Here is a 144,179-nt window from a genome sequence, read left to right on the forward strand (position 1 = left end):
TGACATACTCAGAGAAGCAGCCAGTTCCGATGCCCTTTCCAGATGTAAAATCTGTGATTCTAAATTTGAATCAGTATTTGAGGGGCACTTCTCTGCACATTTTACTTTGCAAGGCAATGAAGGTAGAGATGCCATCGAGAGTTACAGAAAGTCCAAGACAGCTTGTGCACTTGACAGTCGACGTGTGGAAAGAAGAGGGGAGGGAGACACCGCAGGTTTCACTGGGCTTTAAAATCAAGCAGGCCAATAATGTACCAGTTCAAATGGGGATGGGGCTCTCCTGCCAGTTACTCTGTAGACAAACGTGATCATGTCCTTCTGAATCTACTAATGAGAAATTCCTAATCACACGTCTATGTTGGTCGATAATTTATATATTTGAGTCAGATTTTTGAAGAAGACAGAAGTATGTACTCAGTTGTGCTTATATAATTTACCGCTGCTGCTAAAGTGTAAGTCTAAACAAAATATTTATAGAACCATTTACTGATACATTGTTGTTTGTACAAAAAAGGTTTAACTCTTCTCTTTTATTCTCATTCTCCCTGCCCATGCAGCCCTGGGTCTGCATAGATGGGCGCTACAATTTCACAATCTGTGGTTATCCCTTTATTTTATTATTATTATTTTTGTAAACCAACTGTGTAATTAGCCAGCACTTTGGGCAATCTGACTGTTTGGTTTTTAAACAAAATGACAATTTCTTACATATTTTTGTTTTGAATAGTAAAAGATAGCGCTCATAGTTAATGGAGTAGAACAGAGAATTTTCACAATGTCATTATTTCACTTGTGTGTACAAAATGATCATTTCATTTTCGTACTGCTTAGGCATATTTCCTTCCTGAAAGGAGAAATGATAATAACATGTCGCTTTCCCTGATTGGACTGACTCTGAAGTATTATTTGATTCTGTCCTCATACAAACCCTATGATGAATAGAATAATGCTGTCGTTCCCCCATTTAACATAAGAGAGAATAGAATAAGAATTTTATATGGAAGTTGGGGTGCCTGGGTGGCTTCGTGGGTTAAGCGTCCGACTTCAGCTCAGGTCATGATCTCATTGTTCGTGAGTTCCAGCCCCGCGTCGGGCTCTGTGCTGACAGCTCAGAGCCTGAAACCTGCTTCATATTCTGTGTCTCCCTCTCTCTCTGCCTTCCTCTGCTCATGCTCTGTCTCTCTTTCTCTCTCTTAAAAATATATAATAAACATTTAAAAAATTAAGAAAAACAGAATTTTATATAGAAGTGATTGGCAAAAAGTTGGAATCAACGTAAATATTTTTTGTTTTCTTTTTTAATAATCTTTTAAAAAATTTAAGTATAGTTGATACACGATATTACATTAGTTTCAGATGTACAACACAGTGATTCAACTTCTCCATACAGTATGCTATGCTCACCACAAGTACAGTTATATCTGTCATGATACAACGCTATTACAACATCTTTGACTATATTCCCTATGCTGTACATTTTCTTCCTGTGGCTTATTGATTCCATAACTGGATGTCTGTATCTCCAACTCCCCTTCACCCACTTTTCCCATCTCCCCATCCTCCCTTCACTCTGGCAACCAGCAGTTTTCCGTCTTTACAGATGTGATTCTGCTTTTTGTTTGTTTGTTTATTTGTTTTGTATTTTAGATTCCACATATGAGTGAAATCATACAGTGTTTGTCTTTCTCAGTCTGACTTATTTCACTAAGCATAATATCCTCTAGGTCTGTAGGTCCATCCATGTTCTTCCAAATGGCAAGATCTCATCCTTTTTTTATGGCTAATATATGTGTGTGTGTGTGTGTGTGTGTGTGTGTGTGTACCACAACTTCCTTATCTGTCTATTGATAGACACTTAGGTTGTTTCCATATCTTGGCTGTTATAAATGATGCTGCGATAAACATAAGGGCGCATACATCTTTTACAATTAGTGTTTTTGTTTTGGGGGATAGATACCTAGTGTTAGAATTATTGAATCATAGGGTATTTCTATTTTTAATTTTTTGATGAAATGCCATACTGTTTTCCACAGTGGCTGCACCAATTTACATTCAGTGTAAAGGGTTCCCTTTTTTCCGCATCCTTGTCCACATTTGTTATTTCTTGCCTTTTTTATTTTAGCCATTCTAATAGGGTGTGAGGTGATAATCTCATTGTGGTTTTGATTTGTATTTCTTTGACAATTAATGATACTGAGCATATTTTTATGTGTTCATTGGCTATCTGTATATCTTCTTTGGAAAAATGCTTATTCAGGTCCTCCGTCCATTTTTTAATCAGATTGTTTGGTTTATTTATTTATTTATTTTTTGGTTCAACATGAATATTTAAACTTAAGGTAGTTCACAAATCATGATAATCCATTTATTGGAATACTATATAGCCATTAAAAATGATTCATAGAAAAAATATTTGTGACTAATGCATGTACATTGACATGGGAAGTTTCAATATATTCTTATAAAATTACGTGCCCCGTATTCTGTTTTTAAAATGTGCATATATTTATTCCTAGAGATATATATTTGAAAAGATATATTGGGAAGTAAGTCAATACAGCAAATTGATTACAAGTATGAGTTTGCAGTGAAATAGATCAAATTATTATTTCTGGATTTAACCACATAATCATTGACTATATAGTTTTAAATCTATTATTCGTTCACCCTAAGTCTATGTCCTACTTTGTATAAAGTAGGGATAAAAGTAATGCCCTCAAAGGTTAATACTGTGAGGATCCAATGAAATGATTCATGTAAAACCCCAAGTCTAGTTTTCCACACACAGCAGTCATTCAATAAACTTTGCAATGTTTCTTTTTTTAAGTTTTTTCATTGATTTTGAAAGAGAGAGAAAACAAGGAGAGGGCTAGAGACAGAGGGAGAGAGAGAATCCCAAGCAGGCCCCACATTGTCAGCCTGGAGGCAAACATGGGGCTTGATCTCATGAATTGTGGGATCATGACCTGAGCTGATATCAAGAGTCGGGCGCCCAACCTGCTGAGCCACCCACAAGCCCCTAAATTTTGCAATGTTAACAAACATCCCTAGGTCACTGGTTATGAATGGTTTTAATGTTGTTTTTCTTTTATGCATTTTCTGATCCTTAAAATGATTTAAAACTTACATTTTATCTTGTTTTGACTTTTAATGGTAACAAATTTTGCAGTCTTTCTAAAGCACTATTATTGCATTATTGATGCATGACTTGCAAGAAACTGTACAAGATAGTTGAAAATGTCAAATAGCCATTTCCAAGCCGAGGCTTTCACGGAACCTAGCACTGCCTTTGTTACTGAGGAGACATGTTCTTCACTGAGACTTTTACACAGGTGTCTTTTGAGGATATCAGTGGGGTCTAGAAGTGTACTCCTTTATTAGATATTTAAAAATGAAAGGCTTACAGGGTGCCTGGGTGGCTACTGTTCTGTTGGATTTCAGGCCACCAGCATTTGCGTCCTCAGTTTCTTGGCTATCTGCTTCCCTTGACTCTGACCACACTAGATATTTCCCTTTGTCCCTTCTGTGCTTGTGTTTCTGTTCCTATCTCATGGCCTTAATCAAACACCTGGACTTTACACCTCAACCCTGGAGTCACGTCTTGACTATCAGTGTCTGAGATTTGCATTGAGCTGGACAACTTCCATTTCTATCCTATATTCCCTATTACTGGACTTATTAGTATTGATTCTCTTCCCTGTAATCCACACAGTTCACATCAGGTCAGCTAAATCAATGACCTGATTTTTCTAATACTTTCATGTGATCATGCATCAGTGCTAACCTCCTAAGTAATATCATGCATCTTTCCAGGAAATCAATGATGTTGTGCCATAAAGAAGTGATGGATGTGAAAAACTTTTCAAAATCTGTTTCTACTCTGCTTAAGCCATTGATAGAAAGACAGTGGTTTACAGTGGAGAAAAATGTGGCTCAGAAACAGGCCAAAGACCTGATCCCTAGTGCCTCTGCTGCAGAGAAAGACATCAACTTAGAAAAATGTGAGTGACACTTCCATATTTCCCACATCCCAGCAAGAGCATTCAAGTGACAATTTTACTCTATTTGTGATGGTTAGAGTTGGAACGCTTTTGCTCTCATCTGTAGCTTATTTTGTTTTATGTCTATAAATATTTACAAATTGAATGTTAGCAAGTGGAAATACTTCTGTATTGAAACCCTATTTCTAGTAGCCAAGCAACTATTCTGTTAGACATCATCCTAAGATGTTTGGCTCTACGAATGCTCTGCACACAATAGCTGAGAAGGAAAAAAAAAGAAGAAGAAGAAAAGTAGAAATAGTATAACAGGGGTGCCTGCGTGACTCAGTCGGTTGAGCATCTGACTCTTAATTTGGGCTCCGGTCATGATCCCATGGTTGTAGGGTTGAGCCCTGCACAGGGCTCCACAATGAGCATGGATCCTCCTTAAGTTTCTGTTTCTCTCTTTCTCTCTCTGCCCCTCTCCCCAACTTGCAGTCTCTCTCTCTGAAGAAAATAATAAAATTTTTAAAAGCCACAGATAACATAACAAATAAGCATGTTGAAATAGGGCACCAGACAGCAAAACACCCTGCCTTGGGGGAAGGGATGAAGACAAAAAATGAAGAGAATTTTGGGGTCATTTTATATAAAGACAAAAAAAATCTATTATGTCTCTCAAAGGATGATGAAGGCATTAAAGCATTGTAGGACAATTCAATAACTGAGATTAAATTCAACCATACCCCTGCTTAGAACTTTTTAGTAGTTACCTCCCCTTTGCCTACAGGGTAAGAATCTAAACTTTTGAACCTGATGTACAAAACTTTTCACAGTCAGGCTCTGGACTTCTACCACTTCTCCACAGGCTATAGCCTAAGTATCAGAGTTAAGACCTAGAGAAGGCCCTGGAAATAATAATCGTAATACTCGCATTATTTGACTGTTTGCTATATTCCATGTATGAGGCTAAGAGCCTTTTGAACACTATGCCACTTATATAATATAAAAAAAATATGGATATTGACCATTTTATAGATGAGGAAACTAAAGCTCAAGTTAAGGCTAACTAACACTATCCCAGAGTTTCTTGCTAGTAAGTAGACAAGTCAATGTTAAGTCCAGGCTGTCTGATTCTTAGTAGGTAGTGGTCTCAGTCCTTTCCCCTAAACCCCACAGGCATCTGTGGTCATTCTCCCACAAGAGAATGGCTCCCACCTTGCTATCAATCATGTAAATCAGGATTTCAAAAAAAAATCCCCAAAATATATATCAATAGGAGAGATTAAGATGATTCCTGCTCGGTGCTCAGCAAATGTAAAATTCAAAGGGGCATCAGGTAAATGTGTAACAAAATGTGTTGTCTTTTTGATGGGATAGACAGAAAACAGAGGTCCTGATCCACTTCAGGTAATTAAAGGGTCTGTGACACATCTTGAAAGTGAAGAGGTATGAATTCCAGGGCCCTGGCGGAATTCCAAACCACATAATTATACCTTACACTTTCTACCTAAAAATTTTCCTCAGAGTTTCAGCTGAAAAATAAATTCTTCACTTCCCCTACTAAATATTGCCACTGTGGCTTGTGAGGCATCATTATGCTTCTTTAAGCAGACCCTTCCTCTATTTCATTGAAGAATCAAGTTTCCCCTGAAAAGTGGACCAGAATAAGATCTTCCCATACCTTGTTGGATAAATACAGTAAGTATGGCCAACTCAGTCCTAGGAAGAAGGTAGATAGGCGATAGATAAATAGATAGATAGATACACAGACATTAAAAACATACAGAAGTCAGGGTAATAGAAAATTACAAATACTGGATTTCTTTGACTTATCGTATGAATACTTCATTTAAGCTACCACATACCTCTTGCACATCCCGAAACAGAAGAATCATTTTAACTGTAACTGACTGAAATAAAGATCAAGGGTCATTTGCAAGTGTCTTTCTGAACTGGATTATGTTTGGCTTTCAAGTGTAATTGAAATTTGTCTCAAATAATTATACCAGAAGTGTTGTAACAAATGGTAGCTAATGTAGATGTCTCTTTATTAAAACTGATTGCATCTTTTTTACACTCTGTAAATGTAAGTAGAATCTTTGCTAAATATTCATAGAGATGAAGCAGAGAAACAGAAAAAAAGAAATTTGAAATGAACCGCTAATCCAATTTATTAATTACATACTTTATTACATTAGTGAATTGCTAGCATTTATTGAATAATGTCTTCAACCCTATGCTAAGTGCTTTTCAAGCATCATTCTGAGAAGACGACTCTGGGCTTTCCTGAACTGCCAAAGGGGGGAAATGGGTTGAGAGCATCCACTCATGTTACCGTTAAGGAAGAGGAATCAAGTAATTCCAACATTACTTATTAATTCCCAAATAAGCACATTGTATAATGGCATAGCTTCCAATTTTAAATTAGTTTTTCGATAAAACAACATTTCAAAGGAATATTGCACTTGAAATTGCTTAGATGAAGAAGCAAAACAGATGATCAGAGTAATCACAAGTTGAATGAATGGTCTGTGAATAATAATTGCTTTGATACTATAAAGCTGTACCTTATCCCAAGTCAAGAAATCTCTAGCTGTTCAATCTTTTTTTTTTTTTTATAAAATCTGAAATTTTAAAGTGTTCTAATCCACATTTAGCAGTTTATTCTCTCAGCCATAGCAAGACTCCTTATTGGTACTAATAGCTTAGTCTGTAAAAAGCACAGTAAAGGGCTATGCCAGGAAATAAACTAATCTAACCATCATTATGCAAAACCATGCAAAACTATCCATACGAGGTTTTGTTGCAGAATGTAGGTTGTTCCTACCTGATTTGCTATGTGTACATGTGTCCATATACTCAAACTCTACCCTTTGTTCCAAAGGGGAAAAAACAAACAAACAAACAAACAAACAGTATCAAGCACTTCCCACTTGCAAATTGAAATTTCGATTTTAAAATATCAGTCTTTTAGGATTTCATTGTTTCATTTCATTTAAGTTCACCATTATCTTTATGCGATGCACCTTGTTAACTGTTGTCTTCTTCTTAAAGTAAGTTACAGCTTTGTGAAATGGTCAGTGCTACTCACAAAATGCTGTCAGACTGTGAATTACAGGAGCCTTTGATGGAGATAATAAATATCAAATAACATTGCCTTTCCTTTTCCAGACTGCATTTCTGTCCAAGCTTTGGTTTCAATCAATACCATTATTGCTACCCATACATTTTTGTCATTCCAACAAAAAATAAAATTCTTCGGGGCGCCTGGGTGGCACAGTCGGTTAAGCGTCCGACTTCAGCCAGGTCACGATCTCGCGGTCTGTGAGTTCGAGCCCCGCGTCGGGCTCTGGGCTGATGGCTCAGAGCCTGGAGCCTGTTTCCGATTCTGTGTCTCCCTCTCTCTCTGCCCCTCCCCCGTTCATGCTCTGTCTCTCTCTGTCCCAAAAATAAATAAACGTTGGGAAAAAAAAATAATCTTAAAAAAAAAAATAAAATAAAATTCTTCGTCTTTCCAACTTGTCAGATAACTGTGTTAGCCATTGGAATCTTTTTTTTTTTTTTTTTGCTTGTTTATAGTTTCTAATGGAAAGACATTAACTTTATAACCAGCATTCTTTGTGCAACAGAGCCATTGTCCTTAGGTGTAAAGATGGTGGGTTGTTTGCAGCATTACTGAAATAGGACCAAAACACCAAAACTTTGAAAGATAATTGCTCTACGTCTTCACATTTTTCTTTGTATACAGCACCTCAGTATCATTGACCAGTTTAGAAATAATCTGTGATTAACTGTAAGCCCTAAGTCATGTCCCAGAGACTCAGCTTACATTTAGTCAGAATGATACCCCCATGAGATTGGAGCAGCAGATTCAGACTCCCAAACACTCAGCATTTCTCCAGTATACTACTGGCCACACTGATCATTATTTACATAATATCTGTCTTTCCTTTTAGATTGTAAGCCTCATGAGAGCAATGACTGCAACTTATTCAAGTCCATCTCTGCAGGACTTAGCTAAATAGCTGGCTTATACTAGTTGTTTAATTAATATTTGTTGACTGGATCTGTGAACAGAAGCAGAATATGTCTTCTCAGTTTAGGTGACTATTTTTATTCTTCTCATTGTAGTCTAGAACAAGCCTACTTGGTTACAAACAGCTGTCAAAGTAGGGAGGGCATGGAACAAACAGAAGTTTCTTTGGGGGCCAGTCAGGGCTGGACATAGAGAGCCGTGGTTAGTCCTGACAAAAGAGTTCTACTCAGTCCAGACTATCGTAGTCATGTGGCAATACCAGAACTAATTTTTTTAAGAGAAGCCAGATCTTGTATTTTTACATGAAAAAATAGTTTCTGAGTTTTTAAAATACACTTTAGGCCATCAGAATGTGTCAGTTCCCCATCTTCAGCATACACATAGCAAATTTACAATCTCTGATCTATGCCTTCTGTTTTTCCTTAGTGTATAAATTCGTAAAGAAATATTTCTTGGTAGTTTGCTGCTTCCATTTGCTAAGATATCTAGTATTCATATTAAAATCAAGATTATTATCAAATTTTGCTCTGTCCCTCTCCATGTTGTCTAGTTCTTTAGTTCAATTTTAACTTCTGTCTCTCCTCCGCCAGTGGGGTTGTTCTGATGATAAATGTTGCTACCGTTCAGCCACAGTGGAGTCATAGTTTGAATGTCTTTACCTGTCTTGAGATAAGCCTGAAGTAGCTACTTTCTGTCACCGTGGCCCATACTGAAGGTGGCCAAAGACAGGCACGAAACTGATTCAACCATGGGGTCTTCCTCTCCAAGGTTAGTACATTCCCTGTCATCCTACAAGTCATATCATAAGATTATGGTTAATTTTAATCAAGTCTGCATCAGACTTCCATTTCTGCCTCCATTACTCAATTTCATGTGGACTTTACATGAGCTCTAGTCTGCTTTTTGAACCCTATTCTTTTCCTATGGGAGAAAAAGTCTTCAGTTACCCCTAATCAATTTTGTTCTAACTCTGACATTAGTATTCAGAAACAAGATCTTCCCCCCCTTTCATAGATCCTTCATACAGTTAATGAACCCAAGACCCCAGGTCAATGGAACACTTTCTATTGGGCCTCACTGTAGAATCACAGCTGCATCTCTGCCTGAGTTACACCTGCTAATCCCATAAAGGGTGGTGTCTTTGTTCTTCAGTCCTGGCACTGAAGAGAAAAATGGCGTCTTGTGGTGAATCACGTGCTCCTGTCGACCACAGTAAAATAGTTACTGTCTGCTTTATTCAGTCACCAGTCCCTTCAAACTTCGACTGACTTTCTATCCTTTCTCCAACCCCTTGAAATATTTTTTCACCTCTCTTCTGAAACAAGTTATGTGCTACTTTTTTTGACACTCATATCCCAGCCTCTTTCATTACACTGTAAATTAGTTACCTTTGCTTTTGATTCCCTGAGAATTATTTTGTTTGGATTCTTTATTCTCTAATACCCAAAGATATTCTAAACCACTTGTTTCCCCCTTATATATACTTTGTTTTTTCCTTATCATCTATTCTAATGTCCAAATGCTTTAGCTATAAACTAGGGTGGGCTGCCTGACCCACCTATGGATTTAGACACCAGAACTTCTATACAAAGAAATCTGAAACTGAATAAAATATTTTACATTTTAGCAAATTAAAAGGAGCAATGACCTGAAGTCAAAGACTCCAGTGCATCAGCTTAGAAGCAACTTGGTCTTTGGCAAATTAATTAACCTTGGTTAAGCTTTCTATTTCTAACCTATGATTCAGTCATGACTTGGGCATGCCAGCCATACACTTTTTGTGATGTTGCTGTGAGGGTTAAGTGAGATAATATTTGTGGAAGTACTTGAAAACCTAAAAAGTACTAAACAAATAGATAATATTATTAAATAATGCAGCTTTATGTTGTATCATTTCTTACTGCCTTGAAGGATAAGGTCATGTACAACTGTGAGTGTCTTAATACACAGATAGTACATATTTAATGCCATATCTTCCCAGTTATACACCATCTCCTCAAGTAAACCAAGATAATATGTTGCTTTTGGCTATAATCTGGAAAGTGGGTTGTGGTCTGGAGGGTAGGTTGTGAGAGAAATAAAGGGACAAGGAGATTTGCTTTTCTTAGCTGTTTGCTTTAGGTCTGTTCTTTTCTAATATTAGCTGCTCTTCCGAATTTAACAGTTTCTCTCACTGTATGTCAACCATTCTTGGTTTTTGGTCAGTGCATGGTGCCTGGCTTCTGCCCATCAAGCACACTGATTTGCCTAGACTTGGAGTCCAGCCCAGCCCTTACTCTGATTGTATCTCTGCCCTAATCAAGGACCCCTGGCCTAATAAGATATTGTCTCACTGCCCATGGCATAAAATTCCCATACATTACATGGAATTCCTTGCATATCAAGTCTCACTTTCACATCCTGGGTGCATGAATACTCTGTGCCTACATCTTAGTGCTTATACTCCTGTCCCCCAGGGGACTCTGATTCAGCCTGCCTACTTGGACCTCAACCCAATCAGGTATTAACTGCCTGAATTGATGACCCTTTATAATTTTTCTTTCTTCACAGGGGTGTTAGTCACCTGCTTCTCAAACCTACCCCTCTAGATTGTGAGTTCCTTGAGGACCAAACCAATTCCATTACTCACTCATCATCTCATCCCCAAAGCCTTGCCTCAGGTTGCTAGTTGATGAAAACCTTGTGCAGCCAGCACCCTGCTGGTAACTGCCTTGCTGCCAAGATATGCTCCACATATCTGGATATCTAGACTTCAGAGTGTCCTAGACCCAGGGGGTCCTGGAACCTTTGGTTTATATGTGACTGTTGTGCAACTGGACCACTGACTAGCTTGCTTGGTCTGTTTCCTGTTGATTTGCTCCATATCCCAACCCAATTTGGCTGTCCCTATTTCTCTACTCTTCCAACCTGCGAGAAGCTCTTGTTGCAGATGAAAATAATTGAGATAGCTGGGCACGACTTCACATAAAGCCTCCCAGCACTGGTATCCCCTGGGAAAGGGTTGGATATGCAGAATCTTAGGCCTCCAGACCTACTGAATCAGCACGTATATCTTATTAAGACCCCAGGTAGAACAATTCATATGCAAATTAAAGTGTAAGAGGCACTGACTTAAAGCACGCACACACACACACACACACACACACACACACAGAGTGTATAACACAATAATGTATAATAAAGCACATCTAATATACTTTAAGATTTATATGCTATATAAATAACATATTTCATAAAATGTAACTAGAGTGTAAAAATAATAGAATACCAATTGACTTATTTAATTTTCTTTGTGAAGCTTATACATTATACAAAATTTTTAAAAATATCTGAAAATAGCAACAATAAACATCAAAGGCAGCATGAAGCAGTAAAATATCAGAGAATTCATTTTTGTAAGACCTGGTTTCTAGTATACCTTTGCTTCAGGTTAAGCAGTCAACTCTTCTGGGCCTCTTTTCTATATTAGAAAAGATATAATGTAAAACTAGGTGAACTCAAAATCTTGTCTAACATTTACGGTTTTTATAAATAATTCTCCCTGATTCCTTCAACCCACAATGTTGTAGTTATGTGATTACTGAAGCTCATCTTATCAGTTTAAACTTTTATCAACCTCTCTATTTATTGGCTCTTACCTTTCTTCTAGAAGTGGGATTTACTCTAGTCAGGGTTCTTTTGGATGCAAGAAATAGAGACTCTGACAGTGACCAACTGTCCCAGTTTGCCGGGGATGGAGAGGTTTCCCAATAAAACGAGGATGGTTACATGCAAATTGGGATGGTTGGTCACCCTACTCTGTCCAGATTATGCCAGAGAAAGGAGCTTATTGAGAGAATGTACTGGCATATAATGCAAGAAAGCTCAATAAAACTTCAGAGAAACCATCATCACTCAGTTTTTTGGTCCAGCCACCCAATCCTCTTTTTGTCTATCATGGCGTGTTTCCTTGTTTCATTATATCAACCCCATTCCTCTCTGTTCACTGACAGGTTTCCTTTGCTTAATATTTGTTTCTGTTCCTACACAACTTCAATCATGATGAAAATGTAGACTTTGTGATGACATCCTATCTCTAGAGCAGGACACAGATTTTAATTCCAAGTGAGCTATAAACAGGCTGTTCTTAGCGTCAAATGGGCCATGGCTCGAAGTAGACAAAGAAGTGAGGTCATGTGTGATTGAACACTGCGATTTTGGAGAGCAGACCTTGTGCATTTGGGCTATCCCTTAGATGGAAACATGAGTCGGGAAGGCTTTCCAATTGGTATCTAGTATACCATTTTCATTACTAAGTATTCTTGCCTCTATTCAAACTTATTCTTAGATTCAAGTTCATGTACAAATGTGAAATACAAGCATAGCAGTTCTCACTCTGTAGCCAAATGCCCTTAAATGATCTCAACTTTTCATAGCACAGCTTATTCTTCTAGTAGTTCATTTTGAAGCCTTCCTTGAGTATCCAGCCACCTGGTTCCAAACTTCATGATCTGTTCTTAGAGGTTTCCCAATTGCCATTTTCAAGGAGAAGCATATCACAATCTGTCCCAGATTTTCATATTTCATTCACAAGACTTATTCCTTCATTAATAAGGTGACTTGTTGTGTATTTTAACATCATGATTTTATAAAGCACAAGTCCTTTTACTCAAATACTTTGAGAAAGAAAGTACAATATGGCTTTCAACACTTAAGCTTAAAATCTTACATTCTTCAAATTAATCCATAATTACTTAGAAAGAGTATGTGATTCATAACATAAATTTCTATGGGTAAGTGCAAAAAATCATCATATTTTAAACTTCTGATATGATAGCTTTCTCTGTATTTGAACTCTACAATGAAACCAAACAACAATTTCTCTTCCTGCTGGAGAACTCTGCCTTTTGCTATTTCTTTATGTAATGTGATTACGGATCCATTTCTGCCTCTCATTTCAGGGCTTTAATTTGCTTTGACTATTATTTAGATTAATATAGTACAATCAAATTTTAGGAAGTACTATTTCAAGAGAGATTTATTTCTATTACATATAGGAAGATATCCAGAAAAAAGACAGCTGTAATTATAACTGATATGTTTTATCCTTTATAATTAACAAAACCAGTAACATCTATCTTCCCAAGAAATGTTTCAGATACATTTTCAATTTCCATTCGTCAAGAAATCTCCTTTAAAGAATAAGGCATACATTAGGCATAAGTGATAATTTACTGAATTTCTACTGCTATTCTAAAATAGCCATCAATAATAGCCTTAATAAAATGTATGACTTATAATCAGGCAACCAGTTAGAATTTATTAAACTAAAAGAGGTGAGGTGACTCATTGATTCACAGAAAATGCTCTCTGAAATACTTATTTTATAATCAGCCAGGTACATTCAACCTTCAGATGTACACATCATCAATCACTTAAAAGATATAAATAAATAAGAACTATTCATTTATTGGGTGAATATAGACATTCATCTATAAGCTTGTGATGCAGTTTTGGTAGCTCAAGACCACAACTCATGGACAATTAAGAAATTTTCCTGAGCTAGTAAATGAAAATCTCCTACTGGTTACATTGACTTTACCATATATCTATTTTATTCAGGTAAACATTGGCTTGCTTTGTAATCAGTATATGTTTCTCATTTGTCTTTTACACAACCACCCTAGTTTGGCCTCCATCACTTTAAACTAGATCATTTCTCTCCTACTTAATAAAATTCTCTACAGTTTCTTCCCCCCATAATCCACATAGTATATTCTGCCATAATGCTCTTCTTAAAACACTGATCTTAAAATGGAACTCCTTTACCAATGGCCTCTAATTTTATATCAAAAAAATCATCTTGAAGTACTAAAATTATGGAATCATGAATACCTCAGTTGGAAGGAATCTCAGAGATATCCAGTCCCTTCTCCCAAAGCATATATGCTTTATTTATCCTAGTATATACTTTATTTATCCATTCCACAGATATTTGTTGTATATCTACTATGTTTTAGATATGAGTATAGGCCTAAAGATATGGTGATGAACAGAACAGACTATAGTTGCTTTTTTGGAATTGACATTTGTGTGAGAGAGAAAAACAATAAGGAAACAGGAAAAACAATCAAGTAGTGGTAAGTGCGTTGAAGAAAATTAAACAGTGATGGTGACTGCTTGGCCTCTTTAGATTATATGCTCAAGTGAAGATGCATGAGTTTTCTAGGGCTGCCATAACTAATTAGCATATAAAGGGTGGCTTAAAACAATATGAATTTATTCTCTTATGGCTCTGGAGGCGAGAAACCCAAAATCAAGATGTTGTCAGGCTTGTGCTCTCTCTCGGGGTTCCGGGACGGGTGGGGGAGGGGGTGGGAATTCTTCCTTGCCTCTTCTAGCTTCTGAAGATAAGACATTGCTTGACATGTGCTTGCATAACTCCAGTCACCACCTCAGTCTTCACAAAGCCTTCTCAGCTCTCCATGTCTCTTCTTTGCATGTCTCTCTGAAGACCCTTGTCATTGGTTTTAGGTCCATCTGGATAATATAGTTCATCTCATCTCAAAATCCTTATATATATCTGCCAAGACCCTTTTTCAAAAGAAGTTCAAATTCACAGTTTCCAAGATTAGGATATGGACCACCATTCAATCCACTACAGAAAATTTCTCTAAAGAAGTAATAGTTAAGTTGAAGCCTAAATCACAAAAAAAGAAACCAACTATGTGAAAATCAGGGAAAGAGATCCCAGGAAGAGAGACAAGCCAATAAAGGAACTCAAAGCAGAACCAAGCTTGACATATTTGAGGAAGCAAAAGGAAATCAGCATGGCTAAAGCTTCATAGTGGAGAGAAAGAGTCATACAAAATGAGTTCAGAGTGCTATGCTGATCATGGATATCATGTAGATATTTAAACAGTTCCCCTAACTTACTGCCAACATTGGGAGTACAAATTTTATGTTTAGTGAAAAGGAAAGCTTGCAGAATTGTATGTAGGACAGTGGTACAATGGAATTTAAGTTTCAAGAATTACACCGGTTCCTTTCTTGAGAACAGATTCTAAGGAACCAACATGGCCTGTAGTTTTTTGGTAGAAAATGTTATTATTTCCTGAAATGAGAAAAACCGTGAGAGGAACATGTTTGCGGTAGTGAAATTAAGGGTTTGATTTTGGCCGTTATTCATATGGAAATGTCACATAGTTGGATATAGGAATCCAGCAATTAGGATAAAATGTCAGAGCTGAATATATAACTTTGGTAGTTACTCTACCTCTGCTTGGCCAATATTGCTGATCACTTAATTTTTAGGAAGTCAACTGTATTGTTGCATTAGTAATTAGATTACAGTAATTAGATTACTAGTAACTAGTAATTAGAGCTAGTTTATAAGCCATACAAGCTCACTGCTCTCTTTAAAGACTGCATGCCCTCTCTGCTATGTTGCTCCCTGACCAACAAGCACAACAAAAAGAGACTTACCTAACTTATTCACTTTGTCCCCAACACTCAAGTTTTCAGTGAAATCACAGATGTTCTGAAAGAGACTCCAAAAAAGGAATTGAAAAAGTTGAAATTCAGGCAACATAGTCCTCGTGATTCGTATGGCTTCCCATGGTATCAAACTATCTGGAGCTATACTCATTTGGATATGTAAGTTGTGGAGTATTTTTTAAAAGATTCTTTATGTTCAAATCTTACATAGATTTATATCTGTGCATATGTGTGTATATTTATGCAAACATATACATATGTAAAACATGGTCTAAATGTGTGTGTATGTGAGAGAGGGAGAGAGAGAGAGAGAGAGAGACAGATAACAGATATGGTTGGGAAGAAAAGAAGAAACACATCACTGCTTTAACCAAGAATGCTGTAGTAATTGTGTGAAGAGCTTATACCCATTGACTTCAAGTTAAATAAGTTTAGTAATTAAATAGTCTAAGTTATCAGATTTGGTCTGACCCCTCCGTTTTACTTTTATCTCAGCAACCATGAAGCAAAGTTTTTTCCAGGATAGGCAAGCTGACAACATAAAACTGCACAAAAAGCTATGAAGTGCCAGCTCGGAGAATACTTTGATACAGAAACAAATAAACCTGTGTAAGTTAGCTGTCCCCAGGGTCAGCACTGGAGAGTGGCAATTGCAGTCTCCAAGATCCGCTTTATCTGTCTGGGAGGCAGTGTGATATTTGGGCTTTGAACCAAAACACCTGGGTTTGAGTCTGGATTGAATTTCTATCACTTAGGAATGTGACTTTATGAAATTCGTATAATTTCTCTGAATCTTAATTTTCTTTTTGTCTGTAAAATTTTCACATCAGTTACCTCATAGGGAAATGGCAAAGTGATTTGAAGTAGGTCTCTATTGATTTTTTTTAGTGTTCATTTATTTTTGAGAGTGAGAAAGAGAAAGAGAGAGAGCCAGGGAGGGGCAGAGAGAGAGGGGGAGACACCATCTGAAGCAGCTGTCAACACAGAGCCCGATGCAGGGCTTGAACCCACAAACTGTGAGATCATGACCTGAGCTGAAGTTGGACACTTAACAGACTGAGCCACCCAGGCACCCCAGATCTCTATTGATTTTTATCAGTTATCAACATAAAACCCACTTTTGTAAGTTCTCAGGAAACTTGAGTCCACTGACACCAGTTATGGGAACATTGATTAAAATAAAAACTGTGGGGAATGACCCAGGAAAGGTGGTGGATTACAAAAGAAGATTAAAAGACTCCCCACCTCCCACAGGGAAGAAGAAATGGGAATAAATGTATGAACTTTCAGAAGAGGGAAAGTACAGACCTTGAAAAGAGGGAGAAAAACTTTAAAATTCCTTACAGCTGGTGGCTGTTCCAGTGTGAACTGGACCACAGAAGATGTAGTACGTTGTGAAATAATGAATATAATCACAGAAGACTGGAGGAAGGTTGTCTGCTTAGGATTCAAAGAATATCTGCCCACAAAATTGGCTTAGCCTTGGTCTGGTCTGTATATGGACATGAAAAAGTAAACTAATCAAAAAATAAAGAAAAGGGGCACCTGGGTGGCTCAGTCGGTTGAGTGTCTGACTTTGGCTTAGGGTATGATCTAGTGGTTCATGAGTTCAAGCCCCACATTGGGCTTGCTGCTGTCAACATGGAGCCCACTTTGGATCCTCTGTCCCCCTTCTCTCACTTTCCCTCTCCTGCTCGTGCACGTGCTCTCTCTCTCTCTCTCTCAAAAATAAATAAACCTTTAAAAATAAAAGAATAAAAGAATTTAAAAATATAATAATTAAAAGTAAATAAATAAATAAATAGTAAATAAAAAGTAACATCAATGATTAGCTTGAAAAATGGCAAAATGTAGACTTCTCTGGATTAATTAATACTTTGGGTGTTGTCTCTCTGTTTAAGTTGAGATGTATACTTTATACTTACCTCAAGTATCTCTGATATGTTCCCGGAGATTTTGTCCACTATAAATATAGACTAGTTGGGAACTTTTCACCTGCTAATTGTGTAGCCTGTGATAATATCAGAACACCATGGGCCAAAGGTACTTCAGAAAAAATAAATAAGAAAATGGTGCAAATTAAAGATGTTTATGGAGGAGTCATTGCCCTGAATCAGGGAATCTACTAAACAACCAAGAAGCTACCTTAGGAGTCATCTCTTTGGAAGACCACCCAAATAAGGGTGAGGAAGATATTTATTCACAGGAAGAAAAATAAAGAAAATGTTTGCAGAGGGTATCAAACTTTTTGGCACCCAGAATATTTCTTGGTCCATTACTCTGTTATCTTCGAATAGTGCCATTAGCTAACTTCAGACCTAAAGGAGGAAATGGGTATTGTGTATACTTAAAATTTTAGTGCACCACAGGGCTCCAAATCCACTAAAAGAAGTGGAACCAGTCCTGTCTCAAAAGACAGTTCAGTAATTTGGGAAAGGCCAGATGAAGTTCCAAGTAAAATACTGATCACAAAGGAAGGCAGATGAAACAGATTATAGCCCACAGCTAGGTTGATTTGTTTTTAATATTATATCAGTAAGTTCATGATGCATGTATATCCGAAGGCCACAGCTGCTTAAAATGCCTTTGTCCTATTCAGTGTAAATTTGCACGCCTTCCCGGAGAATGGTTTCTGAGAACCTGATTTTCTTCACTCCCTGAGTCCCTCCCCTTTTGAGTAAAACAAAGGGCACACAGGCAGCATCCATCTCTTCATGTGGTTGTGTTCAGTGTCCTGATTCATGCTTATACCTAGGCTCTCATCTGGACCCCATCTCCCAAAGTAACGAGAACATCACTGTTCTCATTTCCATTAATTATCACTGACCTTTGATTATGTGGAAAGAACCTGGGCTACAGAGTAATTTCTAACTGGACTGGGATACCAGTGCTCTCCTCTCCTGACTACGTGGCTCAGGCTAAGTTGTTTTCCCTTCTCTAGGTCTCAGTGGACCTTTGGTAGGTGAATTCTATTGCTTTTATCCCAGAAGTGCTCTTTTAGTGATTGTTGCTTTCCTGTGTGGCTACCAATGGAGCAACTTAGAAAGAAGATGGACATTGTCTCTGAGGGGAAATAATGAGTTAATGTTTGGACACACTGGGCTTGAATAGATAGGAATGTGACCAGCCAGGTGAACCCATTGTTGTTTTCAGTTTTACCTGACGCTTAGTTGAGGATCTAAGCTAACTACCCCTGGAGTGGTATGTACATTATCTGAACTTGTTCCAAGCAGGGTGCTTTTAAAACCTCCCATGGCTCACAGCTTTCTTCAGGTCCAAGTCCAAATATGGCATGAAGTTTAAAGCTATCTGTGCACCCTGCCTCCTCTCTCCAAGTGTGATGATGTTCCGTATATACGGGGTGTGAGATGACTCTGCCTTGCTGGAGATTACAGTGTAGAGCAGACAGAACTCATCTGGGTACACACGCACAGCCCGGAGATTAAAGGTCTGTAGGCATCCAGGAAAGCAACCTGAGGGGTGACCCAATCCTTAATATTGAAGGGGAGGAAAACCTCTCATATTATTCCCTTACAACAATGAAATATATATCCTTTGTATTCAGTATCTTTGAAGAAGAATCCTCTATACACTGTGTATGTAGCCCATTGTTTGTAATCTTTCCAGGTACAATGCTTTTCTAGTGTCTAATTTAAATCTCTTGCTATGATATAGGCCTCCTCCCTGATATACTCAGTGAAATAAGTCCACTTAAATAGCATTCCTTTGTATATGTTTACATTATTTGAAGTATCTTCTCTTCCACAAAATCTGCAAACCCCATCTCTTTAACTTCTCTCAGCAATGCAATATCTCTAAAACTTTTTAGTGAAAGTATTTCTTTTTATCTGAAGTCTCTATTAAGAGCCAAGTTCTATTTCAATAAAAGTGGATATCATTTATTACACGTAAACACACCTTTGTATAGGTAACAGAATGATGACATTCTGTTAAACAAATAATATTCTAGGAGAGATTCATGATCCTTATGGAGTCCGTATTTCTTTTCTACTTAGAACCCTGTGATGGTTCTATGTCTGTTTCAGTCCTACCTTTCAGTAAAATGCTAAACTTCCATATTTGTCTTTTCTTAACCTAATTTTCACATATTTCAAGAAAGTGTTAGTGAACTTTATCTTAAAGTCTTAATCTTTATGTCATTCAAATGACACAGATGACGTTTGAGGTCTACAATAATCTCATTATGGTTATTTTTATTATTTAAAACCGAGTTATTTTAAAATCCATTCTGTAATCTTTGAATACAGGCTAAGAAAAGTGATCTTGTCTGGAGGGATGATTTTGATTTCTTCCACTAATAGTGGAAACTTTAATGATTTGTCTAGGTCACTTAAGTGTGTGTGTGTGTTTCCTAATTCTACTTGACCTTGCAGTAGTCTTTATTTTCTCTTTGAAAATATTGACTCTAAATTTATTTTGAACTGCCTTATATTCATAATACATTCATCGTATTTTTGACCTCCAGTGTTTCTGATAAATTCTTCACGCTGCTAGAAATCAATATGGAAATAGATTTTGTTAAGGCTTCCATTAGGCCTGATTTTCTTAGGGATAATATGTGATATGGTAGTAAACATCTTGTTTCTGCTTCTGTGGTGCTTCTGGGAATTGAACAGTCTGCCCTCAAGCAAATGCATCTCAAGCCAAGGAGGGATGCACCCTCATATTCTGTTAATTGATTGAAAGGGCAAATGATCTATAGGAAAAGTTGCATCATTAACTTAATTGAGGGCAAAGCCTAATTAGAGGGGAAATGAAGTAGACAGTGCCAGAGACCCAGCAGGCCTTCATCTGTGATGTCAACAAACAGACCTTGTAACTAGAACCAGACAGAGACTGCAGGCCTTCATTTACATCTTCAGTTTCAATGTGAAAACATTCACTCTGCGTGTGTGTGTGTGTGTGTGTGTGTGTGTGTGTGTGTGTTCAGCAAAGAGAAAGGCAAAAATTTACATAGTTAGATAGAAATCAGTTCCTCCCAGGTGGAGCTGCCTAGTGGGGAATCAATATGTTTTAAACAAGTTAACGGGGTCGTATGTGTTTGAGAGGGCAATCTGAAACACATTTGAACTTTAAATTTGGGGAAGGGCTCAATCCTATTCTCAATGATAGAGTGGCCTTAGAAGTAAATCAAATACAAAGATTTTTTTTCCAACTTGAATGTGGGCAGATCACAGTGGGAATTTATTTGGGACCTGATGATATTACCATAGGAACAGATATGAACTATTTGAACACATTTTGATAGACACCAATTTATCCTATAACAAATAGCCTTCTTGAAATAGGTACAAAATTATAGTCATTACAGAACATCAGAGAGATTGATTCCACTGCAATGTAAGTTGGAAGTGAAGATATTCAGCTTCCTCTGTAGTCTTTAACTGAACTGCTTTCTAGCAACACCTGACAACTTGGGTATTAGAATCAGAAGCTGCTGCATCATAAACAGGAATATTAAAGTTTAGATGTTTCTTAAGTGTTGTAAATTTAGGTTCAGATCTGAACTGAGATAGGTGGTGATGGTCAGAACATGTGCTCTTTGTCCTTCCAGAAAATTTTCCATCTCCAACTCGCCATTGAGTGTGCTTTCCTCTGACTGCAGCAACACAAACAACATCTTTCACAAGAAATGCCACTTGAAAGAAATAAAGATTGCAAGCAGACACATTGCGGCTACAACACTAGTTGTTAAAATACATAGGCATTATTTCTCAATTCAACTGTTGTCCTTGACTGCAAAAACTGGGCCCCATTTCATATTTCTCATGCATACACGGATTTCTATATTTAAATAAGAAAATCACAACAATGTTAATAGAAAGTATGGCTAATAATATAGTTCAGCTAAGAAAGAGAAAAGTCACACATTAATTCACTAAAATTTTATTTAGCTGAGCATACCAACCAGATGCTATATTTGATCAATAAAATCAGACTTGTGTATATACATTAAAAAAAAATCCTAATGACATTGGGGAGGACACTGGTAACAATTTGCACTGGTAGGAACTTAAAATTATATGGGTACATTGTCTTAGAAATCTGGATCAATAATGATATTTTCAGACTTGATTAGGAAATTCTCTTTTTCTTCTACCATTTATTTCTCTGAAAACCCATACTTCTGCTTTTCAATTTTGATTCATGCACAGACTGCTGAAGATTTTCAAACTGTCAAAACCATATCAACAGAAAGAACTAATTGCAGACGAAGTTCGTTCTTTTTTTTATGTTTATTTATTTTTGACAGAGAGAGACAGCGCGAGCAAGCAGGGGAGGGTCAGAGAGGGAGGGGAGACATAATCCGAAGCAGGCTCCAGGCTCTGAGCTGTCAGTGCAGAGCCAGAAGCGGGGCTCAAACCCGCAAACCATGAGATCATGACCTGAGCCAAAGTTGGACGCTTAACCGACTGAGCCACCCAGGTGTCCTGGACAAAGTTTGTTCTTACTGGTCATGTGGTCATAAAGAATGAATCTATTTTGCAGCCACTTTCTTATCATCAGTAGAAACATTCATGCTTCCACAATGTTTTCTTTGTAAATTCTAAAATCACAAATTTCATCCAAAAAATAACAAAGGAATCAGTGGTCTGTTTTAATGATTTCCCTCAACTGTAGAGCTAGACTCACATTAACAACTGAGTGTTACATTTTGTTTAAATACAGAGATAATCTCATTTTCCTCTAGGATTGCATTTGTTGAGAGATTATTGTCAGGCAATACGACATGTAATTTTTAAAGTAATAATAACAGCATATTCATTTTCTCAAATTGAAAACCAAGGAGTTCTTGGCTTGTTATGTTTAGTAGCAATGTTTTCACTACAAATCCACAAAAATTTTTATAGATTTTTAACATTTTTCTCATCATGTCTGTAAAACAGAAAATGTGAATCTGAGATAATAATTCAGACCTCTAGTGGATTGGTAGTTTTGGATTAATTAACTTAAGTTCCACATCATACTGCATTTGCTTCTGGAGAAACATCAGTGAGAGCTTTTGCTACCTAATGAGCATTGGAGAGGAATGCAAAGCTCAGGTTTCCATGTGGTTCAGATTCTACTGCCTGAGCTGATAATAAACTCTGGCTGGAATTGGGCAATGAAGAATACAGAACATAGACCTTCCAAATCATGGAATTCAAATTCCTCCTAGAGCCCCCCTTTTTTTTTTACATTTATTTATTTTTGATAGAGAGAGACAGAGCACAAGTGGGGGAGGGAGATAGAGATAGAAGGAGACCGAGAATCCAAAGCAGACTCCAGGCTCTCAGCTGTCAGCACAGAGCCCAACACGGGGCTCGAACTCACAAACCGCAAGATCATGACCTGAGCTGAAGTCGGACGCTTAACTGACTGAGCCACCCAGGCACCCCCCTCCTGGAGTCTTAAATTCCATTATTACAGAATCCAAACAGCACTACATAGAAGAATCTGTAGCTTAAATTTTTAAAATTTCATGAAATAATCCTGGTGTTTTGTCTACCTAGTGTCAAATCTATACGATTAATATTTTTATTTTCTTCTAAATCCTTAATATTAAGTCATCATAATGTTTATTCTCATATTGAGTCCCCATTCTTGTGTTTTCAAGGAAAGTATTTGGGATTCTCTTTATCAGAAAGACCTGGATTTGAATCTGAAAGCTATCTATCACTCGCTAGTCACGTGTTCTTGACGTACCTCTGAAACTTAAAATTTTTCATATATAAAGTTGGAATAATAATAATAACATGTATCTCATCATATAATTGTAAAAGTTCATGAAAGTTAAATGAGACAGGGGTGGGGAGATGTTTTATCAAATGAGATAGGGGTGGGATCAACCTTTTATTCTAAGCACAACTATTCTCTCGGGAGTCACAACCCTTGTTCCAACTCCAAGCAAGTGGAAAAGGGAATAAACTGATAACAATAAAGGGAAGATAGAAAGTGGGGGTAGTCAGTAGTAGATAAGAGATTTCAACAAATTCTGGTTAGATAGGACCAATGGAAAGCTTCTGACCAAAGAAACAAAGGGGAGGAATCCGCATTCCAGAGAGGCCCATGAAGAAGCTTGATGGGAGCCAATCTTCTGGGCAGCAGCACTGTGGGCTCAGAGTTGACCACATGGAGAGTGGGAGTAAGGAATGGAGCTAAAACAGGGGCATTAAAAGAACTTCTGTGCTCCACCTTTCCAACCCTAGTCCCTCAACCCTCCTGCCGACAGAAAGACTGGAATTGCAGGCCAGCATTTACCTCCAGGCTAAACAGTATAAGGCTTTATGGGAGCAAGGGGAGTTGGGGTGGAGTTCACAAGCTTTCCATTTAAAGCTAAGACTTCCAGTATGGATAAGGAAGATCAAACACTCCTTGCACTAGCCTTTGAAGGCCCAGCTGACCTCTGGCTTTCTTCCTGCCCACAGCACCACACTGTAGTAAAGTGAAGTGAAGTCTGCCAACTGAGCTGGAGAACTTCATTTGCATCCTGAATAGCTTTCCTATGTGGGGGAGAAGTCATTGTGGAAACTGACCTGTCTATAACACATCTACCTCTGTCTCCATTGGCCACCTACACTAAGTCAGGCCTTCATGTTTTCTGTTTTCTGTAAAAACAGAAAAACGTAGGGGCGCCTGGGTGGCGCAGTCGGTTAAGCGTCCGACTTCAGCCAGGTCACGATCTCGCGGTCCGTGAGTTCGAGCCCCGCATCGGGCTCTGGGCTGATGGCTCAGAGCCTGGAGCCTGTTTCCGATTCTGTGTCTCCCTCTCTCTCTGCCCCTCCCCTGTTCATGCTCTGTCTCTCTCTGTCCCAAAAATAAATAAACGTTGAAAAAAAAAAAATTAAAAAAAAAAAAAAAAAGAAAAACGTAAATCATCCGGATAATGTAGAGAACCAGTAATTACAACTTACAATTTATTAGTACTTATATATGATAGATACCAGTCAATGTCTTTACAGTTTTTAATAATTTAATCCTTTTAGAAATAAAATCTCATTTAGAAGGTAATTATAATTACTATTTTACAGTTGAGGAAACTAAGTCGCATTAGAAGCATAAGCATCTATCCAGAGCCACATAGTTAATAAATGATAGCGCTGAGATTGAAAGCCAGAAGTCTGACTCCAAGAAACTACATTCTTAAGAGCTATAAAGTACTAGCTAGCTCTTTAAGTTCATTTTTAAAGTTTTTTTAAAAACAAGATAAAAAAATGTAAACAATTCAGAGAGTACAAAAAAAAGTTTACCTTTAATTACTATGCTCAAAGAGATATGATAGCTTATTTCATGAACACAGAAACAGAGAAAAAGAGAGTTCTTACAAATTAAAAATATGACTGCCAAGCATAAAAAAAATCAATGAATGGAAGCTAGAAGCAAAAAAGCATCTGCACTGACAACACAGAGCCTGCTTGGCTCTGTCTCTCTCTCTCTCTCTCTCTCTGCCCCTCCCCCCCTCAAAATAAATAAATAAAACTTAAAAAAAAAGGTGAAAAACATTTGCTTATAATGGAAGAAGGACCACCACAATGAAACCTAAGAATTTTTTTTTAACAGCTATACTGGATGCAGATAAGTCTTTGGAGTAAATCCTTTCAGGTACTGAGAGAAAATTTTCTTGAGACCATAATACAGTATAAATTCAACTATAAATCAAGGGTGGCAGCAAAAGGAAGATATTTTCACACAAAAATGGATGAAACAAGATATAGTGGCATAAGCATATTATTTGTATCTATGTATGTAACCACCAGAAAAACTAAAAATTTCAGTAGTTGAAAATGTATAATTCTGAGAAGTGAGTATGGGCATAAGAATGTATCAGTCAGGAGACAATTTTATTGTATGCCATTTTGTACTCTGATTTTATTTTACCATTTTCGATTATTTATTTTTATATGCTTTATTAAAATTGAAAATGTATTTAAAGCATCTAGTCAATTTTTAGTATAGATAGCCATTAAATGTTGGTGACCCACTCTATACCATGGTACCATTTACAAACCCTAGGTCTATCATGTGTTTGCTATATGAGCTTGATGAATTATTGAACTTTTCTCTGCCTCAGTTGTGCCTTCTATAAAACTGGAAAAAGGGAGCAATCATTGTACTTATATGTGCTTAGAATGTTTCACCATTCAGTAAATATTAACAATTACTAGTATCATTTTAGTTTCCTTTGTAACAAACTGACCCTGTTCTTTATGATTTTACAGCAATTTTTTATTGTCCACTGTTTTTTTTTTTTTAAAAATTTTTTTTTTTCAACGTTTATTTATTTTGGGGACAGAGAGAGACAGAGCATGAACGGGGGAGGGGCAGAGAGAGAGGGAGACACAGAATCGGAAACAGGCTCCAGGCTCTGAGCCATCAGCCCAGAGCGCGACGCGGGGCTCGAACTCACGGACCGTGAGATCGTGACCTGGCTGAAGTCGGACGCTTAACCGACTGCGCCACCCAGGCGCCCCATATTGTCCACTGTTTTAACACTAGATTTAGACAAAATACTTTTTAGTTATGCAGTGGGGTTCTAAACCAGTTCTGAGAAACAAGATTTTTAAATGTTAAACATTACTTGCTCTTAATTTAAATAAATTAATGCCATTCAATTTGAAATTTGACTTTATCCTCTAAAGCAGGGAACAAGACTGGGATATCCACTCTCGCCATTGTTATTTAACGTAATACTGGAAGTCCTAGCCTCAGCAATCAGACAACAAAAAGAAATAAAAGGCATCCAAATAGACAATGAAGAAGCCAAACTTTCACTATTTGCAGATGACATGATATTCTATATAGAAAACCCAAAGGACTCCACCAAAAAATTGCTAGAACTGATACACAAATTCAGCAAAGTCGCAAGATACAAAATCAATGTACAGAAGCCTGTTGCATTTCTATACACCGATAATGATGCAGCAGAAAGAAGAATCAAGGAATCAATCCCATTTACAATTGCACGAAAAACCATAAGATACCTAGGAATAAACCTAACCAAAGAAGTAAAAAGATATGTACTCTGAAAACTATAGAACACTTATGAAAAAAATTGAAGCAGACACAAAGAAATGGAAAAACATTCCATGCTCATGGATTGGAAGAAAAATATTGTTAAAATGTTTTATACTACCCAAAGCAATCCACACATTTAATTCAATCCCTATCAAAAAAAAACCACCAGCATTTTTTATAGAGTTACAATAAAGAATCCTAAAATTTGTATAGAACCACAAAGACCCTGAATAGCCAGAGAAATCTTGAAAAAGCAAAGCAAAGCTAGAAGCATCACCAACAGAATATGGTCAACTAATCTTTGAGAAAGTAGGAAAGAATATCCAGTGGAAAAAAAGATGGTCTCTTCAACAAATGGTGTTGGGAAAACTAGAGAGCAACATGCAGAAGAATGAAATTAGACCACTTTCTTACCATACATAAAAATAAATTCAAATGGTTGGAAGACCTAAATGTGAGACAGGAAACCATCAAAATCCTAAAGGAAAACACAGTCCATAGCAACTTCTTACTAGACACATCTCTGGAGGCAAGGGAAACAAAAGCAAAAATGAACAATTGGGATTTCACTAAGATAAAAAGCTTCTGCACAGCGAAGGAAACAATCAGCGAAACTAAAAGGCAACAGACAGAATGGGAGAAGATATTTGCAAATGACATATCTGATAAAGGGTTAGTATCCAAAATCTATAAAGAACTTATCAAACTCAACACCCAAAAAACAAATAATCCAGTGAAGAGATGGGCAAAAGACATGAATAGACACTTCTCCAAAGAAGATATCCAGATGGGTAACAGACACATGAAAAAATGCTCAACATCACTCATCATCAGGGAAATACAAATCAAAACCGCATTGAGATACCACTTCACACCAGTCAGACTGGCTACAATTAATGACTCATGAAATAGCAGGTGTTGGAGAAGAGGATGTGGTGTGTGTGTGTGTGTGTGTGTGTGTGTGTATGTGTATGTATGTGTGTGTGTATATGTATATATATATATGTGTGTGTATATATATGTGTATATATATGTGTGTGTGTATATATATATATATATATATATATATATATATATATATATAATGGAATATTACTCAGCCATCAAAAAGAATGTAATTGGTACACCTGGGTGGCTCAGTCAGTTAAGCATCTCGCTCTTGATTTTGGCTCAGGTCATGATCTCACAATTCCTGGGATTAAGTGCAGAGCCTGCTTGGGATTCTCTCTCTCCCTCTTCCCCTCCCCTGCTTGTATGTATGCTCTCTCTCTCTCTCTCTCTCTCAAAATAAATAAATAAAACTTTAAAAAAGGAATGAAATCTTGCCATTTGCAATAGCATGGTTGGATCTAGAGTATATTATGCAAGCAAAATAAATCAGTTAGAGAAAGGGAGAGAAAGTCATAGAGAATGAACTGAGGGTTGAATGGAGGGAGGTGGGTGGAGGATGGGCTAAATGCATGATGGGTATTTAGGAGGGCACTTGTGATGAGCACTGGGTGTTATATGTAAATGATGAATCACTAAATTCTACACCTGACACCAATCTTACCATATAAGTTACCAACTAGAACTTAAATAAAACTTGAAGAGAAAAGAAAAATAAAATTGAACTTTACCCTGATTATTTAAAATTTTATATTCATACTAACATAGAGAGTTCATATATTTTATATTTATAGAATACAGTTATTAAACATTTTTTGAATCTCAAAATTTTTTAATCTTAATCACATTTGCTTTATAATTTTCCTAAAGATTGTCTTACAGGATATGGCTCTTTCATACATAAGGGTTGGCACGCTGCGGTTTTGAGAATTGTGTTCATAGGTACTTGTCAACCTTGGAAGAAAGTGTCGTCATGGGAAACATATTTAATTTGTGTCTACAATATCACTGCTCCAAGGGTGGTGGTTTAAATAATAATACAGAAGACATCCATGACCTGAAAGAGTTACTGCAACAAAGTACTGGCCATCAGAGTTGGATGCTGTTACTTCCTAAAGTTTCCATTTGAAATATGACTCTAAAAAATTATCAAGACCTTTACCAAAAATATATTTTATAGTTCTGGAGGTCAGAAATATGTAATGAGTTTCACGGGGCCAAAACCAAAATGTTGGTAGGACTGCATTCTTCTGGAGGATGTAGGGAAAAGGGGTCAGTTTCCCTGTTTTTCCAGCTTCTAGAAGCCTTCTTTACTCCTTGACATGTGGCCCCTCTATCTGCAAAGTCCATCGCTTCAACTTCCGTTTCCACTGTCATATCTCTCCTCTGACTCTCATCCTCCCATCCCCCTCTTTTAAGGACTCTTTTGACTACATTGGGCCCAAGCAGATAATCCAGGATAGAACCCACCATCTCAGCATCCTGAATTGAATCACATCTGCAAAACCCCTTTCACCGTGTAAGGCAACATATTGGCAGGTTCCATGGATTAGGATAAGGGTATCTTTGGATAACTTTTATTCTGTCCACCACACTGAAGTATGAAATTAATCTCAATAATAGTAATATAAAGGCAGCAACCATCTTGAAAGAAGCCAACAAATGTCATCAAAATGAGTAAACAAATGATACACATTAGAACCAACTTTATTCTATGACTAACACCTAGAACAGAAAATACTATTTGACATATAACTATTATATTTGATTGACATGGTGACTCAGGAGTTCATATTTTAAAAAAATACTTTACCTTCATGGATGCAGTATATTAATGAATATGTGGGAGGTAGGAGGAGGCTGGGGAAGTTATGGAGGGAGGGAGTAAAGCATGACTCATTTATCATTTTATACCTAATGACTCATGAAAGTTATAAAATGGAAACTTTGTTATCCACTAAAATAATTTCTCAATGCAATCTAAAGTAAAGGTCAAGAAAGCAGAGTTTTAATGGCATATGGGGGAAAGAAGAACTTTGAATCCATATCCCATCTCTTATACATGACCTTGAACAAGTATCCTAACCTCTCTAAGCTTTATATCTGTATAAAATGGGGCTGTAAAAGCTGCCTTATAGATAGGTTTAAGGGCCTAATGTAATCCTTTCAATCTCATGGTATGCAGTGAATTATATATAGTCTCCTCAGTCTCTACCAATGCATTAACCCTCAATATATTATATAACCATCCAAGTTTATATTTCATACATTATCTCTCTTCAGATAAACTACATCAGACTATACTCATTTAGGAGTCACTAAGCTGGAGAGTCACCTTTATTATTTTTTATGGTTTCATTGAGTCTCAAAAGACATTTCTGAGATTAATTCTAACCAGTCTTCAAAAATTAATGTAAAAGCCTGCTGTCTGATTCAGACACATATATAACTTTGTTTTTTTTTTCTGTTTTGTACTGGTTGCATCAAAATTTAGGGCTAAGTGATTTTAAATAGCTGACTGACAGGGTGTTTACTTCAGTGAAATACTGTTCACCATCATGTCTAGGACTTCCTCCAACTCTCTAACTTATTCTAATACTACAATATAATACAATACATACTATACCTAATATTATATAAAAAACACAATCTCTACCTTTTTTCTCTTAAAATTTTGTAGACATATGAGCATTATTTTTCTATATTCCATAGTTGAAAATTACTTTGCCTGTATTATTGATTTTGACCCCAGGATCTCAACCATATATTCAGGAAAAATAAAGCCACATGAAATTATACAATCTCAGCATTATAAGGGCCCTTGACAACCTCTTATAGCAATGTTTAAATTTTCCATGGGCGTATGGTACAAATATCCATTTCTTAATGATATGTGTGATAATTAAGACTTACTGGAACAAAACCTCTGACATTGTCATCTAACACATAGACTATTGTGAGGTATTTTAGAACTTCTCGAGTCATACCCAGCATAGGGCATAATATCTACATACATGTTTCAAAGCTGAGTGTAATTTGAAATAATGACAAAATAGATTTACAAATAGGGTTTGCAAATATCTCATGAAATTTGAAATGGTTCCCCATTTCATAAACCTGTAGTCCTGGAAAGCAACTTGTGAAGTTTGGTAAATCATCTTTAATTAAGAATAAGAACCTGGCAATTGCTTTCCCAGATCCAAGGGAGATGGATAAATTAATTACCAGATTTGGAAGATTTTTATCATTACATCTATCTATATCTATCGATCAATCGGTAGATATTTAATTTTTTGTTACCTACTGGTAATTACATTAATTTAGTCCAGTGACATTAAAAAAATTTTTTTAATGTTTATTTTTGAGAGACAGAGAGACAGTGCAAGCAGAAGAGGAGCAGAGAGAGAGAGGGAGACACAGAATCTGAAGCAGGCTCCAGGCTCTGAGCTGTCAGCACAGAGCCTGACATGGGGCTTGAACCCACAAACTGTGAGATCATGACCTGAACCCAAATCGAATGCTTAACTGACTGAGCCACCCAGGCGCCCCAGTCCAGTGACATTTGTATACCCTCTGCTCAGAAAACAATCAATTCAAATATTCAGGTAGGTTTTTCAATATTGAAAAAATAATTAAGACACTGCCATGTTAGGGGCACCTGAGTGGCTCAGTTTGGCTAAGTGTCTGACTCTTGAGATTAACTTAAGTCAGGGTCCCAGGATCATGGGATTGAACCTTGCATCAGGCTATGCACTGAGCATAGAGCCTGCTTAAGATTCTCCCTCTGCCTCTCTTTCTCTTCTCTTAAAAACAGCAACAAATAAACGAAAAAGACACTGAAAATTTATTATCAAGGGTTAATTAAAATGTATTTAAGGAGGAAAATTAACAGAGCATTAAATAAATTAAGAAACACTGTAATTTTTCCAATGAATGGTCTGAGAACTGCCAGCATCAGGTGGCCAAGTGTACTTGTTAAAAATGTAGCTCCGTGGCCTATGGAACCCACTAAGTCAGATTATAGGGGAATAGCAGGAATTTCTTTGATTAACAAATGCACTATAGTTTGCAAACTATTAATTCGACCACAAATATTTGCTGAGTACCTACTATGCACCAGGCACTATTCTAGACTGGGGATTAGCAAACTATAGCCTGAAGACCAAATCCAGCCTGCCACCTGTTTTTATGTGGTTTACAAACCAAGAATGGTTTTATGTTTTTAAGTGGTTTTAAAAATCAAAAGAAGAATATTTTCTGACACATAAAAATTATATGAAAGTGAAGTTTTAGTGTCTGTAAGTGAAGATTTATTGGCACACAGCTACATTCATTAATTTCAATATTGTCTGGAAGGAGGCACCTGGCTGGCTCAGTTGGTGGAGTGTGTGACTCTTGATCTCAGAGTTGTAACTTTGAGCCCTAGGTTGTGTGTAGAGATTACTTTAAAAAAAGAAATCTTTACTTATTTATTATTTTAATTGTTTTTAATATTTGTTTATTTATTTATTTTTTTTTAAATTTGTTTTTTCAACGTTTATTTATTTTTGGGACAGAGAGAGACAGAGCATGAACGGGGGAGGGGCAGAGAGAGAGGGAGACACAGAATCCCAAGCAAGCTCGAGGCTCTGAGCTGTCAGCACAGAGACCCATGCGGGGCTTGAACTCACAGACCGCGAGATCATGACCTGAGCTGAAGTCAGACACTTAACTGACTGAACCACCCAGGCGCCCCCAAAAAATAAAATCTTAAAAATAGTATAAAAAACTCAATATTGTCTGCATGCATTCATGCTACAAAGGCACAGTTGAGTAGTTGTGGCAAACTCGTTCATTTCACAGTGGAACGAAGCACAGTACAAATAATAGAGACATGGCTACAACTCAACAGCATGTCAAGTGTCATACATATCCCTGTACTGAGTCATTTTACCTTGATTTTTATTATCAGCATAAATCCATCATATCAAAACAACAAAATACAAGTAGACTTTGAATGTCACACGTTTAAGGCACAGATGAGTATGGATTATTTTGTCATGAAATTAAATGGCAGGGGCGCCTGGGTGGCTCAGTCGGTTAAGCGGCCGATTTTGGCTCAGGTCATGATCTCGTGGTCTGTGAGTTCTAGCCCCGCGTCGGGCTCTGTGCTGACAGCTCAGAGCCTGGAGCCTGCTTCAGATTCTGTGTCTCCCTCTCTCTGACCCTCCCCTGTTCATGCTCTGTCTCTCCCTGTCTCAAAAATAAATAAACGTTAAAAAAATTTTTTTTTAAAATTAAATGGCAAAGCATTGTGTTTCTTATGCAAAGGCAACATAGCTGTACTAAAAGAATACAATATGTTTCAACACTTCTAGACCAAGAACTCATTACAATATTCTCAACTTGTAGGAGAGCAGGACCGGAAAATTAGAAAAGTTAAAACAAAATGTCTCATCTTAGCAGATTTTTTTCACAAAATAAAGTACTATGCCGAGCTACAACCAGAAACGTTGTATTTGTTAGCCATGCAAGTAAACATATTTATTGATGGTGATGTAAATAAACTGACTTTGACATAATAGCCAAAGAAACATGTCTGGAGAAAACAAACTTATTTAAGAATATTTACTCAAAAAATTGAGGATATTGAGGGCAGCATCAATAGCCAAATAAAATATGAATCAAATGATTTTGAATAATTTTCCTTGGCTTTTGATGAATCGATAGATGTTAAAGATGCTGCGCCCTGTTTTTTACGTGAGGAGGCAACATGGAGTTCTTCAGAGGTGACTGAAGAATCAACCCCTATGAAGAGTTAGCATATAACAACTATAGGTTAAAATACTTTCAAATATGTTGAGAAAACACTAAATCAGTACAACCTGAATTGGAATTTGCTAAGATGTGTTAAAACTAATAGTGGTAAAAATGTGCACAGAACAGAAAATGATTTAGTCGACAGAAGGCAGAAAGTGTTTAAATGCAAAGTGTTTAAATCCCACTTTTATTTATTGTATTTATTTCATCAGCAGGGCTTTGCAGAAAATCAATCTGCCATATGCTCCAAACCAATAGTGTCAGTAACAAATTTCATTTACTCTTATGGGCTAACCATCATCACTTCTATGAATTTTTGTCATACATAGGAGATGAATATTCTGACTTGCCCTATAATGCAGAAACCCAGTGGTTTAGCAGTGAGAAAGTTTTGTTGTGATTTCTTTTATGTGCAACTCAGGGTCAAGACTTTAAAATTTTTATGAATGAGAAGAATTGCCTTCAACCACTGTTTTCAAACACTGAATGGCCTTGGAAGTTAGCTTTTGCTGTGGACTTGATGCTGTTTCTTTATGAATTCAACCTAAAATTACCATGCCAAACAGCACTGTATGAGAAACATGTGCTGCAATAAAGTCATTTTGACAAAAACTAACACTATCTGAATCACAAGCAATGTCCAGCTACTTGATTCACTTTCCAATTTTATCAAAGGTTAAAGTAAGGAGCAAGATCTCCATTCCTCCACAAATGTGTAGTAGATATATTTTCTGACCTCCAATAACATTTCTGAAACATGATTTAAGTGTGAAGGAAATTTTCATATTTCAAAAATCCATTGAACTGTGCATTTGATGGCTAAAATTAACAACTCAGGAAACAACAGATATTGGCAAGGATGTGGAGAAAGGGGGACTCTCTTGCACTGTTGGTGAGAATACAAACTGGTACATGCACTCTGGAAAACAGTGTGGAATTTCCTCAAAAAATTAAAAATAGATCTACCCTATGACCCACCAATTGCACTACTAGGAATTTATCCAAAGGATACAAAAATGCTGATATGAAGGGGCACATGTACCCCAGTGTTTATAGCAGTGGTATCAACAATAGCCAAATTATGAGAAGAGCTTAAGTGTCCATCAACTGATGAATGGATTAAGAAGGTGTGGTATATATATAATGAAATACTACTTGGTGATGAAAAAGAATGAAATCTTGCCATTTGCAACAACGTGGATGGAACTGGAGGGTATTATGCTAAGCAAAATAAGTCAGCAGAGAAAGACAGATATCGTATGATTTCACTCATATGGGGAATTTGAGAAACTTAACAGATGAACATAGGGTAAGGGAAGGAAAAATAAGATAAAAATAGAGAGGAAGGCAAACCATTAGAGACTCCTAAACACAGAGAGCAAACTGAGGGTTGATGGGGGTGGGAGGTGACGGGTAGGTTAAATGGATGACAGACATTAAGGAGGGCACTTATTGGGATGAGCACTGGGTGTCATATGTAAGAGATGAATCACTGGTTCTACTCCTGAAGCCAAGACTACACTGTATGTTAACTAACTTGAGAATAGAAAACAAAACAAAAAAACCAAGAAGACACACACACATACATACATACACAAAAATAAATAAATAAGTGTTTAGTGTAATGCTACAGTCCCTACATCTCAGTGGGAAAAACAGGACGTATTATTTGCACATAATGATGTAGTTTTCTTCAATTGTCTTTTACATGGATTACTGGCTATTTTCTAACATTCAAATAGTATATTGCCTATGCAAGACATTTAGAAAATACAAAATAATAAAAAAATATAATTACTTGAGTCAAAAAAAAATAAATGTACATTTGAGGAGCTTCCAATGTTCAGGTGGAAATTAATAATCAAGTGGAAATTAATAACTAATAATGTGATCACTTGCTAAAATGCAAATATCAAGAGAAGAATCTAATAGAATGCTATAAATGCCTTCCAAATGATGACTATGCTCAATTAAAGTCAGATGCTAATGGATACCTATCTGTCTGAAAGGACATTTTTAAAGGTGCAATATATAGAGGCAACTAGGTGGCTCAGTTGGTTAAATGTCTGACTCTTGGTTTTGGCTCAGGTCATGATCTCATGGTTGGTGAGTTGGAGTCCCACGTCAGGCTCCGTGCTGACAGTGCAGAGCCTGCTTGCGATTCTTTCTCTCCCTCTCTCTGCCCCTCCCCTGATTGTGCTCCCTCGCTCTCTTTCAAAATAAATAAACTTTAAATAAATCTTTGAAAAATAAAAATAAATAAATAAAGGCAAATATATAAAATCTCATACACATTTTACAAATCAGCATTAACATATAAATATTTACAGTCAATTTTGATGATAGAGAACTAATTTTGTACTAACATTGAACCATAAGTAAGGAAATGCTATCACTTCCCAAGAAAGAATTATATTCTTATTAGTAGATCTATATTACAAAAATTACACTTTGTTGTTATTATTATTTAAAATGTTATCAATGCAAAATTTGTGGAAAATTTTCCTCTCTTACATAATATTCTTCATTTTGCCTCTTTGACCACAAAGCACAAAATATATTTACTATCTGGCCCTTTACAGAAAAAGTTTTCTGACCTCTTCTCTGAATCCCCATTGATTATAATCCCTTTGAGGGAAAAGACTGGGCCCTATACATTTTGCTGCTTCCTCAGTGACCAAAACAATTGTTGCTACCCAATGAATGATAATGGTATGAGGTGACTAGACAGAACTTTGCGGTGAGTTGAGAAAGGATTCCTTTGATTGACATGATGATGATGATGATGATTTTGAGATAATATCATGTAGAAGCTGCCCTCTTTAATATGTTGCTGGAAATAAATTCAAGGCATATAAATGATTAATCAAAGCAATTACAAGCAATTTCTAACAAATTAATTCTGTCAACTTCTCCACAGAGAATTAGTGGATACAGGGATATATGATAGGCAGAATCTAATTTTGTTTGTTTGCTTTATACAAAGGAAAATGATTTCCACCAAACATAACTTAAACTTTGCATTTTAAAGGAGCTCATTTCATGGTGTATGTTTACATTTCAAGTGGAAAATTATATTCTAAAAATCAAGTAATCAAATCACAGTGCTAGGAATAATGGTATTTCCATACATTAAATTTACATAATTGAGCTTTCACAATGAGGATATTTGAAGTGCTTGCAAATTATCTCTTTTCTCCCTCTATCTTATACATATTAATCTCTCTATTTTATAAGTGAATTTTTTTCTCTTTTTTTAGATGTTTATTTTTGAGAGAAAGAGTGCATGCAGAGGAGGAGCAGAGGGAGAGGGAGACAGAGGATCTGAAGCAGGTTCCAAGCTGACAGCAGTGAGCCTGATGCGGGGCTCAAACTCAAGAACTGTGGAATCATGACCTGAGCTGAAATCTGATGCTTAATTAACTGAGCCACCCAGGTGCCCCTCTAACTTCTTCATTCATCCCTACTTTCACTGCCTGTTTTTTTTTTTTTCTTTCTCATGTTTCTTCTGACTTGGTCTCTGAATCATTGAGCTGGGCCACTGTTGGAGGTACAGTTATCAGGTTGACCTCACTCAACTCTTTCTCATCCATCCACCATACTCAAAATGATCTTTCTAAAATTCAAAACAGATCTTGTCACTCCCTGGCATAATGATCTCTCCTCGGTGTCTTCAGTTTAAAACCCCACATCCCTAACATGATATATAAGACCTTTCATAACATGATCCAAGTCTACTTCAGCCCAATACCAGCCACATCCTGTACTGATTTCCCTTTTACCTGTTCTTGGTGTTCCCAAAGCATCAGGATTATTTCTCCTCCTCCTCCTCCTCCTCCTCCTTCTTCTTCTTCTTCTTCTTCTTCTTCTTCTTCTTCTTCTTCTTCAATTTGATACTTTGGTCATATGGTTCACTCTATTTATATTCTGACTCTCTCTTTTCTCTTTCACTTTCTGGATAGTTCTTTATTTTCAAAGGTCTTGTCCTCTGAATATTTTTCCCTGAGTCTGTGTTCCCTGCACCCGAGTTAAGTGCTTGCCCATAGCTCCTATCACACTAATGCATAAATATGTGTTTATTCATCTGGCTGTCCTACTCAACATGAGCTCCTTAAATGCATCCAGTCATTTCTTCATCCATCCATTTATGTGTTGTGTTCTCATACTTATTCTAATGTCCGGAATATAATCAGTTCTCAAGAGTGTATCTTGTGAATCAAAGCCAAGCCTTTGTAGGAGGCAAGGCCCTGGTCTCCATGGAACAAAAAAGTAACTAATATTTACCAAGTGCCTTCTATGATTAAAAAAACTCTTTCACATTTTATCCTCACAGCAACACTATTAGGTAGGTATCATTGTTCCCTTTTCCCCGATGAAGGAACTGAGACGAAATTATGGACTCAAGGTCATATAGCAAGAGAGTATTATAGACAGGTTCCAAGCCTGGTCTGTCAATTATACTTCCATGTTCTACAAATCCACCTACTGGGCAATGGATTTTGACAAATATGTTACTTTTTTACTTGGTTTCTAATTTGCTAAATCTAGCTAATCTCATGAACTACCTCCTACCATGATGTTAATGGGTTTATACACTGGCACTCATTATCACTTCCCAGAGAAAGTATTTTAACATCAAGGAAATATTCTACAGAAGCTATTTGCAGCCTAACTGGGAGACATTTGGGGGTCATGATCTTTCCAAGGTTCAAGAAATTAGGAAAGAAGCTGCCTGGTTCAATTAGTGGGATTCAGATATGTGACTTTACATAAAAATGAACTCTAAGAGCATACACTGACATTGTTATTTATAAAGAGTAATATATGTAATATGCAACCCTCAGGTATAGTATATAATCCACACAGCTGGCCCCAGAAACGGAATAAAGAAAGTACCAGATCCTCAGACTTGTTTGCTAAAATCCCAAGGAATCTTATATAAATATATTTTAGCAAAAAAAAAAAAAAAAAAAAAAAAAGGCACACAAACAAAAAAAAACCACTATCAATAGCTGCCATTTGTTATATGAATATCTATTTCATTCTTCATTTACTGAGCACTATGTGCTGGGTAATATGGTAAGCATTTATTTTTTACACAAACCTATAAGAGAGATACTATTACACAAGTTACCTTAACCCTGGAATAGGCAGGTTTGAGGGTTAAAATATCTAAACTTTGTATAAGAATACCTCACATCTAGGGTTATATAAATAAGAAAATGTCAAGGTTCAAAGTCAATGCCCAAGTTCTTTTCAGGGTCATAGACTCCTTAGAAAATGATGTTGATCTCAAGACACACTCAACATGGGAATCAGATCAGGGACTTTGCAGGACTGGAAGAGAAACAGGAGGAAAGGGGGGCAGTGAGTGTGGGTGTGGGAGGATATGTGGAGAGGTGGAAGGGTGCATGCACCATAAAGGAGCTCCAGAAGAAATGGAGTATGGTGTGGAACTGAGGAGGTGCAACTTTACCTCTGTTTACCCAAATTTCCTTCTGACCCCCATTCTGAGTGTGAAGGAGACACTCATAAGCCCCCAGAAGGTCAGGGCTATGCCCCCAGAAGCTCAGGTACTGAGATGCGGCCAGCATCTCAGTACCCATGTCTACTTTTTATTAGAAGGAAATAAGGAGTGAAGGAGGACTTGGGCCATGGTAGGCCAGTTCCCACAGACCATTTCCAAGAGGTGATGTGTCCTCAGAAAACATCCACTTGTCGGTTCGTTTTTCTTTCTTTCTTTTTCTTTCTTTCTTCTTTCTTTCTTTCTTTCTTTCTTTCTTTCTTTTTTCTTATTTTTTTAATTTTTTTTTTATTTTTATAAAATTTTCTTTCAATTCCAGTTAGTTAACATGCAGTATAATATTACCCTTATGGGTTTCTAACACAACAGAATCAATATATTATTGAAGAAATGAAAGATTTGCTGACACCCACCACCAACACAAATCAAAGATGTGTGTGTGGGTCTAGGTCACATTTTCTTTTTGTTGTGCTGCTCTGCCTTTAATTATTCCTTTTTTTTCTGCTGGTAGCTGTTTTATTTTAATATAAATTATTGTCAAATTGGCTAACATACAGTGTGTTAAGTGTGCTCTTGGTTTTTGGGGTAGATTCCCATGGTTCATCGCTTACATACAACACCCAGTGCTCATCCCAAAAAGCACCCTCCTCAATGCCCATCACCCATTTTGCCTTCTCCCCCTAATTATTACTATTTTTAAAAACTGCTAAATGACCAGTGCCTTCTGAAAAAAGCAAGTACTACCAGATTATGTTAGGCAGATAATGACAATGAACTGCTTACGTCCTTTTCTATGTCCTTAGGAATGGCCTGTTCATGTGCTGGTACATAACTCTCCAGAACTCTTTTTTGTATACAAACACTTTTTTAAGGTTTTTTCAATGACATATTTCTATACATATTATTTGCTACCTAACTCTTCATTCAAAAGTGATCATGGACATCTTTTCATGTATCATAGACCCACCCCTCTCTTTTTCTGTTTTCTTTTTTGCCTTTCTTGCCTTCTTTCTTTTCTCTCTTCCTCCTCCTCCTCCTCCTCCTCCTCCTCCTCCTCCTCCTCCTCCTTTTATGGATATGTAGTATCCCATAGTTTGGTTATGGTCTAATTTATTTAACTGGTAAATGTTTTGGTTGCCTACAGTACTTTATCATTAAAAACAATCTAGAAAGAACAAAGAACATATTTGGGTACATATCCATGTGCCTCTGGATAAACTTTTCTAACAGGATGGATTCCTAAAAACGTCATCTCAGGGACAAAGGGTATTTGCAATGAAGATAGATTCTCAAGGTTTTTAACACCAGCTATCTAAATGTATGTTAGAAAAAGATCTATGAGAAAAAATTTAAAGGCTGCCAAGGATTACTCCTGTAAATTCTTGCAGATGTGATTTTGATTAAAAAAAATTTTTTTTAAAGAAAGAGTGAATAACAAAGATATGCGTGCAACCATTAAAAACTCTGGGGGCGGGGGTGGAGTAAATAATCTGGTAATCAAGACTTGTTATCATTCTAACTTTTTTCATTCCCATAATCTATTTTGGTCTTAAAAATCTATAGTTTCTTTAAATCTTTAAGCTTTGATTTCTAAATCTAAGAATAACTTTTAAATATGGTAGTTAAATTCTTGAAAACAGTAGCACCACAAATCAAAACTATTACATTTGTATCTTAGAGATTTAGGATAGTACAAACTAAAAATTAAAAAAGGTACAAACTATATTTGTGAAATTTTCTCATATAGTTCACAACATTAGTGTTAATTTTATCTGAAAGGGAATTTGTACTTAAGGTATAGTCAAATTTGTTTATAAGGCCCGACATATCAATTGTTCTAGAAAATGTTTAGCTGGATCTCTACGGAAAGTGTTTAGTTTATACTACAGCTACTGTGATAGTTTGCACATTACACTTATTTATGAGCACATCCTTGCTAAAATGTAAATTATTTTAGTGATGTCTTTGTTGTATTTATTTTTACCGCTCCCCATTTCAAGCACTGAACTCAATCAAGTCATCAAATATTGGTTTCATATATCTTTTTGGAGCAAGAACTGTAGAAATTGTGTGTGATGAAAGGTTTTAACTACTGTTGAAGAGAAAAAGAAATTGTGTGGTTTATATTTAAAGTGTGCACTCACACACACACACAAAGTAGTAGAGTTGAAAGGAGAGAAAAAAGAGTAAAAGTTCATTGGAACCCTGTGATTTATAGGAAAAGGCTCAGCGAGCTCACATAAAAACCAAAGGGGGGAAGTGGTCGGACATTGGGTCAAATCTCCATTCAATGTTGTGTAATAAAAGGCTGACTGTAGGCTTTCAGCCTTGCTTCCAGTCATAGACAATGGCAATTGCAGAGCAAGACTAATAACAGGATTTAGCATAAATCCACCACAGGAAGTGAACAGTTGTACTGGCAAATAATTAGCCAGGAAACATTTTATAGCAGCATCAGGATGCGTCCGTGAGCTTTCAGACTCAATGCATTTGTGATCATGAAAACATAATTAGTTCTCGGTGATTGTAATTTTTGTGTGTGTTTGTTGTAGAATAGTTCTTTCCCCCTCCTTTCTTTTCACAAGCGGGCCTTATTTTTCCTGTCCTAATTTAGCAGCCCCAGCAAGGGTTTTGAAGTCTCAAGGGAGGGGTTTAGAATGTTCTCTTTTTTCTCCTGCTGATGCTTTTTTATTGCAAGGTGGATGGTGTTTATTTTGCACAGCTAACAAGTGAGTTCAAAGCAACACGTTGCTCTTGAACTCCTGCCAGATTCCCAAAGCTGAAAGCCCCCCTGCCTGGTAGAGCCGACCTGTACTATCAAAGCCTGACTAATTTGCAAAGGAATGTCAAAATGACTGGTGCACCGCATTTTCCACCACCCGCTTCATTTGACACTTAAAGGAAAGCTAAGTGGGAGTGTAAAAGGAAGGAAATTCATTCAAGGCAGCACACCCTATAATGTGAATTAATTTCACAAGAAAAATGGGAGCTCTCTGCTGAGTACTTCCCGTTTTCATCTTCTTTGCTCTTTCTTTTAGCTACTGTTTTAGTGAGGGCTGCTAATAAACATTATGTTTCTGTTCTCACATCATCCATATTAAGAGTAAATGCTGTCATTAGACTTGGCTCTGAAATTCTTTGTGTCAAAGTGCCTACATGAGGCTGCTTCATCTGATTCAGTCACACCACTTAAGCAGCAGCCCCATGAAGACAAACACTTGGTTCAGGCCAACATTTTTCTCCTTTCAACACTTTAAAAAAATCGTTTCAATCAGAACCAAGAGATCTATGTTTATGAACAAATACAAATTGTTGTCAGAGGATGCAAGACTGATGAAACAAAGTCCTGGATGGGACTTTTGAAGGTATAGTTCAGACATGATTGGAAATTCAATTCAGCTCACATATGTATTAATGCTAAAACAAAGACCACAGAGTCAGAAAAGCCAAACACAAGACTTTGATTTGATTTAGTCGGATTTTAATCTCTGTGTCCTGATTGCATTTTATAATCTCAAACTTTATTTAAAACTTGTATTGAAAATATGATATTCACATATTCTCACCAAGTAAGATCATCTACAAATCATTTCCCTTGGCCCTAGAACTTCATTTAAGCTGATACCTGATTGTTCTCCCAATGCATTCGCATAATTTATATAAATTGCTATTGTTATCATCTAGGTGAACAGTAATCTCACCTTCAGCTTGTTCCCTGTGCTTGAGTTTTTACCATGAGTTTCTCTACTGTTACCCTTTGCCTGACATTGAACTGTGTATCTCAACATGCCTTATCTCTGTTACCAGAATATGAGGTAATCTGGAGGTAAATCTTCTGGCAATGCCTCAGTTGCTTGGAAGTGAGTTACTGAGGTATGGTCAAGCTGTAGTTGTCTACAACTGAGTGCGTGTCAAACTGAGTGCCATGATGCTGAAGGATGAAGGCCGTAGTCAGACAAACCCAGGTTTGGATTGCAACTGAAACACTTAATGGTTATGTGAGCAAGACTAATAAATGAAACTTTCAAAGCCTTAACTTCCTCATGTGTACAATGAGGCTGTTAATAGCGCCTACCTGGTGGCTTATTGTGCTCGGTGCTATTCATGTCAAATAGTAAGCACTCAATGAATGTTAGCAATTGCAAAATCATAGCACATTAGAAATGATATGCTGCAAGAATCAAGAATTTCCTCAAACATTCAGGTGCCTGGGTGGCTCAGTTGACTGAGTGTCTGATTCTTGATTTTGGCTCAGGTCATGATTCCAAAGTCATGGGATCAAGCCCAGAGTTGGTCTCCACACTGAGCATGGAGTCTGCTTAAGATTCTCTCTCTCCTTCTGCCTCTCACCCCACTCATGTGCTTGCTCGCTCCTTCTGTCTCTTAAAAAATAAATAAATAAATAAATAAATAAATAAATAAGAAACATCTTATCTTATGGGACAGGAATCTAGAAGTAAGCCAGATTCCAGGTTTGGTGTGATCAAGTCTTCAGTTTTGTCTTGGCAATGCTGTTGGACCTCTTTTTTGGTTTAATTTTGTCCTCAGGCTGGCTCCCCTCACGGTTGCAAAATAGCTACCAGCAACAATTAAGATAGCCATCTTCTTTGTTCAAGTTCAGCAGAAGAGATAGGAGATAAAAGCCCTTCTTCAACCATTAAATAAAACTTCTCCTTATAGTATGACTGGGGACACCTTAACCTCTGTGCCCATCACATGAGGCATGATGGCAGTCATCAGCTACCCTAATTATTTTAAGCCTGTTTTTCTGGGCCCGTTTCTAGTAAGAGGGAAGAGATTTTCATGATGGCCTTTACCAATAAAGATCTCACCCTGGATTTGAAGATGGTGATCATCTTTTCCCAAGGCACATAAGCTGAGACAGAAAGGTAGATGCATAAATCAATTTGGAGTCCTGTTAGGAAAATTGAAAGGAATGATGGGGTCTATCGGTCAGTGTTCCAGGAGGACAGAAATGGTACACTAAACTGAATAGTTTAATAAAGTTCAAATTACAAAGGTGAGAGTACGGTGTTTCTTTTAGTTAGCAACAGCCAGGAGCTGTTCCCATCCCTACACCTGAAGGAGGAGGGAGAGAAGTAGTGAGGGAAACCAGGAAATAGGAATGTGAACTGTATCAAGAGACTCAGACAATAGTCCAACCATCCTGAACAAGCTTGCAGGAGGTACTTACAGGGATTTTCTGTGGTATCACTCTCCTTCCATCCCTAATTTCCTTGCTGGTATCTCCTATTGGTGGAACGCAACCAGAAACCAGAGCACAAGGGAGTTTGTTGATGCAGGTCACAGAGGGCAGCCTCTGGGGACACAGGGCCAGGGAGAGAGACCAGTGAAAGTTATCCAGGAGAGGAGGACAGAACTAGCAACTTCCTGGTAAGCAGCCAATAGATTGCCTATTTTTTCTGTAAGATGGAATGAAAATGAAAAGAGAGAAAAAGGGAGAAAAGGAGAAATTGAAGTATTAAAGAAGAATGGACGTCTGGGGAGGAGAGAGAAAACTGCACAATGAAGAAAACAGAAACAGATTGGAAACCCAAAACTTAAACACAATGCTAAAAGTGTACATACTTTCCTAAGCAGAAATGGAAGAATATTTTCAGCAGTTAGGGAAGACAATCAGAAACACTCTGCTGGAAGGAAATGCATTAATTCATTTTGCAAAGATTTTTTTACATGCCCACTCTAAAAGGAACTACAAGAAGGTACTTAAAAGCTGGAATTTGGGGCTAGTTTCTCTGGTTTCAAATTCTGAAAGTGCCATTTACCAGCCATGCGACCTTGGGCAAATGACTTCATCTCTCTGTGTGTCCACGTCCCCATCTGTTAATGATACCTCTCTGACAGGACTGTTTGAAAGTTACATGAACTAAAACGGGTAAAAGCACTTTGAATTACCTGATACATACTAAGCATAGGATAGATGTTTAGCCTTTCTTATGACCTTGTATCAGGCCCTATGTTAGGTGTTCTTTTAAATCTCATCATCACAGGGCTTACTTTCTAGTAGAGGGATATAGGGTCTAAATAAATAAGCTCAATAAAATGTTGTACATGGTATGATGAAAATTTATAGCCATATACAGATGGGTCAGAGGAAAAAGTGGCCAGTTGGTTTAGATGAGACATTTAGACAGTGGTAATCTTTGATTTGAGTCTTCAATAAAGATTAGGTGTTTGCCAGGCAGGTTGGGGCTTGGGGAAAAAAAGCACTTCAAGCGAATGTTACACAAACAAATATATAAAGACTTGAAAAGAAAATGGGATCTTTGAGCAACTGAGTATTGGAGTTGGGGGAAGAGGGAGGAAGAGAGGAGGACATGGTGTAAAGGGTGTAACTAAATGGGAGGACACACTGAGGGAGGATATCTTATATGTGATGCTAAAGAGATTGCCATCCATAGCACCCCCCTTTTATCCTCAAAACACTGAGAAGATGGGGGAGTTTTTACAGCAGGAGTGTGATCCAGTCAGATTTATATATAGACAAAATGCAGAGTGGATGGTGGAGACAGCATTGTGAGTGCTCTTGGGGGTGTGGAGAGCACAGGTGGGGATACCAACATTGCAGATAAGAGATGCTGATAGTTGGGACCAGGATGCTGGTGGTGAAAAGTCAGTGGATTCAAGCAATATTCAGTAGGTGAAATCAATGCCTTGATGACAGATTGGATGAGGATGGGGGAGACGTGGGTTAAGGATGATGCTCAGGCGATACTGAGAGAAGAGCAGGACTGGGAAGACCAAAATGTTGTTCTGCCATGTTGAATCTTTTGGTGCCTTTGAGAAGTGAAGAGGAGATAATAGTCAAAGGATAGCAAATATCAAATATGAGTGTAAACCTCAGAGGAGAGATTTGGGCTAGAAGTAAATGTTTGTGCATCAGTTTTGCATAGCTGATAGCTGAATTCTTAACGCATGAATGAATGGGGGTGGGGAGAGGAGAGAGAGAGAAGAGGAAACTGTCTGCACTAAGGGTCTACATCTACAGATAAGTAGAGGAGAATGATCCTGCTAAAGATCAGGAAAGGAGCAGCTAGAGAGGAATGAGAAATTCTGGGAGAGGGTCATCTACAGGCACTAAGTAAAGTGAAGTTAGAAGAAGGTTCACAGAAGAACCTTGCAGATGATCAATGGAGAGAATCGGACAAAGTGCCATCAGGCAGTACTATGGAAGCCAAGGGAGGAGAGAACTGCAAAAGGAATGAACTGGTCAAGAGTTTAACAAAAATTATACCCAGCACTCATTGTGTGCTTATGTCTGTCAGGTGTTTCATCTAATTCTCCAGCAACCCTATGTAAAGCACATCTGTAAAAATGAACTTCATTTCACAGATGAGCAAACAAAGTGCTAAATACAGAATTGGAACCCACACGGACCCGATTCTAGAATCTGCATGCAGTGTTATTTCTCTGTTGCTGCCAAGAATCCTATGATTTGAGCTATCAGAAGGTTATTGGTGATCTTTGTCATAACAGTTTCTTTGGTGCATTACAAACAGAAGCCTCAGGTATATTGGGTTTTTTAAAAAGCACAGACAGTGAAGAAATGAAATCAGCAACGAATTTTGTAACTAAGAAACAGAAGCATCACGAACTCTCAGAATAGGGAAATTATTAAACACATTGTGAAATGACACTGTGATAAAATATTGCAAAGCTGCTAAATTTAGGTTTTTGAAGAATGTTTCCTGATATCATATACTCACATCTCAATACCAAATTTTAAAAGTAGAATAAAAAATGATATGCATGTTGTGATCCCAGTTTTCAAAAAACACATGAACATTTTCATGTAAATGAAATTCTAAGATATATTAAAAATACTCATTTACTCTGGGTGGTATAATTTGGGGTCATTTTCATTTTTTTTTTAATGTGCGCATCATTTCTATTTTCTCTACAGTGAATATGTATAATTGTTATAACAAGAGAAAGTGATAACAATTATTTTATAAGGGCTATTTTTATTTACTGAATTTTTGTGTTAATTTTCTATATAATTTATGTGTGTGTGCACATACACGAACTTATTCGGTACTACATTTCATCCTTTTATTTTTTTAATGTTTATTTTTTTAATTTTTGTTTAATGTTCATTTATTTTTGACAGAGAGACAGAGTGCAAGTGGGGGAGGGGCAGAAAGAGAAGGAGACACAGAATCCAAAGCATGTTTCCAGGGTGCGAGCTGTCAGCACAGAGCCTGATGTGGGGCCTGAACCCAAGGACCGTGAGATCATGACCTGAGCTGAAGTTAGATGCTTAACCGACTGAGCCACCCAGGCGCCCCTACATTTCATTCTTTTAAAGATGACCCTGAGATAATTGGGAGAAAAAAATGTTTTTCTACTTAGTCACTAAGGAATAAAAAGTGCCTAATGTTCTTCTAAGAGATTTCTTTTTTTCAGGAAAAGGTTAATATTATTTAGAATCACCAATTACAACTTAAGCTTCAGTTATGGTTAAAGTTCGTTTAAGTGCTGCATGAATTTTGTTTTGTTTTTGAGAGAGAGAGAGAGAAAGAGAGAGAGAGAAACAGAGGAGAGAATGCAAGCAAAGGAGGGGCAGAGAGTGAGAGGGAGACACAGAATCCGAAGCAAGCTCCAGGCTCTGAGCTGTCAGCACAGAGCCTGACGCGGGGCTCGAACTCACTGACCGCGAGATCATGACCTGAGCTGAGGTCGGACGCTCAACCGACTGACTGAGCCACCCAGGCGCCCCAGTGCTGGATGAGTTTTAAGGGCCAGCAATGGGATAGCAAGATGAAAAGATAATGCAGTTATCTCTAAAGGGCTCACAAAAATGTGAACAAATGTGGACACAGATGTAGATGTGCACATATACCTACATGGCTGGATTGGAAGTGGGATGAGCACTGAGGAGTCAGGGAAAAGGTCAGAGCACAGAATGGCTCGTGAGTGGAACTTGAAGGCTGGGTAGTAGCTCGCGATTCTACTGCGTAGTGTGCATATATGATGTGTTCTGGAGATGGTGCTGTATCTGGTGAGGACTTGGGCACATCGGAAGGTGCAGAATGAGATGAGCCTGTATTTTCATGTTACGAAGTGGGACTTACGCACTGTACACAGTGAACAGACACTACCAGACTTTAATCACCAAATTCGATGACTGCAGATTTTCATTACAGAAAGAAAATTCTAGTGGCACTAAAGAAGGAAACTGGGGACAGACAATGTTCTCTGAGGATGTTCTCTGAGACAGAGAGAGAAAGGGCCTGAATCAGGATCCTGGCGTGAGATAACGTAATAAAGGGGACCCATTTGGAAGACGTGTCTTAGTCAACAAACATGTTTGGTGAATAAGGCCATGGGAGAAGTTAAGGGCGCACTGCTTTCCTACTCAATCCATACTTCCTAAGAGATGTCCTTCACCCATGGTCAGCTGTCACGTATCTGTTTATATCTTTCAAACACATATCTTCAGGATGGCTGCACATCATCCAGCATCTACCTGTTGTAACCAGCTGGATGTCCCATAAGCGTTTCAAAGTCAACAGACTGGATTAAAGCAGAACTTATAAACTTCCCCTCCAAATATATTTCTAGATACACTCCGTTGCTTAAAAGGTGGTACCTCCCTGGAGTCTCCATAAGTCTTTTACTTGCCTCCACCCTTCCACTTAATCACCAAGTCTGGCTGATTTTGACCCTTGAAATATATTTTTTTCCAAATCTGCCCTTGCCTTTCTGTCAATACTATTGCTATCTCTGGGTCATCCATTTCCTTCAACTCCCCTCCTTCCTTTATTCCATCCAGTTCATCAAAACCTTGTTCCAATTTTGTCTCCTAAAGATTCATTTTAATTCTATCTTGGTTCAGGTCATCACCATTTCTCAGTTTTATTAAAATAATAAAATAATAGTTAAAATAATGCTTTGTAATCTCCTCACCAGTTTGGTTCCTCAGCAAATTTCACCTAGCCTATTAAGGCATGTATAACCGGCCTCTCTGCTTCCCATTCAGGCCATTCTCCACCACCCCTTCCCCAGGCAAGCCATCTAAAACATGATTTGCCCATGCCACACCTCTGCTTACCACCTTTCATCGTCTGTCACCAACACTATGAAGGCCAAGATTTTAGCAGGGCTGACAGTGTTCTCTAAGCCTCCACCTCCTTCTCCCCACCAACTCCCACTGCTCCCGTTTTCACTAAGTAGTTTCTAATTACATACATTAGCATAACCATAAATACAAGTTTCCAAAATCAAAACTATTTAGTCATTTCCTGTTCTTTTATGCACAACCTGTGGTTCTTCAATACCTCTAATTATTGAATTAGAATATATTACCACATTCTCTACAGAGCATACAGTAGTCCAGTATTCTTGGATAATCATAATTACAAATGTAGTCCTAAAGTTCTGTATTAAGATACTGAATCTTTAATGGCATTTCCACGATTGGATTATGGAACAATTACTATGGCTTAAGTTTATCTGGTTTATCCTTAACCCTGGCAAATAATGATAGCTCTAAATAATGATGATGATGATAGCTACCATGTATTGAGGACCAGCAGTGTCCCAGCTGTTAGTAAATACGGTTGATTCCAACAGTGTGGGGGTTAGAAGCGCCAAGCCCTGTGCAGTCGAAAATCTGCGCATTACATTCAACTCCCTAAAAGCTTAACTGCTAATAGCTTACTGTTGACTGGAAGAATTTATCAATAACATAAACAGTTGATTGGCACATCTTTTGTATATTATATGTATTACATACTGTTTCCTCTCAATAAAGTCAGCTGGAGAAAAGAAAATGTTATTAAGACAATCAGAAAATAGAGAAAATACATTTAGAGTGCTCTACTGTATTTATTGGGGAAAATCCCCATGTAAGTGGAGCCATGCAGTTCAAACCCATGCTGTGTAAGGGTCACCTGTACTTTGTCCACGTTATCTCAACAGTTCTCAAAGTATATATTATTGTCTCCATTTTACAGATGGATAGACTAAGTCTAAAAGAGCCCCAGCTTCTTCCGCAAAACAGTAATGCCAAAGTGAAGATTCAATCTCAAATCTGATTCCAAAGGTCACTCTTGCAATCATGAGACAACATTTAACAAGAGTTTGTTAAATGTGTGAATAATTACATTAATTATAATAACAAAGTATATAAAGTTATCTTTAATTCGGTGCTTAAATTCATGCTTTATTTTTACCAGCTTGTGCAAAAACAGTTGCCAATGCTTAAACACTTACAATAATGTTCAAAGGATAGCAACATAATATCTTTGCAGTTGGCTGTAGAGTTTACACTTAAGTTAATTGCATGTCAAAAAAAAAAAACAACAACAACAACTCTAAACATACCTAGGTGTCTGCCAGTGCATCCTCATGGAAGCTTCCTGCTATTATAAACTTCCTCAGGGAAGACTGCCTTTCCCCCATACACATTAGGTTAGACTCCCCACTCCTTGTACTATGTTGTAAGCCCCGGTCTTCCTCTATCATCCAATTTTTAAAAATTATAATTTATAAGTTTTTCTGTAATTATTTCTTCAGGAATATCTCCCACAGAGAGATAAGAAGCCCATGGCTGGAGGGAACCGGTCTCTTCTTTTCATTGTCTCCTATCATCTAGTCCTGTGCCTGGCACAGGCATTTGCTTTGCACCTGTCAGATGATTGAATGCATGCACAAAAATGGCAAGGAATACAGATACGTGAAAATCCTTTCAATGTTAAAAATCATCAAACACGGATCACAGGAACTGAGGAATGGGAGCTGTTGAAAGAGGTAAATATCCAATTTCAGAAGACCACGAGTGCCATGCTGAAGAGTCATAAACAGTAATTAGCAGGAAGTACAATGACTAACACAGTGTGTTGATTATAGCAGTCTTACGATGGAAAATAGTAAATGACCAATTTGATTACTTTAAGTTCCTAGTTACATGAGCTGGTTGTTTAATAGCTAAACAATAATTCAGAAAATTTGCCTGATGATTACCACATATGTTTTCACTTACTGCTTTGTAAATAAAAACCTTAACCACATTTAAGCTTTCTCAAAGACACCATCCACATTACTCTCTCGTAGAACTCTCTGTGCTCATGACATAAAGGGGCTTTGCAGTCACAACTCCCCATCTTACAACTTCTGCTGTGGCTGACATAAAATGAAACTAGGGAAGAGAGTGTGATCCAAAATTAAACAGGAGGCATTACATTTTCCATCTAAATGGTGCCCTAGTTCAATGTATGGCTGATAGGAAAGGTACATGTGCAGCAAGCCTCACTTTCTTTGCTTGAAAAACTAGCAGTCATAAATTGAAAAACATCTCATGAAGTCCAGTAACTTAATTTTTTAACTGGCACATTTTTATCATCATGTAAAAACCGATGATCATAGGGGAAAAAACTAACTTGTGAAGAGCATGAGCTTCTCATGTAGAAAATTAATTGCCACATTCAAAACCACAAAATTATGTGTATGATCTACAACAAGGCAGTTGTTTCCCAGGCCCTCATGTGGTTCAGCTTTATAACACCCCATTGCCTTTTGTGGGAGCCAGCCTCCCAAATGGTCTCCAGTGATCTTCACCTGTTGGAGTTCACAGCTGTCTGTAGCCCCCTCTCACATTGTACTATGGTAAGTCTGTGACCAACAGCATACAACAGTAGTAATGGTATGTCGCTTCTGAGATTAGGTTATTAAAAAGACTGCGGCTTCTTAGATGATGATGCCTTTTCCTTCTCCTCCTCTTCCTTCTCTGTCTCTCTCTGTCTGTCTGTCCCTCATCTGGAATCACCCAGTTGCCATTAACATTAAATCAGCCTATGAGGAGGCCCAGATGGCAAGAAACTAAAGTCTCTGGCCAACAGACAGTGAGGAGGTGAAGTCTGCCAATAACCATGAAAGTGAACTTGCAACTAGATCCTTCGACCTGGTCAAGTCTTGAGATGACTACAGCACCAGCTGGCATCTTGACTGTAACTCTAGAGAGACCCTGAGCCAGAAACAATCAGGTATGTTTCCAGATTCCAGCCCCTCGGGAATTGGAGATAATAAGTGTTTTAAGCTAAGGTTAAGCATAATTTCTTACACAGCATCTACCTCAGAAAATTCTTATGAGGGTAAAATAAGAGAAAGTACTTAGAAAAATGAAAATTAAAGTGCTATCCTAAGGTCAACACATCGTCATGGCTAATTCCATTTCCCACTGACTCTAGTAATAGACACAGTGTCTCACGTGTCTGAAGAGAGATTTCTGCATAACAAAAAAGGTCTCTGAAATATCACCAGCTGTGTTCATTATTACAGCCAGCCTAAAATTCACTCTGTTCTGCCTTCATTTAGTGAAAATTAAACTATAGTAATTTGTTTTTATAAGAAATTTTCTTAATGTTTACTTTTCCTCACTAAAGGGATACTACTTTTTAGCACTAAGAAGATAATCCTGCTGGGAATAAAAAATACCAATGTTACATTCATAATTTTAGCATTCACTTTATTTTTTTAATTTTTTTTTTAATTTTTTTTTTCAAAGGTTTATTTATTTTTGGGACAGAGAGAGACAGAGCATGAACGGGGGAGGGGCAGAGAGAGAGGGATACACAGAATCGGAAACAGGCTCCAGGCTCTGAGCCATCAGCCCAGAGCCCGACACGGGGCTCGAACTCACGGACCGCGAGATCGTGACCTGGCTGAAGTCGGACGCTTAACCGACTGCGCCACCCAGGCGCCCCAGCATTCACTTTAAAAGCGATCCAGTGTGTGACCATCACATATGTATAGCCAGAGATGTCCCCCAAGAAATACTTACCTTTTGAAGAAGCTAAAATCTTGGCATTGTTCTTCCAAACTGAAACTGGTAATAGCCCTAATAGCCTGTAGGAAAGAAAGAAAGAAATATGTCATTACCTAAAGTAACTCTAGTTTGAAAAAATATGATAACAGTTAATGCTTTATAGCTTTAAATTCCAGGAGTAATATATTTCAGAAATGACTTAACCTCCAGGATTAATATAATTCTGAAAGTAGTTAAAAGAAAACTATTTCTGGCAGTAGATAGTCTACAACAATATTATGCTTCATTTATGACTCATTTTCCACATGAAAAAAAAGTTTTAACAAATACATTTATAAGAAGCAAAATGTAATAAATAAACCAAAGAAATGAAAGTGCTTTATAAGGCTGTAAAAAATCAGATAAACAACAGGTATTAGAACATTGGCCATGTTATTATAAAAGCAAACCGTAAAATGGCATTTGGGGGAAAATGTGGACAGTGAGAAAATAAAAGCTACATAAAAAAACAAGGGAGGAAATTTAGACTCAGTCATGTCAAGAGCAATGTGTTTCTTAACCACTGAAAAAAAGCATTTCCATTAGAAGGACAGATTTAAGTGGTTTAACATTGGAAGACCATAATCTTCTGAAGGACGGAAATCTATGAAAAGATCTGTGAATAATAAAAGAATTGAAAATAGAATAAAGGGCAGAGGGAGGACAAGGAGGAGAAAAATGAGTAAAAAGATGCTTCTTAACAATATAATTTGAATTTAAAACTCAGAACATCTGCTTTTATAAAAATCTGAGTGTATTAGCTTATAATAATTAGTATCTTCAACTGCAAGAAAGAAATAAAAGGACTATTAGGAAAAGAAAAAACCACACACCATCTTGAGGACAATAAAATTTTCTCTGATTCAAAAGGGGAGCTTCTTACAGACCAGTAGCAGCTGTATGTGCATCTTTCAAAGGGCATTCTTCTGAAAGAATTTAGATCAGACAGTCCATTTATTTTTGGTAATAAAAAATTATATCTGTAAAATGATATTTGTTCTCTGTTTGATCTTCTTTTCTAATCTTACCATCATTTAAGAACTATGCACAATAAAAAGAAAGATCTCTTCTGTTTTAAAAGGTTAAAATTTTAATTTGATAGAGTCCTCGAGCCTATCAAAGAATTGTTAGAAATACTCCTTATCTGAAAAAGAAAAATCTAAATTCCAAATTTTCACTCAAGGCTATAAATTCTTCTTTTGGCAATAATTGCTGTAAGTATTTCGTTTCCGTAAAGGTGATTTTAAAACTGTATTTTCTGGGAATTATGTGACTTATTTTTATAAATTTCTGGGAATAAGATACATCACTATAAACTTCTTTAGGTTCTAGGGGCAAAATACCTAATAATAATATTTACTTCCTGAGAATATTGTTTCTCCTCTTGATATAGCAAAATTCTATGACCCTCAGATTCTCATTGGTTTTCTACCTCTGGTTATATTCATCTTTGATTTTATGTGTATTAAAATCACTACTTTCTAACTTGTTTTTACAAATCACCATGTTTATTGTATGCCTGAATCCCCTTCCATATTTCATATAGTTTAGAAAAACAATAAGCTTTTGTAGGATTTGAATGTTTTGTGATCACATTATGTCTCACGTGCATCAGGTTACCATCACCTGGAAGAAAGAATCTAGTTTGAAGGAAATTGCAAGACAAGAGGGTCCAGACAGAGCAATCTAACCCATCAAGTGCAGATGCATAAGAGTTTTGTAGTTCTTCAGTGTCATCTTTCCAGCCCAGCCTACAGATTTCTAGCTATTCTACTTACCGCAATGGCTTAAATTGTCTACTTTACTGCCCAAATGATTGGCTACTTGCCAAACCACAACTTTGCTTTAGAAAGCACTCCTTAAGTGGAGAGTTAAGACAATTATTGAGATAATTCATCCCAAAAGAAATGCATTGAGAAAAACCTGCCTTTTTTTTTTTTTTTTTTTTTTTTTTTTACTTTATCAAGATTGATATTGTCTACGTGGATGAAATTCATTGCACAGTTATTGCACAGTTTTTGTATTTTGCCTCCTCTAAACTAGACTAGTCAGGTCTGTAAACTAGAAGAGACTTCATCCTGCTATGTAATCTAACCAGCTCTGACTTTAACTGCCTCCTGACAAAGTTTTTCAGAGGCATATCTATGTTAACACACAAGAGAGCTGGCTTTTGTGTTACCTACATAACTCATTATGAAGTAAATGATGAAATGGATTTTTGAAAGCTCGATTGACCATTGATAAAGACCAGTTATTTTATTTATGTTGCATAAAGATCATGTACAGTTTTTTTGCAAGAGGATTTAACATTCCATCTAAACAATATTTGATAAGAAAATATATTCTGAATTTGTGTGTGTGTTTGGAGTGATAAAATTGATATTTCTCCTCCCAGCTCTATTTTCATCAATGAAAGGAAATCAATAATCTTTTAAACATGAAAATCATCTAAATGTAATAATGATTATATAAACTCAGAAATAGAATGACATAAATAAAATATAAGAATTACACAAAAGTCTCCCAGAGAATATATTAACCACTCATGGTCTCCATGTAAGTTGTTAGTCCTATAAAAAAAAAATACATTGTATAAATTATTTTTTTAACTTTAGTTCATATAATAGAACTTACTCTATGCTTAAGTGTTAATATAAATCCTCACAATAAACAATGAGGTAAGAACTATTATTATCACCTGACTCCTTCATCAAATATTAGTGGTAGTCACTAGAGGATGCCCACATATAGGTCATCTAATGCTCATCCTTCTCGACACATGCTAAGTTAGGAACAAATGGATAACTTTTTTGGTCAAAGAAAGGTGTGCAAAAGTAGTCTCTGTCATTTCCATGAAAAAATTTTAAGTGTTCATGTATGATTCTCAGCATTCCTTTCCACTACCTCAATAATTATGGAAATTCTTATCAGGATGGTATTTTCATTAACCTGAATCCAAGAATGATTATGACAAATAAAGGCCCCCTGAAGAACAGCTTAAACATATAGAATAATTAGAAAAAACTGTTGTTGTTTTTTTTCTGTTGAGTTACTGGGATTTGGAGACTTGTTTGTCGTTGCCCCATAACCTAGTTTTTCCTAACTCATACACTAATTATTTCTTGCAACTTACCATTGTTAGTCTGGAACACATAAAGCTATCTTGTTGTTGTTGTTGTTTGTTTGCTTTTTAAAAAGATTGGAAGAGGAATGATGAGCAAGGAAGGAAGAAAAAGAGGGAGTAATACCTTTATGCTACTACTACTCCTTCTCATCTTTTCCTTCTTTCATTTTCATCTTCCTATGATAAATCTTGAGCCCTAAAATGGAATTTTATCGACTCAGGGGCAGGAGTGGAGAAAGTTTGTTTCTAGATATGGAAAAGAAACATGGAAGCTTCCCATTTAGGACTCAATAGAAATATTCTTAATTGGGGCGCCTGGGTGGCGCAGTCGGTTGAGCGTCCGACTTCAGCCAGGTCACGATCTCGCGGTCCGTGAGTTCGAGCCCCGCGTCGGGCTCTGGGCTGATGGCTCAGAGCCTGGAGCCTGTTTCCGATTCTGTGTCTCCCTCTCTCTCTGCCCCTCCCCCATTCATGCTCTGTCTCTCTCTGTCCTAAAAATAAATAAACGTTGAAAAAAAAATTAAAAAAAAAAAGAAATATTCTTAATTGCTATGTTGGGAATATGATGGAAAAAAACCAGCTGACTCTAAAATATCAAATATCTTCTTCCTACTATAAAAAACTCTGAAGAATTAGCTTGCACCATGTGAAATTATCATTCATATGCATCAAAATGACTAATAATAAAATAACTTCAAGATAGTCACCTCTGACCCCTTCCTCATATAACATTGGAAAGAATGTGGGAGGAAAAGTAGAAAAATTATGCTTATCTCTTTAATTAGTACAACACTCAATAGATTGGCAGATTGGAAGTGTGAAAGGAAAGGGAAAAGCTAAGAAGGAACAAAATTTGAAAATCATTGGAATTTCAGAAACAGGTACAAATTACACAATTTCAGTGACAGCCAACAGGGTGGATCAGGATTGTGAACTAAAAGGTTAAAGGCAAGGTATAAAGCAAGAAAATTATAGTTATAGAACAAAACTATTAATAAAAGATTTTTAGTAGTAGAAAGGGAATTTTGACAGATCCGTCAACACTTTCTCATAACTTTCCAGCATTGATCTTCAACATGGGGGCCAGAGCATAGAAATTAGTTGTAGAAAGTTGCTAGTAATGGGGATAGAGGAACAGAACATAGTAAAAAGTCAAGGAGATGAGAGATGTTGGATGCCAATGAAGAGATTACTGAAATCACTACTGGAGGTCAGAGGATGTTTATATAACTTCGTGGATTAAAGTATTCTATTCCCCTGAATTACCCACCATCTTGGGATTTTACATGAGGGAGGCAACTAGATGTGAGGATGGGCTGTTTGTTTTTTTATCTCTGTTAGAGGAGCCAATCCAATGTTTTAATCTAATTTATTCTATTTTAATGTATTCTTTCCCCCAGGCAAGAGTTTTGCTTAGGGGAGATGGTATAAAGCTAACTGATAAGGTGAAATAGCTAAAAGTATTTAAATTTTCTATTTAAAAAATTTTTTTTCCAATTTTGAAATACAAATGGAAGATGAAAGCAATTCATATTATGAGTTTTATAAGTTGAAAACAGGCTTCCTGTGAATCATGTGCAAAGTAGCTGTAAAAAAAAACAATTCAATAGAAATGGAATTGCCAAGTCATAAGAGATTCACAAATTGCCCTCAATTAGGCTGCTGAATTGATCTGTGGTCTCCATATCCACGGAGGAGGATGTTTACTGTCCTTGGCACAATAGAACAATCCTATCCAAATCACTACATCCAATCCTTGATGCATTCTTTTTGTTTTTGTTTTTGATGCATTCTTTTAAGGAACGTTGACATTTTGTGCATCCAGAGGGCAATAATGGGAGGGTACAGATGAGCAAACTAGAGTTTTGCAGCTTCTACAACTCTTGAAATATTTCAACCTTCTGTCTCTTGAGAGAAAGAGATTTGACTCAGTGCTGTAGCAAAGGATTCAGCATATTTCATTTGGCTTTAAAAATCATGTTAGGTTGCTATTGAAAAAAATAAATAAAGGGCATTCAGAAATTCTGGGGAAAATGGTGGAGTAGGAGGACCCTAAACTGAACCTGACCCAGGGATACAACTAGATAACATCCACATTAGTGTAAATAATCCAGAAAATGGAAGGAAGACTGGCAGAACAGACTTTCCACAGCTAAATGTAGAGAAGAGGCCACATCAAAGAGAGTAGGAAGGGCAGAGACACGGTTGGGAACTAACAGACCAGCAGTACTGTCTGTGGAAGGGAGGACACTGCAGGCACAGAATGGGGGTGGGGGTGGGGAGAAAATAAGAGCCTCGCACCAGAAAACCCAAACAAAATAGGAGAGACAGAGTTTTCCAGACAAACCAAAGTTAAAGAAATTCATCACCACTAAACCAGCCCTGCAAGAAATGTTAAAGGTGACTGAGTGGAAAGGAAAGACCATATAGTAGGAGTAAGAAAGTAGGAAACACAAAAGCAGTAAAAATAGATACATCTATAAAAAATTAGTCAAGGGATTCACAATACATGAGTGTGGAGTATTATACCATATACCTAAATCATCGTTGGTGGGGGAAGAGGAGTGAAGAACGGATTGAAACTTAAGTGACCATTAACTTAATATAGACTGCAATATGCAAAACATGTTATATAAAAAAAAGGGGCACCTGGGTGGTTCAGTCGGTTAAGCATCTGACTTTGGCTCAGGTCATGATCTCATGGTTGTAGGATCGAGCCCTGCATCGGTCTTTGTGCTGAGCATGAAGCCTGCTTGGGATTCTCTTTCTCCCTCTCTCTGCCCCTCCTCCTCCTCAAAAATAAATAAGTGAACATTTGAAACAATAAAAATAAAAAAAAAATAAAATGCAAACAATGTAAAGTAGTATCTAATGAAGTCAGTCTCCCTCCTTTATCTGAGCCTGGTTAGATTTCTGCTCTGATAATTTGTGATTCTCTGTAAATGCCTGTCTCTTCAATTTCGGGGAAATGGTCTGTCCTGGGACCTTACTTCTCTGAAGGATCTAAGAAGAGTTGATTTTTCAGTTTGTCCAGTTTTCACTTGCTAAGATGGAGTGGTGACATCCAAGCCCCTTGCATGAAAAACTGGGATCTGGGAGTCCCTGCGCTTTATTTTCTATAGTTCCAATGGTATGTTTTAAGACCAATGAAATTTCTTCATCACATAATTTGCAGTGAAATTTTCACGTAAGATATGAGTTTTTTAAAAGTTTATTTATTTATTTTGAGAGAGAGAGAGGCTGCACGAGTGGGGGAGGAGCAGAGAGAGAGGGAGAGAATCCCAAGCAGGCTCCATGCTGTCAGTGTGGAGCCCCAGGCAGGGCTGGATCCCACGAATTATGACATCATGACCTGAGCTGAAATCAAGAGTCAGATGCTTAACCAACTGAGCCAACCCAGGAACCCCAAGATACAACATTTTTGACTAAATTTCTGTTTGCTCCTCATTAGATCTTCCATCACTGTCTTCATTATACTTATGCTTTCCTCTATAATCCTTGAGTCATTTTAATATTGTTTGACAAGTCTACTATCTCTGCCATTTGGGGTCTCTTTCTGTTGGACCCCTTTTTTTTTCCTGGCTGTGGGTCACATTTGTCTACCTCTTTTCATGCATAGTAATTTTTGTGGTTGATGGTCAATTCTGGACATTGTAAATTTTACACTGTAGCTTTTTAATTTCCTCTAAAGACAATTATACTCTGTTCTAGTAGACAGTTCAGTTACTTAGAATCAGTTTGCTCCTCTCCAGGTACATTATGATGCATTGTAAAGATACCTCTTGAAATGCCTGGCTGGCTCAGTGGGTAGAGCATGTGACTCTTGGTCTCCAGGAGGTAGCTTCAGCCCCACTTTGGGCCTGGGACCTACTTAAAAAATAATCTCTTTTTCAATGCCTCCCCCTTCTCTCTGGTAACCTTCCTCCTTTTTCAGCACAACTTTCATTACTCTGCAGGCTCTGGTGTTTTCACATCAAATCATCCCTAAGAAAGAGAGCCTGGAAAACAAATTCATTCTAAGAAAGAAGTGACCCTATCTCACCAGAATGGTCGCCCAAGGGAATAACCTCAAAATGATCAAGTTTTGACACTGGGTTAACTGGGTAAATAGGTTTTGAGAGTTTGATGTTCTCCAAGCTCCCTTATAAATCATAGCACATGGGAATATCTAAGCCTAACCTCCATTTGAGGAATTACTAGTCTCTTTTAATCACTATAAGGCTGTCAGCTTCTATGAGCTCCCCTCACTGTTCTGATAGTCTGGATATCCTTAAGGAACAGGTGAAGCAGATTCTGCACCCAAGGGTGGGGAATCTTTTCCTAAAGAACTGGCTTTGACTTCTACTTGGGAAAATTACATGGGTGGTGCCAAATACTGAATTGCTAATGTGAAGAAGAGTGCACATAACCAAGAGAGAGAGCCTGACATCATTACCCAACTTCTAAAAGTGGCAAATCAAAGGGGGGGGGGCACCAAATCAGGTGATATCTCAGTATGCCCATCTGAGCTCTGCTCTAGACCCCACGATTCTAGACTAACAAGTTATCCATGGATTTCCCATGAAATTTGGCCCATAAAAAGGAAAAATCCATTCAAATCAAATGAGAATATTTCCTTGACTCTGTTCCTTAGAGGACATATCCAGCCTTGGGTGACGTGACCGCCTTTGCTCTTCAAAAGCTACTGCCTTTCTCCACAGTTTAATGTTAAAAGTTATTACTTATTAAAGATTATGGCATCGTGTCCTCAGAAACTATCAGAAAGTCCCCAAATAACCCAGGTAATTTAAACTCCTCATGACTTCTGAATAACTGTAATCATTACAGTTACTTAGGATTCGTATCAAAAAAAAAAATTAAATTTAAAGCTCATGTTAATGAAGGCACCATTTCCCCAACAAAATTTAACTATAACTACTCTTCAAATTGTATTTGATTTAAAATTTTTCATTTCCCTTAAAATTCATATGTAAAAGAAGAATAATCATATGAATTTTTGGTCTTTTAATAAATGCATTTTAAAACTGTACTTAGAAACTGAGAATTATGCACAGAATTATGCTGCCAAGTATAGATTTCTACTAACTGCCTCCTTATGGCAATCCCAGGCTATTGGTTTTTGGGGAAACTTGTCAGACTTTGAAGGTAGCTGTCAATAATTTAGAAACAGATATATCAATGACAAAATGTATTATGTTTATTCAGTAACTCTTGGCTTTTATTAAGTTCTCTTTCTCATCTTGGTTGTCTAATCGGTGGCATTTCTTTCCTCCAGAGAATTCAAACATTGTATTTTAGGATAATGCCATGTTTTTCTAAGCCGTTCTTCGCATATTTCACTATTATACTAACCTTGTGAAAGAAACAAGGTAGGGTTGTTATCCTTATTCTATTAATTAAAAAAGAAAACAAAACTGAAGCACAGAGATGACAAATGGCTTGTCTAAAGACATGAAGTTGGCAGTACATTAAAAACTATTATTAAAAAATGATGACTAATCTCAAAATATATTAGTGATGCAAAATGTTTACTTCTTCCCATTTTCAGAATCATACATAGCAAGAGCCCATTATATAGCTATCTTTACCTCACTTCCAAACATGTACACTCTCATTCATCCTGACTCTCTTTTCACGTTGCTGTTAGAAAATGGGTACCTGAGAGTGAGCCATGAAACGATGTCACCAAATAATCAAAAGTAAGTGAAAACCATAAAGAGCCAGTTTCTATCCATCCCTGCCCCCTTCCCCAGTGCCCACCAGGGGTAAAAAAAAAAAAAAAAAAAAAAAAAAAAAACACGACAGGCTTGTAAGCATCCAGCTATGGCCACAGAGCTGTTTGATTGCTTAAGCCGGGTGGTCAGACAATAGGACCAGAAAGAATGGCTGCTTCCTTCCTTCCTGTTGAGTGTTCTGCCTGAGTGAGCAAATTCAATAGCACTTTGCTTCACAGCAACACTAGGCTCTAGCACGAGGGAAAATCAACAAAGAGCCATTCTAGGGCATTTCCAACCCCACCTAAGCCAAGCCTCTGAGCTATAGAACCATGGGGGAGGGGCTGACCAGGTTTGGCACTCCTGGGAGTGTGTGCATGAAAGCCCATAGACATGCAGGTTATTGTTTATATTAAGACCGCTGGTTACACAGCTTCAGGAATCTGTAATTGCCCAGTTGAGTTGTTATCATTTTGCACTTTCTAATATACAATTCTCTGAAATGTTTCAAAATGTTCCTCACTGTGGCAACAAAGACAAAATTGGTATGGACAAGTGTGATGACAGTAATTCTAGAATCACCTGGCAGCCTCCTGCAGCAAACCATCTTTCTCTTCCTCCAGTGACTTTTATATCTATGTGTATAATAATTTAGCCAATTTGGCAGTTAAGAATGGGAACCAGAGAAAGTGTAAAAGTCATTAAATATTTAATACTGTGTAGTTTTAACTAAACCTAAATTTCTAAGTTAATACTGAAATAATTTTGTATTATCTGTAGATATATATATACACACACACATATATATATACATATATATATACATATATATATGTATATATATATGTATATATATATATATATATATGGATGCTGAGTGTATAACTTCAAATATCCTCAAAATTACCTATGTTGTAATTATACACAGGAGAACTAATACTGAGGATGATTCTCTTCACGTTGGTTCAATTTTTTCCTCTTACCATTTATGTGTATATACCTATGCTGTTGACATTTCAAGAAAATATACCTCTAAATTGCCCATCAAAAATTAAATATCATCTTACAGAATAATGCATTATTTGTTACTCCCCCTCCCCCTGCTCTATGTCAGTAGGCTGAATTTCTAGAGACAGTCCTCAAAATTCCACACCCTAGTCACTGGAGCCTATGAATGTGATAAGATATTACTCCCATGATTGTGTTATGTTATATGGCACAACTGGTCTAAAAAAAGATTATCCAGGTGGGCCTGATCTAACCATACAAGCCCTTTTTAAGCAAAGGACTTTCTCTAGATCCCACATAAGAGAGATTCAGAGTGTGCAAAGGACTTGACCCACCAAGGTTGGTTTGAAGATGGAAGGAGCTACATGAGAAGGGGTGTAGGTGGTCTGGAGGAGCTCCATGTAACTTCCAGACAACAGCCAGCAAGGAAACAGGAGCCTCGGTGCTATCTATATGTGCTAGGAACTAGATTTTGCCAACAATCTGAACAAACGTAGAAGGGAATTCTCCCCCAGAGCCTCCAAATAAGGGCCCAGCCCAGGAGATAACTGATTCCAGTCTGTGATACCCTGAGCAAAGAATCAAGCCAAGCCCATCCAAATCTGTATCTACAGAACAGTGAGATAATAAATGGATTTTATTTTAGGCCAGGTTCGTGGTAATTTGTCAAGGCAGGAAAAAAAAAAAGGACCAAGGACAAATTTCCTTCTCTTCACTACATTGAATTTTCTTAATTGCAAGTGCAAAGTTATGAATATGAATATGTATTTTGTCATCTATTGTTATTGATATGGACACAGTTTCTGCCACTGTGACATCCATGATGTTTCAATATTTCTGGCAGTGAAAGTATATGTGTATTTATACACAGACATTTCTGTAACTGGAACTTGGTGGCATCCAACATTGTTATTATAGAGACATTTACAGTACATGAAGCTATAATATGGTTAAACTAAATTATATTATTCATCTGATGGATTTGAACTGAAACATATCTTGGATTCACAATTGAAGATGAAAGATGAGATTCTTTTTTATAAAGTTAAAAGATAAGATTCTGTATTAAGTGACTAAAGAATGTATAATGCTTAATCATTTAATATGAAAAATTGAACTCGCCATGCATTCTCATTTGTAGTCATTTACACACGACTGCATTATAGCCTTTATTTGATTCCATAAAAATGAGTAAGGAAGGGGCGCAGTTGGTTAAGCCTCGGAGATCAGCTCAGGTCATGATCTCATGGTTTGTGAGTTCAAGCCCCACCTTGGGCTCTGGGCTGACAGCTCAGAGCCTGGAGCATGCTTCAGATTCTGTGTCTCCTTCTCTCTCTGCCCCTCCCCCGCTCATACTCTGTCTCTCTCTCCTTCAAAAATAAATAAACATTGAAAACAATTTTTTAAAAATGAGTACGGAAAATAACCTCTAATGAAGAAAAATAATTCCTACAAACTAGAAATTATGTGAAGGCCTTTTACATTGAAACTTTATTTTCTTATCTTTTTTCAAGTTTATTTATTTATTTTAAGGGAGAGAGAGTTGCTAGTGCAAGTGGGGGAAGGGCAGAGAGAGAGAGAGAGAGAGAGAGAGAGAATCCCAAGCAGTCTCTGCACTGTCCGTGCAGAGCCCGATACTGGAACTCAGGAACCATGAGATCATGACCTGAGCCGGGATCAAGAGTTGGATGCTTAACCAACTGAATCACCCAGGTGCCACTTTCATTGAAATTTTAAAACAACCCTTTTAAGAAGTTACTACTCTGATCCCCTTTCACAGAGGAAGCAACAGCATCTTAGAGAGGTTACAGGATTTAACCAAGCTCACAGACCAAAGCTGGAATATGAAACAAGACGACTTGACACCAGAGTCCTGGATCTTATTTTTAATAATGTAAAATATGATTTTGTTTTGAATTTCAAACATATTTAAGAGTTTTCAGGTACAGAACAGAGAACTTTTTCTTCCCTGAGCCATTTGAGAATTAGTAGCTGATCTGATATCCCATTACCACCAAATGCTAAGTGTATATATCCTACAAATAGGACATTTTCTCACATAAGCACAATACAGTCATCAACATTAAGAAGTTAACCTTGGTACATTAGCACCATCTCACCCTTAGACCCCATTTAATATTTGCCAATTGACCCAATAATCTCCTTTATGAATATGGATCCAGTCAGAATTACACATTTCACTTACATGTCGTGTTTCTTTAATCTCCTTCATTCTGGAAGAGGTCCTCAGTCTTTGCTTAATTTTCAAGACTTTTGAAAATTCTAGGCCACTTGTTTTGCAGAATATCTTTCAATTTCTGTTTTGCTGTTGTTTCCTCTTCATTACATTCAAAGGGATATCACAAGGTAATTCTGAGTTCTCATTATACCTTATCTAGTGGCCTACAATGTGTTGTTCACTTTAATCTTTCTCTTTTTAAAAAATGTTTATTTATTTATTTTTGAGAGAGAAAGGGAGCATGAGCAGGGAGGGGCATGTACAGACAGGGAACAGAGGATCTGAAGCAGGCTCTGTTCTGACAGCTGTGAACTGGACATGGGGCTTGAACTCAAAAACCCTGAGATCATGACTTGAGCCAAAGTTCGACACTCAACCAACTGAGCCACCCAGATGCTCCCACTTTAATCTCTTGATCAAGGTGACATTTGACAGATTTTCATGCTATAAAGCTTTTTTTGTTCCTTTACAATTAAAGTATTTTGTGAGGGAGGTTATTTGAAGGTATAAAATATCCTATTCCTAAGTAAAGTTTCAGTTTATTCATTTATTATATCAGTATCATCTCATAGATTTTTACTTTATTCAGTGACTAATAATCCATTACTATCATTATTATATTTATCTTTATTTTGGCCAATGGGAGGTCATATAGGGTGGCTTTTATATTCATTCATTTGACACATTAACTTTTTATTTAAATCACTTCCTTACTTTCTGATACAATTGCTTTCTAAAAAAAGGTCCCAGAATCAGCTATTTCTTCAAGGTTCTTTGGTTCCTTTGTGTAGAGAATGATATGTAGAAGCCCAGATTTGGGTGCTAGACGTATTCATTGCTATCGGGGTATTATCCTGAGATCCTTTCACAGAACTAGGGAATGTACGTATGTATATACATACACATTAACATCTATTTTTATTTCTATATAAAATATATTTAATATATGTTAAGAAGATATATATATATATATATATATATATATATATATATATAATAGATAGATAGATTTAATGTATATCTTTGTGCATTGAAATCCACGAGTCCACACCAATACTTCCTATTCCAATGCAACATCACAGGGTTAACTGCCATTTCCCCCTTTCCTCATTTATAACTTTCTTGTCAGAAAATAGGAACCTATCTCACTTTATCTATATATTCTACATTTGATCAATCACACAGTAGGGAACAAAAATCATATCATCACAATTACCCCTCATTTTTATCAAGGCATAATGACCCTCTCTGAGACACCCCACAGGTAGAAACCCTCCTCATCTGCTTCAGCTCTAGAACTCCATTGGGCCTTTTCTCCAAATGGAAAATTTCATCACTTTGCTTGGACTCTACACCTTACACCCAGCTGACACCCCCCTCCCACTCCCAACCACCATCACCACGTACTTGCTATTATCACCCTACTTGGGCTAAACATGCTGGCCAGCCCAACTTGAATACCCTTCCTGGGCAGTGACACTGATACCAGGACACCGCACAGGTGAACACCTTTCCCACCTTGCTTGGTGTCCCACATCCTCATCAGGCCTTTCTCCTTTGGGAAACCTTCTTCACACTAGACCCTGGTTCTTATGCACTCACATGAACAAGGAGAAGGATGAAGCTATTACACTTGAATAATAATTTCATTTGTATTTGCACCTGACATGATGAGTAACAGCTGCTACTGAATCTACCTGCACAGGAAAAGACAGAGAGGATTAAGTAATTCATTTTCCCCTGAATTTAGAGACACCCTAATCAAAATAAACCAAGTTGGAGAAGTTTGCTCTTAGTGATTCCATCCTGCTCAGTTACCTTTCTTTTCCAGGACATGAGACCTTTCTCTTTGACTAGCTTCTTTAAGGCATCAGGCAAATTTAGGCTTAATGAGCAAGACAGGTTTCATTTTATTTTTTCAAGAAAATGCATTCACCCCTTTTTTGTCTCCTATAAATAGCTCGGGCTCTGCCTACATAAAGGATAGATTCCTTTGGTGCTAAACTCTGCTCATACATAAAAAGGCACCACTCCTAAGTCAGCTTCCAATACTATCATATTAGCTAATTGTTTCATTTGTGCTCCCAGCTAATTTAGAAGTTTCAAGGACCATATTGTATTCATCTTTTTACCCCTAATGCCTGTAACACAATAGGCTCTTAATAAATTTTTAATGAATGATTGAATAATTGAGTAAATGAGTGAACAGCAGGACCTATAAATGAAACTTCTTTCAATCCTTGGCATAGTACAAACAAATAATGAGGGTTTTGTAACCAAACTGTTGGCTTACATGTAAATATATATATATCCGATTTTGTCCTCCATCTCATGCTGCTGTGAGGGACAAGAATTCTCAAATTCCTTGGGTGACATGTGAGTCATTATAATTTCAAAGTCACTTCTTTCTCATTCACTAAAACACCTGAGCTCAATACTGTTTATGATAATAAGAGTTTTCCTTCATATCTGCCTCTGTTCCCTGCACATCATACATTTGAGCATAAAAGAACATCTCCCCAAGCACTTATTGTGCTCTGAGGGCACAATAAGCCAAACATTATCATATTTGGGCTTTAACAGACACACACAGACAGTACTGAAAAAAGATTTGCTAATTCTAGCTCCCAATCTATCAAAATCTGTTACATGCTTTCAATACACATATATAGTTCTAAAGCAAATTAACCTGTTTATAGCTATCTAGAATTCAGTAAATCTAGTACTCACTACAAAATTCCCACAGATAGCTGATAAGACTCGCATAGTTAATGAGTGCTAAACAAAATCTTTTAGTCTGCTTGAGTAGGAAGACTGACATATATTTTAACTGCATTAACATTTTGACTGATTCAAACCACAGTATAATCAAACTAAAATGATGACAAAGCCTGTTGTTTCTATTTATGAGGAAAGAGTTATAAAGGGAAATATATCTACACCATCCAGTTAGAATACCTCTTTCAATAACCGTTAGGAAAATTAATAACACTTAGAGTTTACAAGAAGAATTTACTGTAAATTTTACTAAAACTTAGAGTTGAAGATTCTCCGGTGCATCGGTCTATAAAAAGTGTCAGAGGGGCGGGGCATCTGGGTGGCTCGGTTGGTTGAGCTGGTTGAGCGTCGGCTCAGGTCATGATCTCACAGTTTGTGGGTTCGAGCCCCGCATCAGGCTCTGTGCTGACCGCTTGCGCAGAGCCTGGAGCCTGCTTCAGATTCTGTGTCTCCTTCTCTCTCTGCCTCTCTCCTGCTCATGCTGTGTCTCACTCTGTTTCTCAAAAATAAATAAATGTAAAAAAAAAAAAAGTTTTCAAAAAAAGTGTCAGAGGGGCACCTGGCTGGCTCAGTTGGTAGAACACGCAGCTCTTGATCTCGGAGTTTTGAGTTCGAGACTCATGTTGAGTGTAGAGATTACTTAAAAATAAATCTGTTAAAAAAAAAAAATGTTAGATGATCATGAGATCAGGTCCTGTGTCAGGCTCCACACTGAGCATAGACCTGCTGAAGGTTCTCTCCTTTGCCCCCCGCCCCCACTCCTGTGCTTGCATGCTCTCTCTCTCAAAAAGAAAAAAAAAAAATAATTGAAAACCTTAAAAATAACTAGAAATTTAAAAGTTAAGAGATTTGGGGAAATACACACAGAAACACACACAGGTGTGCCTGGGTGGCTCAGTTGGTTAAGCCTCCGGATCAGGTCATGATCTCCTGGTCCGTGAGTTTGAGCCCTGGATCCAGCTGTCTGCTATCAGCAGAGACGACTTCAGATCCTCTCTCTCCCTCTCTTTCTGTCCCTCCCCAGTTCTCGCTCTCAAAAATAAATAAACATTTTTTTAATCAAAAAAAAAAAAAAAGCTCACAAAGACACAGTGTATACCTATCAAAAGAGGTCTGCTCAGATTAAGGTAAAATGCTATACATTGCTATACATTAAGATGTTATACACTGAGTGGTGTTATGAAAAATAGCAAACCAGGAAGCCCCAAAAGTCAATCATTTTATCCAAAGAAAAATTAAACTGGGAAAAAAAAACATCAGGATCACTTATTTTGGAACTTGGGAACAGGATTAGACATTTATGATAACCAGAGGAGTATTTGATAAAGGAAGAGGCTGTTGAACTTCGGTAGAGAGTGACCTGTGCGAACCAGCTATCATCCGCCATACCTCAGCCTCTCCTTGGACATGGGGATGGCAACTCCTCCTAGAGCAATGGGCTAAATCTAAGGTGTGCATGAAGGGCATTATCTTCCACATATTTAGGATTGTGTGTTTTGGAAGATCTGGCAGTTCCTTAAGGGACAAATGCAGACATTACCTTTGTTTTGTCCCCCTCAGACTGCAGGGAAGTCCCTGGCAACTGATTCTACTGGAATATTTAGACATATATACCCTTCATATATATATATATATATATATATATATATATATATATATATATGAGAGAGAGAGAATTATGTGTGTATATATATGGATATATATATATATATATATATATATATATATATATATATATATAATTCAAGCATTTAAGAAAATAGGTCATAGACTGACCTGCAGAAATAATGGTACAGAATGTTTTGTGGTCACATATAGCAAGGAATACAAACCTTGCAAAAATAGGAAAAGTCACTGTACAAATGGACAACCAAAGCGCTCAACAAAGAACAAAAGTAATCTCTGAGGAGGAAGTGAATCTGATTTCCAGGCTTACTGCATTATAATATTCAATCTATCCAGTCCTCAACAAAAAATTACAGTGCATACAAAGAAACAAGAAAACATGGCTCATTCACAAAAATAATAATAATATGATTTGACAGAAACTATCCTTGAGGAAGCTCAGATATTAGAATTACTAGTCAAAGACTAGTTAACTGTCTTAAATATGCTTAATTCAGTTAAAGGAAATCATGGACAAAGAACTAAAGGAAATCAGGAAGGGGTATCTGGGTGGCTCAGTTGGTTAAGCGTCTGACTCTTGGTTTTGGCTCAGGTCAGGATCTCACAGTTCATGGGATCAAGCCCTGTGGCTGCCTGTGGGCTGACAGCATGGAGCATGTATGGATTTCTCTCTCTCGCTCTCTTTTTCCCTCCCCTGCTCATGCTCTCTCCCTCTCCCTCTCTCTCTCTCTCTCAAAACAAATAAATCTTAAAAAGAAAATAAAGGAAATCAGGAAAACAATATATAGACAAATGGAGAATGTCAACAAATAGATAGAAATTATAAGAAACCTAATAGATATTCTGGAGCAGAAAAGTATAATAGTTGAAATAAAAAATCCACTAGAGGGGCTTAATAGTAGATTTGAACAAGCAGAAAAATCAGTGAACTTGAAGATAAGGAAATTGAAATTACTCAGTCTAAGGAGTCAGAAAGAAAGAAGAATAAAGAAAAATGAACAAATCCTGTAGGACACAATTAAATATGCCAACACATGCATCATGGAAGCCTCAGAAAAAGAAGAGAGAAAAGGGGGAAATATTTGAAGAAATAAAGGCTGACACTTCTTAAGTGTGATGAAAGACATTAATCTGTGCATTCAAAAACTTGAACAAACTCCAAAAAGAATTAAACTCAAAAGAGATCCACATCAAAAATCAATTATAGCCAAAGACAGAGAGAATCTTGGAAACATCAAGAGAGAAAGGACTCGTCATGTACAAGGGAAGCATTAATAAAATTAGCTGATTCCCCATCAGAAATCATGGAGGCCATGAGGCAGTGGAATGACATATTTAAAACACTGAAAGAAAATAAACTGTTAACTAAGAATTCTATTCTTAAAATAAAGGAGTAATTAAGACATTCTCAAATAAACAAATTCAGGAATTTTGTTATGTTCTAAAAGAAATGCTAAAGGGAGTCCTTCAGGCTTAAATGAAAGGATAGCAGACAATAACTAGAAGTCATGTGACAAAAATACAGGACAGTGATAAAAATAACTAAATGACTAATATTAAAGCCTATATGATTTTACTTTTAATTGGTGACTTCTCTTTTTTTCTTTTATGCAAAAGTGTAAAACAATGATTATAAAAGTATGTTAACAGCCACACATAACATGTAATCTGTTATAATAATAACATAAAGGGAGTGGGCAGAGACAAAAGTTCAGAGTGTTGCATACTATTGAAACTAAGTTGGTATTAGTCAAAATAGTTCGTTATAAATTTAAGATGTTAATTGTAAATTCCAAGGTAATCACTAAGAAAATAACAACAACAAAGCAGAAAACAAAGGAAAAGAATCAAAATGATACCTTACAAAAAATTAACCACAAAAAAATCATTAATAGAAGAATTGAATAAAAAAATGTATAAGACATATAGAAAATGAAGAACTGAATGGTAGAAATAAGCCCTTCCCTATTAACAATTACTTTAGACATACATAGATTAAACTCTCCAATGAAAAGACAGACATCGGCAGAATGGATATTTAAAAAAAAAAATGATTTTCTATTTATAAGAGACTTACTTCAGATACGAAGACACAAAGAAGGAGAAAGTAAAAGAATGGAGGGATGCCTGGCTGACTCAGTCGATGGAGCATGGGACTCTTGATCTCAGGGTCAATAGTTCAAGCTCCACTTTGGGCATAGAGCTTACTTTAAAAATTTTAAAATACAAAACATATATTTAAAAAAGGGAAAGAATGGAAAATAATATTTCATACATATAGTAACCAAAACAGAGCAGTGGTGGCTATATTATTAATCAGACTTTAAATTAAACAGATTTTAAATCAAAAAGATTAAGAGAAAAATGGGGGCACTTGTCTGGCTTAGTTGGATTAACATACAACTAAGTTGGATTAGCATACAACTCTTGATCCTTGGGGTTGTAAGTTCGAGCCCTGTGTTGTGCGTGGAGGTTACTTAAAAAAAAAAAAAAAAAAGATTAAGAGACAAAGAATGACGTTATATACTGATAAAAGATGCAATCCATCAAGAAGATATAACAATTATTCTTAAAAGTACACACCTACCAGAGCAATTAGGGAAGAAGAATAAATGAAAGGCACACAAATTGGAAAGGAAGTAAAACTATTTTTGTACATAGATGACTTAATCTTGCATGTAGAGAATCCAACGAATCCATACACACACAAAAGTGAAAGCAAATAAATTCTGCAAAGTTACAAGGTACAACATCAAATGCAAAATCATTTGCATTTCTATACAACAGCAGTGAAGAATCCAAAAAGAAAATTTTAAAAACATTCCATATACAATATCATCAAAAAAGGAATAAAACAGTCAGGAATAAATTTAACCAAGAAGGATCAAGACTGGTACACTGAGGGATGCCTGGGTGGTTCAGTCGGTTGTATCTGATTCTTGATTTTGGCTCAGGTCATGATCCCAGAGTTATGGGATCCAGCCCTACGTTGGGCTTCGTGCTGAGTGTGGAGCCTACTTGAGATTCTCTCTCTCTCTCTCTCTCTCTCTCTCTCTCTCTCCCTCTGCCCCTCCCCCGTGCTCTCTCTCTCTTTAAAAAACAAAACAAAAGATTAGTACACTGAAAACTATAAAACATTACTGAAAGAAATTAAAGAGGATATACATAAATGGAAAGACATCTCGTGAGATCATGACCTGACCCTAAATCACGAGTCGGACACTTAACCGACTGAGCCACCCAGGTGCCTCAAAAAATTCTAAGAGTTTTAAAATATATGTGCCTGGAACCTGGACAAGTACCAGACATGTTTTTGTTTTTTTGTTTTTAATCTCACACGTGTAAGAAAGTACTGGCAATACTATAAATTAATTCTCTGATAGAGTTGGTTTGCAACATGAGGAAACCATGCCCAGGGCAAGGGGCTTGGAGAAAGCATCATAGAAGTGATGTGATGGAGGGAAAAATCTTGGGAGCTACATTTTCAGTGAGGAAAAACACCTGTTCAAAGTCACAGGTCCTGAAAGAAAAGGGATTATAAATGAGGACAGGCCTTAAACTTCAGGAAGTTCAGGAGATGAGGCTGGGAGACAGGTGGGCGGGCTGAGGCTGGTAAGGCTCATCAGTGCAAAGGGATTGGGGATTGATTTTATAGGAAGCAGGGATCCCACTGAGGTCTGGCAAGAAGGGAGTGTTGTATTTATTATTTTTAAAGATAATGCAGGCAGTAACAAGAAGGATGGACTGTAGTGGGAAAGAGAAAAGAAGTTGGAATATATTTGAAAGGCTGTCATAATTTGTGTGACAAAGTTAACGTAAGATGGAGCCTTGCAATGGAGAGAGAAAACTAGGCAAAAAAGCATTGGACATGGTTGTTCTGTTTGTTAAGATACCTCAAATTGTAATTTGAAACGTTCACATGAGTATTGTTCTCCTCGTTAAAGGACAACAACTTCAAAACATAGTTCCAGGACCCACAATATTTCCCATAAACACTCTCTGATAGCTGTATTGTCTTGAGGATGAGGCTTAGAGGTACGTGGGAACCAACTTTGCTGTGTTGGTTCCATGCTGACCAAGAGAGGTATTAGGAAAGTGAAATAGCTCATTTTCATGAAAGCGTTTCAAATGATGCAAACCGTTCTAAGTGAATAACCTGCAGGTTAGTTAAAGCAAAGTTAAAGGATACAATACCAAATGCAAAATCATGTGCCTTTCTATACAACAGCAATGAAGAATCCAAAAAGAACTTACCTATAACTTACTTATAAGTATATAAGCTTATAACTTACTCTCCAATAGCATTATATATGTGCCTCCTCTCCTTGTGTGCAGTGCAATAAATGTCTAGATCTTCTGACATAGTACCTGGCACAAAATGTGTTAACAAAAAAAGTACTGAATAAACAATGGAATAAATAATAAATGGATAGAATGGCCAGTTTTTAGTTCACTCAATGGAGGAAAGGACCAAATGCCAGACACTTGGCTTGGTCTGACTGGGGAAAATCCATTTCAAAGTATTGCCTAGACTGTAACCCCAGGGCACACTGGGATGATCAGATAAGATACGCATTTGTTTCCTTTAAAAAAAAAAAAACAGTTTTATTTATTTTGAGAGAGAGAGAGAGAGAGCAAGCTAAGGAGAAGCAGAGAGGGGGGGGGAGAGAGAGAGAGAATCCCCATCAGGCCCCACACTGTCAGGGCAGAGCCAGATGCAGGGCTTGATCCCACAAACTGTGAGATCATGACGTGAGCTGAAATCCAGAATCAGATGCTTAATTAACTGAGCCACCCAGGTGCCCCAATGCACATTTCTTTCTTGTGTTTTTGACAACTACATTTGTCAGGTTAACCAGAGACATTATACCTAAGTGTTATTTGTTTTCATTTATTGCGAATTCCTGTATTTTGTTGTGTATAACTCACTGGTATTGCAAGATGAGTCCATTAAGCGTGTTCCCAGGATGAAAATAAACACAGCGCGGAAGGGCAAATATCACTATGTTAAATTAGTAAAACTGCAGAGGAAGTGAGAGTAAATCAACCAGTAACTATTTGCACTATTAGAAGAAAGGCAATAATCGCCTTTTGGATATTTTTAAAGCCATTTAAATCTTTTTTAAAAAACATTTTTATTATTCTGCCTTTTTCAGTTAGCCTAATTTGAGAAATAAAAGCACTGAGACAGAATTGAAGGACATGTGTCAAACGATTATTTAAGGATCCTGTATTAGATGCACAGTTTGGACACGGATCTCCAGTTTCTGATTTTTGCTTCAGAATTCTGTTTTTTTTTTCAAGATTCTTTTACACTTTCCCTTACAAAACATTGTCAGGATCACAACTAAAAAAAATTTTTTTTTATGTTAAATGGTATCATTCACTCTCTTTTTCAAAAAGGGCACACAACAGGGGCACCTGGGTGGCTCAGTCAGTTAAGTGTCCGACTTTGGCTCAGGTCATGATCTCATGGTCCCTTAGCTGGAGCCCTGCGTCGGGCTTTGTGCTGACAGCTCAGAGCCTGGAGCCTGCTTCGGATTCTGTTGTCTCCTTCTCTGTCTGCCCTTCCTCTGCTCATGCTCTGCCCCTCTCTCTCTCACACAAAAATAAATGAACACTAAAAAACAATTTTTAAAAAAAGGACACACAACTTCTAATCGTACTGATTCAGCAAAGGCAGTGATGCTCTCTGTCTTTATTAGAATTCTGAATTTGGGCAAAGCTGGTAGAAAAGTGAAATTGTCCCCTAACTTGTGGTTCATAAGTGTACCTTTAGAGTGGGTTATGGCCACTCCTTCTAGTGGGTGATTTGGCATCCCCTTTAGTTCATTAAATGCTAGAATATATGTACTAATTACTCATGATAGAGCTGTCTGCTTTGCACTGCTGTTTACTCCATTTTAAGTATGAAAGCACACTGTTATTTTGCTTTACAAAAAGCAGATCAGAAGTATTTAATTCATTTAGTCTGACTGATGTGCCCTCAGAAACAGAATGAAACGGTGGGTTGAAATAAATTAGGGTATTAATATTTGTAAACTATAAAGATGTCTGATAATACTTTAATCTGTGAACATTTCGTTTTCCAAATTCTATTAATAATGCAGAAAAAAATGTTCTCCCTTGATTTTCATAAAACATTTACCATTTTCCTTCTTTCCTTTTTTTCCCACCCAAACTAGTAAATTTATCTCTTTTCAGGACTTATAAAAGTTCTCCTGAAGCATTTATATGCTTGCAAGTTCTTGCACATTATTATCCTTTAGCTACAATTGTAATAACTAAATAATTTTTCTAAATCCATACTTTATTTGAGGCTAACATTAGGTTCAAATGTGTGTATACACCGGAATTTAGCAGGATGTGCTATTTCTCAAAATCAGGAAGACTTTGTTAAAAGCTCCGTAAGAGGCATTCAAGGTTAAAATTCAGCTGGACTCTCTGGGCAGAGCGGGCACCTTCACTTCCACCCCCACTCAGCTCCTTGCTTTCCTCCTCTCCCCTCCCCCAGACAAGGAAGCTCATCAACATTAGCACACAAATGCAAAATAACCAGCCAGGCCTCTCCCTAGGAATACAAATTAGGGGCAGGTAGTTGAAGAGCTTAGAAAGCTGAAATCATTCACAATGAAAAGGATGAATAGATGAGAGACTGAAAGTAGGGTAAAGTGTTTAGCTTTTGTCATTTAAAGTGACGTCTTTAACTCTTTGCCTTCTAGAAACTACCCCTCGCCAAATAATAGAGCTTTGCAATCAAGAGTTCCTCGGGTAAAAAAAAAAAAAAAAAAAAGAAAGTATCGAGTTCCCTTTTATAAGATATAATGATAAAATTAGATATTGGTTTCACTAGGGCCTATGTGTGACAAAAATATGGTAGAGAACCTGTGACATTGAATAATTTAGTAGAAGACTTTTTATTAAAAAAAAAAAAAAAGAGGTCCACATTAGCTGACTAGTGCATTTCCTTCCCCCCCACCCGCCCTTTGGTCACTACTCTCAGCTCAATGCAAATCCTGTTTTACTGCATTTACACTTGGCTGAGTTTTGACTTGGGAGGTGAGTTTGGCTAGAAGCTCTTGAATCTTATTTTCTAATTAGCTCTACCTTATCTGGCAATCCATGGCAGAGACTTGACGTAGGTTTTTGTAGTAATTATGAGATCGATGGCCAAGCAAGTCTTTTCCTAGATTGCAGAAGCTTTGGATTCCCTGAAATTTTTATATCCTGAAATCAATATTGTAAATAAAGCAGCCAGCATGTGCATACACATTCTCAAATTAAAATCAAAATATTTAAGCATGATGCTACCTCAGCGGTTAGAAGCAGAACAACTCCAGAGTAGGAAGATGTCTTAGAGTCTTATTATAAGACAGACAACCAAGGGATACACATGTACGTGCTCAGGCAGCTTAACAACTGAAACCCAGGGCTTCTACAGTGGCACATTTTGACTTAGAGCTAATTTTTGTTTGTTTTGTTTTGTTTTGTTTTGTTTTATCTAAGAGTGCATTTCCTAATTTGGGGAGACCAACCCTGCTTTAATATTGATAAAGATCATAAATCATGTACTATAAGTATTTATTAATACGTTTAATTTGTGTTGTGTGCCCTGCAACCAGACGCATGATCATCTCTTCAGTTTTTGGTAAGACTAGTTTAGACAAACAAGTTATAATTGCTGAAGGAGATACATGTCCTTAAAGCAGAGAGTGGGTCTGCCACAATGGTTGTTCATATGATGGTATTGACAGGGGGGTGGTTAGGGGATGGACATATTTGTGGGGTGTGGTGGACATGCATGTGATGACATGCATGCATAATTTTACAATTATGTATGGCATTATATTCACAATATTTCCATTGCATAGAAGGGGAAGTGGGACCACAGAAAGTTTTGACAGTTCTGTTTTATGACACTCCTAACCAAAGCCAATGCATGATCTGTTTCCTCTTTTCCTCTTGTTTCTTGAGATAGATGCAATTTTTGAGACAAAAATTGTCTTCCTTTATCAGTGTCTTGAATAGCACTGTTTACGGTATTAGTGCTTAAATATTTAACAGTTTAAGAATACCACTTGTTAAAAAGGAGACAGCAGGTTCAAAATAGAGTCACTTGTGCTAAAGCCCGTGTCAGCAAACAAAGACATCATACCCAGCCTAATTGCAGTTTCAAACCCACAGCAATGTAACCTTTCATGGTGCACGTGGAATTACCTGATCCACGCGGAATTACCTGATCCACGCTAGGAGGTAACCTGCCCCATAGAACCCCCTTTGGAAGGTGACTTTGCCTGAAACAATGCATTCTTTTCTACCCCCTTTCCACCTTTAACAACCTTTCCTTTTCTGCAGCTTGGCAGAGCTCTTCTCTATCACTAGACAGGATGCTGCCCAATTCATGAATTGTTGAATAAAGCCAATTTGATCCTTAAATTTACTCAGTTGAATTTTTGTTGTTTAATAGATTTAGTGACAACAGCGAGACTGACAGAGACTTCTGACAGCTTCCAGGACATGAGAAGCACAGGCATGGTATGCTGTGAACCCTTTCAGTTCACTGTCTTTCTTGCTGTTGCCCAAGGCTGTGGGTAGATTCTCTTCCGGTTCTGAGCTCTGCTCCTTTGGCGTCGAGCTCCTGATCTAATTGGCTTTCCAGCCCAGGACTTAGTAGGTCAGCTTGAACTGGCAGATGGTTCCATCTGGAGCTCCAGACTCTAGCTTTTGGCTCAGTCTGAAATTCCCCAGATGTTTGCAATCCCTTTCCCCAGTTTCAGTCTGCTGTCCCCATTTACTGGACGTTGCTGGTTTAATCCACTCTCGATACTGCTGGTGGTGCCCGTGGCTTTCTCTTGCCAGCTCAGGTTAACATTTCTTGGTTACTGCTTGGATGTTAAATTGTGTGTGTTTGTTTGCCTTGTTTTGTGTAGATAAAGGCTATTGCTTTGGTTTAAGGAAATGTGGCTGGTTTGATTATCTAGACCACTAAAACTTTCTCCATATCGGCAATAAGGCTGTTTTGCTCTCTTATCATTAGCGTGTTCACTGTAGTAGCACTTTTAATTTCCTTTAAGAACTTTTCCTCTGTATTTACAACACGACTATTTGGCACGAGAGGTCTAGCTAGCATTTGGCGCATCTCAGCCTTCAGCATGACTTTTTCACTAAGTTTATTCGTTTCTGGCTTTGGATTTAAGTGAGAGACGTGTGATTCTTCCTTTCGCTTGAACACATAGAAGTCATTGTATTGTTTTTAACTGGCCTAATTGCAATATTGTTGTGTCTCCGGGAATAGGGAGGCTTGAGGAGAAGGAGAGAGATGGGGGAACAGCCAGTCTGTGGAGCAGTCAGAATACACACTATTATCCACTCGGTTTTGCTGTCTTACACTGGTGTGGTTCATGGCGTCCTAAAACAACAATTACAATAGTAACGTTAAAGATCACAGGTCACCAGTAACAAATATAGTAATAATGAACATGTTTGAAATATTATGAGAATTACCGAAATGTGATACAGAGATATAAAGTGTCCAGGCACTGTTGGAAAATGGCACCAACAGACATGCTCAATGAACGGTTGCAACAGACCCTCCATTTATTAAAAAAAAAAAAAAAACAAAAACACCGTGTCTGTGAGGTGCACTTCCTGTAATTTACCATCCCTAGAAGCCCAAACCCCCTTGCCTTTATCTTCTTCTCAAATTCATCACGCTTTATTAAAATGGTCCATAAGCCTTTTGGGGTCTTCACTTCTTTTCTATGAAGCCCTTCAGAAATGTAATAATTAAAATATTAACATCAAATGAAATCTGTATACTTTTTCTCCTCTTAATCTGTTTTTCTGTCAGTTTAATTTACATGCCCTAGTTACTGAACGTAAGAGGGTAGAGGAAGAGGGGCTTTTGTTGTCTTTGTTGTTCTTTTCCTCCCCTACATACATTATAAATCCTCATACATGAATGGTCAGTTTTTGCATTCTATTCTATTTTTTTGACATTTTATTACTGCCCTGGTATCAGCTGAGTTAATTACCTTGCTTATAGGGCATAATTTATATCTGCTAAAGCAAATTACTCTCATCACATGCTGTTCCAAAACTTTTTTGCTAATTTTGTGTACTTATTAGGATTAATGTACAAACTCTACCAAAATGACATTTTTATTGGAATGAAAAGAAACTGACAAATATTTCATGAAGACAACATGTTTAAAATATTTAGGTTTCTCATTCATAAATGTGGTAGCTTTTTTCATTTCCTAAAAAGAATCTACTTTTAATTTTAAGTATATTTTAATATACTTTTATATTTTTCTTCATATAGGTTTTATATATTTTTATTGTTAATTCCCAATTTTTTGTTCTTGCTTGTTGTTCTTGTTGTTAAGAGGATATCTATACCCCATTCTCTCCAAAGTTACTTTTTCATAATTGTTGGCCTATCCAATCCATTGCCCTGGCTTTTCAGTTGCTTAATAGCATCTCTATTAAGCATTTTGGCTTCCACCCTAATTCAGCCCCAAAGTCTTATTCTAGATCTGCACTGTCCAACATAGTAGCCAATAACCACATGTGGCCATTAAACACTTGAAATGTGGCTAGTCCAAAATAAAATGTGTTATCAGGGTAAATACATATCATATTTCAAAGACAGTGTGGTATGAAAAAAGATCAAGTATCGCATAAATAACTGTTAAATTTTGATTACATATCAAATGGTAATACTATTGATAAATTAAATTATATTAAAATTATTTTCACTTTTAAAAAATGTTTATTTATTTGAGGAGGGGTTGGTAGGGTCAGAGAGAGGGAGAAAGAGAGAATCCCAAGCAGGCTCTGTGCTGGCCACCAGCATGGAGCCCGATGCAGGGCTTGAACTCACGAACCACAAGATCATGACCTGGGCCGAAACGAAGAGTCGGAGACTCAGCCGACTGAGTCACCCAGGTGCCTCTTTTTTAAACTTTTTTAAATGTGGCTACTAAAACATTTTAAATTTCATTTTAAATTTTATTTGTGACTAGTATTACATCTCTATGGTTGGTGCTGCTCCAGACCTTGTTATTTCCAATAACTGAAATCCTCTAAAATCTCAATTTCATATATTTAACTACTGAGCCATCATGTTTCAAATTTTTTTCCTCTAGTACTTCCACCCTCACAGGGATAAACAGTCCATTGATCCCACTACCTTTTCATTATACCTAATATTTTGGCCTAAAACAAAATTTTACTGTCTCTCATAATTCTTTGGTTGGACTTGGCCCAGGTGGGCTGTTCTCACTTGTGGTCTTGGGGGCAGTTGCAGATGTAGGGAGACCAGGGCCACGATTATCCTACATTCAGCCAGGCTAGACATCCAAAGTCAGCTGTTGCTAACCTCAGATTGGAAGTTCACCTGGGGACTATCATGGGTCCTAGGATTGCACTTCTACCCCTCATGCAGGCTCAGGTTTAATATGGTAGAGGGAAAGAGCTAATTCCACCACTCAAAAGACAGAGTAGCAAAGAATTTGTAGCCAACTTTAATTCAGCACATCTATGTCCCTCTAATATTCACTTCCCTTCTTACTCAGCTTAAATTCTTGGTCAGTTGTTATAGACACAAACACCTTTGTTTATAATTTAAAAAAAATTTTTTTAATGTTTATTTATTATTGACAGAGAGAGAGAGAGACAGAGCATGAGTGGGGGAGGGGCAGACAGAGAGGGAGACACAGAATCCGAAGCAGGCTCCAGGCTCTGAGCTGCCAGCACAGAGCCCGACCCCGGGGGCTTGAACTAGGGACTGAAAGATCATGACCTGAGCTGAAGTCGGACGCCCAACCGACTGAGCCATCCAGGCGCCCCTAAATGCAAACACCTTTAATTCCTTTGCCCCCTTCTCAATTTTTGTCCTCATCTAACTAAACCATAAGCATGGATACAGCCCTCTGTCTACTTTTTTCTGCACCAGCACATCTGGACAGAGCTGGAGAAAACCGTATCTCCCTGCTGGCTAGTCTCACAAAATGCATGATCACTAACATATAGTAGACTCAGTGCTGCCCAGCAGTGTTCATTCTGTATTACCTAAGAGACCAGATGATTCTTTCATAACTATTCCTTCTCTTCAAACTTAACCCAAAACTGCTTCCCTCTCGCCACTCCCAGCTGGCAATTTGCTTCGTATTTCACTGGAAAAAGAGAAATAAACAGGAGAGAACGTCCATAAGTTCCCACAAACTATACACCTGTGTCTGGCTCCATCATTCTTTATTTTTCCTCCCAATTCTGTGAATCATCTGTCCATGTTCCCAGCCAGAGTCAGCATCTTTTCTTATTTTCTAAATCCCTCTCGCTGCTTAATGAGCAATGATCTAGAAGTCCTTTGCCATGGCTCAACAACCTCTTCTCTCAACTGGATCGTTTTCAGTAGTATTTCTCCCATATTAAACTATCATTTCTCACATACTGAAACAAAACCTTTCTGGACTCCAATTCTCCCTCTAGTTACCAACTAATTTCTTTTCTTCCCTTTTCAACAAGACTCTTTTATTTATGCCCACAGCTTTCAATGTCTTTATTCCCATTATCTTTAACCGCAATGTTCTACCACAAGCTGCTTCGGTCAGCATCATTAGTAACATCCCATTGTTGAATCCAGTGGTTCATTCCCAGACTACATCTTGTTTGTCCTATCTGCAACATTTGACCCTACAGATTATTCCCTGGCTTTTTGAAATAATTTCTTTCCTAGGTTTCCAAAACCTCACACTGTCCTAGTTTTCCTTCTCTATCTCTGGCTGCTCCTTCTCAGCCTCTTTTGCTTGTTCCTTCTCCTCATTTCCACCAATAAACAACAGAATGCCTCCCAGGACTATTTACCCTCAGTCATTCATCCAGTCATGACTAAATATAGTCTTCCTGCCAGTGACCCCTAGTATATGTCTGACAGAGATCTTTCCTCTAAGCCACTTAATCCTATTCCTAACTTCTTTCTCAATATCCCCCCATGGAATCTAGTAGATATCTCAGTCTTAAGATGTCCAAAACTAAACTTTGAGTATTTCCTCTCAATCCTGGTTCTTTTCCATTCTTTTCTGTCTTAGGGTATCTCTATTCTTTCAGTTGCTATGGCCAGAAATCTGGAAGAGGTTCTTTACTCCCCTTTCTCTCCTGTCACACATCCAGTCTATCAGGAAATCCTGGCAGCTCAACCTCTAAAATAGAATTATATCACTTATACTTCCATGTGACCAGCCTAGGTTCAAACCACCTCCATCTCTACCCTGCATTATTGCAATAGCTTTCCAACTAGTCTCCTTTTTTCTGCCGTCTACCTGTGTGGTCTGTGCACAACACATGAATGCTTTTCTTCCTTTCTTGTCACTTCTCTACTCAAAACCCTGCAAAACGTCCCCTCAAAGTCCACTCCATGAATTATAAGGCTGTATGATCTGTCCTCACTGTCTCCCTAGCTCAGTCTCTTTCAACTCTTCCCATAGTTCATCCTGCTTCAGCCTCTCTGTTCCTCTTTGTGGCCTTTCATTTCTTCACTTTACTCAGAGCTCTTCCTCCAAATATCTCTGGACTTTCTCCTCACTTCCTAGAGGTCTTTACTTCAATGCTGCATTCTCTGTAAGGCCTTCTTGGTCTAACCTCTCTAAAACTGCAACCATTACACCCTCCAGCACTTCCTGTAACCCTTCATGGCTTTATTTTTCTTCTGAGTACTTATCACTATCTAACATATATATTTTTTTCTAAGACACATTTATTTATTTAATTATCTTATTTGTTGTCTTCTTCTCTAATGTAAACTCCATGAAGGCAGAGGTTTTCAGTTCACCGCTGAATCTCCAGAGCTAGCCACATAGTACGCACTCAACAAATAATCACTGAAAGAACAAGTGGATGTAGAAGGTATCTTTTATACGTTTCTGATTCTGTGGGAATTTTCTCAGATTTCGATTTTTTATTCTGTTACTTATCATTTATTTAGGTATATACTCTTTCTTAAGGAAATTTCTTTTGACTCTCAATTAACTTAGATATGTTATAAATGGATGTTAAATTTTACTACATGTCACTTTTCATAAATATCGAAATAGTCACATGCTCTAGTCCTTTAAAATATATTGACCCAGTCTTGCATTCTGGACAGAAACCTTGTGTGGTAATGGTTCTCTACTGTTATTTTGAATATTTTTGCATTTCTATCTATAAATGAGTTTGACCTATGATTTTCTTTTGTGAGACATCTTTGTCAAGTTAAATATTACTATTTTACTGGCTTCATAAAATTAATTGAGACACTTCCTTCCTTCACTCCCTACAACACTTCCTGTGTTCTGGAATAGTTTGAATAACATAGGAAATACAATTTCTATTTGTAAGAAATTAGAAATTATGGCATGGAGAGAATAGCCTATAAATCTACTGGTACCTGACATTCTTTCAGGTATAAATCTTTAGCAATGTTTTCCAGTTGCCTCTGTGGTTGCTCATCTATTCATATTTCACTCTCCTTGAATAAATCTTGCAAACTCACATTTTCTTAGAAGAGCATTAATTTTATCCAGATTTTCAGATTGTTTAATAAACAACCCCAATTCAGTAAAATTTATGTTCTTTGCTTGCAGCATCATTGGTTTCCCCCTGTCTATATTAAATTGAATGAAACTACTTGGAAATCCCCTGTGTATCATAAAACTGAATTATAAACTTATATATCTGATGAAGAAATAGGAGTGCTGAGGTCTTTGGAGGCATATTACTTTGGGGGGAGGAGCAGAGAGGGAAGATTATGCCTGTTTCCTTCATTGGGCCTACCACATGAGTTAGATGTTTTAAACACCCAAAAAGGGAATATACTGATTATGCCAAATGAGGCCAAGAGTTTCCTCATTCTCTGTGCAGATTAGTGGATTCTGAAACCAGGTATTTCAATTATCTTCTTTACCTTTCCTGTACCACCCACCTTGGGTAGACCCATTTATCTGTCCAAATCTTTGGCAATTTAATATCCCCAAATTGTCAAAACAATTGCTATTAAGCTACTAATCCAATCAAGTTGAAAGCTTACTATGGGCAAATGCTATAGGCCTTCTGAGAAATAAAGAATAAGACATGGTCTTTGCCATCCAGGAACTGACAGTCTAGTTGGGAAAACTTGGTTGGAAATAGCTTCATAAAAGTCAATTTATAGAAGGGGTACTAAACATCATTACAGCCTGTATTCTATTCAACAAACATCCAGTCAGTATCTATATACCAGGTGCTATCCTAGACATTATTGTATAAAGATTAATAATCCTCAAGAAGCTAATGATCCACCCAGAGGACACTCAGATACATAAAGCTAACTACACTGTGATGTGATTTATTCATGTATGTGATGAGTAAAATGGTGCATGGGAGTCCAAAAGAAAATTGTGGATAGGTAAAGAAATCAGTCATGGGAATGGTCTTATTGTAGTGCTAATATTTAAGATGGACCTAGGAGAATAAGACAATGTGGTACTAGGCAAAGGAAGGGAAGATGATGATTCTGGACTCTTAAGGCTCATAAGGAAAGACATTAAGAGAACACATGATCTTACAAGTATAGCTGACCTGTTAAAGTGTGTTTATACTGGACAGGGGACCTGGGGTAGTGGAAAGTGATAACCCTGCAAACGTACATTGAAGTCAGTTATGAAGTATCTTGACTTTTTGAATATGGTAATAAAGAACTTAAATTTTTAAAGCAGCAGAGCAATATACATTAAATGCTCTGAGTGCCCTTTATCTCACCACAGCAAAAGAGTTGAATTTGCTTCGTCAAATTTGGAACTTCTATTTGGATTGATGAGCCCTAAAACATAAAGTTCTTGGCATGTGTTGGATTTAAATTGGGGGCCATAGGAGAATATGTCTTCCAGTATAGCTAAAAGAGGCTTGTGTGCAGCCCATTGGGAGAGGACTAACAACAAATTAAAATACTGTGGACAAAGGAATAAATAGTGGTTTCAACTATGAGCTCTAAGAGCAAATGTTCCAAATTGCAGACATTGATTTGCAATCAACCTGCTTATTATTAGACTTCATTTATTTCATAAAATTCTTCTTTATTTAATGATGGCTAATAATTCACCCTTTCAACTCTGAGGAGTTTAGCCAGTATGAAAGTGAGGATAATGATGGTAATAATGTAATAGGAGCTTATATTTCAAGCATTTTGACAGAGCGTTTTTGTAGAATGAATTTTGTTTTGAAAATTATGTGCATTACACTGCTCAGTTTCACAAAACTCCTATGAGATGGGTACCATTTTTATTCCATTGAGCCTTGAAGAAACTGAAGCCTGAAGAGATATGTATCTCTCCCAAGGACATACACTTGGTTGCAAATCCTTACTTGCATATCCAGGTCTTGAATTCTACCTGTCTTTCAGAAAGACATTCTCAGTGATATTGTTGTTTTAGAAAGATAACTAGCAATAATTGAAAGGCAAAACAGACACAGGCTAACTGGAAAGAAAAAACAAGCGAGGAGCTTAGTGCAATATTCCAGGCAAGAAATGAAAAAAGTCTGGTGTCTGACCATGTATGAGTGGAGTAAATGGAACATGTATGAGTGGAGTAAACGGAAAAGCATTTTAATATTAGTGTTGCTGAAAAAATGTGTAATATTTTATGTGAAAAGCAAAATATAATGCAAGAATCTCTTTTAACTGCTTTAAGAAAACTTAATAGCCTTAAATAAAGAGATTCCAAAACTGACATTCAACAACTATTACTAAAAATGCTTTTCATTGAGGGGCGCCTGGGTGGCGCAGTCGGTTAAGCGTCTGACTTCAGCCAGGTCACGATCTCGCGGTCCGTGAGTTCGAGCCCCGCGTCGGGCTCTGGGCTGATGGCTCAGAGCCTGGAACCTGTTTCCGATTCTGTGTCTCCCTCTCTCTCTGCCCCTCCCCCGTTCATGCTCTGTCTCTCTCTGTCCCCAAAATAAATAAACGTTGAAAAAAAAATTAAAAAAAAAATGCTTTTCATTGAGAATTTCCAGGGAAATATTATCCAAAAAAGCACACACACACACACACACACACACACACACACACGCACAAAATGAATAGAAAGAACTGGAAAGATTCCAGTGACATTTTAAGTAAGCATGTCCAAAAGCTTCTCCATGTCCTCTGCTATTTTCAGGAAGGTTTAGAAGTTTCACTAGCTAATGTCGGCAGTTGTTTAGAAAAGTTTTTACAGGAGATTGCAAGGAAATGTGACTTTCCCATGAGGGAAGGGAACTAGGATTCTACTGGGCTGACTTTAAGCACCAGAGACGGAAATGGAAATTCATTCTTCTGAGAGAGTTAACAAGCGGTGTACTATACTTTGCAAACTCTCCCTGGAGAGACTGTTGCTAAATTCGTGCTCAGCAATGTTCATACCTGATTCATGCTCTATAAAAGAGAGGTCAAGGGATGTTTAAATTCGTTTATTTTAACAGCCTAAGAATTTCAGTCCAATGAGATTAGAATCCCCCCTCACCTCCCTAAATGAAGCCACTGTGCTGTACTACTACTATTTTTATTGTTATTTTGATCTTTCTTTCTTTCTTTCTTTCTTTCTTTCTTTCTTTCTCTTTCTTTCTCTTTCTTTCTTTCTTTCTTTCTCTCTTTCTTTCTTTCTCTCTCTTTCTTTCTCTCTTTCTTTCTCTCTTTCTTTCTTTCTTTCTTTCTTTCTTTCTTTCTTTCTTTCTTTCTTTTTCTCTCCTTTTTTTCCCTCTCTCTCTACCTCCCTCTTCCTTCCTTCCTTCCTCTCTTTCTTTCTGATTTCTTTTACAGTATCCACTGTGCTATTCATTATTATTTGAGTGAGTTGCCCAGATATCTGATTTGATTTTCTGTGAACCACTACAATAAGGAGAGATGCCATGATCAGAATCAGAACTCATAAACATGAGTTTTCTCCGGACACAGATCTTAGACACTGAGGGTTGGTATCAACCAATTTGAACTTTAATATTCATAACATATAGATAGCAGAACAGTATTAAGACAAGACATAAATGATCAGGAAGGCAGTTTTTCCAAACTGTGTTTGGAGACATATTCATACATTCCTTAAAAAAAATGACTTCTGGGGAAAATACTTCTGAAAAATGAAGAATTAAATAAAATTAAACAGGTTCCTTTACTTTAGGAAGTCTCAAAAATATTAACATAGTAATGTGTTTTGCAAATCTCCAAGATGACTATGCAGCATTGCTCAAATTTACACACTTTTCCAGAAAAGTATATTAGAACAAAGTTTAGGAAATGTTGCAGTAACAACATGAATGAATGAGTGAATGAATTAATGAATGAATGTCTAACACATTAACACTGTACTGTGCATGCTATTTGCCAAACACTTTTTATTGATTGATTGACTGATTGATTTTTTATGTTTATTTATTTTTGAGAAAGAGAGAGCACAAGCAGGGGAGGGGTAGAGAGAGGGGGACAGAGGACATGGAGGTTGAGAGTCCACTTTGGGGATGCTAGGAGTGGTTAAAGAAACTGAAGGCGAATTGCTTCTTGGTGACTAGATAGGAAAACAACGGAAGAGTTTAGCTATTCCCAGTTTCTAGATTTCCCTTTGTTAAGATCAGAACTGATTATTTCGATAAAGGGTTTTGGTGACCATGTAGTATTAATCCAGTTATCCTACTTCACAGGAGGCAAAAATGAATTGAATGACTTGCCTGCTGTTACTCAGTTGGTGAAAGAATCAGGATCAGAATCCGGTTCTCCTCACTGTTGCTCCATTTACTCTGCATTTTCTGACTTAGGAAGAATAGACTACAAATGCCTTTTGTAGAGGAATAGCCCACACCCAAGGTGCAGAGCCCTTTTGCAGATTATTTACTGCGAGTAATTTACTGTCTTATACAGATGAACAAAGCCTTTCTTGGGGCAATCAAGCAATTAAATCGTTGTTTTATAAAGCATGCTTCCTTGATGTGGCATTTGTCGCCCTGGAATCTTGTCTGTAGGATGCCTCTGCTGAACTGCTTCATGAAACTCTGAGTTTCCATGACATACAGCATCCTTATCATTGTTTTTCAATGAACAATTTACAATCACAAGCTTCAGACTCTTAGAGGTGATAAAAAGAGTGAGGGCAGAGGAAGCAAATCTGGGATAATGCAAGCAGTATAACGACCTTGAGATAGGACACACTCAAGGAAGTGTTATCTGGTTACTCCCTTTGCTCGTGTTATTTTGACAGACTGAGTTCACAGCAGCGGGAACAACGCATACGGGAGGATGTAAGGAAACAGAAGTCAGTGCAGTTATTGCAGCTTCATCTTAGGTTGTCTGTAGGATGAAATGTGTCCACCTGGTGGTTTTGCACGTATGGCATGTGAATGTGGTCGTGCTAGATCTCTGGAACTCCTTTTCACAGTCCAAGACAAGGTCCTGTCCCTTGGTATAGGTGTATTGTCCCTAAGGCCATAATAGTGTAATTACAAAGGACTCCAATCAGTTGTATTTTGCAGAGACTATGTAGGACCTTAGGGTTGGCTGAACTTGGAGAATCTTTACTGCAGGATCATGGTTCAGATAATGCCGATGTCCTAGCATCTCAAAAGCAGCCTCCAGGGATGCATCCAGTTTTGTGGGGCTGCCTCCCTGATACCTGAGCAACTCCAGGAAATGCTGGTCACCCTGTTAAAGAGAGAAACAACGTGACTCCTCAAAAGGACTTTTCAGTGTAATCCTTCAGAACAGGATGAGAAGGGCACTATTGTAGGAAGAGAATTATTCACAGTATTCAGCCTGTGTGTCTTGCTTAACTACAAATCTAAAGCTGAAACACCAAAACCATGGTTAACAGGAGAGACACAGGCTGTCACATCAGAGATTGATCGGATTGGGAGATATAGGGAATTGGAGATAAAAAGGAACTAACACTTATCCACCATCCACCATGAGCTAGGTGCTGGACTTGGAAATGCAAAACCTTATCATGAATTCTTATAAAACGTGGCAGGTAAGTATTACTTTTTTCCTTAATAAGGATGAAGCAACTCAGAGAGCCTGAGAGCTGCTGAAGGCTATGTGGTTTTCTACTGGTAGAACAAGGATCCAATTAGGGTATCACAGACTAAAAAGCTCATGCTCTTTCTGGGACCCTGTACCAATAAACAAATAGAATAAAGAAATCATTGGACTATTTATTTTTGTAGCAAATTAATCTGTTAGTAAAATAAGCAAATAAACTAATAAACAAGATGACTCACAGGAGTCTTTTAGATGTGCTCCCTACCAGCACATGTATCCCTGCAATGGATTAACCTACCTTGAAGATGTTGACATAATCTGTGACAGAACTGTAGTGTAATTTGTTCTGGTTCCACATGGAGCAGCTGGAGTGGAGAATAACTGAGTGAAGAAGGAGGGAGGTGGAACCAGGCTCTGGGTCATTCCTTCTGGCCATGATACCTGATAGATTCGTTACCTGACACTCAGAGCAGAGAGTAACACAGGGTTTTTTCCTGTATCTTCCACACTCAGAGAGCTCCCCTAAAAATCTATTGCAAAAATTAGAAAGTGGTTTGTTTCTCTCTGAATGTCTAAGCTTTTCTTTTCATTTAAAAATGAATAGGGACGCCTGGGTGGCTCAGTTGATTAAGCATCTGACTTTGGCTCAGCTCAGGTCACGATCTCCTGGTTCATAGTTTTGAGCCTCGTGTCAAGCTCTAGGCTGACAGCTCAGAGCCTGGACCCTGCTTCAGATTCCATGTCTCCATCTCTCTCTGCCCCTGCCCGCTCATGCTCTGTCTCTCTCTCTCAAAAATAAATAAACATTAAAAAAAATTTTTTTAAATGAATACACTACAGTCTCTCCTATATTAAATGCTCTCATATTTTCAACACCTGCAAAACAAACACAGGTCAAAGAATCCCGGCAAGGGCTATCAAACTAGTGCTAACTCATTTAAATTAGTGGAGAAAGGAACACAACAAATGCAAGTCCACAATTTTCATCTGTAAACTTTCATAGCTTAGCTTTACCACAAAACTCACACCTGTTTTTTTTTTTTTTAATTCACGAATTATTCAGTTAAACTTAGAATTGATAAGACTGACCATCAGGCTGACCAAACCAATTGCTTAGTGACTCTACCTCCATTTTCATCTCTGCTTTTGTTTACCAGTTATACTTAGTGGGCTGCAAGGCACGTCAGCTCTGGGTACAGAAAGGAGGTGAAGAAGGTGAATCAGCCTGACACCCACTCCTCCAAGCCCTATATAAGAGCCACCGGGAATTCTTACTTTCTGCTATAATGGCTGAAGTCAGCCTTTTTTGTATCTTAAGTGGGAGATAAGTTATTGTTCACTTAAAATAGGACGTGGTGATTTAGCATGGCTTTAATTGGATTTGGGCAATAAAAATATCCTTTGCTACTGAAAAAAGAATGCAAAACTTGAACATGAAGGTTATACAACCTCTTTACAGCAAAAGAGCAATCTTTTTTTCGAAAGGTTGTCCTCACAATAGAAACTGATTTTATGTTCCTAAATGAGGCATGGGAGACAAAATCTGCTCTTGAAACATTTCAACTTTCTTCAGTGTTCTCTGTTTAATTATAATTGCTTCCTATATGAACCTCCCCAGCTAGCAGTCTAATAACCATTAACAGAATTTATTTACTGTTTAAATTGCTACTTAAAGTTTAGGCTTTGTAGCAAGGATTTCGTCAGGTAACTAATAGAAGGTTTGGCCTTTTAAGTCAAATCCTTGCCTCATCTCTCCCTTCAATGTGTACACAAGGACTTTTCTTGTAAAAAAATAAACTTGAAGTCCTAGGAAAGACTTGTTTTTTTGGGGGGTGGGTGGGTTACAAGATAAGCAGATAATTATATGTCTCTAAATACCTGCAAATCTGTTGAACTTGGCAAAAGTTTAGATTCTTTTGTTCTTTTGAATAAGCACATTTGCAGATGTGAATCTTAGAGTTTAAAAATGTATGAGACTGACAAATTAAAACAATAAAAATGGATCTGCCACACTCAATAGATCAACATCTTTTCATTTCCTACACAGGAGAGGAAAAAAAAAAAAAACCACAGTAGTAACCATCCTAGAATTTAGGAAGCTTGTAATTATAACTCTAGTACATTCCTTGGACAGACCTTATCTAGCATTTTACCAAATTCAAATAGAATATGAAATTTAGTGTTTTAGTTTCTAAATTTTAATATTTTGTCCATTTTTAGATGAGTCTGATTAGAACAATCACAATTGCGTTCTTTAGTTATGAGGGCTAAGAATATCAATAAAATGGTATGTTTCCAAATGATAACTAAACAGGGAATTGAATGGCAAATTTTGAGTAAACTATTAGATAAATTGTTCTTAAACTCAAGGACCATGAGAACATTCTTTTAAATTGTTCAACAACTTTTTCAATTATGGTTCATTAAAATGCAACACATAGAGAGGATAGAAAATATATTTTCATAACTTTCTCTTTCGATATGTTTCCAAATTGATCACTAATCACTGAAGGAATAGTAGCAATGTTGATGGCAATTATAATTAAAATAGTATGAGACACCATATAAGAATATAATTTGTAATATCTTAATTTTGAATGATAATTTGTTACCTGTGTATGAAGACGCTAGAAGAAAAATGTCATCAGTGCAAAATGCATTTAAGAGATGTTTCTCTGCAAACATTGATAGGAAGAAGCAGCTAGGATATGATCAAAACATGAGACTTGGGGTCGAAAGTCTGGGCTTGGAGGTGTTTTCACTTGCTTACTGTATGATTTGGAACCATTTTCTCATCTACAGAAATTTCAATTTCCTCTTATGTAAAATAGGAATATGAATATCTGCCCTATAAGCATCTCCAGGTTAGCAGTGAGGATCAAAAATCAAAATGAGATATTGCATGTGAAAGCAACAGTAGAGTTCTGTTCAGTTATGTTTTGCACAGATGTGGCCTCAGTTTCCATATTGAGGTTTGGATCTAGAACTCAAGGGGAAAAACAAAGGTAAGGTACATTGGTACATAATGATATTTAATTTTAAATGGTTTTATTTCTATCCTACTTAACCCTGCAAAAGAAGGGAAGTGGTGGTCTAACAGCAAAAGCTGCCCTTTATTAAGTGCTTTGTTTATTGCCATGTGTTTGCGCTGCAAACATTGCAAAACTAAAGCCCATGCTAGATACTGAGAATACAATATCCTTTGCCCTGTCCAAATTCAAGAAGCTTAAAGAAGACAGTGGTGATGCAGTATAGTGTTAATAATGAAACAGTTCACAAAAAGAATAGTCTTGGGGCACCTGAGTGGCTCAGTAGGTTAAGCATCTGACTCTTCATTTTGGCTTAGGCAATGATCTCACAGTTCGTGGGATCGAGCCCTACGCTGGGCTCCGTAGTGCTGACAGCTCTTTTTCTCTCTGCCACTCTTCCACTCATGCTTACTCTCTCTCCTTCTCAAAATAAATAAATAAATATTTAAAAAAAAAGAATAATCTTAATCCTTCTTTATATATGAGTAAATTGATCTCAGAGATATTAAGTAACCACCCCAAGGCCATTCAGCCAGCAGGTGGGAGCACCAATGTGAGATACCATCCATCAAGTTCCAAAGCCAATAATTTTGACTGTACATTTGTATTGCATCAAAATAATTTTATTGGTGCTTCCCTAGGGACCCACTAAAAGCTCTAAAAGATAGTTTGGAAAATAAAAATAAAAAAAAAAATAAAAGGTAGTTTGGACATTAAACTATTCCTTTGTAAAGTTATTTATGTACATAATGATGTTTGAAATGTCAGTTTTCAGAAGAGAAATATATTTTATATTCTTTAATATGACTTTCTGCTTAATACAGCAGTCTTAAGCTCTCATTAAAATTTTTAAGTATATATTTCAATGTTTATTTATTTATTTTGAGAGAGAGAGCGCACGAGCATCAGAGGGACAGAGAGAGAGGGAGAGAGAATCCCAGGCAGGGTTCATGTTGTCAGTGTGGAGCCTGTCACGGGGCTCGACCCCATGAACCGTGAGATCATGACCTGAGCCAAAATCAAGAGTTGGACATTCAACTGTCTGAGCCACCCAGGTGCCCTTTAAAGTCTCATTTTTTAAAGCCCCATTTTTTTTTGTCATCAAGCAGTTAATGTATGATGCATTGCTAAAGTCCTAAAGGCAAAGCCAATTAGACATAACTATTTTAATTAAGAACCAAGTGTTTTCCTAGATCCTTGTTGTTTGTGATGGTTAGTTTTATGTGTCATCTTGTCTAGGCCATGGTACCTAGATATTTGGTCAAACATTATTTTGGGTGTTTCTGGAAGGTTTTATTTGTATGGGATAATTAACATTTAAATCAGCAGATTTACTTACTAAAAAATTTTTTTTAATGTTTATCTATTCTTGAGAGAGAGAAAGAGACAGAGCATGAGTGGAGGAGGGGCAGAAAAAGAGAGGGAGCACAGAATCCAAAGCAGGCTCCAGACTCTGAGCTGTCAGTGGAGAGACTGACATGGGGCTTGAACCCACGAACCGTGAGATCATGACCTGAGCTGAGGTCAGACACTTAACCAACTGAGCCACTTAGGTATTCCTAAATTGGCAGATTTTGAGTGAACTAGTTTGGCTTCCATAATGTGGGTGAGCCTCATCTAATCAGTTAATGGCCTCAATAGGTTGACCTCCGAAAAAGAAAGAAGGAATTCTCATAGCAGATGCCTTTGGACTTGAATTGTAATATTGGCTCTTCCCTGGGTCTCTAGCCTGCTGGCCTATCTTACAGATTTTGGACTTGCCAGCCTCCATATTCATTAGTGAGTTCCTTAAAATAAATCTGTGTGTGTGTGTGTGTGTGTGTGTGTGTGTGTGTGTGTATCCTATTGATTCTGTTTCTCTGGAGAACCCTAACTAATACACTGTCCAAAGTGTGATGAGCAGACCTGCAGGATCTGTATAACCAGCATCATTGAGAGTTTGTTAGAATGCAGAATCTCAGATCCTTCCCTCCTTGACCTATTTTTTAGAATCTGCATTTTAACAGTGTTTCCAGGTGATTGTGTGCAGAGCTAAGTTAGAGAAGTCCTACCCAGGATGATCAGAAATTCAAGATGCTTTTTATCTCCTTCTTTTTCCTTTTCTTTTTATGCTTATATTTCTGCTAGACTTGGCACGTGTCTTCATAGCATGTGAGGGTCTTTTGATTTCAGGTTGGTTGATTGCTCTGGGGCAAGGAAAAGGTTAATGAGGTAAATTTTTGCTGGTTCTATTTGACTACTACCAAAATTTCAAAAAAAAGTAATAAAACTCTTTCCAGTTCTGTAATCTAACTTATTGCCACTAGGAAAGCTTGTTCATTTCTCTTTGGGTTGATGAAATAGAGGCAGGAACTGCTCAGCTAAGGAAAACACAAATATATTTTAAAGGGTCATGAGTATCTGAGATAAGAAATGTATACAGATAAAATCATAATAGACTCATCTCTATAATTGTTGGATTGTGTTAATAAAATCCCATGCAGGGAGTGCTTAGCTCGCTCAGTTGGAAGAGATTTCGACTCTTGATCTCAGATCATGGGTTTGAGCCCCACATTGGTATAGAGACTACTAAAAAAAATAAATATAAAATAAAAAAACTCATTCGAATGATATTTGGAGAGAACCTATTTTATGCTAGGCGTGTGACAAGCACAAGAGACAGAAATTTTCATTTGTCTTTTTATTTTTATTTATTTATTTTTTTAAGTAGGCTCTGCACTGAAAGGGCTTGAACTCATGATCCTGAGATCAAAAGTCACATGCTGTATTCATTTCTGCCTTTAAAAACTTTACAATCAGTTCAGTAGAAGGATAGATGTGTAAATAAAGAAGAGCAGTAACATAGTACAGCTGCCCCCATAAATTGCCATGAAAGGAGGAAGTCAAGTTTTCTTCAGCTAAATTCTTACTCTTGTAATTTATTCCACCTAAAATAATCAGCGGAGTTTTCTAAAATGGCTACTTCTTCATACCTTTCCTTTCTTAGGAAAGAAAGTATATCTTAGGAAAGAGTATATCTTTACTCTCGATTGAATTCATTCATTCATTTCTCATCAAATACTTATTGAGCACTTCCTATGTACCAGGTGCTGAGCTTGGCCCTGGAAACCCAGCTGTAAACCAAATAAAAAAATGTGTAATGGAGAGAAATAGTCCACAAGTAACTACACAAATAATTATATAGCTACATTTGTATTATGTGCTATGAAAGAAAAAGACTTAATATGACAGCCAGTTACAAGGGAATATTATTTAGATGAGGGATTAGAAGAAGCTTTCCTGGGAGGTGTCATTTTCACTAACTCTTTTTGGACGCTCAACCGACTGAGCCACCCAGGCGCCCCTTTCACTAACTCTTAAAGGAGGAGTAAGAGTTTCCCAGGTGAATGGATGTAGGATGAGGGTTAAGCATAGAGAAGATTCCATGTAAAAGAAATACTATTTGTGAAAGATGTGTTAAGGGAAGAAAAGAAACTGATACTGGAAAAAGAGAGAAGGTGGACCTTGATGGCTGGGGTGTAAAGGGACAAAGGAACAGGTATCAGAGTGGAAAGAACCAGATCATTCAGAGTCTTGAAAAAACTGGAACTTTGTTCAAAGAGCAAAAGGAAGTCATCACATCTGTTTAAAAAGGGATCAAATGTTTAGAATACACTTTTGAAGGATCATTTTTACTGTCCATTGGAAAATGTTATGGAATGGCCAAAAATAGATTTTGGGAGACATGTTAGGACAAAATCCAGGTTCTCTAGTTTGACATTCAGATTTCTCAGAGTTGAGGCCAAATCTGTTTCCAGTCTTCGTTATCACTTCTCTCTCACATGAATGTGCATTTCAGCCAGACCCATCCATTCTCTCTCTCCTGAACAGGATTTGCTCACTCCTGATTTTTGGCTTTCCAGAACACCTCTTCACTACGTATTTTTTTCAAGAACCAGACAAAATTTCATGTGTCCTCAGTACCCTGGTTGAACATTGCTCATTTCTGTAAATATCTCAAATGGCTACAAAGTTGAAAATTTAAGACACCATGGATTATAACAAACACCAATATTTTGAATCATGAATAAAGTGAATGTACTGCTGAAAAATTCATGACAAAATCTTAACATTAGACTGCTGAGATATGTAAAGTGGTCATTTTAGTTTAGCATTGCTTTGAAATTTCTCCCATCTATTCATGAACTTATGGGTTTCTCCCTTTCTTAGGTTCTATAAAGCACTTAATTGTTTTTTCAAGAAAAGTTTGATCACAGTAGTTTGTCCAGGAACATGTTTTTCCTTACCATTAAGTTTAAGGCCAATAGCACAATATTTAATATCCTTGCTTATTGGATACATGATAACTTTTCATTTCCATGCTGTTTCATGAAGACATTTTAAACAACAATTAAAATAGGGGTGTCTGGCTGATTCAGTTGGTAAAGCATGTGACTTTTGATCTTGGTGTTGGGAGTTTGACCCCCACATTGGGTGTAGAAATTACTTTGAAAAAAATCTTTCTTTGGGTCATCTGGGTGGCAGAGTTAAGCGTCTAACTCTTGATTTCAGTTCAGGTCATTATCTCATGGTTGGTGAGTTGAAGACCCACATTGGGCTTTGTGATGACAGTGCAGAGACTGCTTAGGATTCTCTCTTTCCCTCTTTCTCTGTCCCTCCCCCACTCTCACACATGATCTGTCTCTCTCTCTCTCTCAAAATAAATAAATTAATTAAAAAAACCTTAAAGGGGCACCTGGGTGGCTCAGTCGGTTGAGCACCGGCTTCAGCTCAGGTCATGATCTCATGGTCCGTGATTCGAGCCCTGCGTCGGGCTCTGTGCTGACAGCTCAGAGCCTGGAGCCTGTTTCCGATTCTGTGTCTCCCTCTCTCTCTGCCCTTCCCCCGTTCATGCTCTGTCTCTGTCTCAAAAATAAATAAACGTTAAAAAAAAAAATAATAAAACCTTAAAATGTGTAGAAGCAACAATGCATATTAACTCAATTGGAGTGGAATAATATGAATAGCAATGATCAAGGTTAAGCACTGCAAACAATGAATGATAAGTATGCCATGACTGCTGCCTAGCCAATGACAATTGTAAAACATCATTCATTGTGAGATGCATCCTGGTTTCAGAGATGTGTAAGTGAGAATACCAATGTTCACCTTAGAATTGAAGACCTATATTATATTTATACCATTCAATTGATACATTTTACCATGTATTATTATTCATACCTTTTCTTTCTTAGACAGCTCCAGTATACTTTTACTTTCCATTGAGTTCATTCATCTAGTCATCCACTCATCAAAAATCTTTATTGAGTATCTCCTATATGCCAGTGTTGGACTCTCCCCAAATGGACAACCATCACTAGCCCCACCACCCTCACCACCACCATCCCCACCCTGCCAAAACACACCTAAATCCATAGCATTGCCATAAATCCAATCATGAAGTTATTAATGTAAAGATACAGTACTTGGGACTATGAATGGATTCCTAAATTTCTTCTTCTGATTTTTTTTTTTTCTGATAGTGCTCTCAAATTAACATTGGATAAAACTGAAGTATATAAATCCATTGGCAAAGCTGTTTGTTTTAGTCGAAATGTTATGAGTCTATATATGCACGCAAACGCATGAACACAGATATACGCACATATATGCATATACACATTCTCTGTGGAGAAATTATAGTCTATTGAACATATAACTACATTATTAGCCATACCTATTTAACGTTTCCCTGTTAACAGGTACTGTATTTAAAGGGAAGTATCTCATTTCACTGTCAGGCCCCTCATGAGGTGTGTATTATCACCCACTATTTGCAGGGAAGAAACAGCCCCACAGAGGTTAAACAACTTGCTCAAGATATATGGCCAATGTTCCTTCTATTAAGCCACTTTTAATATCTTATAGGTAGTTAATATCCAACAGTAACAGATTCACACAATTTTTCTTTTCAGACTTTTATCTTAATTATGTTATATGAAAACTTTCATTGCTTTACAAAGGGACTTACCTGTGGCTTTTTTGCAGTAGAACTTTGTTTTAAATGTATGCTTCAATTTGTCAACTACATAGGTGAGCAAGAAGAAAATAACATGGTAGTGCCTAGCAACAATCAAAGATAAGTCTATAAAGAAGGGGCTTCTGAAAAGATCTTTAATCTTAACAACACAACATCTTTCTTTTAACTAGAATATTATTTAAAATGATTGATAATCTACCTTTTTTCCAAGAGCTTTCAAATAGCTTAAGATAAAAGATAGTATTCACACCACAAATTAATTAAAACTGGAGTAGGATAGCTAATAATTTCATTTACAGAATCATCCTAACATAGGGTTTTCATTTCGTATACTTTTTTGGTGACAAAGGGATCTTGTGAATTTTATGGGATAGTTAACTAAGTTTGCTACTTGAAACAAACTTATGTCCATTAAGAAATGTCAGAGGCAATTACAACATCAATAAATTCTAAAGATGTGCATCTCTTGAGTACATGTATATATACACAGACATGTATATACATACATATTGATTAGAAGCTAATTTTCAGGACCAAATCTTTTATAAAGAAATATTTGTGTGAAATTTATCAATCCATTGGGCTTCGTGTCAATTCTTTTTTCTTCTTTTACATTTAAGAAAGAATATCTTTCTCTTTCACACCTGGCTGTCTGTGGCCTCCTTACCCACCACCTCAGTTTTAGAGATCCATTCAAGTTCCTTTACAGACATTACTCACTCTGAGAAACTTTCCTGATCCCACATACCACACTTAAGATAGAGTTAATCACTCCCTCTACATATATATTTTAAGTCTGTTATCACATGTATTATGCTCTATAGCAAATATTTGTTTATCCGTCCTGTAGACAAGTTCTAGGAGGGCAGGAGATATTGTCTTATATCTCTAGTATTTAACATTGTGCCTGAGGTTAAAAAAAAATTCAACTGAAATACAAAATAATAATAAATACTTCTTTAGTACTTACTTTGAACCAATCTCAAGGGTTAATATTTTACACATATCTCTTCAACCTTCACAAAAACCTTTGGGTCAAGAGTTACTATCTCTCAGAGAAGGCATTAGGCTTAGGGAAGTTAAGTAACTTGCCTGTAGCTGCACAGCTAATAAGTAACAGAAGAGGGCATTTGCATATAGGCTTATCTCCAAAGCACGTGAACTTAAAGTATTATAGAAAAGTAGGTATATTGGACATATATAGATATTTACAAATGTAGGGCATTTTTCCATTAGAAGAATTTCAGAGGCTTAGCACTCAGAATGGAAATTCCAAAGTTGTGATCCCAGCAATCTCCCCAAGTCCTTTGACCTCACCCTCCCTCACACAGCTGACAGCTTTCCTTGCTGTGTCAGGATATAGTACATTTTCCACTACTCCCCCAGCTTCCTCTACAGCAAGATTTCTGAAACTCAGCATTATTGGCAGTTAGGGCTAAATAATTCTTTGTGATAGAGGACTGTACTGGGCATAGTTAGTTGCTTAGTGGCATCCTTGGCCTCTACCTCTACCAATAGTTCCCTAGTTCCCTCCCTTGCACCCCCAGTAGTGAAAAACATAAATATCTCCAGATCTTGCCAAATGTCCCTTCGGGGATCAAATTGCCTAGGAGAGCAAGTCAGTAACGCTACCAGTCATTTTCTGTGACTTAGAATCTAAATCCTAGATAATTAGCTTCCAAAGGGCTATGAACATCATTCTTAATCCACTAGTCCACAACCACAGACCTAGTGAATGCTTTTCTCTCCACTTACTGTAACATCCTTTACACTGAAGATACACAATGAGCATTAACTCAGTAACAAGGGATTGCACCCTAGGCTTGTAGTTTTGATTGCTCAGGTGGCAGGGCAAAGCCCCAGAAGACACATTATTGGGTTCTTTTCTTGTGACTTTTCACAGATGATTACTATCAGACCAATAGTCTGTAAAAGAATCAATTTCCAAAGTTTAAGCTTAAAGGTAGAGTGCTAGTGAATGTTTGAACTAAATCAATTAGGCTGTATCCTAATTGGGTAGGTGAGAATCCAGGTGATATCTAGACCTGATGCAGATGTTGACTGTATGGTTGCTCCTGCCTCCGGACAGTTCCTCACTAGCACAGTGACAGGTTGGAAACATACATCCCGTGGGACATCCTAGCCATTAGCTCAACAACATAGTGGGTACTAAATGTATCCCGAGGCTCTGTATGCCCTAAGGCTTGATGCATGCTAGGCCTCTTGGTTACTAGGCTTTATAATGTTCACAGTGACCATTAGATACGCATCCTTAAATGCTGTTCTGAACTAACAAAGATGACTTTCTAACAAGAGTCTCAGGAACAGTTTTCTGGTATGACCAGCTAGATATTATGACTACTTTGTGCCTACTTTCGAGCAGGAAAACCAGGTTTGGGCTACAAAGAGTTCACTGAGCCTGTTAAGAGCTTGGAGTAATGAGAGATGATAAATATGGTATTTACCAGAGCCCTGCTTGACTGTAAGCCCCACTGATGCAAGTCAATAAACCAGATGCTATTTGGAGCACAAAACCATGTCAAAATGTGTAATTGTGTTACCTTAAGTGCTAGAGATGGTCACCTAGGTTTGAGAGTCACATGAATCTGAGCAGCCCGGCCTCAGGTATTGTTTTTTGTTCCAAAGCTCAACCACTTCCCTTCACACTATGACGTATGCTCTTTTTTCCCCCTCTACTTGATTATCCTCAATTTGCTCTTAATAAGTAATTATCCTTTTCTAGGTACAAAAGCAAACTAAGATTATGAGCTAAGGGCAAGAGGTAAATTCCAGCAAAAACTGGAAGAACAAGAATTGATGAATTGTTTCAACTTTTTTCTTAGTTCTATATCTTAAAAATGTATTTTTTACCTTTTTTTTTTTTTTTAGGGAAAGGTTTTAGTGAATCATGAATCTTAAAATTAAGAATAAACATAGCAGGATATAGCTGCTTAACTATTAATCAAATATCTCTACATTTCATTTAGGATTTGGGATATGAGCATGGTGAACATAGCTTTATTTAATGAATAACATTAATTCTGTTGCATCTCTCTTAGCAGAACTCTTTGGCTATTTTGGTAGCCATAACCATTACCGTTGCAAAGACCTGGAGACCAAACCCGCTATTGAGAATGCGTCCATGCTTTTCCAATTTCTGTACTCTCACAGCACTTTGCTTGTGCCTTTGCTATGAAAGTCCTGTCTTGCATTAAAGTCACTAACACTCTCCTTTTGTATGGCATCAACTAGCTCTATGATTTGTAAAGTGTAGACATCCAAATGAATTGAAATGCCAAGTTATTTCGGTGCCTAAATTCCATTCCAAGTGGGTCCTTGTATTAAGCCAAATCATTTATTCTTCTCTGTACATTAGGATTGTTTTGACAAAAAATCTTCTTTCTAATCTCCTTTAATAGTTTATTTTTTAAAAGTTGCCAAATAAGCCTGGCTTTTAAAAATTCTTTAGGTCAATCAGAATGCAGTTTTAGATAAAAATGTAAAACATTTTCTAGCCATAGATATTTCAATGCTAATCTTTTTTGTTTGCTGTATTTCTGTCCCCCCCCCTTTTTTTTTTTTGACTCTAAGTGAATATTTCGAGTTTAATTTGACCAGAGATGCACTCTCATTAGTGGTGTTCACATTTGTCTCTCATTCACATGGTTGTCTCTCGTGTTGTACGGAGGGTGATGGTGTGGCAGCCAAATGAAATCCAAGTATAGGATGTATATAGTCTGACAGCTTTATCCTCCTAGGAATGACCAAACCAGTGATTAAATGTTCCAGATATATAATCATTCTGATAATCAGTTGGTCCTTATTTTAAAATTCTGCTCTGGTCTTCTATCAGTGGAAACCCACCCACCCTTGGTAGGTCACAGAAAAATAAGGCAACTGTCTTAATTAGAATAGAAATTAACATAACTTTTACCTTAATGAATATTGAAAACCAATATTGATACAATATTGATGTAGCTAGTTCATGATACAGTATTGATATAACAAGTTAATGCCATATTTTTCTTTTTTAAAAATTATGTATTTATTTTAGGGAGAGTGTGTGAGCAGGGGAGAGGGGCAGATGGAAGAATCTCAAGCAGGCTCCATTTCATCCTGGCTTAGCATGGAGCCTGACGGGGTACGGGGGCTTGATCCCCGGACTCTGAGATCATGACCTGAGCCAAAATCAAGAGTCAGACTCTCAAATAACTGAACCACCCAAGCGCTCCTCCCCCATTTTTATTTTTCTTTACTAAAATAGTGGGAAATATTCTGCACAAGATGACAAACTGTTCTTGATCTATAGTTTAATCAGTTTTCAAAGTTGAGACTCTGGGTCCTTGGGCACACTTAAGAGAGAGAGGCAAATGGCCAATTGTGGGTATAAATGCTAGTGAAACTCTAAACCCATTAAACCTTTGAAGAGTTTGACCTATATGCTCAAGTTAATAAATTACATCAAAACCCATCAGTTACTTCACAACACTGTGCAAAGATCAAATTCATTTCTCTGGCATCATCAATATCTTAACTGATACATCCTGGAGGCAAATAATCCTGGAGACAAAGTGTATTGGAGAACGAAGTTATGCGAAAAGTTTGGGTACTTGGTTTTGTCTTTCTTTCACCCACAATCCCCAGAGCCTGCTCCAACATGGCAGAAACTTGACAAGGCCTTAAAGTCTCAGTGCACATAAATGAATGTTTAAAGTAACAACTAAAGTAACAACTGTCATCTTGTCATTCTTAAATGAATCTCAATAGAGAGAACATACAGGTTTCTTAAAAGAAAAAAAATGGAAAGGCAAGAAAACAGAAATATAGCTAAGATCTCCCTAACTGCTTAGCAGTCAGTTGACAGGTTTGCTGCATCATACTTTTAACCTCTCACAATATCAAAATAATGGCCACTGGGTTATAAACTCCTTGTATTTATATAGGACTTTTCGTAAACTTTATAGAGATTAAGAACCTGGGGTGGTTATTCCTCCATCTCAAGATGACCTACAACATTTAAAAACTCTTTCACTCACTCAAGTTACAGTACCAGCTGCTCTCAATCTGTTTAGATAGAAATTTAATTTTCCATATTTTGAAAATGAATTTTATACTGTTATATATTCTAAACATTTAACAATTTCATTGGAAGCATCTTGAGGAATCCAGTTTTCCTGTTTATTTTTAAATAGTTTTCATCAGGACTTAACATGTACATATACAGTCTCTTCGAATTTCAGTTGGTTATCACTAGATTGTGCATTTAAGCTAGTGAATTATGCTTTATATCCACTCCATTAAAAAAAAAAAAAAAGGCGCTAAATTAGAAAGCAGTTCCTCGGGTCAGTAATTTTTCAAACTGTATATGACTAGTGGAGTGATTAAAAATGCAAATTCCTAGGCAATACTTTATGACTCTGAGTAACCACGAGGGAGGGTTCTTAATTTACTTTTTCAATAAACACCTAACTGTATCTGATGCGATGTGTCTGTAGAACACTTGGAAAGCTGCTTGCATGCTGAAGAAAAAATGACTCAAATTTCTATTCCAAATAAATCCTATCAGCGCGTATGGCAGTTTTTGATGAGTAAAGCTAATTAGTCAAAGTTTTTGTGCTTTACAAATCCTGAAAACCATACAATGAACAAGAAACTCTGCCCAACTTTCAACATTGTAATTTCTCTTAGACTGTCAGGATTAAATCTAAGAGTATTAGAATTCCAACACTCAGAATCCCAAAGTTGAAGTTTAGAGTAAACCATTTCTAAATTAATTTAACCTAGTGTTTTCTGGAAAGTTCACAAGACTATGAAGGTCCTTACAGCAAGGTCTTGGTTTAGAAGGCTGCATATTTCCTTGAAAGCAGATTTTAAAAAACAAAACAAGACAGCCTGTACTATGTTAAGACCTATAGAGGAGCCTCAGAAACAGGACCCAAGATTAAACAGTGACAGGTAAATCATTTTCTAGACTTCCGGTGATTCTTGGCAGCAAGAGGTTTGCTTTGGAAGAAACAAAAAAAATCCTCATCCACAAAGTGACTAATTAATGAAGTGACATAATTATTGCCAAGTAAGAAAACCTAGTATTTCTTGAGATGGGCTATAGCAGCCTGCAGTGTATTTGCTACCAAAAGACAAATGCAAACACGGGACTTCTTGCCGGGTCGCATCTTTTTCCCAAAGTACAATTTAACCAATTCTCTGGATAATTTGATTAAATAAGACAGGGCCTCTCAACTGGCTTCCTTGGACTTGAATTATGAGGCCTAGATTGGAGGAAATTTCATGATATCCAACACCTGAATCAAAACAAGTTATGATTTCTGTGTCTTTCCTAACATAAGAAAGTTGTGGTATCATGGTGATAAACTTGAGTCTGAAACCAAGACTGGAAAAAATACAGCCATAATCGGCTAAGTGAAAAAAACATTTTTGCCTCAATTACAAGCATTGATCTGTGTATGCTGCATGCCTGACACAGAGGACATTCAATAAATGTTGAACTAAACTCGTTTTTCTGGTCTTGAATTAGCCTCATGGCTATTCTTAATACTTAATTCTGTATATAAAGAAAAAAATCTAATTGTTAATCTTTTAGGGAAGTCTCCTGAATGAGTTTAAGATTTAAAAGAAAAAGAAAACAAGGAAAACAAAGGGAAGCCAACAAATCTGTTAAAGGCAAGAACAGTAACAACGATATGGCCAAAACAAGCACTCATGATTAATACAGGTGAGTCAAATGCTCGGTTATTTCCCTCCTGATTGCTAGAATTATCTCTGAAAAAAAAAATCACTGAATCTCCTCTTTGAAGAGTTTATAGATAAGTGAAACTATTTCATGGAAATGCTAACCTTAACATAAAATGTGGTCTCTTTCACTTCAAAAAACAAAAACAAAGCAAAGGTAAAATAAGACAAAACAGCTCAGTTTAATTTCAAACGTTAATATATTTTCTATTTTATATTGAACATATGCATCTGTAACCCCTCATTTGCAGCAACTATCACATCCTCATAAAAGGGGCAAAATTTGTAAGATGCCTCTTAAAATAAATATTCTTTTTTATAAAATAATAAAACTTCAAATAAATATTCTTTACACTAAACAATATGTTGAAAAAATTAGAAAATAAAGGTTGAATTTTACTGTAACTGTACAATATACATGAAGTCCAAAGGGAAATCAGAGTCTTACAATAAAGGCTTTTCTGTAAGGCAAAATACAATCTAAAAACATACTGATTGATTCACATTCTTCCGAATGTACAACATATTAGTATAATATTTTGTGACTGTGCCATATAGCATGACACAACGTGTTTTTCACAGTTGCAAATATTATTGTATATACAAAAATATAGCACATTATCTCTGGAGAAAACAATGGGGAAAAAAAAAGTCATCTGCTAATTTACAAATTTTGCAAGTACTATTCACAAACAAAAACTTTGCCTGGGAGTGTCTGTTGTTTTAGCTTATGCAACACGTGGGTCCCCAAGTTCTGTATCCCATACCTTGAGCTCCATTAGCTGAGTTCTAACAAGCGTATCAGTTAAAACAGCACATGGACAAAAAGCATTTCACTGCAAACAGCGAAGGCTATCCCAACCCTCTATTAACAGTGCCAAGATTCTAACTGTTTAGTTGGTTGCATATGCGTTAAAAAAAAAAAAAAAACAACAACAAAAAAAGACAATCCTTATTACTGTCATATTCCTGATTAATGGTGCTATGTTGGTTTTTCAAAGTTCCTGGGTGGGACAGTGGGAACTTTGCAGCAAACCGTGTTTGAGTTTTTACAGCGGCATCCAGGCCGGTTAACCCGGTCATAACACCCCTGGCACAATTTAAGGCAACCCTTGGCTGGAAGGTAACACCATAAACAAGGCAAAAAGAGGGACATGACGCCCATGGCAGACCAGCGTGTACAACAGTGAGACTGGCTGCAAGAACACGGGTTGTCCGCACAGTTATCCTCGTCATCATTAGAACAGTGATAGAAGAGACCTTTCACACAGCACACGCAAGTCCCATAGTCAATCACGTTTTGGGCTGAGCAAAGGCACTGCTTGTCGCAGATCCAGTCTGATGGCAGAGGCCTAGGATAGGTGCACTCCTTACACTTGCACTTGCCACAGTCCTCACACCTGTAGGCGTGCAGGCCCAAATCTTCCTTGCTCAGTGGCTTAAGCTCACCTGGCTTGAGCTCCGATTTGGGCTGAACGCGGATTATCCCATCAGCGACGGGTCCCGAGGAGAAAGATGGTCCCAACAGTCTCTGTTCAGAGGAACTGCTGCTGGTACTTGTCCTCGTACTGCTCCGAGACCCCGAACTGACTGTGCTGATGGATCTGGACAAAGAGGCTCGTGCGGAAGAATGGACCTGTGGGTGCTGGAGCCTTGGGGGCTGGCGGTGCTCGGGCAGACCATGGAGCCTCTCGTGTTTGTGCTGAGTGGAGGGGCGAGGAGCAGGCTTGAGCCCAGGTCTTGGGACCACAGTAGGCCCCTCTGTGTACTCATTGGTGTTTCGGATGGCTCTGATCTGATCCAGAGACAACACGTGTACCTGCTGGGTGAGGGCATCTCTGGGGTCGGGCTCCCCGCGCTGCCTGCCACCGTCACGGGGTGTCTGCAGCAAGGACTGCGACCCGCTGCCACTCTGAGCTCTGGCCTCCATCAGGTCTTGGAAGTGTGGTCACTCCAGCGGGCTTAGAACACATCTGAATTCCTGCGGAAACCAAGAGGAAAGAGCTGGTTTACACTCCAGGATACTTCCCACTCTCCGCCTACCTGGATTAACTCTTGGCTTTCCACTCCCCTAGAGAAACAGGATTTGAAATGGAGTGGCTATGGAGGCTACCAGAATTGCCATATGACCAATACCATATCAAAAAGTGCAGGTTATGGCAGGATTAGACAATTCTCTAATCCTGTGTTGTGTAGTTACACAAAGCTGATCTTTGTTTCAATCACACAGGTAACGATTCCTTATTCAAATGAACATAAAATTGCAAGGTTCAGGCTCAAAGTAAAGATTGCAAGAAACTAACGTTAGACCATAACATTGCCGCCGACATACATGAAAGTTGAGTACTTTTTCAAAATTGGAAATAGGTTTTTAAGTTTGTTGTGGTCATTTTGCCTTAAACATCAATAAATGCAGCCTAGAAATTCTTTCTTGGTTCTTATTTTGTCTGTTTTTACATCAGATACCTTTAACTATGACTTATCCAGTATTCAGGAACTTTTTAGAATACCGTAGAATGAATGTGACTTGCAAAAAAGAAAATAGTCACCCCCCCAAGGAAGTTACAAATTTTACAACAGTCATGCATTATTAAGTATACAGTAGCAAAAGTTATAAATTAAAAACAAATCCATTCAAATCCTGTTAAGCGCCAGCAACACAAGAAAGCAAACTTACACAATCATCAACCAGCAGCCTAATTTATTTTCAACTTCTCAACAACTTGAGGATCAAATATTTTACAGCCTGATAGCCTAGGAGAACATCTTAAATTCTGTAGCATACAGATTGTTCTGTTTTAGAAATAAATTATATCAAAAATCTTAATGGCTTTGCCCGTTTCCAAAACCTTAATAGTTCAGGACATAAACCGACTAGTGATAACAGGAAGTGTTTCAAAAATTGGTGTCACGTCTGAAATCTATCATTCTGACAAGTAATTGCAATCCCTCTGTATATTTCAAAACTACCATCCCCTCTGGCAAGTCTACAATGAACAAAAACGGGCAAAAGTGGACCTTCATCCACTCTCCGATTTTTATAAAAAAGAGACGCAGGCAGGTGACACACGCCTCCCAACTCGGAACAAGGCAGAGCTGGAAACCGGATCTCACTTCCAACAGAAAGGCAGACAAGACAACGTTGATCTTTGCTTTCACTCCGTTTTATCGGCTCTATCGGCGTCCCAACACCGTCCCCAGCAGGTGGGACTCAGTCGGAGCCCCGGGGGACTTTTCTCCGGGGAGACTGACGCAGCCCAGGGGCTAAACTGCCCTCCCCCTGCACACAATCCGAAGACTGCCAAGCAGGAGGGGGCGGGGGGGGGGGTGCCGGCGCCTCCCTAGGGGACGTGCCTTGAAACGCAGGAGCACACTTCCCCCTCCCGACCTACGGGCTAAAATATACCCCACCCCAGAGCACTGGAGGGAGTCACTCCGCCCCCAGGCAGGGGTCACGCAGCCCACCGCAGGGCGTTCTGGCTAAGGCCCTTGAGTGTCGGGCACAGGTTTCGAGCCCTGCCGCCGAAAGCCCTGACTTACCCGCTGCCCGGACAGGTCTAACCCACGTACACTGGGCAACTCCACCACGCACTGACCGAAGGGGCATTGCCTGCGATCCGTACACCCATCTCCTTTTGGGTGGAGAGAAAAAGTGAAAGGAAAATTGCTTTATAAAAGAAGGGCAAGTCCCAGGGCCTCACTGAACAAACCGGGTCTGCAGGACGCAGATCCCTGGTCTGGAAACTTTCGCGCAGATTTGCTTGCAGTTTTAGCATCTTTGATAGGGGGGTTGGGAGGGATTCTTTTTTTTTTTTTTTTTTTAACAAAAATGACTGCTGCCCATTTCTGGCCTCTTTCGCAGCGCACGCCACCCACCCCCCACTCCCCACTCCGAAAGTGCTTAGAAACCCCCATGAAGAACTGTGTGTGATTAGACTAAGGATTAAGGGGAAAGGACTTCAGCACAAGGGTGGGGCAAGCACAGAAATGGCTTTGTAAAAACGCACAAGATCCCGAATTCAAAGCAGCAGCAGCGACTAAAAAGTAAATCAGCCCTTCAAAGGAAATAAAACTATCCTCTTTTGGTACCTATTTTCAGGTAATGGAAAACGATCGCGACCGCTTGATGACTTTCTTCCTGTGCTAGGTCAGCCCAATCTTCCAAAAATAAAAAAAAAGCGTGACCCAGGCCGACCACAGAGAACGGAAAAAAGAAAGAGCTGCCACTTCCGAAGCGTAGCCCCGGCGTCCGGCAGGGCGACGTTCCCACCCGCACCCGGCTAGCCTCGGTGCCGGGCACCCTGCCCAGTTTTCACTCGCGGGGTCTCGCTGCCCCCGTGAGGCGAGCGACCCGACCCGCGAGTCCCCGGTCCCGCTGGCGCCCCTGCCTCGGGACAGCCTCACCCAGGACCTGCCTTCCCCGGAGCGGAACAGGTTAGAAATGCGGGCGCCTACAACGGGGACCTGGAAAACACAAAGTGTTCCTCCTCCCTCTCCCGCTCTCAGCGACGAATTCGCGGTCAATGTAGGGCCAGCAGCCGACTCGCGACGAGCGGTCCGCCACCCCAACCCCCCAGAGCGCGGGCGCGTGGGGTCCTGGGGCTGGGGACACCGTACCCGGCGCGCACTGCTGCCCCCGCCAAGGCAGGCCGAGCCTGGGGCGAGGCATTTCCACAGGCAGCTCCCTGGATCCCCCCTGGGAACCTGCGGGGTTAGAGAAAGGGAGGCCTGAGGAAAGACAGACCCCACTCCCGGTCCGACTGCATCTACTCCATGTTGCCCACAACGCGCCGGCCACGGCGCCAGGAGGGTAAGAGCCAAACGTGCCTCACCGTGATCGCGGCTTTGCACCAACCCCTCTCCGTTGGATTCTCTTCTTCCAAGCGATGTGCAAATAAAATCCAGCCCCGATGCAAACTTTTCCCCCTTCTTCCTAACTCTGCTTCAGTCCAAGTTCCGAGCGATCGGCGGGAGGAAAAAAGGCGAGGAAAATCCCGAGCCAAGTCCCCAGCCGATGAACACCTCGGGGTTCGGGGCTGGGGGCGACCCCCCTTCTAGAAACGCACGCGGAGTATTTCCTTTTTCTCAATGAACTGGAGGCCGAAGCGCCAACGGCGAGTCTCCTTTCCTGGCAGATGAGCGAAGGAGAAAAAGAAAACGGCCTTACACAGAATCTAAGGCCAGATGGCCAAGTCGTGCGGCCGCGGCCGCGTCGGAGCGGAGGTGGCGCGGGGGCGCGGGCCGGGCCGGGCGGGCGCGGGGGCCTGGGCGCTGCGCGCTCCGCCGGCCCCTCTCCTCCGCTCGCGCTGCGCCGCGCGGCTCTCGGCGGTGCAGACTGGGCGTTGTGGAGGCGCGGCGGAGAGGCCGAGGCGGGGGCGGTGGGTGCGGAGGAGGAGGTGAAGGAGGAGGAGGAGGGTCTGGGGCCCGGCCGGGGGGGCTCGCCGTTGGCCTGCGCCCTCGCCTTTCCGGAGGAGGCAGGGAGCTCTGCGGCGGCCGCGGCAGCAGTAAATGGCGTCATGTGGATCCGAGGCGGAACAGAGCAGTTGTTGTCCCAGAGGATATATCGCATCCGGTCCCAGCTCATTGGCTCCGCGGGGCTACATTCACTCACACTTCAGCGCCCGCCAGCGCTCCGAGCCGCAGGAGGCATTCAAAAGGGCAACCGCGCCGCCCCGCGCGTCCCCGGGCCGGTCCTGCAGCCCGGGCGCCGTCACGCGGGACGCCCGCGGGGCCGGGCTGGGCACGGCGGGGTCAGTTTATCTAGTTTCAAGGAAACACTGACCTTAAGGTTCCCCAGAGGCCATGAGGACGAGCTTTAGGCTCGGACTGACTTATGGAACTTTCTCCTTGCCATTAGGAAAAAAGGGAATGAACATTTAAAACTAATCCGGGCCACGCAGTGTTAGCATTAAAACAAGTTGCAGGTTTTAAGAGTTTATTCGGAATCCATTTCAAGCCCACCTCTCCCCTTTTCTGTTCCCCCTCGAGGGGGCGACGGGGAGAGGAGAGGGGGGAGGGGAAGGGGAGCGGGAAGTGAGGTGGGAGGGCTATTGGTTTATTCTTTGTCTTCTGGATTAACCCGATTATACACCAGGCACCAGCACAAACCGCCTCCCCCACCTCACAGCCCTGTAGGAGAGGAACGGAATGCAGATTCGGGTTTCAAGTACTTTATGCTCTGGCCGAGACTTGCTTTTAATTGTGTCGCTCTGTAGTTTTTGTTTTAATATTAGATTTTTTTTTTTCAAGAATTAGCTATAGATGGAGGCTTTTTGAAGATCTTTCTGTTTTGTTTGACGCAGTAGGTGAAGGAAATTCTACAGTCTATGCCTTTTAAAAATTATTTAATTCAATAACACATACAGGATAACTCAAGGTCGACATGACGGGCTTCTGAAATGGGAGGGGGCTCACTGTTCCACTGCAGATTTCCTTCACTCAACCAGAAGTCATCATTTCCGACTCCTCTTTGTCACCTAGAACGTATCCCAAAAAGATCCTATTGTACATTTTGAAGGTGGTCTGTATTTTCCCACTTAAAAAAGTAGAAACATAAAGATAGAAAACGCGTAGATAAGCATTGCTCTAACTGCCGTTCATTTACTAAGAAACGTGCTTGCACGTGGGAGCACCGGTGGGAAATTACCGCCCCCCCCCCAAGACACTCCTGTTACTGGATTCTAATAATTTACAGAATGTTTTTACTTTACAGGGAAGTACGGTTAAATCTCCCGAATAGCACCTGCCCCCGTGAGGGGTTAGAATTCTTGAAATAATGCTAGGAAAACGTGGTGCTTGATTCCCCGGGTCCCGCTCCAGCTCACATCCGTTCGTAGCTACCCTGGCACTCGCTGCCTTCTCCCGAGCTCTAGCTCTAGAATGTCCCGGGCGCGCTCCCCACTGCGCTGCGCTCTCGCCCTCATTCTCCATGTTTCTCTAGGGCTCTCCCCACTCGTCCCGGGTTTGGAACAAGAGATGGCAGGGGAAGTGGCATACATTATTTCCGGGTGCTGGCCTACGTTACCCCCACCCCACCCCTCGGTGAGGGTGGACAAGGTTAGGTCGGCCCGCTCCGCTGTGTCCCTGAGGCTAAGGGAAGGAGAGAGTCGGGTCTTCCCAGCCCTGGCTGTTCGTCCAACGCCCAAGTCCTTTGAGCCTCCGGGTGAACTTAGGCGCTGCTGCGTTTACAGCCTATCCAGCCACCAGGGGGCGCCCAACCGGCGCAGGGCTGGGGCTATATTCTTCCTCAGCACTGGACTAGGGCAGGAGAGGGAGATTGCCGTCCAAAATGTATATCCTGTAGTCTGGTTCAAAATGAGTAAAATTCAGATAGCCTTCTCTACCATCTCCTCGGACACATTCCGTTTGGAATACGAGATGAGGTACCAAGGTTCTGAAGAGCTCCAGCTTTTATCAATGAGAAGAAGGAATTGGGGGCCAAAGGCAAGTTGTGCAAGGCTAGTGGGGTACTCGTTCCCGTGTGAGGGCAGCAAGTCTCTGGCAGAACAGGTGGAAGATACGCCTTCTCTTAGTCTTCTCAAATCCCTGCACCCAATGACTGCTCTTTAGGAGACACTTGTGCCCGTGTTATTCTCCCAGCACTACAGGAACTTTTTGAAGACACACTGTTCTGGATCAAAGCATAAAATGGAATTTAAATTAGGAGCTTCCAGCTGGTCAGAGTACCTTATATTTTTATTGAGTCAATAGGGAAGAATCTAGGAATTTATATTTCTCTTTCATGAGCTATAAAGAATCCCATGTTACCTAGCTCTCCCATCCTTCCCCCACAGCATTTAACTGGGAAAACATTTAACCTATAACTTAAGCACAGAGTAAAAACAAGAACCTGGTAGATTCTTTCTAACTTACTCTTTATTATTTTATTTAGTGAAATGATTATTCTTTTTAGATGTAATGTATAAAACAATATATTGTGTCCCCAAAATTTGCTTGGTGGATTATAACCCCAGAGAGGATTATGTTTATGTGTATGCATGTGCATGTGTGCATATATATATATATATATATATATATATATATACACACACACACACATACAGAATGCAATGTTGGGTGCAGCTCTTGTAAAGTATCCCCAAATTAATTCTCACATTGCATTCCAAAATTATAACTGGGATTACTTTTGGAAGATATTTCAGAATTACAAAAGAATGTTAATGTAAAATTTCACAGTGAAGCCCATTTTCAAAGGTGTTGTGCAAAGTTCCAGAGAAGCAACCCTGATGCATGAACAGGTGTTGCCATTTTCCTAATGTTGAAAAAAACTGAATCCATGGCAACACTTGCTGCACCAAAAGTCACTTCTAAGTTCTCACGTTGCACCAAGTAACATGCTTTCTTAGTCCTAGCTATTGAACAGGATTGTGTGACATACATTTGGAATCTCATCTCTGCATTCATTTTATTTTCTGTATTCGTTTGGATTTACTTCATTTTATAAGTATAATTGTCCTCAATACCTTTTTTTTCTAGATGAGGCATTGTATAAACCTTTGTGAATTTTGCCTCCAAGTTTTAGTAGAAGGCATCAATAGGGACAGTGTAGACATGCTTCTTTACCAGTAGGTTTGCTGGCTGAGTTAAGTCAGTATTTTCAAGGTTGTATTTACCCATCTAAGCTTCTGATTTATGTTGTAGTAATGGGAAAATGTAGCTTTAAAACAACTCTAGTTCCAGTGTCTTTGTGAAATTGAACAAACCACTTGGCCTTACTGGCTTCAGACCCAGTTTTGATGCCTACAGGGAAATTCTGCAGTGATATGATATGTGAGAGAAAGAAAAATGAATAGGTACTGACTATTTGGTTGTTTTGTTAGTTTTATAATCAAGGCAATTTATTTATATATTCACAATTAAAACTGGCCTGGAACACAATACTGTATACTGCTTCCAAGGGAAACTATTTAGGTCTTTCTCCTCACATCCCAAATGCAATAGAAAACTTAATTTATGCATGGTCTCTACTAGGAGGGACCTTCCTAAATTCAAGGGCTTTGCCATCATGGACCTTTTAAAGATTTGGTGGCCATGATTGTGGTCATTCAATTTTTGAATTGCTTTGATTTTCCAAATTCCATTGATACTGCCTCTAGGAGAGATTGGGAGTGACTACACTAAAAGATGCCAAGGAATTCAAAATAGACCAGGAGAGTTCTTATCTATATAGCCTGGAGAACTGGAAACAGTTTATCTCTGCATCTAACCTTCTTTGATGATGTCCTTTATCCCTAACCAAACTGGGAGAAAGATCTGGAGTGGTTAAGAGGGTGGTCTTGATGAGTTGTCTTTGGACTGGAGGCTCCCGGGAGTCTTGTCTTTTTCAGAGACCTTATATCCAACTTGAATCCACCTAGTGGTTTCTACTGGTAAATCAATCTTCCAGCTATGACCATGCAAGTTATTACTACAATGTATGCAAAGTCAGATGTGGACTGAAGTTCTCTAACAAGGAAAACAGAATCTCTTTGCTGGCCAACATGATTTTCTCATTATATTTTTAATACAGTATATTTGTCCCTTGACCTGAAGATTAAGCCTTTTCCTTTGTAGGACTGATATGTGCAAAGAAACTGTAATCAGTGTAAACACTGCATTGTTGCTTTGCCTTTACTCTAATAGCCTGAGGTTTGTTTGTTTTTCTGTTTGTTTTTAACATTTGATCCACTTTGTTCTGCAATCTTTTTAACTCAATGCTAAAGCTTCATATAAGTGAAAATCATACATTAAAATGAGTATTTGGATATTACTGGCCAAGCTTAGTAGCAGTAGGAAGATTTTAGCCTCTGAATAAATAAGAGATTTGGGTTTTATATTTTTCATTATGAGGACACTTGATCAAAAGAGCATAGGAAGTTCAACTTGTTTTCTAAGGAAGATGTAGTCAAACAGATTCCACTAAAGTCATTCTTATGGACCAGATGCCACAATATCGAGGATGCCAGCAAGCCCTGAGTTAATTTCAGTTAACAACTCAAATCTAAAAATGTTTAATTTGGTAAATGGAGTAAGAGTGCATGCAAATTTAATTTGTTTGCTTCTTTGGACAGGAAGTGTTTTGAAGCTACAGGGAGTTGTGAATCATTTGAGGATATTATGGTGTTTATATAAAACTGCTTTTCTCTTTTATTTATTTATTTATTTATTTATTTATTTATTTATTTTTGAGAAATTTATTTTTGAGAAGGGGGAGGGGCAGAAAGAAAAAGAGAGACAGAGAATTCCAAGCAGGCTCCGTGCTGCCAGCACAGAATCCTCCACACTCAGAGCTCGAACCTACATATTGTGAGATCATGACCTGAGCCTAAATCAAAAGTCAGATGCTTAACCGACTGAGCCACCCAGATGCCCCTAAAACAGCTTTCCTGTACACACTCTGTGTTGAGTATGACTCTTCAAAAGGATAGACTATCCCAGGTATCTTGGGAGTGTATATAAGAGCTGCCATATACTTCTTTGTTAGGGGCCTGAAACTACAATAGAAAGATTCTTCACCCTCTCAATCTTAAAAAAAAGAAAACACACACTCTGATCTTTGTAAACATTAGACGCTCAGTAGTGCTTTTCAGTCAACGAATGAAATTAATGAGTGTAATTAATATAAGCAAATATTTTTTCTTAGTTTGGTAAGTTTTTTTGAATTTTTTTAAAGATTTTTTTTTTCATAGAGCGAGAGAGGGAGAGAAAGAGACGGCACGAGCAAGGGAGAGGGACAGAGGGAGAGAGAGGAAGAATCCCAAGCAGTCTCCAGGCTCAGTGCAGAGCCCAACACACGGCTTGAACTCACCACACTGGGATCCTGTCCTGAGCCAAAATTGAGAGTAGGTCCCTCAACTGACCTAACCATCCAAGCACCCTGAAATTTTTAATGACAGAATTTAAGAGCCATTCCTCTAGCCTTGACATTATCATGGAAGTGAATGGAACATGTTTGTTAACACCATGATTTTCAATCACTGAAATAGCAAATATTATAAAATTTAAAAATAAATTCTGGGGCACCTGGGTGGCTCAGTCAGTTTAAGTGTCCAACTTCAGCTCAGGTCATCTAGTAGTTCATGAGCTCGAGCCCCATGGGGCTCTGTGCTGACAGCTCAGAACCTGGAGCCTGCTTCAGATTCTGTGTCTCCCTCTCTCACTGCCCCTCCCCTTCTCTCTCTCTCTGTATCTCTGTCTCTCTCAAAAATAAATAAACATGAAAATAAATAAATCCCTATGGAAGTTTTGTGTAATAGGAAGGAAGCCTGTAGAGTACACCTATTCTTTTTTTTTTTAAGTTTATTTATTTATTTTGAGAGAGAGAGAAAGTGTGCAAGTGTGGAAGGAGTAGAGACAGACAGAGAGAGAGAGAGAGAGAGAGAGAGAGAATCCTAAGCAGGCTCTGTGCCATCAACACACAGCCCGTCATGACATGAGAGGAAATCAAGAGTTGGACGCTTAACCAACTGAGCCATCCAGGCGCCCCAACACCTATTCTTAAAGTATATAATAAAGCAGGTAATAAACAGGCTGGTGATGGGTGGCTAGAGAATATAGGTAAAAGTAAACCCTTGTGAATTTCTTACTTTGAAAAGTACATTTGGCAAAAATATGACCATATTAATAATTAAAATTAAGTACTAATCTGTAGTGTCAAATTAAGAAGTTAGCACTGGGGCACCTGACTGGCTTAGTCAGAAGGGCATGTGACTCTTGATCTTGGCATCCTCAGTTTGAGCCCCATGTTGGGTGTAGAGATTACTCAACAATAAACAAACAAACAAACTTGGGGGAAGAAAGGAGTTAGCACTTGTTAACTTTCAAGAACTTATTTTATACACAGTTGCAAGAAAGCCACCAAATAGTGAACAAATTTGACTTTCATGTTCTATATGAAAATCTCCTTGCCATTTTGCTAAATATTCGTCTCACCCTAGTTTAACATCATGCAGAGACAAAGTTGCATTATACCCTAAAAGATACTAAAGTTATGCATTTGAAAAATGAGAAATTAGGGCTTCAAAATTATTATTCCTTGTTTTTTTTTTTTAATTTTTTAATTTTAGCTGTAATTGCTAAAAGAAAATGATACTGAAGGTAGGATTCTCAAATGTCCTAATAGGTTTTGGAGGCTTTGGGAGTTCAAGACCTAGATTTAGATTTGGTCTCAGTCACTTTGGGCAATGCGATCCCCTAATTCTTAAGTTCCACCCTGGCTTCTCATTACTCCTAGGGTAAAGATCCAAGTCCTTAACCCAACTTCAAGGTCCTACCATCCAGCCAGCCCCTTTCCCATCCCAGCATCCTGTTACACCGCATTCCTCTGTTGTCTGCCCTATGGCTATAACTACTACCTTTTGGGTGCTCAAAGTACATCTTTCCTGCAACGGGGCCTTTGTATATGCTATTCCCCCATTCACTTTTCTGGCCTTTCCCATATTAATGCCTACTAATCTTTCACCTAGCAGTTACCTTGTTCTCAGGGAAGCTTTTCTGACCTCTCTGAATAGGTCAGATCTCCCCTTTTCCTCTCCTGACCTTCTCTACTACAAGCATATGTGTGATTAGGTAATCAATTAGTAACTGTCCCCTTCACTGTATTTTAAGCTCCATGAGGTCTGGAATCCAAGTTAGATTTCTGCCTACCATTTTACCCACAGCACTGAAGGGCCTGGCACAAAGAAGGAACTCAAACATTATTTTTAAATGCAATGAATGAATGAATAAAGAATGAATGAGGTAATAAACCTTAGCTCCCATTTGTAAAGGGGTTGCTATAAGGATCAGATGATATAAAGCCTACCATATGGGGAGCTCTCAGTGGGCCACCATGATAATTTCAATTAACTTGGGCTAGGTGGTTTATTTGATGAAATTAACTGTTTTGCCTTGACATTTTAAAAAAAGTTTTTTAAAATCACTAAGCACAATTTGCTTTACTTTATGTATCCTATTTACACTTACATGGAAATAAGAACCCAGGTTTAGAACAAGTTTTAATGACTGTATTTAGCTATATTCAGCTATTAATATTTCTATAGAAGCTTTAAGCTTACATTGATTTTTTTTTTTTGTTGTTGTTGTTGTTGTTTTGTTTTCATGTATGATCTCCTCAGAGTAGGTAAAGTACTTTAGGGACAAAGGGACCTATTTAAGCTGATGTGGTTGTTTCAGACTGGGATGTGTACTCATTGAATTCCTTGTTCAAGAAATCTGCAGGCTAGAGAAGTGTGAGTTCCCTCTTATTTGAGAGTGACTTCAGCATTTGGGCTCTTGTCCCACACTGAATTTCACTGTATATTTTGGGGATGGAGCCTTGTGTCTGAAATGGTATTGAAGCCCCATCTCTTGTTGGGTGGAAGATGTATGTTCACTTACATTAAATGTTGTCTGCAGAAATATTTGTTGTATATTAGAATACTCTATTTCACTGTCCTAAATTCCTTAGATTATTGTGACTGTGTAAAGGTGAATTTGCATATGACTCAGAATAATAACAGTCAAATGCAATTCTTAGGTTGAGAGTCTTGCGCTGTGTAAGGAGTCCTATTCTACAGCATTTTGGGAAATCAAGTAGATATCAAGTGCTCTCTCTTATTTAATATCAGCAAGTACGTATCAAGTCCTCTTATTTAGTATCAATGTGGTGTGGCCTTCTAGGAGCAGAATTCCTGTCTTCATGGCCTAGGCCTGGGGAGCTGCTGGCTCTATGACTTTGATCAATGGATGTGAGATGAGCATTACCTACTTCCTTAGAGCAAATCTAATGAGGAGATGAGGCAAATAGCCATGAAGGTACCGGAAAGCCATTCGAGGAAATCTACTAAGCCAATTTTCAGCTGGGTGCTACTGATGCTTGAGGGTATATTGGGCCAATAGAGGTAACACTTAACAAGGCTCATGAAGGAGGCAGTCTCTGAACAAGACAGTTGGCTAGTTGATTTCTTTGGCCCCCAGTTTACAGGTCTGGCATTTGTTTTCGTTTGGTTGGTTGGTTGGTTGGTTGGCAGTACAAATTTTAAGTGTTTTGTTAAAGCATTTAACATTTCTCTGAATATATACAGAGAGTGTGGGTGAAAAAGGCCCTTATGTTTGTACCGGGCGCCGGGGTGGCTCAGTCGGTTAAGTATCCGACTCTTGATCCTGGCTCAGGTCATGATTTCACAGTTTGTGAGATTGAGCCCCACGTTGGGCTCTGCAGCCCAACTGACAGCATGGAACCTGCTTGGAATTCTCTCTCTCCCTCTCTTTGAGCTTCCCCTGCTTGCTCACTCTCTCTCTCAAATAAATAAATAAACTTAAAAAAAAAAAAAAAAGACCCTTATGTTTGTAGTACCGTAACTTTATAGTGGAGGTCAACTAAGACAGTTCTAGATAGAAGATGAAATATGTTAATTGCATTAAAAAGTCCTATAAGTAAGTATATTCAAGACATTGTAGGGGCATTTCAAAATCAGGCAGTGCCAGGTTTGGGGGCAAAAAATGATTGTGTTCCTGTATTTGGTATGCTTTTCTCAAGAACTTTATAGAATTGTTAAAATAAGTTGCTTTCATGCCCTATCTTCTTGACCACTTTTCCGGTTATTAGTGGATCATGATACTTCTGAAATTTAAGATAATGTCAGACATCCTGCGTCCATGGTACTTAAAGTGGCAAAGGGCATCTTCCATGTGGTAGTCACCAGCATTCCTGCTCAGCATGTATTATAAATCAAATCAGCTGGGATTGGGAGGGATTTAGTGTACTTCAGTAATAGAGTAGGGATTTTACCAAAAATCTCTAGTATATTTTGATGACTTCCATCAAATCCCACTTATGCTTAATATTTGATGAATATTTATTTTAAAAATCCTTTATAGAAGTGTGAATTAAGCTTTATTCAAGACCTAACATAAAGTTAGCCACATTCAGTTGGCAACTTATTAAATATTTTTTTCAAATAACAAGAGTCCTTGCTTTGTTTTCAAATTTAGTGATTCTCAGCCCTGACTGCATATTAGAATTCCACTTGGAGATTTAAAAAAAATCAGATGATAAGATCTTTTACATAGTCTGATTTAGGTTGATCTCAGAGGGAGGACTTGTATAAATTTCTCCATCTTCCACTGTCTTAGTTTCCTTTCCCCCCACCCTCACCCCCCACACACAGTGATAGTAAAAAGTGAGGATAAAACTATTCTTATGTCCAAGCATCATTGTGAGGGATAATGCATTGGAATTTTAGAAGTCTGACCTACAATAACTCTTCAATAAATGAAAGTCATTGTGTTATTATAACGACTATAATAGAGATTCATAGTTCACCAAGAACAAGAACAGAAAATAGAATAGACATCAAACAAACTATAGATAGATGAAGATGCTAGAACAGGCTCATACCTGCTTGCAAGGGCTGATTGTGGGTATCTCTTCTTGTCTCTACACCTAGCAATATTAGGTTTGAAAATCAGCCAAGATGGGTATGTTTACAATAAAGAAATCACTGAATGCTAAAATCAAGGTGTTCTTCTCTTCTCTTTTCTTTCTTTCTTTCTTTCTTTCTTTCTTTCTTTCTTTCTTTCTTTCTCTCTCTCTCTCTCTCTCTCTTTCTTTCTTTCTTTCTTTCTTTCGCCCCAGAGATCTGGTTATTAACATTTATATTTACATGAGAGGGCCAAGGCAGTTGACAAGGAAGTCTGGAGTGAAAAACAAAATATACGTACTACATGGGCCTGGCCCAACATGGCATATGCCATTCATGGTTCCATGGCCTGAGCTTTGAGTCCCAAAGGGTTCTAAGTGAAAGAGCATGGTGGTCTTCACTTGGTTTTGAATCGAGAATCATTAGACTGTGATTGAACTCTTACCTAATCATTAATTCTAAGTTTTGAGGTAAATTACTTAAACCTGTTCTCAACAACCTAAGGATTTAAACTCATAGAAACAGAGTGTAGAATGGTGGTTGTCAGAGGCTAGGCGACAGAGAAAATTGGGAGAGGTTGGTCAAAGGGTATGAACTGTCAGTTATAGGATGAATAAGTTTTGAGGTTCTAACTTACAGCATGATGACTATGGTTAAAAATAGTGTATTGTATACTTGAAGTTTGCTAAGAGACTAAATCTTAAGGGTTTTCACCAAAAGAAAAGAAAAAAATCCAAACAAACCAGTTGCTATGTAAGGTGATGGACATGTTAATTAACTTGCTTGTGGGAATTATTTCACAATGTATACATATATCAAATCATCACGTTGTACACTTTAAATATATTACAATTTTTTAAATTATACCTCAGTAAAGTGGGGGGAAAACACTAAGGATTCACAGGATATACCGGGGGACACAGGCAGCCATAAGATAAACATGGTGCGCGTAGTTTCATTCACTTAAATTCTTAAAACACAAGCAGCTAATAATGACCATGATGATGATGAGGTGATGATGATGATGATGATGATGATGATGAAATCCCACTTGAGACCCACTTAAGGTTAATTTTGGAATGCTGCAGGAGCATATTTACAGTCCTTTGCCTTCGTTGGGTATTCCAGTGGAAATAGTTGGAAAGTATTGAAAAGTACTGGAGCGTCTCTGTGCCTCAGTTTCCTTATTGATCAGAATGGGATGTTTGTCACAATGAAATGAGATAATGGATTATAATCGCACAGTACTTGTAGTTACCGCCTCAGTTTTAAAGAATATTTGTTGGGTCAGTTTATGACCTAAGAACTTAGGGTAAGGTAAGGCACCCAGTCCAGAGTCTGAACTTTGACTTTGGGCCTCAGTAGCCCTCTGTACTCCTTAAGACCATGAGTCCTAATAGACTCAGTAGAGCTAGATAAACCTAAAGAATCTCATTGTCTAAAATTTGTATGTGGAAATTTATTTTCCACGTAAATCAGCATTTTTTTATTGTTCAACTTTACCTTTCGCTAACTTGCTTTAACAAAAGAGACATAGTAAACATTTTCTAGTAATGACTGAAACATTCTTCACTTAGGGAATTACAATGGTTTTTTAAAAAGCAGCTTGCATCATTCTGCTACTTCGTAATAGATTTAAAATGTGCAACATTGTTATTTTGGATTATATCCTATGAATCTGTGTATAAAATCATGCATGTAAAAATGTCAATGTGATACTTTTAATTTAATAAAGAAAATCCAAACCAAGATTTTATTATTGTAGCAAGAAAAATAAATCTCCTAATACTGAGTTATATAGTTACTCAACTAGAAATTTACATTTTTATAATTTCTCCTCCTGGGAAGCAGCAGGTATGTAAAATTATTACATATTGTGTTTATGCTGCATGCACATAAAATTCAGTAGAAACCCCGAAAGTAAGCTCTTTGGAACCCAGACTTGATTGCCAGGCTGAATACCCTCGGAAAACAAACTCTCTTTGTCTGAACATATGAAAGGTACCAAAAGAGAGTGAAAACCAGTTTTACTTTTTTTTTTTTCTTTTCTTTCTTTCTTTTTTTTTTAACTTTTTGTTTTTGTAGGAGAACCAGCAGTGGAAGAAAAGATCACTTCCTCCGTAGACACTTTATGGGTTTCGGATTCTGTAAACTCTGCCATGTAACTTGACCCCAAAGCTAATGAAATCCTGTTAGATTTTCCCTGCCCTCCTTCCTGCTTCCACCTTTTCGATTGTCTCACCTTTTAAAAACTTGATTTGTATTTGTATATATGTGTGATCCTCATGTCATTGTTTGGCTTTTTACCCAGGAACTTTTCACCTACATCCTCTCCTTCCCTCATTTGGCAGCTGGTTTGGGCTTCTTCCTGCCTTGAATACCGCATTCCCTAGTTATTCAAGCTCAGTCATTAGCACCCTGTCCCCCTACTAAAATTATGAATGAAAAGCCTTGTTGTTCTTTACAAATAACTCAGGCTTCCTCAGTCAGTCAAATTCGGATGGCAGTGACTGCCAGACAAAGGGGCGGGATGATGGACAGTCCTCACAGCAAGTCGTCAATGCCCACAGGAAGTTTCCAAGCCACAATATAGGTAGAGAGGGTTGGGCGTTCCCGGAGGACAAGCCTACAGAAAGGGGCTGGGAGCGGGGCACTCTTTGTGTCTGTATGGATCTTAGAAAAAAATGTCCACGGAGCCCAGAGACAACGATATCCAGAGTCCATTTTGCCCTAGGAAGAACGTAAAAATCCTTCCATGGAGACATCTACCTTGCAGTAATTCTGGTTGGAGCTGACACACGCAGACAAAAGTGAAGGCACCAGGCATTTACTTGGATTTGAATGCCGAACGGTGCGAGAGGGGGTTACGGGCTGGAGCCGCACACCTCCCTGCTGAGAAGTTGCATTGTCTTGGGTCCCTTTTTCACAACAGGGGAAAAGGTAATTGACAGCCCGATTGTTTGGCCGGGACCCCTGCTGTTTTAAAATCCTGGAAGGCCCCAGTCACACGTTGTCAATAATAGCCGTCGGAGGTGCAGAGTGAAGGACTGTTCAGGAAACAGTTTGAGCCCTTCAAGTGGACAGGCCTCAGTGACTTTTCTTGCACTCTGGCTGCCACAAGCAGCTCATTCAAAAATAACCTTAAAGTAATAAATCAAACTCGTTTCCTGAACTATACAAGGAACAGCTGGTTATTTTTCCTCACTTTTTTTCTTTTTTTTCAAAAACAAAAAAAAGAAGAGGTTTTTTTTTTTTTTTTTTTTTTTTTTACTACAGGAAGTCAAGCATGTCAAAATTTGGCAAAGCAATTTGGATGATTTAACAGCTAAACACTTCTCTTTTTAATGTTATGCTTTCATCGGTCTTTTTTTTATTTAGGCTTTTCAGTTTTGCATTCTGTTTGCTGCGATGCGTGTCTCTTATCTATTCTCTTCTCACTTTGGAAAGGAAAATGAGCCCAGTCTCCTGTCAGAATAGTTTCGGTGCAATTTCTAGTGTATTGGTCAAGTTGCTCAACGTGGACAGCTCAAATTTGTTTCCTTTTACAGACAGAGTTTGGTTGTAGATCTACAGCTTCACGTATTTGTTTCTCGTGAGATCCATATATTTCGAAGTTCTGATGACAAGGCAGTTTTTCTTCAGTCTGTTGATTTAGAAACCCCAAGCTAGTACATATGTCGTAACTGAAGTAGTCTGGTATTTTAAGAAAGTACATTGTGGACTCTTTTTGTCTCTTTGTGTCTCTGTGTGTGTCTCCCTTGTTGAATATGTTTGCCCTCTGGATTCTGGAAAAATCTGCCAACTTCTGATTGGCTTTAAGAATAATTAGAAATTTGAGTATAAATAAGTGACAGAAAACAACTCCCTTCTGTGATGATTACTCTTTATTTCATAGATGACTGGTACTTTGAACAGATCCATTCTATATGGAAATATTGTATGATTAGTCAGTGTGTGTGTCAGAGAGTAGCTTTTCACAACTTGTGGACATTTAGAATTAGGAAGGAAATGTATTTGAGTATCTGTCAAGTTTTAGGGCACTACATCTCTTTTAATCAATTTAAATATAATTAAACAGTCAAGATTAGATATAAAGATTAGGTAACACACCTCTTTCATATGCTATTTTGACCACTACTTGAAAATTACAAAAAGAATTACTGATCATAGCTTAGCATTATATAAGAAACTACTTAATTATATTTCGGGATGCTTTCTTATCTGTATGATAAGTTTATTTTTCTCCTTCATTTTGTTAAAGAGATTACTCATTTGTAATAAAACAATTACAGTAAAAAGTATGTTTACAGGAAGATAATAGTGGAATTTACATAGAATTAAGCTACTGTAGGCTTCTGTTTCTATTCGTTTCTTCATCTACTTCTTTTTCTTTGTGTTTTGAGTGAATGACAGTGCCATAACAGCACAATAAATCCGTCTTTGAGCTGTAAGCTAGACCGGCACACTTTACTTTGTATATGCACCATGGCTCAGGTGAAGCCTGTGAACGCAGCAGTGGGTGTGGTGTCCGTATAAATGTTCTTGCATATATGGTTGATACATCCTCGACCTGTTTAGATGTAACATTTCTTTACTTTCAGCATTTCTAACTTCAAACATGTGATATGTGACTGGATAGACTTCCTTGAGAACTGTATTAACAGGTTTCAAAGAGTTCAATTCTGAGGTTAATACCATGTCAGAAAACAACGTTCCTCGAAAATTTGCACAATAATTATGTATACGATCATATAAATGATTACAGAATACAATTCAGAATTCATATGTGAGTTATATAAATCACGTATTCTGAATGATACGAAGTACCCACTTCTGTAGGTGACTCCTTTCCTCCTGGTTAAGTCACAGCCTTTCATTTTGCTAAGAGATGCTCAGGACTCGATGAGTTAAGTGGACTCTGAACCTGCTGATGTTCCCGACAGCCTCACATCTCCTCCCATGGTCCTGCAGACTCTGGCCGCTGCAGGGGTGAGATAGCGAGTGTAGACTGAAAGTGCTCTGCACAGACTTGCTTTCTAGCCTCCCGTTCAGCTGCCAGTCTCACAGCTTGCCCTGAGAATGGACTTCCTGTGCTGTCATTTACACTCAGTATCACACTAAGCACTCTTTGTCACTCAGCCTTTGAGAAAGAAGGGGGTGAGATAACAAATCTAGACTGCTTGTGTTGACTTTGTGGATAAAGTAAAGGGCTGGAGTCAAGAACCCAGGGTCTTATCCTAACTTTGTGACTGCCTTTCCTGTGACATTGAGCCAGGCTTTTGACCTCTCCATTCCTCAGTTTTCCTCATCTATCAAATGAGGATCAGTATGCTGTGTTCTCTTATTTTCTCACGAAGGCGCGGTCATTGAAAAAATTTTGGTATCCCTAAGTCCCTTAGCAAAAAGGAGAAAAATAAATCAGATAAAATGACTTTTTCTGCTTTGGGGAGATGGAAAGGAAATCACGGCTGATTAATTACTCCCCGCTTCCGGAAGGAATTCTTTCTATAATCCTCCCTGTAGGGAATTTCCCTTCCTATCCTGGTCAGCTTTCTCTCAGCCTTTTCTTTTGCTCTTTTGCTCTATCTTTCTCTTCCCTTCTCTCTTTTCATCCCTTTCTTTCCCTTTCCTTCCACCCCTGCAATGTTTCCTTCATAGCCACATGCTGTATGATCAAGGTGCATAGGGAACTGGCAAAGGTGAGGGACACCTCTAGTAGGTTCTGTCTAAAGTGGGTATTCAGAGACACAGGAAAATAAGGAAGGCTGTTTGAGTTAACTGGAAGGGGGGAGACAGCCAGGGCTATGGAAGCTTCTGCAACTTTCCTGGGCTCACAAAGATAAATCTTCAGAAGTTAGCTACCAGCCGGCTAGACAGGTCTCTCTGGGACCTGGAACCAGTTATTTAGAAGGTTCTCTTTGCAAAGAGGTGAGGTTGGATGAGGGTAGGAACCTATAGAGAAATCCATGGATTCTCTCAATGGGATGGGATGGAGGGCCTCTTCTGGCCATATCTATGGCTACATCCTTTTTTCTTTTCCAGTTAAATTATGCAAATGAATGGAACACAGCTTTGAATGGAAAGGATTTGGTCCACTACTTCAATTGGAATATGTGAAATATTGTGAATTTGAAAAAAATCCATTTTAATACATTCCCCTTTTTAAAAGTTTGAGTGGTTGAGTTTTATTATGGTTGTTTTGTTTTCCTTTTGTTTTGTGAAGAGCTTGGTAATATAAATTGTATACTAGAAATTAACTCACCTAGTATTCCTCATGGCATTTTAAAAGGGCATTGAGCATTCTGGCTTGTTTATTTGTTTTTCCAGATCCACACATTCATTGAGATGTGTTTAGGTTTTTTTGTTTTTTTTTTTTCCATGTGGAAGGCACTGATATCATTTTGGTATTCTATGCTTTTGACCCTCTGTACACACATGGTTTCTATATGGCTTGACATTGTGTTTATTTGATACTTCCTCTTGAATCCACTGCATATTCATGGATGTTTCATGGTATTTTGCTACCTACAGATAGGCTTTTTTTAGTAGGACCCCACTTAAAAAAAAACAAGTGAGGAACTCCTACAACTTTTTTCCCCCTTGTTTTAATGAGGATATGAAAAGACATATACAAGTCTGTTTATAACACAGAGGACCTCAAGGGGAGGTAAGAGATTATTAACTTTTTAAACTTCTTTTCCTGATTTGTTTCACTTTGTACAAAATGTGTTACTTTCTTAACTAAAATATTAACAAAGAAAATGTTTCAGTACTGATTTAATAAAAACGATTGAAAAGAAAATTTATCAGTCACAAATCATATTTGTATTTTACGAAGGTTTTGCCAATCTTGATAAAGTGTCTAAAGTGTAAAGAAAAGATAGTCCCTTTGTTTTTAGAGCGCACATACAAAAAAACAATGGTCGGTGCTCCCTCTGCTGGTTTCCTGCAATAGTTAGCTCACCAACTTGCGAGTGAAAAGACAGCAGAAGAAATTATAATTGTTTGATCTTTAAATACCCTTTCTACATACAAGTCTTTCCTTGATTGGAAACATGTGTCAATGTAGTTTGTGAAAATAGATTCTTTCCTAACATTTAATAGTGATACTGTAGTTGGGCTATCTAGATAATTATAATTCTTTTTAAATTTATTTTTTCAAGTTTATTATTATTACTATTTTTTAATAGTCTCCACACACAGCGTGGGGCTTGAACTTATGACCCCGAGTTCAAAGTTCCACGCTCTTCCGACTGAGCCAACCAGGTGCCCCATAATCCTTTTTTTTTTTAAAATGAACTTTTCCTTTCTCATATCATAAAGGAGGACATAAAACACAACTATTCTTAATTTATTAGGGTGAGTATTAGTCTTGTATAACTAATTCTCAGTAACCGGATCTAGTAGTCAGTAGGCTATTTGAACATCTTTACGCTAGTAAATAATATTGACGGGGGAGTGACATTATCACTGGACAATTACCTTTTTTTATTAAACGCCTTGTTGTATCAGTACTGCAATCTATACCTTCCTATATAGAAGATATTTGGAAATTCATTAATTTAGTTAATATTGCTGTCTGAACTATAATTAAAGATTTTTAGAATTCATTGAATTCATCAGTTGGTTTTCTGGGAATCCTGACTTTCATGGAGTAGAGTATGTTGAGCCATATATATTATTCATTTATCAAATACTTGTATTAAACCATTTCTAAATCTTTATTATATTCTTTATTATAGTACTATATTCTGTGTCTTAAAGGTGTTTAACGTGAAGATTCTGTCTATACATATTCAACTTTTTCTGTTTAGCTTAGGGATATATGCATTTAATAAGGAGCTCTGGAGAATCTCTAAGCTTTCAAAGGAAGTGTTTCTAATGGTAGGTTTCAGAGACAGTGCTGCTAGTAAGATAGAGCAGATGGGAGAAGGGTTGCTTCTAGAAAATGGACAGGCCCTTGGGAATAGAGTGGAGAATGAAGCAATCTCCAAGCAATAGACAATAAAGAGTGGGGGAGGTGCTGTTTAGCAGGGAAGACAGGAGCTGCATTTCCTTGATAGAAATTACAATACTTTCCTCGGGGCGCCTGGGTGGCTCAGTCGGTTAAGCCTCCGACTTCAGCTCAGGTCACGATCTCACAGTCCGTGAGTTCGAGCCCCGCGTCAGGCTCTGGGCTGATGGCTCAGAGCTTGGAGCCTGCTTCCAGTTCTGTGTCTCCCTCTCTCTCTGACCCTCCCCCGTTCATGCTCTGTCTCTCTCTGTCTCAAAAATAAATAAACGTTAAAAAAAAATAAAAAAAAAAAAAAGAAATTACAATACTTTCCTCTCAAAAAGGCATCTTTGTGAGGAGTGCTCCATGAATGGTGAAGGAAAAATAACAGGGTAGAAAGCCAGAGCTCCTAAGTCAAACTTTACCCAACCTTGATAAGCTGGAGGGTCAGATCATCCTCACACCCTGGACAACACCAGGTAAAGATGTAGGCAAGTGACAATGTTAGCGAGAGGCCGAGATCCAGCCATAGCTACCGTGGAGTTTAGGTATGGGATTTCTACGCTCTGGAAAGAACGGGGAGGGTGAGTGTTTGAAGTGTGTGTATATTCTAGGACTCCAGTGCTGGAAGGCCTGGAGTACTAGGCACGAATTGAAGTAAAGACAAGACACAATTCCTGAAGCGGGGCTCTGGGGTCAGGAGGATTTATGGCAGGATCCCAATTCTGGATCATGGGGTAGGAGCAGTCAGGGCTAAGACTGATTTGATACTGACACCAATGTGCTGCTATGTTCCTTCATCCTGAGTTTGGAGAGGGTTTGTACACATGAGTGCATGTTCAGTTAGGACCTACAAGCCACATAGACAACTGCCCCAAAGTGGGAATTTTGGGAGATATTATTGGAAGGGGGGTCATGCCCTTTGCCTCTCAAACTGTGATATGTGGACTAATGCTTACTTAGCCTACTTATAAAGTCACTCTGCATTAGAGTGTAGGAATTAAAGAGACCAGAGCACCCCTTCTTCAACTTTTACATTTACTATTGGACTCACATAATTGTTCTCTAATTTTTTTTATGTATTTGTTTTTAGTTCTGTCTTTTCAGATGATATATTTTAAGTTTGTTAAGTCCAGCACTGCTGTTCACATCTTTTGCATTTCCCTAAGTGCTTAATTTAATTTTCTACCCAGACTATTCTAATGATAGAGCTATTAGGGTTTTTTTTTTTCTTTTTTTTCCTTTTTTTTTTCTGTGATGCTCTATAGAGCTGCAACAATCCACATAATGCTGGGGAGGAGGGAATGGAGCTTTGACTTTACATATTTGGCATTTGCATAGTATTTCTCATGAAGAAAGAATTACCTTAAAAAATTTCAGAAAACTATGAAAGTGTTCTGCTGATGATCAAATTGATACTTCGAAGCAACTGAACTTGGAAACTTTTCACTGAAAGCTTACATTTTTCTAAGATGGGTTCTTTAGGAATTAATTTATTTATGAATAAATCCTTTATGAATTTTTCATCCTATGTAAATCAACTTAAATGTGTGTCTTTTTCTTGTTTTGTTCACAAAAGCTATTTTTTAAAGTTTATTTATTTATTTAAATGATCTCTACCTCCAGTGTGGGGCTCGAACTCAGGACCCCAAGATCAAGAATTGTATGCTCTTCCAACTGAGCCAGCCAGGCACCCCCATGAAAGCTATTTTTAAAATTATGTTTCTTATTGTTAGAAGAACTATTAGTGAAAAGTTTGCTCATAAGTCTCATAGTCTAAGAGATGTCAGTTTGCAAAGAGAAGAGTTCCTCTGTATTCCCAGGAGTTCCACATGGACTAGATTAGATTATATATTTAGATGGGTGCACGTTTTTCCCACCTTTGGACCATATCAAATCTAACACTAAGCAAGGCATTAATCTGAATCGGGTTAGAAAGCATATCAGGTCCTCTTTAACCAAAAGTACCTTTTAGCTTTATTTACATTATCTGAGAAATACAGGTGGATCAGCTATCTTCTTCCCTGCTTCTTTTTCTGGTCAAAAGGACAGGAATCCTTTAGGGATACACTGTTAACAGTAGCCATTAGCCATGTGTGACTACTGAGTACTTGAATTGTACTGTAATGTACACCATATTTCAAAGACGTAGTACAAAAAAAGAGAAATATCACATTTATATACTTTATACTGACTATGTGTTTAAATGACAATAGTTGGGTTAAATAAAACATTGTTAACATTAATTTAACCTGTTTCTTTTTACTTTTTCATTACTTAACAATATTTGTTACATAAGCAGCTCACATTTATAATCGAGAGAACTCGTCTAGACCAAAAATTCTTAAACTTTTTTTGAATAATAATGAATTCCCTTGAGAATCTGCTAAAATTCAATAAATTATAGAGATGGTAGATATTGTCAATTCTACTATTCCTAACATATGTGTTCCTAAGTCTCACTATGCTATGCAAAAATCATGCAGTAGAAGCTATAGGGCTGGGATTGGGGTAAACACTCAAAAATGGGGCACCTGGGTGGCTCAGTAGGTTAAGCATCCAACTTCAGCTCAGGTCATGATTTTGCGGGTTCGTGAGTTCAAGCCCTGTGTCGAACTCTGTAATGACAGTGCAGAGCCTGCTTGGGATTCTCTCTCTTCCTCTCTCCCTCTGCCTCTCCCCACTTGTGCTCTCTTTCTCTCAAAATAAATACATAAACTTAAAAAAATTTCATCAATGATACATTATAAAAAAGAAAGTAACAATGAAAAGGTAGCATGGTTTTATCCATGGTAAATGGTGAAGAAATACATCAACTGAAATAAATATGTCACTTTACCTTGAAAAATGTCTCATTTGTCTATGAGAGTGAGCACTCCTACAATTGCTCACAAGGCATGCCCACCTTGTTCCCATGGCTCCCACCCTATGTGCCAGAGGAAGAGAACAATAGGGAGATAGAAAAGGAGTGAGAGAAAGCAGAATAAAGAGAGAAAAAGAACAGAGAGCAGAAGAAAAAATACAAAATAGGCCGAGTGAGAAGAGAGGAACAATGCAAGGGGAGGAGTAGGGTCAAGTGGTTGGTAGGCCAGGGTTGCAGCTTGTGAGTCATTGAAAGAGGTTTCCTGAAGTCAGATGGAAAGCTGCAGGTGTAGAAAGTTGCATCAGTAAATGAAACAGCACATGTAGAGCTCACTGTCCTCAAGAGATGAGTGTGTGCATGCGTTGTGATGGCTCCTGGGCAGCCCAGTTCAGCCGGGTGCAGTTTTTTGTATGGGCCTGGTGATGAAACCGGCACAAGCAATTGCAAAATTAGCATGGTCCTAAAATTTCCCCTAACTTAGTCACATTGGAATAAATTCTCATTTTCAAAACGGACATTATAGCGGAACTGACTGTAGGTCTGCACACCGCAACAGATTGTTATGTACAGCTCACGCCAGCGACCTCCAGACTGGAGGACTGCTAGAGCATGCCAAGCATTAGGAATCAAAGCTGAAATGCCAACACTAGGTTCTTTCAAGGGGCTACAGCCATGAGGGGTGAGATGGACAGCCTGATGAGCAATTTGTGGAGCCCCGAGTGGACCATAGAGAATGAATGTGTAATTGGGCTGGATCCATGAAGGTAGAGGAGATATGTTGGATTCACAGGGCAGAGAAGGTAGATTCCCTATAGATATCAACCACAATGACTTAGCTGCACAAGTCTTTTCTAATCTATGCCCAAATAAGTCAGGAAGACCCATTTGTGAATGGGCCTATCACATTTGTTCCCGGTGATAGTAAATGAGTAATTGGAAATTCCAATAGGTAGCAGAGAAAAAGGGCAGATGCTGTCTTAATTTTCTTCTAGGATTTAGTTGTAATGCACAGAATTTGGTTCCTGTAAATTCAGAGAAATAGGCCTCAGTATCTGTTAAAGGGAAGTGAACTGAAAGGATCTTTAAGTCACTGAGAATAATGAAGTAACTTAAAATTAAATCAAAGCATTGAAGGTGGTTGCCTGTCAAACATGATTTGAGGACGAGGGGAAGAGGGGGAGGAGAAGGAGGAGGGGGTGGAAGAGGCAGAGCTGTTATTTATTGGGTTCTTAGTATGTGCTGGGAACTGTACTATGTTTTATGTGTTTTATTTTGTTGATTATTCACAACATTTGGGGGTAGGTTTTGTTGTTACCTCTTTTCATGGATGGAAATAACTCAACCAACAGCCCATTGGTAACAAGTAGCTAATTTGGGACTTGAATGCAGGCAGTCTAAAAGCAATGTTTTCATGGAAAACATCAGACTCGGGGCGCCTGGGTGGCGCAGTCGGTTGAGCGTCCGACTTCAGCCAGGTCACGATCTCGCGCTCCGTGAGTTCGAGCCCCGCGTCAGGCTCTGGGCTGATGGCTCAGAGCCTGGAGCCTGTTTCCGATTCTGTGTCTCCCTCTCTCTCTGCCCCTCCCCCGTTCATGCTCTGTCTCTCTCTGTCCCAAAAATAAATAAACGTTGAAAAAAAAAAAATTTTAAAAAAAGAAAACATCAGACTCTTCGACCTTATGAGTGGTATTGTTGGGGCCTTTCATTGTCTGTTATTGTATATACTGGTACTATTTGAATTTGTGTAGTTAAATTATATTGAATTCTATTCATGTATTACTATTATTATTATTTTAAGGTTTATTTATTTATCTTGAGAGGGAGAATGTGTGCGGGAGGGACAGAGAATGAGGGAGAGAAATAATGCCAAGCAGGCTCTGTGCTGTCAGTGCGAGGGGCCTGATGAGGGGTTTGAACTCATGAACCCATAAGATCATGACCTGAGCCGAAATGGAGAGTCAGATGCTTAACCAACTGAGCCACCCAGGTGCCCCTTGCCTGTATTATTTTTAAAGCAGGAGAAAAATACACACACCCACAGCCCCCCACCCCACACCAAGATTTACAAGAGGAAACCTACAAAAAATGAATACAGTAAAAAGGACTTTAAGAAGTGAAAATCAACTTCTAAATTCTATATTCAATATTTATTTATTTATTTAAAAATTTTTTTAATGTTTTTATTTATTTTTGAAGGAGAGAGAGAGAGAGCATGAGCCGGGGAGGAGCAGAGAGAGGGGGAGACACAGAATCTGAAGGAGGCTCCAGGCTCTGAGCTGTCAGCACAGAGCCTGATGCAGGGCTCAAACTCACAAACTGTGAGATCATGACCTGAGCCAAAGTCGGACGCTTAACTGACTGAGCCACCCAGACACCCCTATATTCAACGTTTAATAACACATGTATTTGGGTAGCATGACTTGAAAATGTTGATTTTACATACGTGTGGAGGGGGCTGTCTATCCGTGTATAGGCTCCTCAGCAAACTCCCTTTGCCTTCAGATGCATAAGGGATACCAATCATAAATTATAGCAACAGTAGGCAATATAATCAATTTTAAATTGCTGTTTGGTTTTACAGAAGAAATATTTAATATGAGGCTATTAAAGCATTAACAAATGTCATTCATAATTTTTCAGAAATGGGAAAAGTAATCATTTTTCTATGTCTAATTAAGTTTTCTTGTATGTGTTACAAGGATATTATGCTGCACCAAAGGTAATATATTATTGTAAACTCTATGTGTTTGTTAAAATTATTTTCCATTTATGATCTTTGCTTAGATTCTAACTTATAAGAAGTCCGTGGTGAGATATATCATATTTAAGCTAAAGCTAATTTCTTTAAAGATACTATTTTTAAGTAATCTTTATACCCCACATGGGGCTTGAACTTACAGCCCTGAGATCAAGAGTCACAGGCTCTAGGGGTGCCTGGGTGGCTCAGTTGTTAAGCCTCTGACTCTTGATCTCAGGGTCTTGAGTTCAAGGGTCTCAAGTTCAAGAGTTAAGAGTTCAAGCCCTGTGCTGGGCGTGAGACCTGCTTAAAAGAAAAGAAAAAAAAGAAAAAAGAGTCACATGCTCTGCGGACTGAGCCAGCCAGGCTCTCCTAAGTTAAACCTATTTTTTTTTGATGAAAAAATTTTCCCGCAATTAACAAGGGTAATGCCTCATTTTATTTCCCCTTATCAATAATATTGATGACTATTAATAAATGTATTAATAAATAACATTATTTATTAATAATAGTTTTATTAATCCATTATTTCTCCAGATAATCAGTTCTCTTTAGTGGATCAGCAATGGGGGATTTTTGCAATGAGAGTAAAAGACTATCCCTCTTCTCTTCCTCTTAGAATCCCAGATGTTACATGACTTGCAGCGTGTCCTGTCACAACCTCCCTTCTTCATTCTCTGCTGTGTGAGAGGAAATGGGAACACTCATCGGCAAAGGGAATTTCTTAAGGAACTCTTAATGCTGGTGCTGCTGTTGTTTGAGACTTCCAGAAGCCCATTTTCTCCTGTTATTGGACGGTGAGTAACCAGTGAGGCATGCTCGCTCTTCCTCCTGTCCCTCGTCAGATTTCCTCAGAGAAAAGCCGCATACCTGGTTTGCTCCCACATTGCCTCATCTCCTTACCTGGCTCCGCAGACATTCTTGGCTGCACTTCCCAGAAAGATGGTGTGTCTGAGACTGCTCCAGGGAAGCTGTTCGGTGCAGCTGCTCTCCCCTCCAGTGCTGGCCCCCATTCGGCTTCCCCCAAGGGAATATTCCTACACGGCTTCTTAGATGGTGTAACTCGTGCACTTCTGCCAGCAGCCCCGGCCAGGGGCCAAAGGAGAGAGAACAGGGGCTGTCTCCTTCACCACCCCAGAGATACCTTCCTGCCCTGAGTGCCGAAAGAGGACTTAGTTCATCTCAGAGCACTGTGGATGAAAAATAAAGAGTGGCAGGCGGGAGCTAACCTTTAATAAAGGAATATGCTTTCCTGAAAAGTACGATACTAGTAATTTGTGATAAAGGGTTGAGTTCTAGTGAAATAACATTGATGCCCATGTATTTGTGATGCCAGACTAGTGGACATTAGGTTGGCAGTTTCCCTTTGAGTCTGGGCAAATGCTAGCTTTTCCCTCAGAGGCTGTTATTTCTCTAGCCGTGATCATGAATTGAGGCATGTCTTGGTTGCCTTGGCATTACCATTAGTTCTCCCAGGGCACCAGGAAAATGGTGCATAATTAAACTCATTCTTTGACAGGGGAAAACAAGCTGATAATCGTATTGGAGGACGGAGGTTTCATCTCTGACCTCCCTCCTTATTCCCCTTATGTCCTTCCCGCTTTCCCACAGTCTCCAGTCCATGGTCACAGTAAGGTGAGTGCCTCGGGCACCAGGGAGCAACACACTGAGTGTGGCAGGGGAAGCCCCATGAATCCCAACATGCGTCCCTCCCTACAAGTCAACTCGCCCTCATGACTAACAGCTATGAAGGAGATTGGGGCTTCTGTTGGGGAAGGTCATCAAAAGGACATGGCCACTGGTTGATCCCTGAGCAGGCCCTGGGGCTCTCAGAAGCTTCTCACCCTCTCCCCTCTCCTTGGAATGTGGATGTTCCTTCCTTTCCTGCCCTCAGAGGCTGCTCCAAGCACATAACCTCGAGATAGTGATTTGGTATTGACAACGCCTGCACGGTATATGTGACTGAACCTAGTTAAGGTCTCTACAAACTTTTAAGATATGGTGGGCAGGTGCAGGGATCCACATATCTTGCTGCCGCCCAAGATAAGCCTCGTATGTAAGTTCCCTCTGCTTATTAAAACTGCCACCTACCAACCCAAGTGGCCCTCCCCTTCCCTTGGTCTCTCCCTGCTCTCTGCATTCAGAAGCTGGTTTCAGATTTCGCCCAGGAGGCTCCTGAGGAGCTTATAACTCCTTCAATAATGTATTGCCCATGGCATCTTTTGGAAACAAAATTTGAAAACGCAGTGATAATTCTAGCACCATTCTCCTCCCACCCACACCAGAGGATTGGAATGGATTGATGAAGGGAAAAATAGTTGTCCAAGTCAACTTCTGTGTATGCTAAGGAAAATAAAAAGCTCATGTGCTAATTCAGAGTCATCAGGCATATCAAGGCATGTCATGTGGAAGAAGGCAATGTGTCTTGCAGTACTGGTTAAATATTTCATCCTGCATTTTTTTTAAAAAAATTTAATGTTTTATTTATTTTTAAGATAGAGAGACAGAGCGTGAGTGGGGATGGGGCAGAGAGAGAAGGAGACACAGAATCTGAAGCAGGCTCCAGGCTCTGAGCCGTCAGCATAGAGCCCGACGCGGGGCTCGAACTCACAAACTGTGAGATTGTGACCTGAACAGAAGTCGGACACTCAACTGACTGAGCTCCCCCAGGCGCCTCAATTTCATCCTGCATTTTAACTATTAAAGCTCTCAGACGAAAGCAGAAGTTAGTAAGTTTCTGAGGTTCGACATCCTGAGGCTCTACATTGTGGCAAGTGCAGCCTTTAGCAGTACACCTGGTACTTCCTCCTCTTCCTGGATAGCGTGAGAGTATCCTGGAAGCATGCCAGGAACCTTGCCCAGGTGTAGGTCATTCCCTTTCTAGAGGGCAGTGGGGGGCCAGTGATGTTCTGAGATGAACCCAAGGTTTAGAAACTTCGTACAGTACTATAAAAGGAAACTGTTTTTCTCCTCTATTACCAATAGTTCCAACAGCAGCTTTGCGAATTTTTCCCACACCAAGTAATTCTCCAACTTTCAGTGGACACTGGCTGGGTGTCCTATAAGTTTAACTCAATTTTGACACTATCTATCTGGAGATATCATTGGATCCCACAGGTCAAGGCCTCAGTCCCGTAAGACTGCCCTCACTTCAGATGCCAATTACAAGTCCAGATTGCCACCTATACTTACCGGCTGGAATCTGTGACCCCCTCCTTAGGTTCAAGAATTTGCTAGAATGGCAAATGCTTACTTACATTTACTGATTTAGTATCAAAGGATACAACTTGGAAACAACCATATGGAAGAGATGAATGAGGCAAGATGTGGATGGGGGAAGGGGCATAGTTTCCATGCTTTCCTAAGGTGGCTACCCTTCCAGTTCCTCCACGTACTCACCAGTTCCGAAGCTTATCAAATCCTGTTGTCCAAGAGTTTTTATAGAGCTAAATCTCTACCTACCCTCATTACCACCTTGGGGTGTGAAGCTGAGTTCTCCCACAGAACAGGAGGGTGCCAGTCATTTAGGTACATTTAGGCATCTTTTTCATGCTTATTCTATCTCAGTCCCATACATTGATGTGGTCTTCTGTGACTAAAGAAAATACTTGGAGACCTAATAGGAATAAGACTGAGTTGGTTCCTGTAGGAAGCTCATAGAAGTTGGACCTCAAGCCTAGAAAAAGATGAATTGGATCATTCAACAATAGCCTCAAAATAATCATCCCATGGGGCACCTGGGTGGCTCAGTCAGTTAAGCTTCCAATTTCGGCTCAGGTCATGATCTCATGGTTTGTGGCTTTGAGCCCCACATCAGGCTCTGCACTGCTTGGAATGCTCTCCCTCTCTCTCTACCCCTCTCCTGCTTGCATGCTCTCTCTCTCTCTCTCTCTCTCTCTCTCTCTCTCTCTCCCCCCCCCCCTCATAATAAATAAGTAAACTTAAAAAGAAGTTAAAAAAATATGTAACTCATCCCACTTGAATGGATAGGAGACCTAGCACTTCTTACTATGCAAATTGACTTCGTTTGCTAAGGCTGCCATAGCAAAATTCTGCAGACTGGGTGCCTTAAACAACAGAAATTTATTTCTAACAATTCCAGAGGCTGAAAGTCCAAGATCAGGGTGTTGGCAAGGTTGGTTTCCTTGAGTCCTCTCTCCGTGGCTTGCAGATGATTTCCTTCTCGCTCTATTCCCCTGTGATCTTTCTTTTGTGTGTGTGCATGTGCATTTCTGGTGTCTCTCTGTGTGTCCTAATCTCCTCTTCTTATAAGGACACCAGACCCTGATGGTCTCATTTTAACTTAATTTCCTCTTTAAAAGTTCTGTCTCTAAATACAGTCACATTCTGAAGCACCGGGGGTTAGAGCTTCAATATATGAATTTGGGGGGATACAAATCAGCCCGCAACAGGAATAATTTCCCTTTGTTCCTCCTAAGAACACCCAAGCAGTAGTTGACTTTGGCTTCACCCTCTTCTTTTGAAAGGCAGGAAGGTGTTCTTGGAAGGAGCATGAATTATGAAATTCAACTACCAGCGGTATGAATCCTGATTTGATCACTTGCTCCTTTTTTCACTTTGGGGTCTCTGGGCCTCAGTTTCCCCATTTGTAATATGTGTATACTCTTTACTTGGGGGTTAGATGAGATAACCTATGTAAAGTGCCTGGGGCAGCAATACAGGCTGTAAGTTTAGTTCCACTTCTGTCTCTTAAAGGATAGGTAAAGGTTTCTGTTACATTGAAGGAAAGATATTCTCCTGTGGCTTAAGGAAAGATATTCTCCCGTGGCTTCTCTAGTGAGAATTCAGTACCTCTCTCCAAAGGAAACAACGTGGCAAAGGAAATAAGTGGAAGTACCTGAAATACAATTTTAGGTATACCATCCAGAGGTATATGGATGACTTGGGCTTTTGTGGGTTGGACCTACTTAGGCTTTTGGGACTAATAATCATTAGAACCCTGTATTTTAGGGAAATGACATTCAGTTTGGAAATTAAAAAAAAAAAACAGTTTCAAGAGCTAGTGTTTTGGACAGGAGTTATAAAAGTTGGGTAGGGAATTAAGGACCCAACAAAATGTTGACTGAATAAACCAATACAGAAAACTCAGTTGCTGGGATGGAACAAGCATAGCAGGAGTTTGAGGAGCAGCTAGTAAATGAGTGGATTTCAAAGAAAACCACATTTGGGGCCACAAAACAACTTTCAGCTTGAACCTATTGGTGGTTCTAGGGCTTGTGATACATTGCTAAGTAGCTTGTTTGCCACAATTGTAAGTCTTTAGAATTTGTTATCAGAGTAAGTCTGGGGAAGGTAGGATCTGGACAGTGGTCTGCCATTAGATGACAACTAATAAGCATTTTCTGAGTGTAATTATTGCTCCGACACTTTGCCCATTTATCTAATCATAGAAATAACAGACTGGATAATGTATAATTATCACCATGTTACTTTGACCTTCAGATCACTTCTAGAAAACATTTCTGATGATTCTTTTTAATTTTTTGCTATCATAATGATTCACAGTGGAGCTGGATAAGGAAGAATAAAGGAATAAGGTTAAGTAGAAAACTCAAACACACTATGGACTGGTAATTTTCCACTACTGAAGAGAAAATGTCACTTTTCTCCCAAACAACCCAATCTTTACTCATACCACCAATGTATGTAACATGATTGATATTGCATATCTGCTACATAAACATTGCTTTAATATTTTTCATTACTTTTGCCCAAATGACCCTGAGTAAATGTAGTATCTGGCACAAGGTGCTAGAGTCATGGCACTGATTCAAAGCCAGTGGCTTTGTTGCACAACATGGAACTCTCAGAACTTTGGCATAGCTAGAGGTTTTTTTCCTTAAAAAAGTTTTATTTGATATTTCACCTTTATTATCCATGAAGCTCTACTGCCTAGTAATAAGACACTAAAGGCTAATGGGAACCAAACAAATGAGATATTTTAAATTCCCAAATAGGGAAATGATAAAGAAATACTCTACATGTGAATAGTGCCCAGCAGTTGGCAAAATATTTTAATTTACACACACATACACACACACACACACACACACACACACACACACACTCTACCTTATTTGTGTGTGTGTGTGTGTCTATATATATATATGTATATATATATATATATTTTTTTTTTTTTTTTTAAAGTAGGCTCCATGCCCAGCACTTTAGAGCACACTGTGGGGCTTGACTTCAAGACCCTGAGATAAGACTTGAGCTGAGGTCAAGAGTCAGAAGCTTAACTAACTGACACTCAGGTGCCCTACCTTTTTGGTAGTAATAAGAACTGATGTTAGCAAGAATAAAGCTTACCTTCTTACAAAAGAAGGGAATGTTATTCTCTTCTTTCTATAAATGTCCTCATATTTACTGATAGCAATGTTTAGAGAAAAGTTTTTAAACTTTCTGAGTACAACCTTCACAGTTGTACTCTTATTCAATGAAGGCCAGCTATCTGCACCCTTTGGACTGAGTCAAGAACATTTCAAGGACATTTAGATTTCCATGTGATGCCACATGGGGCTGAAGCACACATTTTTTTTTTTGTTACAATGAAAAATCAAGTGGGGGAAACTTTTGACACAATCTTTAACAATTCTATTTTTATTTATTTATTTATTTTAAATTTTATTTTAATGTATATATATTTTTGAGAGAGACAGAATGCAAGCAGGGGAGGGGCAGAGAGAGAAGGAGACACAGAATCTGAAGCAGGCTACAGCCTCTGAGCTGTCAGCACAGAGCCTGATGCAGGGCTTGAACTCACGAACCCCAAGATCATGACCTGGGCCGAAGTTGGATGCTTAAACGACTGAACCACCCAGGTGCCCAAACAGTTCTGTTTTTAAAAAACTGTAATTTCACCTTCTTCATGTCAAAAAGACATAAGTGTATACACCAAATGATCCTAGCTCACATAAACCAGTTGTTGGAGTTTTTCTATGCCTACAAATATTTTATTACAATTTCTTAAGAATTAATTTTTTAAATATAAAACATGTAAAAAAAGAATTTTTAAATAAAAGCTTAGTGGATTATTTAAAGACACCTCTCAAATGTTCATCCATACTTCTCACAATGCAGTCATCAATTCTATGAAAAAAAAAATTTTTAAATCACACTAATGGTATTTTAATGCATTTTATTTATTTTTTAAATTTTTAAAATTTTTTAAAAAGTTTATTTATTTCGAGAGAGAGAGAGAGAGAGAGCACACGTGCATGTGCATACACACAGTGGGGGAGGGACAGAAAGAGGTGAAGAGAGGGAGAATCCCAAGTAGGCTTTGTTCTGTCAGCCAAGAGCCTGATGCAGGGCTCTATCTCACAAACATGAAATCATGACCTGAGCCAAAACCAAGACTGGGTCTCTTAACCAACTGATCCACCCAGGTGTCCCTAAATTTAAAAACATTTTTTTTTTTTTTTTTAGTAAGCTCTAGGCCCAATGTGAAGCTTGAACTCAAAACGCCAAGATCAAGAGTCCCATGCCATAAGGACTGAGCCAGCCGAGGGTCCCACACTAATGGTATTTTAAATAGATCGGGCATAATCTCCATGATCAGACAGCTACAAACACCCTGGAAATAATCACCAGGTTATTTTATCTTTATCACCATTGTCATCTTCTTCACTAATCATTCTAGGTCCTGGTGAGCAGAACTCTTCCAGAGAAGCTTTCACCCTATAAAAATATCCCCCAATCCTCTTAAAATGCAAGTAGTCCAGCTTTCTTCATGTATGGAGGGAAAACTGTTTACGACAAATTTACTAGATGAACTGAGAAAGTGGTTGAATGAGAGGCAAAGTCCAAGCCGACGGAGTGGGACTGGGATACACTGTGAGTGAGGAGTCCGGATGCCTGGCTTCTCCATCTCACTTTGCCACTTCAAAGTTGTTTGGTCTTAGATAAATCTTTTAACCCCATCTCCATCCCTGCCCAGGACCTTGGTTTTTACATCTATAAAATGGAGATGCAATACTTTGTTCTGCTTACTTTGTAGCGTACTTCTAGGATCAGATGAGATGGTGCATGTGAAACGCTTTGATATTTCCAAATGTCATAAAAATATAAGTGATTGTTGTTATTTCTGAAAAGAGGGAAATGCTTGATGAACCTGTTCAGAAAACCCAAGTCTAAGTTCCCATTCTTCCACTTACTAACTAGGGGGACTTGAGCACGTTGGTGAATTTTTTTCCATGCCTCTACAAAAAAGGGTAAAAATACCTACTTCACATATATAATATATAAAGTCCCTGTAAAATCCTAAGTAATCTAGTTTTGTTCCTGTATAGAAGATTGTCACAAATGCGATTAAAGTAAGAAAGAATTTGTGTAAGAGGTGATATGCAAGTTGTTAGAGTTTTTAAAATGTAAAAAACAGTGAAAAGAAAGTGTTTTTAAACTGTAAAGCTCCTTGCCAATCTTAAATCCACTTGCTGACAGCGCCTACATTTTTCCATAGGATGAACTAGCAGTAAGACCGGGCTTGAAACAGCACTGGCATAGGACTGAACCTGAGAGTGAGCAAATGTTCATGGTCCTTAACAAGGGACAGGATAGAAAGCCCTCCTAACTGGGAGCTCACCAATTCACTTTGGTGCTGCTACTGGGACCCTCTATTGAAAGTCAGGCAAAAAGATCTAAGATTTCTTTGCATGAAAGAGTCAAATTCAGCTAAGAGATGATTTAGAAAACAAAGAACATACAAGTGGAAATTTCTTTTTCTTCCTCTCCTCTCCTCTCCTCTCCTCTCCTCTCCTCTCCTCTCCTCTCCTCTCTTCCCCTCCCCTCCCCTCCCCTCCCCTCCCTATCTTCTCCCTCTCTCTTCTTTCTTTTCTTTTCTTTCTTTATTTCTCTCTCTCTCTTTCCTTTTCTCTTTCTTTCTTCCCCTTAATTATTTACTAAATACAGACTTTAAGAATGTAAATAAAAGTAATTTACAGGAAATAGAAATGGAGTTTTTGATAATAAAAATCAACATAGTTTCTAAATCTAAAAATTAGTGTATCATTGCTAATATCTCATGTTAATTTTTGATATTAGTAAATCATTGATAATATTACTTCTGATACAGCCACATTCAAAGGGAGGGTGTTTCGGATATATTGGAGCAACTCCCTACATTAGCACTCATTTCAGTTACAAAAACTTCAGTGCTATCCTGGCTGTCTAGTTTTCTTCCGAAAGTAGTTCTCCTAGCTCTCCAGTTCTGTAATCTTCCTACTTGAGTTCTGTAAATTAACTTCGCTGCCAGCAACCAGCCTATTTGGCTTTGGGTATGTTTTAATAAATGTGGTGTTTGGCAATAGAAAGCAGGCAAGGAGTCAGAAGACCTTCAACCAGATAGCCTTTTATGGTTATGAAAATACTACTGCTAATGCCTTTTTTTCCCCTTTTCTCTGTCTGTGCTGCTTCTGATAAAAAATTACTAAAGTGAGAGCAGAATTACCAAGGATCCAAAAGATTCAAGGAAGTCCTGTCTCTGAATCTCAGTGTAGAAGAGGACATGAAGCGTCTGGGGAGCTGGTGATAGCAGATTTCCCCACTTGCTTCCCATAATCCAGCCAATGCAGTGTTCTTGGTGTACTTGCAGGGTGCCCAGAAGAGGCGTAGTACCCCATTTGGGTTCTGTGTTACCTCTTCTGGCAGATTAACATGATCACAAATCAGCAGTTGTAATGACTGGAGAAGAACAAAAACTTCATTTTCCCATGTATTGAACTCCCCCAAGAAGAGTGACATGAATGAATGAATGAATGAATGATGATCAGTGCCACACAACATTGATACTTCTGGTGGGAAAAGATACTTTCAAATCACTTACTAGTTAAGGACACTTTTTTTTAGCCATTAAAGATCTTCACGGACCATTGCCTTGTCTTTTGGTAATAGCTCTTTAATTTTTATAATGTAAGTACATGATTTATTTTGCATAAATTTTTATATACGGTGTGACATTTAGGTCAAGTTTCACTTTCAAACAATTGATATCCAATTGTTCCAGTACCATCAATTGAAGAGCCTTCACGGAATTTCTTCATGGGTAGAAGTGGAATTCACAGCGTTCCATTTTAATGTGCATGTTTTCTTTTTCCTTCAATGCAGGAATTTTTTTTCCTATTATGTCTTTGAATATTTTTCCATTTCCATTTGTTGATTTTAGAGAGATATATCCTTCAATGTAGAGGTAGCTTGATTAGTGTCATTTCACTCCTTTTACTTAATCTATCCCAGAGAGCAATCAATGATGCATCTGAGCTCTGCATTTTAGATGAATAACTTAAACCTGCTTGTCTTGGTTTCCA

General features: G+C 38.3%; 1 protein-coding gene and 1 long non-coding RNA gene across 2 annotated transcripts; one reads left to right on the top strand and one right to left on the bottom strand.

Moving 5' to 3' along the window:
- The first annotated feature begins 50,275 nt into the window (after nt 1-50,275).
- Nucleotides 50,276-105,149, top strand: LOC123599144. The gene is made up of 3 exons (XR_006713000.1): nt 50,276-50,497; nt 51,517-51,729; nt 104,709-105,149. It is a non-coding gene; the product is annotated as an uncharacterized LOC123599144 (long non-coding RNA).
- Nucleotides 105,039-110,194, bottom strand: SPRY2 (sprouty RTK signaling antagonist 2). Its single transcript, XM_045480352.1, has 2 exons — nt 109,690-110,194; nt 105,039-106,838 (listed from the first exon to the last, which is right to left on the bottom strand). The coding sequence occupies exon 2, from the start codon at nt 106,785-106,787 to the stop codon at nt 105,840-105,842; it is 948 nt and encodes a 315-aa protein (XP_045336308.1). The 5' UTR covers nt 106,788-106,838; nt 109,690-110,194; the 3' UTR covers nt 105,039-105,839.
- Between the last annotated feature and the right edge of the window lie 33,985 nt (nt 110,195-144,179).

Source organism: Leopardus geoffroyi, chromosome A1, assembly GCF_018350155.1.
Source record: "Leopardus geoffroyi isolate Oge1 chromosome A1, O.geoffroyi_Oge1_pat1.0, whole genome shotgun sequence".
Classification (NCBI taxonomy): Eukaryota; Metazoa; Chordata; class Mammalia; order Carnivora; family Felidae; genus Leopardus; species Leopardus geoffroyi.

Excerpts from the sequence above, each read along its gene's own strand:
- SPRY2 (XM_045480352.1), bottom strand. The coding sequence starts at position 106,787 with ATGGAGGCCAGAGCTCAGAGTGGCAGCGGGTCGCAGTCCTTGCTGCAG.